Genomic DNA, 144179 nt, shown 5'->3' on the forward strand with positions numbered 1-144179 from the left:
ATTACCATCAATGGCCTTGATTCAATCAAGATTAAAGAATTGATATTTGTTTGAATATCTCATTTTGTCCTAATCTAATATCCAAAAATATAACACCAAACTCATTTTATATGATTAGAATTGATTCAAGTCTTAAATGAATGGTTCAGAATTATTCAAAATTCTTAAAAAATAAACGATTTAGATATCATAAAATTGACAATATAGAGTTAAATAAACGGTAAAGAATCAAAATCATCTCCAATATACCTCATTTCATGATGATCCGAAGAACTTTGGTATCAATTCAAAATAAAATGAGCCCCCCCATATTTTGTAAAAAGTTGGGTTGATTCCCTTTCCCAGTGCACTGTGGGGTAGGGGTCATCTATGGAGATTTTCTCACTATTGCAGAGAATATGGAAGTCAGGAGAATACAGATCAACCTAAATGCTTCCTAAATCAGTTGGTATACTTCAGGACAAGGTTGTGCACACATTTAAAGTGAAAAGATGGGGATATAACAGATATAATTTAATTTATACACGTACCTACCTAGGTACATGTTTTTTTTTTTCGGTGAATAAGAGTAATGATATAAATGAAAAATGATTTACAGATGCAAATGGGGCATACCCCAAGCCCTACATGAAAGGCCCAAAGCCATGAGGCTACAAAAAAGACCCAAAGCCATAAGTTCGAAGTTTCATTTTTAGAGTTGGTTATTTGTTTCACTAAGTGGCTGTAATTCATACGAAATAAAGACAAAAATGACGAGAACAATATTGTGTATCACTAATTTTACTCCCACCAAAGATAACTTTGGGACTCATAAATAATGAATAAATCAGATATATAAACTCCTACCCGCATATTATAAAAAGAAAAAAACACTAGTAAATGCGGTTTACATGCAGAACCAGCAAGAAGCTTATATATATATTATATGCGAAGAGAGCTTGTAATGGATGCTCATTACCATTATAATCCCTTCTGTTTACTAATTTTGATAGAGGAGCTTTAGCAGGTGGTGTAGCATTGGGTTTGCTATATAAATTTATACTGATGTGAGACCAGAAGAATGTGGGCCCCAATTACAGATCATTGAACTGGTGAATGTGCCAACAATGTGAATTCAGCATCTTTAATCGGTCCATTGAAACAGGAGAGAGATTGAAAGAGAGAGACACACATGCATTTAATTGAGATAACACCAATTGGATGACACCAAACTTTTTTTGAATAGTGACCCCCAATTATTATTGTTCCTGGTCTCTCAATCAAAACATCAAGAAAGGTATTCATATTTTTTAATTATTCCATAGTTTCGTTCTATCGACTTCAATGTTAGTTAGATTAGTCAGCATTTATAACTAGTAATTTTGTTGGTCGATTAATTCGTCATAATCATGTATATTTTTAATGTAAAGCGAGAATTGTCGCATCCTCACAATTTAAATGACTATATATAGTTTACATGTTAAATTGCTAATCACACAACAATGCATCGGTTGATTAATTGGCCATTATCATTGATATTGCTCTTACATGCTTTCAATATAACGCGAGAACGGCCACATCCTCACAATTTAAGTGATTATTGTTGGGATTTATATGCCCTGGTATAGCAAATTCCTGTTTGGATTAATTGGCATATGTTCCTGACGTTTCTGAAATATTTATGTTTTATACAATTGGTGAATTTAATGTATTATATTTCGATTCACTATGAAATTGATAGTGTCCATGTAATTACAAGAAATATTTATATATATGTATGTGATGGCAATCAATGCATGATATATAAATAGTAATTATAAATTGTTCATAGTCGGTAATTATGGATGGACTCATAATTAATGAAGACTTGAATTGGATCCGCGTTAGGTTGAGATATATTGCGAGAGCCGTCGTATGCAATTACTCCCTATCACCGTCATGGCATTTGACTCTTAAGCATGAGAAAAGTATAGACTCTTTTATTAATTAATAATTACTTTGATTTGTTCGGCGGATTCTTCGGGATCCTTAGACCGACACTTCGGGTAGTTATGTAATTAATAGTTAGAGGGTTATATTTTCAATATTTGTATCATTGCTACTTGTATTTATTTTGTATTGATTATGGTTGATCACAAAGTAAATTCGAAGGCCTTCGTATGATTTTAGACAAAATGATTTATTATATATTTATTTATTAAATTATTATTTTTGTCGAACAAATGTTTTATTGTGATCGAGCCAGAAATAATCAAAGGTACCAAAATAAATATATTAATTAGGTAGTCGGATTGATGGCATTATTTATCCGATAACTAATTATGCATAGAGGGGTCAAAGTGCAATATTGACTTAGAGGTTATTTATTATTTAATTGGAGTTCAATTAATTTCTTTTAGTGGAGTAGAAATTAATTTATGAATTAATTGAATTGGGTCCATGGACCGGGCCAATTATTAATTCATTGTAGCCAATAAAATAATAGGCCCAATGGATTCTCACTCATAGCCCAACTTGATATTGGAATCATATTAGATTTGAGACATGTGAATTAGAGATTGAGAAGGATTAGTTGTTTCCTTTTCTTTACCTTTATGTTGCCTATAAATATACATGGTCTATGTATATTTTGGGGGTGATTTTGATGAGAAGAAAAAAAGGAATAACTTTTCTATCTCTAGAAAATTAGGGTTTATGTTCTCATCTAATGGAGGCTCCCACAAGCCTAGTTTTCTAAGGTCATTCATGGGGGGCATATGAGTGATTCCTAAAGGCAAAATAATTACCAAGAAGATGGAGATCCAAGGAGAAGGCATCTTGCTAAGGGATCTACAATAAGTGAGAACATTCACTTTAGAGGAAAGTTTTAAAGGTTTACTCAGACCTTTGATGTAAGTATTCAATCTGTTAATTGAATGATACATTATATTTTATTTTTGCGTAAAACTTGTCTCTATGTAATGAATCAAGATCTATGAATTTAAATCCCTCGAAAAGTTTTTAAAACTTGCACGTTTCTCAACAGTGGTATCAGAGCATGGTTTGATTCATTACTAGAGATCATGATTTTATGAAAATCATCATTCATGGATCCAAAATTATATTCATATATATTTTTATTGATGTATGTTGATGTATGATTTAATATGTTGATATATATTGATACATGATGATGTATGAATAATTGTGAATGAATGATGATGTATGGTTGGGCCATGGATGAAGCTTATAAGAATATTGAATGTAATTTTATCTTTGGATGAATATAATTAAGGCTTTGATTTAGCCGTTTGAAAGTTCAATGATGTAATTTATTTTTCCCATTGTATTTCAAGTTGTAAATATTTTTAAAGCCATGTAATATTCATCAAAGGATGCTATGAAGCTTCAAGAAGGTCCAAAAGGGTTAAATTATGCTTCAGTAATTTTCTGGAATTTTTCTGAATTTTTTGGAATTTTTCTGGAATTTTTTGAGGCTTAATTTATATTTTCTGGAATTTTTTAAATATTTTTTGGAATTTTCGGCGTTTTTCCGGCGACCGAAAAATTGCCGGCGGCGAGGTATTGGCCGAAGATAGGAGGACTGATGATCACATGCTTCGCTGTACACCAGAATTTGGTGCAACCACTATCAGGACCCTTGGATCAAAGTTAGCCCTGGAGTTGATAAGGTGCAGCGCACCTACATGGAGGATGGTATGCAGCCTCACAAGAAGCGCGCGTGAAGATCACGCGCCGTCATAGCTTTAAAAAAAAAAAACAAGGCGCGTGGATCTCACGTGCTGACCAAGTCAGCACCTCAGGCGCGTGGAGCTCACGCGCTGACTATGTCAGCCAAAGCCACACTCCTCCACGCGCGTGCAGGCGCGTGGAGGCGCGTCCCACGCGCCCCTGGCCCGTGCCAGCGCGTGGGGGCGCGTGCCAGCGCGTGGAAGCGCGTGTGTTGTCCTTCTGCTTGCTCCAGGCGCGTGTGAGCGCGTGTGGGGTCCTCGGGGTTCGTTTCAAGCAGTATTTTACTTCTCCTAACGCGTACAAGCTTCCTATGGATGTTTACAGACTAGTGAAGGAAGCCCGCACAGCAAGAATAGGTTTTAGATGTTAAAAGCTGAATCCATTGGCCATTTAAATTGCTTCTGTCTGTTATTTATTTATTAACTGATGCATGGAATAATTAATTGTTTATTATTATTATTCATGCATTGGATTCATGATATTTAATTAAATGACTTGATTTATATTAATTAAATTATGAAAATTAATTGGATTTGATTACTAATTAATTTGAGAGCACTTATTGGGAAACGAAAAATTATTTTTGTAAATTATTTTTAAAGTGTGCTTCAAATTAAATATTAGTGAATCGTTTAAAGTCCAAATATTTTCTAAATTTAATTGGATTAAAATCAAGACGTTTTGCATGCATTATATCATGTGAATAAATAAATTCAAAACCCTAATTATGAATGATTAAAAATTGAGTGGGAGCGGGGATTTTTATACATTGCCCCATGGCCTTCGTTATTAATACCATTGTAATTAGATCTTCAAAAATAAGGCCCCACGCATGATTTGAAGAGTTTTAATATTACAAGAATGGTTATCTCATAAAAATAATAATATTAAATGTTCATTGTAATTAGATCTTTAAAAATAAGGCCCTACGCATGATTTAAAGAGTCTAGATTATAGTGACAAGATATTTAATATTTTATTTTTCATTAGAGCATTAATAATGTTATACACTCAATCTAAAATCAATAGTGTTAGCTCCCCAACGGAGTGGTCTACACTAGGTGATTTTAGAAACGCTAAACATAATCGGAAATCATTTCATATAGATAGACAAGGCATTGTCTTCAGAGATATGGAGATGATGGGATTTGTCCGCCAATAGCAATAATGAACTTCGCCTACCGAATAAGTTATTGGTGTATTGGTTATCCGATTTTTCATGCAGTGGTTAAGGGACCCACATACTATTTTAATGGAAGTGCTCACCTAATAGTAGATGAATCTCAACAATAGTAATAATGAACTCCTCCAACAGGATAAGTTATTGACATATTGATTGGTTGATTTATTTTGCCACAGAGTTGAGGGACCCGCATTAATTAAAAGGGATTGTTCACCAATAATGATAATGATCTCTTGTTCAATTGAGATTTATTATATTATGTGGTTAACAAACTCATTTTAATTTTAAATATGCATGACAGTATTAATAATTCACCTTGCATATTGTATGAATGCATTTATATTCAGATGAATTATGTTTAATCCATTTTATCTGCTTACTTACATATTCTTTGATATTGGACCTTATTTATAATGACTGGAAAATGAACTTAGATATTTTTTTCACAACGTAAGGATACAAAATGTGTTTATTACTCCTATACCTATCTCTTTTACTTTGAAATACCAAATTTGACATTAATGCTTTTAATAAATTAGATAAGGCAAATGATATGACTTGGTGCAATATTCTAGAGTTTAGCTCGAATATACTCCAAAGCTAACATTTGTATTATTTTATTTTCTTCAAGCATCATATTAAATGTCAATGAGATATTTTGGTGAGATTAGATAGAGCATATGCCTAAGTACTGTGTCAAATTTAAATACCATCAAGATAGCCTCATGAACTCCAGTTTGAAATCAAATTTTGGAAAATGATTGTTTATTATTTAAAATTAGCTGGAGATCAATAGGGCTGACTTGGGTGGTAAGTTTCAAGTTGACATGATTATTGTCTTGTTACCAAACTCGTTCGATTCTGTTATAGTGAACTAAATAAGGAATCAGTTTGAGTTCACACTCGCTGATATTCTTATAGAATTAGTAACAGACGAAGGGATAATCAAGAGTATGGGCGTTTCTATCAATCTAACCTAGTCTATACCATCTTCTTCTAGGCCCAAGTGGACGGGCAAAGCAAAGACTGGAAAATATTCTTTGATATTGGACCTTATTTATAATGACTGGAAAATGAACTTAGATATTTTTTTCACAACGTAAGGGTACAAAATGTGTTTATTACTCCTATACCTATCTCTTTTACTTTGAAATACCAAATTTGACATTAATGCTTTTAATAAATTAGATAAGGCAAATGATATGACTTGGTGCAATATTCTAGAGTTTAGCTCGAATATACTCCAAAGTTAACATTTGTATTATTTTATTTTCTTCAAGCATCATATTAAATGTCAATGAGATATTTTGGTGAGATTAGATAGAGCATATGCCTAAGTACTGTGTCAAATTTAAATACCATCAAGATAGCCTCACGAACTCCAGTTTGAAATCAAATTTTGGAAAATGATTGTTTATTATTTAAAATTAGCTGGAGATCAATAGGGCTGACTTGGGTGGTAAGTTTCAAGTTGACATGATTATTGTCTTGTTACCAAACTCGTTCGATTCTGTTATAGTGAACTAAATAAGGAATCAGTTTGAGTTCACACTCGCTGATATTCTTATAGAATTGGTAACAGATGAAGGGATAATCAAGAGTATGGGCGTTTCTATCAATCTAACCTAGTCTATACCATCTTCTTCTAGGCCCAAGTGGACGGGCAAAGCAAAGAAGAAGGATGATAATAGGACTAGGCTAGCACAAAACATAGGTATCCAAAAGGTTAAAGGGAATAAGGCAGTGTATGTTGAGGGCAAAGAAAACTGTTTCTTTTGTCGCTAACTAAGACACTAAAGGACAAACTGTCTAAGCAATGACGTGGCATAGGAAAATATATATTTAATCATTGAGCCAGGTTCTGTGGTTGTATCTATTAATTTCTGATGAATAGATTCTGGAGCCACTAAACATGTTTGCAATTCATTGCACGGATTTCAGGAATCCAGAAGTCTCGATGATATGGAATATATTTGTACTTGACCTGATGTCAATGTTGTAACTAAGTCAGTGGGAGTATTACATCTGAAATTAGAGAGTATGAGGATATTAGTATTAGAGAATTATCTTTATGCACAGAGGTTAGACGCTATCTAATTTTTGTTTCACTTGTGGTTTATAAAAACTGTGTTGTTATTTTCTAAAACTGGTTTTATAAAATTGAATAGATATGCGATTGCTTCTGGTGCATTGAAAGATGGTTAATATACTATAATCACAAGCTCTTAAGATTTGCAGGATGTAGAAACTAATGTTGCATCTTCTAGATTGAATGTTAAGAGAACATTTGTTATTCCTGACTCATTGTATTTTTGGTGTCTATTTTTGGGTTGTAATCAATCAAAATGAGATTTAAAGATTGGTTAAAGAAGGTTTATTACCTAGTGAGGCAGAGGAGCCTAAACCAAACTTGTGAATCTTGTTTTGAAGGATAAATAACTCTAAGGGCTTAATCAGCCAAATGAAATAGACATAAAGAACAATTGGAGTCGGTACACACGTACACGTGTAGTCTTATGAACATCCAATCAAGATTACTCACGTTTTGGATAAATTTACCTGTTGCGACACAAGTCTTATACTTTTGGTATATTCCGAGAGGGTCAAGACTGATGTGGAGCACAGATTAGGTAAACTTATCAAGACACTTCGATCTGATCGAGTATTTGAGTATTTCTTGGGATAGTGCAAAGACTATATGGTCAATGAGGGTGTTGTGTACCAGTTTTCCGCAATTGACGCTAAATTAATTTAGGTGTCAAATAGGAATAACAGAATTTCACTTAACATGGTTAGATCTATGATCAGTTATGCCACATTATCTCTTTCATTTAAGAGTTTAGCGTTAATGACATCGATGCGCATTATGAACTGCATTCCATCTTAGTCTGTCTCAAGGATACCGTTGAGCTGTGTTTTTGACTAAATCTTAGTTTGAATCACATGCACATATGGGGTATTCTTGCACATGTGCGCTTGATATGGACAAGTAAGTTGGAAACAGATCATACGCATGATAGATTTGATAGCTACTCTAAAAGTCACTAGAATGGATTATTTTATGATCTCAATGATAAAAGTCGATTGTTTACACTCACTGTTTATCTATAGGAGGATCATATTATGAATTATATACCTAGTAGCATAATGTTAGAGAATATGGTATGAGTACCAGATGTACCAAATGTGAACACACTTATTATAGAGATTGAGAATAATATATGAATTCCCTATTAATGCGTTAGCATCATCGATTTCTACATCGGTACATTGATGTAGTGGGAGGATTATCATCCAATTCGACAGAATCATGTTTTTAGGTGAGACCATTATGAACATCCCTGTTAAACATGAGTTGGACCCAGTAAGCTACACGGAAGCGTGAACCGATATGGATATAGATCGTTTTGGTGAGTTACTATGAAATCAGAGTTGGAATCTATGTGTTCTAATAAATTCTGGGATCTTGTAGAACTTTCTAGTAGGGTGATTCCTATGGAAGGCAAGTTAATCTACAAAAAGATACCAGAAGATTTCTTAGTGAATAAATCATGAGTGTACAAGGGAATGTCATTATTTTTCCTAATTCTATATATATTGATGACATCCTACTCATTTAGAATGATGTGGAAGTTTTGTCATTAATAAAGAGGTAGTTGTTCAATTACTTTTAAATGAAGGATTTTCAGGATGTAAGCTAGATTCCTAGGATCAAGCTTTTGCAAGATCAAGTTAAAAGGAAAATAGGCTTATCTTAATAATCCTACATTGATAAAGTTTTGACCAGGTTTGGTATGCATAACTCAAAGAATGAGTTCTTGCTTTATTGATATGGATGGCTCTCTCTAGTAAGTAGTTTTTCAAGACTATCAAAGGAGATTGAGCAAATGAGACTGGAACAATATGTTTCGGCATATGAGAGTCTCATATATGCCATGGTCTATACCAAACAGGACATCCGCTACATAGTAGGGATAGTCAGTAGAGATCAGTCCAATACTGGACTTGACAACTGGTCTGTTGTGAAAAATATCATTAAGTACCTAAGGAGAATCAATGATATCATACTCATTTATGGATGTGATGATATGGTCCTAGTCAGGTATGCTAGTTCTGATTTTCAATCAGAAGTAGATACTATGAGGTTCATGACTTAGTGTATGTTCACTTAATGGAAGGGAAATCAGTTGGTAGATTGTCAAGCAGATTTCAACTGTTGACTCAAACCTGCAGGTGGAATATATTGCAGCCTTAAATGTGGCAATATAAGCCTATTGGTTTGATCTCACTGATTTAGAGGTTGTGGAGCATACTAGCCTGCCTATCGAGCTATATTGCGACAATAGTGCAGAAGTAGTCCAAACCAATGACCCAAGGTTCCATAGATGAACAAAATACACTGATAGGAAGTATCATGTTCTACATGATATTGTCCGGCAAGAAAATGTACTTGTAGCTAGAACATTGCATTGGAACACAACTTTGTTGATCCATTATCAAAGGTGTCATTGATCAATAATTTTGATCATCATCTGGATAACATTGGAGTTAGGTGCAATTTGAATTGGCTATGAGGGCAAGTGGGAGCTGTTGGGATTTATATGCCCTGGCATAGCAAATTCCTGTTTGGATTAATTGACATATGTTCCTGACGTTTCTGAAATATTTATGTTTTATACAATTGGTGAATTTAATGTATTATATTTCGATTCACTATGAAATTGATAGTGTCCATGTAATTACAAGAAATATTTATATATATGTATGTGATGGCAATCAATGCATGATATATAAATAGTAATTATAAATTGTTCATAGTCGGTAATTATGGATGGACTAATAATTAATGAAGACTTGAACTGGATCCGCGTTAGGTTGAGATATATTGCGAGAGCCGTCGTATGCAATTACTCCCTATCACCGTCATGGCATTTGACTCTTAAGCATGAGAAAAGTATAGACTCTTTTATTAATTAATAATTACTTTGATTTGTTCGGCGGATTCTTCAGGATCCTTAGACCGACACTTCGGGTAGTTATGTAATTAATAGTTAGAGGGTTATATTTTCAATATTTGTATCATTGCTACTTGTATTTATTTTGTATTGATTATGGTTGATCACAAAGTAAATTCGAAGGCCTTCGTATGATTTTAGACAAAATGATTTATTATATATTTATTTATTAAATTATTATTTTTGTCGAACAAATGTTTTATTGTGATCGAGCCAGAAATAATCAAAGGTACCAAAATAAATATATTAATTAGGTAGTCGGATTGATGGCATTATTTATCCGACAACTAATTATGCATAGAGGGGTCAAAGTGCAATATTGACTTAGAGGTTATTTATTATTTAATTGGAGTTCAATTAATTTCTTTTAGTGGAGTAGAAATTAATTTATGAATTAATTGAATTGGGTCCATGGACCGGGCCAATTATTAATTCATTGTAGCCAATAAAATAATAGGCCCAATGGATTCTCACTCATAGCCCAACTTGATATTGGATTCATATTAGATTTGAGACATGTGAATTAGAGATTGAGAAGGATTAGTTGTTTTCTTTTCTTTACCTTTATGTTGCCTATAAATATACATGGTCTATGTATATTTTGGGGGTGATTTTGATGAGAAGAAAAAAAGGAATAACTTTTCTCTCTCTAGAAAATTAGGGTTTATGTTCTCATCTAATGGAGGCTCCCACAAGCCTAATTTTCCAAGGTCATTCATGGGGGCATATGAGTGATTACTAAAGGCAAAATAATTACCAAGAAGATGGAGATCTAAGGAGAAGGCATCTTGCTAAGGGATCTACAATAAGTGAGAACATTCACTTTAGAGGAAAGTTTTAAAGGTTTACTCAGACCTTTGATGTAAGTATTCAATCTGTTAATTGAATGATACATCATATTTTATTTTTGCGTAAAACTTGTCTCTATGTAATGAATTAAGATTTATGAATTTAAATCCCTTGAAAAGTTTTTAAAATTTGCACGTTTCTCAACAATTATAATTTACATGTTAAATTGTTAATCACACAAAAAGTCATTGGTGGCATGGCATGAACCTACTGTCCTTCCATATTGAGGTCTCAAGCTTCTGCAACCTTTTAGATTAACATGGGACCATTATCCCTCCCCTGACCACTGTCATCTAGCTGGAATACAAATACAAGCATTAAATACTTCTTTAATAATTTGGCTGTATATCAAGGGTTTGTACATCTAATATTATGACTTGTGCATTTTTTTTTTTTTGGTTGCTATTGTGAATATGATTGAAAGAAATTTTGTTGTAATTGACTCATTGAGAGTTTGAGAGCATAGAAGCACAATTGTATGTGTTTATGTCTTTCAGTAGGTGTCTTGGTGTTTTCTTATTTAATAAGGAGAAACTAGGTGTGACTATTGTTCACAAAAATTCAGTTGAATAAGACACTCTCATTCATTTATAAAAGAAAGGAAAGCATCCGACTTTTGAATGTATAAGATTAATTTTTTGGGATTAAAAATAAGATTATCATGACGTCGACTATATAATGTCGTAATCTCTTGCTCACATAAATATAATCTATTTTTATTTATTTTTTGTCCTCAACTTTTGTTAATTTCTCGTGTCTTTCATCAATTCAATCAATGTGCTAAAAATGCATTATGCACCTAGTTGGAATATACATAGCTATGTCCTTTCCTATGAAGTTTCATATTGGCTAATTATGAGAAGACAAATCAACTAGTCTTCACATGTTTACCATTCTTCTTGTCCCATTGCACATCATGTGTGTACCACTTAGATTTTTGTGGGTTGATGAGATCGATGGTAATTAAATCAAGTACTCCTGCTTTATTAGAGAGGGTTTGGATTGAGATTTTAATTTGATTCTTGGAGATTTTGGCCTTTCTGTTTATTCTATATTTTTGGATAGTAGGAAACTTCCATATAATAGATTTTGAAGCATATCATAAAAGCCAAGTAATTAACTTCTTTTTTTGCAAATTTTTCCAAGGATAATGTTGAGAGTTTAAAAAGGTGTTTGCTTATTTAATATGGGAGTTTAATTTTTGGATTGAAAAGGTGTTTTCTTTTTAAATAAGAGAGTTTAAATATTTTTTTTGACATTTCTGTTTATAATTAAGTTTTTATAAAGGTAGTTTCCCAATTTTATCAACTATACCGGTGCTTTAGACTACTAAATTTGATGTTTAATAAGATGTACCCTAGCCTTTTGGCTTCAAACATGTAAATTTTAATTGAATTTAGTTAAAATGATGTAGTTTTTGCATGAGACTATTTTGTCCTTTTGTTAGAAACTCCATATGAAGCATTCATAAGTAGTGGTGGCAATTTCTCTTGACAAGACGTTTTCGCCACGGACGGATTGGTAGGTTCCTAAATTGAGTAGGGATAATTATGGTAATTAAAATGAAAACCCGCCTCATGTTTGAGGCGTGGGATTTAGTGTTTAACCCACCTAGAACCTGGATTATATATATATTGTCATGCAACAAAAAAAAAAATAAAAATAATGATAATATCATTATTGATTTTCATGATAAATCATGAATGATTTTTATGATAAGTTATCATTGATGTAATTTAAAAGTAATTTTTTAGGAGAGAAAATAGGAAAAAGAGAGAAATTACAGAATATGGCGGCGATTGATAAATATACAGGCTTTTGATTGATTAATAATTTTTAAGAATAGTAAATTCTGGTTGTTTGAGTGTCTCTTTCTCACTATATATAATGGTGTATATCTGTTTATTTTTCCAAACAAATGGAAGGGCAATATTGTGATTTTCATGCAGCTGGGACCCACATTTAAATTAAATTGTAAACATGGGATTTTGGAAGTGGATAGAGAAATGTTTGGAAATCTGCATACAAGACATGGACATGGAAAATTCAAAGTGTTGTTGTATAGATATATATACAGTACACTTGTGATAAAACAAAACACACTCGTGCGGTCTTGAAACATGAGAGAGAGAGAGAGCATGAGGAGCTGTGGTCGACAGAAGGCTCTTTTTGCTAGATGCTTCAATTTTGTTCTTATTTTTAAATTAATTCAAAAGATCACTACATGCCATTAGTATATGTTTAGATATTGCTTTTTGTCAACGAAATTTCTTCATGTTTCCAAGTTTTATAGCAAAGCCTAGCAACCTAGGGACTTTGAGCTTTGTAAAGTTCACACACACACACATATATGTGTGTGTGTGTATATATATATATATAGAGAGAGAGAGAGAGAGAGATTAACGGCAGATTTAGATATGCTATACAGTAGTAGTATTATCTTTGAACTCTTTCAGGGTATGCAGCAATTAATTGCACTTTGAAAGACTGCACAAAGAGATCTGAAAATTCTTGAACTTTGCAAAGTCGTCCCAATTTCAAACAAAATCATATATACCTTTTTAAATTCCAACATTAGCTGACTGAGAATAGAAGACTAATATGGCAAATTTAGGATTTGAAAGAAAAGAGTGTAAAATAAATATGTCAATTTCATTAGTAATGAGGATAAATTTGAGATAACTCCAAGGAATTTGATTCAAGTGGTTAAGTACAATTTTTTTTTTTTTTTTTTTTTTTTTTTTAAAAAGGGTAAAATTGAGTTTTTCACTTTTGGTATAAATAAAAAATAGATGATGGGTTGGGTTTCACCATTCAGTATTAAATCTTAACAAATAGGTCAAAATTTAAAAGCATACCAGGGTGTAAATATCGTACACTGAATCTCTAGTTACAAAAATCATTCATTTGAGTTGCTTCATTAACCATTTGGGGTTGGTACAACATTGTAAGATGAAGGTGGGGATTGGACAGGGACAATATCTCAGTCAGCACTCGACCAAGCTCACATACCCAAGCAAATGCTGGGATACATACCACACTAATTTGCTTCTTGTCCCCAAAATTTTTAATTTAATTTCAGAGAGAGAAAACACATATTCTGTGGTACTCTCTTGCTTGGGATGGGAGCTACACAACCTGCCATGGAATTATATAAACTTGCCTTCAGTTTTTAATAACTAAACCATAAAACTATTGCTTCTAATTTTTGACAAGAATGGTATCTACCTAGACATCAACTACAAAATTCAACAATCACATATGGACCCTTTTTCCATCAACAATTACATTGTTTATGCAACATCATTTACTTCTTTTTATATATCTATCTATCTATTGCATTGAGTAATTCAGGAAGTAGTTGTGAGAGGAGAGCAAAAGTGAATTTAGTGTAATTTTTTTTTTTTTTTTTTTGTAATTTTGGAAGGGGTAAAGTGAAAATTTTATAAGTATATAACTGAAAATATAAAAACTTAGTAGTGTATAACACTTAAAAAAAAAAATCAATGGGGGCATTGGGCATCCGTCCCTGGTTGCAGTAGAATGTAATGTGTTGCATTAACAAATTAAAAGCATCACAAGACGAGGCACATGATAATGAGGGAATCCGGGATTCACTAGGCTGACTTGAGAGAGAGAGAGAGAGAGAGAGAGAGAGTTATAAACTAGGCTAATGTGACTCATGTCGATCCCACTTAAATGCACAGGAGAAATTCTTAATTCTCTTTTTTTGGGCTTAGGGTAAGTCCAGTACAACTCTAATAGACTTAAAAAAAACATCTTTATCTTTGGTTTTTTTGGTAAAATCGCTAGTCTATCCTTAGGCCAACTAGGAAAGAGAGATCCAAGAGGAGTCTCTCAAGCTTCAGGGTGCTCCTTGGAAAGGGACTCTAGCTCCTTGTCTCGTACAAGTTTGTTTTTTTTCTATCTTCTTGTCTTTGACATTATTACGTTGTTGGTTGTAGTAAAATTTGATGCTCACTAATAGCAACGCCAAAAAATATATTACTAACCTATATAAAGTTTCTTTCAATTCATATCTCTAGCTGTAGCCTGTAGGAGAAAAATAGTCGGCACAATTTGCTTCCTTTACTTGAAGAATTTGATCACTTTTGAAAAAAATAACACAATTTAAGTATCATATTATCAACTGAATAATGTACCTCAATGTGAGATGCCCAAAATGGTGACAATAAAAAAAAAAAAAAAATCCCAAGAAAAAACAGCTCCTTAAATCAATTTAAAACAGAACAAAAAATGTACAAACACAAGTAATAAGTTGATAGTTTTAATGGAAATTTTTGCTGCAATTGTCGGAGGGCAATGGTAACAACCGATGGTAGCAGTTTGCGGCTGTGTTTTCATACAAAGAGCTGTTCTGTTTTGACTAACAAATCAAGAAAATAAATCTATTTTTCTAGCAAAATTTTAACTTTGCTATTTCCAACCAGGTTGTCAGACTTTTGTTTGTAAATTTTGCTATTTAAGGAAAATCATTGTTTTATTTAAATTTTGATTTAGTGCATTCTCTATTAAAAAGCAAAGAAACTGAAAAGCAAGAAAAATGATTTTTTTTTTTTTTTTTGGTCCATAATAAAAAAAAAAAAGGCAAATCCGTTTGAAATGTGGTAGAAGAACATCTAAGTTATTACGTAGTATTATCTTTTAGAATGATAGTAAAATTATGATTTTGAAATGTGTAAAATTTATATTAAAGATTCACTTACCCAATATATATATATATATATATATATATATATATATTAAAGATCAAGCAAAAATTGAAGCAAAACAAAAATAACGAATATATGTAAGTTTTAAATTAGTGATTCATGATTTATAGAAAATAAACAAATATATGTATATATATATATTAATATAACTATATTATATTATTATATTTCAGTGTATCCATATTTATATTTAATTTTTAAAAAAAAATTGTGGTATGCCCTATCAATATTTTGTGTTTATGTGCATACTTCCTAGTCCATGAACCAACTATATAATTAATAACCGTATTTTCCTCTATTTTAACCGTATTTTCCTCTATTTTAATTATATTTTCATAAGTAAACATTTTATTTTGTCGGCAATCAAATTAGATTCTTGTTCAGTAGTGCTATTATCCACAGGGGGATGACTACTTTAACTTTGCTTGCGCTTGCCTTTTCTTGCTTTAATTTGTTGAGCCAAATCAGTCTCCACACAAGTCTTCAGTTCCACCCTTCAGTCATCTTGTACTCTCTCTCTCTCTCTCTAAAAGGGTCTCTTTCTCTCTCTATAAAAAGCAAACCCCTACACAGCCAACCATTCTCCCCTCCCACCTTTTTCACAATGACTGACCCTTATTCATCAAGCTTCTACACACAATGGTTCAGATTCAACCATTTTTCTTCTTCAAACCCAAACCCCCCTCCTCCTCCTCCTCATCATCATCCCTTTACCTCTCACAACCTCTACTTCAATCACAACAACAACAACAACAACAACAACAACAGTACCACCTTTCACTACCAAACTCCACCTCCTTCACCTCCTCTCAGAGAAGCCCTACCCCTCCTCAGTTTAAGCCCAACAAGGCATGATCATCATCAAGATCAAGATCAACCCTCCTCTTACAGTGCCATGGATGTGGACATGATGATGATGATGAAGAACAAAGCCAAAGAAGATGAAAACCATCGAAGCCTCATCTTCTCCAACAGTACTAGTACTAACAATATGGGTGATGCTGATGATGATGATGATGAAACTGTTACTGTAGCTCTACATATAGGGTTACCAAACCCTAGTGCTGCTGATCTGGCCTCTATCCTCTCTTCTTCTAATTCTAGTCATGAGATCACTGCTACTGAGTCTGATAAAGATGGAGATGCTGCTTCTGATATTAATATTTCTGGGTACCCTTTAAACAGACTCAACAAGGGTCAGTATTGGATTCCTACCCCTTCTCAGATTCTCATTGGTCCTACTCAGTTTTCATGTCCTGTTTGCTTCAAGACCTTCAACAGATATAACAACATGCAGGTAATTTAATTATGTTTCATCACATATGTGAAACCCAATAAAATCCCCCCAAAAGCTTTTCTTTGCCATTTTTAACTCCTTTTCTACTTTCCTTTTTCTTTTGAAAAAAAAAACTTCTTAGTTTCTTCTTCTCCAACCTTTCAAGCTCTATCATATATCTAGCCTTTCATTGTTCTCTTAATCAACCTTAATTTTTTATTTTTTTTAAAGAGGAAAGTGAAATGATCAATCATATGGGTATATATATATATTTCACAATTTTTGTTTTATATTTATATATCTTGCATGGTTTGTGAGTTTAGGGATTTTGGATATGTCAATCTGATTGAACTGAAACTGAGATAGATCAGTATAGATCAGTACGTACTGTCATTTATGTGATTTAACAACACAAGCAATGTTCCTTGTGCTTTTAGTACACTTTGAAGTCTGTGCTCTATACATTTGCAGGAATATATATATATATATATATAGCTAAACATTTTGAACTCAAATGATAAATATTCATCTGCAACAGACAAGTTTTACAGACATGAAAACCCCATCCATAAGATCATTTCACCCTACCCTTCTTCTCTCCAGAAATAAGACTTCTCTATAAGTCTTCGTTTAAGAATTTATTTAAGTACTTTTAATTCTTTTAATTCTTTCTTCTCATATATATACAAGCTTACCTTTAACTTAAAAAAAAAAAAAAAAAAAAATACAAAACGTCAAGTAGAATTGGAGCAAAGAAATTAAAACCATTTGTTCAAATTCATACCATATCTGAAACAGATCTCCATTTCCTTTGGAACTTATCCAAATAAACTGTTATCATAATATATATATATATAGAGAGAGAGAGAGAGAAACTGCCTAGATCCAATTTAACCATGCACCTAGGTCCTAGGATTTGGCCCCTTTTAATTTTATTTTATTATTGTGTTCCTATACAAGATCCCTTAATTGCATGCAGGATATTGTAGACTAATGTTTGTACTAGCTCCACCCTTCTCTCATAGTATTAATATCAAATCTTCTCAAATAAAATTGAACTTAATTTCCTTAAGAGGCCTTCCAACTATTCATTTTGGTTAATTTCTATGATTCTCTCTAGTCTGCTTATCACTTCACTATAATTACAATGTAAAATTATTGATAGCTTTAATTTACTGAATAATTCATTTGTTTTTTCATATGATTGAAAAAAATTATATATATAGATGCATATGTGGGGGCATGGATCTCAGTATAGAAAAGGGCCAGAATCACTAAGGGGGACTCAACCCACAGGCATGCTGAGGCTTCCCTGCTATTGTTGTGCACCAGGGTGCAGGAACAACATCGATCACCCGAGATCGAAACCGCTCAAAGATTTCAGAACCCTTCAGACCCATTACAAAAGAAAGCATGGAATTAAGCCCTTCATGTGCAGAAAGTGCGGTAAGGCCTTTGCTGTGAGAGGAGATTGGAGAACCCATGAGAAGAACTGTGGGAAGCTGTGGTACTGCATTTGTGGTTCTGATTTCAAGCACAAGAGGTCTCTCAAGGACCATATCAAGGCATTTGGGCATGGCCATGCTGCTTATGGCATCGATGGATTCGAAGAAGAAGATGAACCTGCATCAGAGATTGAGGTAGATGATGAGTCAATGCAGTGAGATCTAGCTAGCTACAAGAATTAGTAGTTAATTGGTTCAAATTTAGTGAACTATCTTACTAGCTACCTACTTCATGGTGCTAATATTGAACTTGCATGGTTATGGCTTTCTGAGAAGGAACAGTTTTTAAGTTGTAAACTACTTGGAGAGCCACTTTTTCTTTCTTTATTTTATCAGTCTTGCCATAGAATGTAGTAGGATCCAAATTACTCGTCTTAAATTTTAGTTTTTGTAAATCCATTTTGTTTTCAGCTCACTTAAAAACAACTTCCCGCACTTCATTTTATACATTTTGTTTCTTGGTTTTTTTTTTTTTAGTGTGTTAATAAGTGCTTTAAGCTTTATGTGCGCGCGCGCGCAGTGATGAAAAAATTAAAATGGTATCTCCTTGAGAGTTTATATGTAGGTGAAGGTAGACCTTGGAAAAATGGTAAAGTTGCTTCATCGTGAGCTCTTTTATGTGAAAGTAAAGTTATGTACTTACATGTTACCTTCCCCAAACTCTAGAAGTATTTTTGGAGTTAATATGTGTGTTATTTTGGTGTGTGCATCTTTACCCTCTAGGAATTGGGAACACAACAATATAAGAAATGGAAAACATGCCACATGAAAGTAGGGAAAGTGGTTTGGTATCTGCATGGAACATAAAAAGAGAGGGAATAATATATATGAGAAAATTATTTTTATTTCTATAAACTATTTTTAGATAAGTGAACCAATTGGGATCTAAAATTTCTAAATTAAAAGATCTTACAACAAGCACAATCTCTTCCACCTTAGGAGATGATACTAATGGTCAATACAAGAAGAGAAAATCTTCTCTGGTGATCAATCCGTAATGCATTTGGAATGATTGATATCAATTTAGCAATGGAATCTACCTGTTGAGTTAATTCCGAAAAAAAAGAAGGTTTAATCCAAGTGAATTTTATTTTTTAAAACCTTTTCCTAATTCATTATATCTTCCAAAATTTATTCACCAATCCAAAATTTAAGAATGAGAAGTAAACAGGTAGTGAAAAGATGTAATCTTAAGCTGATTGAAAAATTAAACCAGATAGGTACAATATAGGTACATAGTAAGAAACTAATATTTAGGGGAAAAAAAAAAGGTAACTAATATTTGGTTGCAGATGTAGTTGAGATAGGCTTTACATCCTGCAAATACATCAGCTTTTTGTGGGGTGCATTTGATGCCCTTTCGCTTTGGTTAGTGGAGAGAGATGTGTCTGTTTGATGGACGGAACATATACCGTTTGAGATTCACTATTGGAAAATTCAAAGCAAATGATTAGCTTTAAGACACAGAGATATGTAGATGGCGAGGTACACATATATACACACATATGTATATATACTATAGTATAATATGGGAGTACTAATGGGATTAAAAAGATAATTGGTACCACCAATATTTTATAGTACTAGTGTACTACTGATGATATAGGAGAAAATGTTTGTGAGGTTAGAAAGGAGAGGATGGCAATGAATGGATCTTGTTGGCAGCTTTGTGTGCATGTGTGTGTGTATCTATATATATATAGAGAGAGAGAGAGAGAGAGAGAGAGAGCATGATGGGTTAAGGTGAGAGAGACTGAAAGTGGTGCAGTGGTGCAGGAGAGTGGAGCCCAATATCTGTTGGTAGGGGTAATTTGCAACACATACTGATGGCTCGAACAGTAGATAAACACATCATCTTCTGATGGATAAACTGTAGATTGACATGATGTGTCAATAACTTTTGACTGCTCATTCTTACTTTCTCTCTCTATATATACATATACATACATGTTTGAATACGTACAACCAGCTGCTGCGACTGAGAAATGAGAATACGATGAATGTAAAGATACAAAGTTGTATGATTTTATGCGTAGGGATTTGGCTTGTCAACACAGATCATGTGCAGGTTTATTAACCTCAACTCATGGGTTTGTCCAGTTTTATTTCACTGTGGATTCACTCTCTTTGCCTTGTTTACTGTTGCAATAAAACACTTTGATCAACTACTAGTTTCTCCAGTTAAAGAGGGAACAAATATTAAAGCATTTATTGTCAGTCAACATCTTTCATTCTGTTGGGTGCACCATTCTCTACCAAAATTCAAAACATACACACACACAACTCTCTCTCTCTCTCTCTCTCTCTTCTCTCACACACACACACACTAGTATAATCTACAAAAATACGTTTAGTTTTTATATTCCCTGTCAAAAGAGCACCAATAGACGTTATTGCAAGTGACTGTTGCATTACTCACCGAGATAAATTTTTCTTTTTTAAAAAATTGAACGATTTTCATTTTAGAAATCGACCCATTTAAGCTCAAGTTTTTTTACTTTTAACAAGAGAATTGATTATTCAGAAAATTGTAAGAGAAGGAACGGCCTTGAACAATAATGATATATAATAGAGTATTATTATATTTTAAAAAATTTTACAAAAAAAAAAATAGAGATATTTTTTTAAAATTTACAAAATGTATAAGTAATTTTACAAAAAAAAAAAAAAAAAAAACCCTAGTGGGACCGTCTGCCCCAAGGACCACTAGCCCTTAAATGAACAAGACTTAAATCAGCTAGCCAAAAAACTTTCTGAAAAATTGACCTATATAACTAACTATTTTGACCTTTTATAATGGTTGGTGCACAGATCGTGAAGGCATACATTAATGCATCATAAATAACATGTAGTACCCCCTCTTTTTCATAACAGATGTTTGGGGTATGTAATTATTACATTGTCCTCTTTAAAAATTACAAAATTGATTTATCAAGTTTAAATATATATATAATTAAGTTTAAAATTTTAAAAATATTTTATAAAAAGATATGAAATATGTTGTTTAAATTTGATAAGTGAACAAATATTTTGGAACAACTCAAAAAAAAAAAAAAAATGAATAATTATTAAGGGACGGAGGGAGTAATATTTAAGTTCAACTTATACTTTCAGCGAGACTCCGGCTTGTACAACTCTGTTACTCTCTCGTACTACCATTTAGTAGCAGTGTAGTCCTAAAACATAAGGCCATGGGTTATGGATGAATATAAACTGAAGTGCATATACCTGCATATATATATATAATATGCATGAATTGGACTGCATGGGCAGAGTTAATTACAAGAGTATTGCTCATGTGCTGATTAATATATATAGTATTCATTGTTGTTTCCTCTTCTCTGTCCAAGAGTTGATTGAGCAAGCACACCCTTCTTTTGCTTAAAATCCCAAGATCAATCTTTCTCTCTTCTCTTTCCCCATGCTCTCTATTTAAAAATACTATATATATATATATATATATATATATATATTAGTTTTATAGTTGTTGTTATGCTAACTATTGTCACGGATTTGTGAAGGAGACCAAACAAATATCCTCGCACACATATAAGAATATATATTAATTATCTCCATTGTATTCATATTCCGATACATTGGGGGCAGCTTTGTCTCCTTGGCTCGAATCACCAACTTTCCTTTACATCCATCTTTTATATATATATATATATATATATATATAAAGCCATTCACTTGTTCATCCCAACATTTTATATAGAAAAGACATTCTAATATCTATTGCATGGCATGGCATGGCATACACACACATTATGTTACCTCTGATGTTCAGGACCATCGTCCTGGATCGTAATGTCTGGATTGGACTCAACCATCAAGCACGTAACCATCTACAGTAATAAATTCTCGCGCCATTTGGTAAAATGTTATGAAAAAATATATATATATAAGTTATATATATATATATGAATATATTCAATGGATGAGTTTCATTCTGCAAAGAATATGTATTTTCATTTATGAGAAACAAATATACCCTGGAATGAAATGAAAACACTATTGGATTGGACAAATCATCTATATTCCCATATATAATGGATGGGATATATTAAATATACTTACTAGGTGAAAGACATTTGATTTTTTAAAATAAAGTGGACAATTCATCCAGATTCCCAATTACAAGTGATGGGCATCATTTTAATGAGCATGGGCCATTTCAATTGATCTAAGTGCATAGTTATTGCCTAGTCCCTCCTCCTCGTTGCTTTTTGAGATTCTCTCATGTTTTGAGAAAAAAACCAAAACGAAAATAATTTTATCAATCATTAATGGGTATTAGGAAAAGAAAATAGCCAAAACTAACATGAATTTAATTAAGAAAATGAGAAATATAATTTAATTTATAATTTCTGATCTTAAATAAAACATATATAATGGCAAAAAAAGGGAATTGATTGATCCAAAATAGCTGAAGTAGAACTTTATTGAGTTGGTGAAGTTACGAGGCAACTTTGTTGTATAAGAGGTCCCAATGGAAAGGAAAGGAGAGAGAGGACTAGTGTTGACTCATAATTATATATACCTTTGAAAAGAAATGCTAAAAAAACAGAAGAGGAAACAGAAATTCTTCTTTTGGACCATACTATACCTAGGGCTAGGGATCTCTTTTACCCATGATGATCATTATCAGTGCCATGATGCTTTCTTTTATGATCCATCTTCTCTATTCTTCCTTTGATGTTTCAAGATTCTCCAACTTGTAGATATTGGGTATCATTATGTTAAAGGAATACTCCTATAAAGAATAAAACTTCATATGGAAGAAACACATCATACCATACTCTTATGTGTGTGTGTGTGTGTGAGAGAGAGAGAGAGAGAGAGAGAGATCATATCTAGTCTTTTCTCTCTGCAATGGGTCAGGAGAAAAAGTTGCGTTTTGACCTTCATGCCTATATCAAATCAAAAGGGTCTATTATATATCTATTCTTAAACAACCTTACACTGTGTATCCCAAACAAGCTCTACTTACTCAAATTGCACCACCATTTCCTTATCTAGTATGCACATAACCTATTGAGAACATATATCACAATTTACTTTTATTTTTTCATTTTTTGATCTTCACATCCCTACCTGAACATATATATATATATATATATATATAGATATGTCATGAAAAAACATCATTGAACTTTTTAACAGTCACTAACTTCATCATTTAATTAAGCTATTAGATTGAATATGAAATTGTTCATACCGGATAAAAATATAGTAATATACAAATCACCAAAATGCAGAGGCTTTATTATTACCACGTATTATTATGTTCCAAAATAAGGAAGTGACAGGACGAATGACCTAGAGCACTAGTTCAAGGAACAATGGTCGGTCGTTGTGCTCACATTCGGTTCTCTAAAATTAGGACATTGCTTTGATTGAGTGATGTGGGTTACTTTCATTGGTGGTAATATAGAGTTTTACTGCCCAATCAAATGCTTTGGTGGGCCATCACGAAATGTCCCTTAATTTTAAAGACCGGTAGGTCTCAAGATCATTGCATCTTTGTAAAAAGACAAAATGGGAAAATATTTTAGGCAACTTTTTCTTTCACAACCACCACTTTCATCACCTTCCTAGAAGGATCATTTCCCTTGTATTATTATATTATTAGATTAATAGGTAGAATCAAAGTCTCATCAAGAAAAGTGAAATACAAAATTATAATATCTCATAATCGACAAGCAAAATAGACCCATTATTTGGTTTAATGATAAAAAAAAGTTCATGCTTTTTTAACCAAAATAAATAAATGTTCACACTGACAAACATGAATACAGATAATTCAATTTGAAACAAAATAAAATAAAAAAGGAAATGGACCATAAAGCTAAGATGAACAAAACGAAATATTTCTAAACTAAATATTTCATATAAATTTTCTAATATTACGAAACTTAAACATAACTTACAATTTCTAATTTCTAGGAAATCAATTTCTTGACAGACTTAACTTAAGAAATCTCTCTTAATTCTTTCCCCCATGCGCTCCCTATTCCCTCAGAAATTGGGTTAAGTCCACCTGCTGGCCTCCAGACATATAGAGACCATAGCCTCAAACCGACATAGACTAACCCTACATCAGCTGACCATGTCCAAATGATACTATACACATATGCCTATAGCTCCATACACGTACACACACACACACACGCACACAAGCGCAAAATTAGGATCAAATATAAAGTGGAAGCTGGGGGTAGGCAGATTCACCAGAGACAAGGGGAAGTGGTTTGCTGAGAACCCAGTCATCCACTACTTTGAACAACCAAAATGATCTCAATGGATAAAGTTACAGAGTTGGACCCTCTTAAATGGGATCTTTTGGCAGACAACTCCCTATACTTTTACTCAAAACATCAATTATGTGTTGTGTATGCCTACAAGGTCCTACGCGTAGTATTCATGCATTTGTAACAATTTCATTTTTCAGGGCATTGGCAATTAATACACACAAATTTATCAAACTCCTCGATCTTTTAATAAACTGACTGTGTGTGTGTGTGTGTGTGTGTGTGTGTGTGTGTGTGTGTGATACCATTCCTTTTAGAAGTGGGTATAACCAAATGCCATAACTTTCTTCTTTTGACCATTGCCCATACCTATCAATCAAGTGGTGTTCTCAATTCATGTTTTTCCTCACTCCCTCCATTTTCTGTTGGGGTAGTTTCAGATGGCTTTTTAATGCCAAAATTCACTCGCCCAATCCTTGATTTGGTTGGATGAACTAATAAGTAGTTCCTCTTCTCAAATAAGCCTGAAAATAAAGAGTTGGTTTGTTTCTAGTCACTGGTGAGGGCACCCTCATAATTGATAAAACACAACACTCCCCGATAACTGGAAAGACGATATAGTCCTTAATAGACATACCAAAATACATGGTTCAACAAGGGAAGCATTTTGTCTTTTTATAAAGGGAGTCATATTTTGTTTAAGAAAATAAAATTTGCAGGGCACCTGCTTTTTCAATTCTTCCTCCTTCAGTGGATGAAACACTTTTGCTCTCTTTTGCTCCAAGTGGAGGTGTCTTTATCTCTCTCTTCCATTTAACTTTGAGACATGAAATAGAAAACTTACCTTTTTCTTAATGAAGAAGAGATGACTAAACAGACAACTTTAATTCCAATGAATCTCTTTCACATATACACATATGTTTCCTACATGACATGTTGGAAATTTAATTTCCGACCATTCAACTGACATTCTCAAAGGAAATTACAGTAGAAATAAATGAGACCAGGAGGACCACCTTTCAATAACAACCTAACAGGGTCCCTCAGTGAGATATGCACATTAATGACATTTTCTATCCAAAGAAGCAGAAAATGGTTAATTTCTTGCCTCGTATGGGCAGCCATTGGCGCAATCGAGTATGTTTTCCGTGTAGTTTCTTTCCAATATTGTCTTCTTCTTGAAATCAGTTATGCTGACATGCTTCTGCATAGCACATGAAATGCAGGGAACACATTAAACTGAGAGAGAAAGAGTCCAATGAAAGAATGATATACTGTAAAACACACTTTTCAACACACTTTTCAACATTGTCAACACATTTTCCATGATGGATTCTTTTAAATTAAAAAAGAAGAAGAAGAAGAACAAACTTCAAAACAAATGTGTTTTCCCAATATTAAAAGGAAATTTCTGAATTTCAGCTCAATGCCCTTAATTCCATTTCAGCATTTCTGGTAATATAATTCAACAGTCTTTAGCCTTTTAAGACATCTTGATACTCTTTAGGTTTTTCCACTGGTTTTCAAAGCTTTCAATAATTTCTTTATCAGAAAGCCTCAAGCAATCTTGCTTATCTATATATCTAAAGATACGAAGAATTCATTTCTTCATGTATATGTATGTATACAAGAGACACCAGCCCGTCAAAACTTTTTGTATAAATAATTCAAAGATCTGGTTACCAAATCTTTGCCCACCTATGCTCGTATACACCTTTTTGATCCAAAAAGTAGCTCACTAAGAGAAATCCAGTAATTCATTTATGCCAGTGTAATGGATTGGCTGAGTTGACCAAATAAGACCTTTAACAATTATAACATCCACGAGAGTCTGAGGATCTTTCATGTCTATATATGGTGACTGCAATTATAAATTGACTACTGCTACCAAGGTGTTTGGATAATTTTTCTTCTGCAGGTGATAGTCTTCTTGCCTTTTGGTTGGTAACAACTAGTTTAAAATTTATGTTTTTTCTCCAAACACTTGGCCACTATATCATACATTAGATCCCAAATCTTAATTCCACAACGGCCTATTTTTTTCTGTCCCTGAATAAGATAAGTTTGTTGATGAAAAAACTATATGGTCTTTCTTATCATTCTTTTTATAGAAAGCAATCCTGAAAAGGAAAAAATCATTTTTATCAAGGGAAAGAGTAAAAAAAAAAAAGAAAAGGCAACAGCACAAGTTTATAATAAAAAATGTGTTTATACTGTAATGGTTGAAACTGTGTGTTGAAAATTTCTTGACTTTTTAAAGGAAAAAACATTTTCACTAGTTCTTTCCTAGAATGAATAATTGCAGTCCAGCTATGTAACGCTGATAATGCCTAGCCTAGCTGCAATCAACCACTATTAAATTCTTATGTAAATGTTAGGATTCTTTCTCTCCCTCACATTTTTATTACTTTGATGGAGACAAAAGGTTGTGTATGCTTGGGTACATCTTGATGACAATTAACATGTTAGTGAGCCCAGCTCATGATTCTATTGCCCATGGGCAGCCCAATATTGGTTGTGAAACAAAATAGGGGGCAATGGAACAGTTCTTTCCTTCTTCTCTCTTGCTTCTATAAAATCAAAATATGCACATATTTTTGTATCACCTCATTGAGTTTAATAGATTAGCAAACACCAACAGTAGGTGTTGCATCCTAACAAAATCAAGAGTGCCATATGCTGTGTTTATAATAAAAAAATAAAATAAAATAATTTTAAAAATGGAAATAACTTCTTGCTTCTCGGTAAGGGGAAAACAAACCAAAACAGAGAAAGCAACTACAGACCACACAGAACTCACAACTTTCCAATCCCTATCAAGATGAGTATACTATTTTTGGCATTTCTTAATCAATTATGTTGAAGTATGTAAAGAATTTAACGCAAATAACATACAGAAATGACAAATATATATATATATATATATATATATATATATTCTCTTCTGCATTGTTTTCAAGCCAATAAAAGTGGACTCTCCCTTAGTGCTCAAGCTAGATCAGAGTGTATTCACAAATGCCAGGCATGCCGATCAAGTATCAACATCTCGGAGAAGCATTGCACATATCATATTTGAATTAGGTAAGATTACTCAATTCAGTCATCTAAAGTCAATCTTTAGTTTAGGCAAAAATACTAAAAGTTATCCTGATATAGGTAATTTTTACATCGTTTTACCATCGTTACGAATATGTTCTAGACTTCAAAAGAATCTGTATGGTTTAGCCATAGAAGGCTCCTGTTTCTTTTAATTCAATACAAATGGTGTTTTAGTGATTTTTTTAGTGGTTTTATTGAATTTTCTAAGAATATTTACTACAAGTAGGACCTATATATGAATATTAAGTCATTGCCATTATAAAAAAAGGCTTAGTAATTATGTTTTTTTACTAAATTAATGAAATAATATATTAAAACTTTAAATAAAAAAATTCCTACCATATATAACATGTGAAAATTTAAAACATAATAAAAATATATATATATATGATTTTGTCTGCATATAAAATAAATCTGTTTATATTGATTTTATAATGCCTAACTAGAAGGTTTTGTATTCAACTATTCACTAAATAAAAAACTAGCAGTTAATATCACAAGGGAAAATGTGGAAGTCTGGCAATGTGCTTGCTCTTTCCTTGAATAATTATGGGTTCGATCCTCACCCCTGGCCATTTTCAATAATAAAAAGAATCAGCAAACAACTTACAAGTGTTGTAATTAGCTGGTTCGGCAAACTATGATCCATACCATGGACAATGTTGATAATTGATATACATTTTGAATCCGTAATATGAAACAATGTTGATATACGTTTTGAATCATTTTCAGTCTTCAATCAGCACATACACATGAAGCATATCAATAAGGTAACTTTATTTAGAATTCTCTTAGTTTCAATTTCTTTCTTTTTTCTTTTTCTTTTTTTTTATTTTTTATTTTTTTATTTTTTTAGTATCACTCTAGATCCTTGTGTTTCATGCTATGTTATTCTTTAAAGCTCTTTCTCTTATTTTGTATTACTACTTGTATATTCATCACTCCACCGCCAAGTTTCTTTCTTAATAAATTTCTTTCCTCTGGTTTCACCTATAGTTTTCCTAACAACATTTCTAATGCAATCTGCTACTTCTAGCCATAAACTTCTAAGATTTTATCTCATCATTACCTTTCAATTCTTTTCATTTTATATATGCTTATCTTATTCTTTATAACGGAAATCCTTTAATTAGAATATCCAATATAAGTGGTTAATGTTGGTTTGTGTATCATATATTTATGTATGTGTATGTATACAAATAAGATTTTAGCAGTGCCTGTTCTCTTCTTTCATGCTGCCGTGTGTGGGATGTAAATTAACAAACATATACACACCATCAACTTACATGTTAATATATATATGCATGTACTCAAACCTAACAACTACCTGTATGTAATTGTGTATCCATGTGTGTGTGTATAACAGAGTTAGTCTCATCATACCAATTCAAGTTTTATGATTCCATTTTATTCCTGGTTTATACTATTTTTTTCTAAGTAATTTAAAATTTATCATTTATTATCTTTAGTTGTTAACAAAGGACAATTAAAATTTGAAGGTCATTATACACACACACACACACACACACATATATGAGTCCTGATCTCTTGCTCCCCATGGACACACACACACACATATATGAGTCCAGATCTCTTGCTCCCCATAGAGCAAGAAAATTAATCCACACTTTTTACCATTACCACCTACTATGGCCTTTACTTTTAACACATAACCGCTGTCACCCTATTTTTAGTTTCTATATTTAATTTTACCATTACCACCTACTGTGACAACAAAAGGTAATTATCATAAAAATATTGGGTTCACCATTAATATGCAAATGGCATTATAGCAACCAATATCCCAATCTTAGCACATTAAAAAGGGAAAATTATGATGTGGAGTACAATATTTGTAGGAGGTGAATGTATAATTTTGGGGGAAACGAACATGAAACAAACCTAAAATTTTTTTCACAACAATGATTACCCATAAAAAAAATATAGAAGCTACTCCTGATTACATAGCATAGATTTCGCATCAATTAATGTATGGATATAGTAATTTGGAATCGGTAGTTAACCCTAACTACAGAATCTAAATTTCATTCAACCAAATCGTTTGATTCAAGACAAATGGGGAAAAGGGTCACCACTTTAATTCATGTTCAACCTTTACAAATAAAATGGAAAATGAACAAGAGTGTTGAAAACAAAATGGCACTGCTCAAACTGTTCCGAAGTGAAATATAGAATTTAGGGTTGCGAGAAGGTGCCGTTGAAGTGATAAAAATTCAAATAAATAGATTGAAAGCAATAGAGATAATTAGATAAGTTAAAACCTGTGAACAAGTAGAGTCCACTGTTGGGTCCTTCTTTCTTCATCTCCTATTTTCCTCACTTCCAAGTTTACGCTGTGTTTGGAACGGACAATTTCACCGGAACTGTTTTTGAGAAGGGAATTGAGATGTTTGGAACGGATGGAATTTGAGGGTGTGATAACTTTAATAAGGAAATAAATGTTTTTTTTTGCGCTTTATCTAAAAATTTATTATTGTTGTTTTGAATTCCAACATGTTTTTTTTTTCTTTTATGTAAAGTATTATATATATATATATATTGCAAATTGTTTTAAATGTATACTATATATATATATATATACATATATAATGAAAAAATATTTTTAAATTAATTTTTTATTATATATTTAATAAAAAATGATAACTATATGAAATATTAATTAGGAATTTTTTTAAAATTATAAAAAAAAAAAAAAAAAATGAGTTTTTCATTTTCCCGTCAAATAAAATTTATTTTAGACAAACAGTGCCTCAATAATATATTTTTTATTTAATATATTTTATTTTATTTTTTATTTTAAAAATAGAGCTCAAAATAACTTTTTTTTAAACTTTTTTTTTTTTTTTTATAAAAAAATCTGCCAAAGACACTGTTTGGCGCAATGTTCCAGCACCGGCAAAAAACAAGACAAAAGAGTGGCAGCCAAACGGCGCCGTTTTGTAACAAAAAAAAAAAACAAAAAAAAAAAAATTTACCGCGATCGCGGGCCGGCTCGCTGAATACCGCAAGCCGGCCCACGCGTCTAAATGGGCCCTACCAATTTTGAAGAGGCGATGCACGACCCAAAGCCCCCCCCCCCCCCCCCCCCCCTCTCTCGCGAAAATTGGGTTCGCTAGTGGGCTGCGGATGCTCTAAGGTTTTTTGGAAAAGAAAATTTTGAAAATTGCCAAACCATAAGGAACTTTTCAGATTCTCGACTGAGATACTCCGAGACGCAAGAGATTTTACAACCACAAAGCAAAAGATTCCAATGGCCCCGCCAGAATCACAGAAATAACGGTCACCACTCACAACTCTCTCTATTTTTCTACAACATCAAATTTTCTTAAGAAAATTCAGTCCATTCCTTCTCCCTAAAATGGAAGCTTTGTGCCCTAATCTTGATCTTAAACCAACCCCCATCTCACCAATTTCAAGAAAACCCTCAAAACCCACTTCAGTTCTGTTCCATTCATGTCGATTATGGGGCTCAAATAGTAAAAAATTTAGAGCATCAATACCTCAAGCTTCATATAAAACAAGATCTGAACCACAATTTAATGGTGAAGATATAAGAACAGATAACCAAAAATTGCTTAGATCAATTGGAAGAGGAGTTTTTGGTTTTGCTGCAGCAGCAATGGCTGCAGTTTCAATTTGCTCCGACTCCCCGGCTCTTGCAGAGTCTTTAACAGTTGCATTTCCTGTTTCTCGTGCTCGCGAGGTGATTGATTGTGTTTGTTTAATTATTATGACTCATTTTTGTTATGATGTTGTTTGTTTGTGAAATTGATTGATAAATTCAATTGTTTATTCATTTGGGTCACTATTGGAATGGCAATTGCTCATTTGAGAGAGTTCCATTGTTAGGTGAATACAGTTCAGAGAACTCTTGTGGAGGCTTGGGGTTTGATAAGAGAAACATTCATTGATCCCACTTTTAATCATCAAGGTAACAACCCCACAGAAGTTATAACTAAAATTTTCAATTCCTTGTGTTTGGTTACCAAGAAAACTTTTGGTTAGCAAGAAAACTAGTAAAAAGAACAGAAGAAGAAGAAAACAATATTAAAATATTTTTTTTTTGCTATTGTTTAGTTTTTAAGAAATAAAAAATGAATAAGACTTAATTCAGTTAATTCTATCAGTTTTTTCTATTTTCCTTGCCAACAGTTCCTCAACAAATGGAGGGAGTGATAAATTAGACTGATAAGAAACTTGTTTTGCAGACTGGGATATGAAGCTGCAACAAACAATGGTGGAAATCTTTCCCCTGAGATCGGCAGATGCAGCATATAACAAGATCGGTGGAATGCTTTCTACTCTTGGAGATCCATTTACTCGGATTATCAGTCCAAAGGTCCTATATTTAGCTTCCGATTTTCGTTAACCTTTTAATTTTCATTTTCTCATGTTATATCAAGGATATTTTATTTTCTACTTTTGCATGTTGGTTATACTTATATAAGCAAAAATAAAGCCAAAATTAGGTATATATCCACTCTTCCCCTTCTAGCATACCACTTAGGCAAGACCATCCTTGGCTAATGGCCTTTCTTTAATGTTATATTGATAAAAATTGGCAATTGCTTGCTTTTGGATATTTGGATCTTTTCTCTATACTTGGTCTTCTTGGAAATGCCAAGTAAGAAAGCATTGAATTGATTGTGTTTTCGACCTCGAATAATCCTATATGAACGCCTAGAAGTTGTCTAGGGCACAAACACTCAAAAATGGGTGAAACATAATATAGTCATAAATGTCCCCCTGTATTGTATTTCCTATTGTCATCTTTGAAGTCTTTGTTGTGTTGATTCTTTATATATAAATTGCCTCTTGATGTTTTACCAAATGATTCAGTCTCGGGAGTTTTCTTTCCCCTCCAGTTTGCCCATCTACATTAGAAGTGATTCATGATGATCCTGAAATGGTTTACATGCAGGAATACCAAAGCTTTAGGATTGGAAGTGATGGAAATCTGCAAGGAGTTGGTCTCTTTATAAATGTTGAACCAAAAACTGGGCATTTGGTGAGTGATATATCAGAATTCAGCAATGATTTCCATTAGGAAGACAATGAACATGGATAGTAGATTCTTGCTCTATGACTTTGGGATGAAGAGTTCCCTTTTTCCCTAAAGAAGTTTTCATTTTTGACTATAAGTGAGGATCGTTTGAGTTTCAGCTCTATCCATGCTATTAGCATCTAAAGGATATCTGCAGCTGATTTTTTTTTTTTTTTTGCACGAGCTCTTTATACTTGTAGTACAATTAGGAATCATCATATTTTCTTTCTTCTTATGACTAACAAGGCAATCCATGACATGCTATTACATGTATTTCTAGATGGTTTATTAGCAGATTCAATCACCATACATTCATGATGTAGAGTAAATTATTATGTTCTTATTGCAGGTTGTTTTGTCTTGTGTGGAGGGCAGCCCAGCTGCTCGTTCTGGTATACATGAAGGAGATGAGTTGGTTGAGATTAATGGTATGTTAGAAAGAACATTTTGTCCTTACTAATTCTTGAGGTTGAAATGAAACTCATTTACCTCTTAACATGTGGTCCATCACTTCTATGACCTTGCATACCAGAATCTTTTTGTGCATTTACTTAAAAGTTGTGTGAGAATTTTGTAAGCTTCAATAATAAAAAGTTTTTATTGGCTTAGAGTACCAACATTAAGCATAAAACATATTGACACATGAAGCAATAGGGAATCATAATCTCTTTTAATTGATTACCAAAGACTGGCCACTCCATTTTTTTATTCAATCCAAATTACAGAGTTTCTTAAAATTAAGAACTTAATAAAAGCTAATATTGATGTTCATAACGGCAAGTAGGAACGCTGAAATACCACCTAGTAGATGTGGACTTAGTTTGGCCTAGGCATTTTCCATGTTAGTTTGACAAAAGAACATATATGACTGTTGTTCAGATTTTTCATGGAATTTGACATTTTAATCTGATTTCCTTATCATGCATGAGAGCCTCACTCAATTTTACAATTTCAACTGAGCAGTTGACTATTTCTTATTATTTATGTTCAGTCTTTATTCCCTCCTATTTTGTTGTAAGTTCATGACAAGTATACTTCTTAGGCTCTTTATTGGGGTTGGTAGCTGTTTCCTTGGTGGACTGTAACTCTTTTACTTGTTCAATCTGTCTGCAATGCTAAAATTCATACTTGACCTGTTATATCAAAATGTAAAACATAAGATAAATATTCATGTTTGTGCACATTAACCATGCTTTAATCCTTCAAATTCCCAATAAGGATGGTATCTCATTAATAGTGTGGTTTAAACTTTAAACTAAATTATCTTAATTGTTGTTTTGGGGCATCAGGGGAGAAGCTTGATGGCATTGACAGCGAATCAGCAGCGCAGAAGCTAAGAGGGCGTGCTGGAACAACTGTCACTGTAAAACTCCATAGTGTAATCATCGGACTATTTTGTCAATCATAATTAATTCACCTCCATCATGAATGATCTTGTTGCATTTTGAAGCAAAGCTAACAAGCTATTAACATTTAATGTTTTATATAGTTATTTGGGTTTTACTAAGCAAAATCTGATGTTCTCTTCAAATGCTAGTTTCTTATACGTTTGTCTTTGTTTTATTCTCCAGGGTAATGATGAGAGAAGTGATTCTAGTTTAAGAGAGGTATTGATTCAATATGGTGCACTGCTAGGAAATTGCTTTCATATCATTAGAATAGAATATCTTAAAAATAACCGATTAGGCCTCTATGGTGTCTTGCTAGTATATACATTTAACTACAGTTCGCTGTAGATTTCTTCGGTAGATTAGTTTAATGAACTCATGGAATTATGCCCCATCTGCTTGAAGTTCAAATTACCTCGCGAGTTTATTAAGCTGTCCCCTATATCCAGTGCCATCATCCCGCATAGAAGTTCAGATGGCCGTCTCTCAAAGACTGGATATGTAAAGCTGTCCGCCTTCTCTCAGGTAGTTATGATTTTTACTCCTCTTTTTCCTTGAACAGATGTGCTTTTTTTTTTCTTTTTTCTTTTTTTTACTGTAATTAATGAAAGCAAATAGATAGTTTACAGGTTATTTAACTTATCAGTGATTTTAAATTATCATGAACAAAATCGTGCATGTTTTTAATATGACAGACGGTCGCTGCTGATATGGAGAATGCAATTCAGGAAATGGAAAATCAGGGTGTTCATTCGTACATACTGGACCTGAGGAATAACCCAGTAAATTCCTAATTCTTTATATCGGAATATGAATATTTTTTATGCTCATTGACCTCCCTTATATATATATATATATATATATATATATATATATATATTTTTTCCCCTTTTTCAATTATTCTGAGTGTTTTTTCTTTCTGATTGAAAATATATTGTGTAGGGAGGATTGGTTAAAGCAGGACTTGATGTTGCCCAAATATGGCTTGATGGAGATGAGACTCTTGTGAATACAATTGATAGGGATGGGAATATGCTACCCATCAACATGGTCGATGGCCATGCCTTAACACACGATCCACTGGTTGTGCTTGTAAGTTTCAGACACTTCTTTTTTCTTTTTGTTGATTGTTTTGGATCGAGAAAGCCACTTTGGTAACCAAAAAATGTGATTTCTGACCCTTACTTTTCCAATAAATGTTGCATTTTTTTTCCTTGCATGCACCAAATGGAAATGGATTATACCAACTTCTGATTCTTTAAAATTTGATTTAGTTGAGTGCAAAGCATATACAAAAAGATCCTTAGAAAGCATCTGATAAATTTCCCAGTTGTGTGCTTTTGCAATTAGATGTAGTAGTTCTATCCTACTCGAGAATTACAGTTTTAAGTTCGATTCATATAATGAATAGACTCAATGTTGCCTATGTATAGATGATTTAGCTAGAATCGATTTGGCTAGTATAGATGATTAGACTCAATTACTTGTATTATAATACTTTTTTTTTATTATTACCAACAAGGTTGACAAATTATTTGACTGCCAAATTATCCCCTTTTGAAACAGGTGAATGAGGGAAGTGCAAGCGCAAGTGAGATTTTGGCAGGGGCACTACATGACAATGGCCGAGCAATCCTTGTGGGGAACAAAACCTTTGGTAAAGGAAAAATTCAGGTACTTAAAGAGTACTCATTCTACACCTTCATGGTTCCAATGTTTTTTTGTTTTGTTTTTGTTTAATAGCCTATAGTCTGCCTAAATTAAGTGCCATCTCTATCAGTTTTTAGGACTTCCTGGTGATAATTTTTGATCATCCACTACAAGATTTTTCTCAAGTAAACATTTTTCCGGTCCCCTTTTGTTGCAGAGTGTTACGGAGCTGCATGATGGATCGGCTTTGTTTATCACAGTTGCAAAGTATTTATCACCGGCACTTCACGACATAGATCAGATTGGCATAACCCCTGATGTTCAGTGCACAACAGACATGCTCAATTCACCTAAAGAATCCTCCTTATATAAGGATAAGAGCGCGGTCTCGTCTTTGGAAGCAGATTCTTGTATCATGGTAGCAGAGCATGAGTTGGACATTCAGGAATCTAAAGGTACTGCCTCTTGAAAGGAATTAAGGGCGCCCTTGCATGCATTGCAGTTAGCACCATAGCCATTTATTTGTATATAAAATGAAGGAAACAATTTGTCTGTTACAAATTTACCTGTACGTGTGTCTTTCTACAGGTGAGGGTAGAATGATATATAGTGTAGAAAATAAATCCTGTATGAATATTTCATCCAGATTTAACATTTCCTGCACTTTTTCCTTGTCCTTTGTCACTGAAATATTATTATTATTATTATTATTATTATTGTTTTATATTGGTTAATAAGCATTCTGTACGAAATTTAAATTACTCATAAATATATATAGTGTAGGAAATAAATCCCTTGTGAATAATTTCATCAAGCTGCATAAAAGAAATTAAAGCAATATATACTCACTTAGAAGTATACAAATTATTAAAATATAATAAAAATAATCATATCAATTTATTTATGGGCAATCAATCCCATCAATACAATATTATGAATCTTGCTACTAACAAACATTATGACAAAAGAATACACAATAACTATAGTTGATGATCATCGTCATCTACATTACTCACACAACAAACAAGCACTCTTGCATGAAAATATGTATGGACCTAATTCCAATTATCTAAATTGAGTGCGACAGAAGAGCGATGAGAGAGAATATTATGGAGGAATAAATGAACGTCCCGGAAACCGGCAAGGCAAAACCGTCTCCGGTGGAGATTGTGGGGGAAAGTGCGGAAGGTGCCATAGCGCCACCTTGGGCCGTGGCGGCCGGTATGTATAACAATGCCACGGCCATGACAATGAGAACGTGAGCTGCAAAAGTTCCAAAATGTGCCATTTCTTGGTAGCGGAGGAATGTATAACAATGGAGATAGAAAGATTGTATTGCAGTGGATTGAATGTTGTTGGTTATGTCATGTGTTTGTTTGGAAGAGTCTCAATTTATAGTGGTCTGTTTGGTGCGTGTGGAAATTATAGTACTAGTTTTGGTATGACTTTTCCGTCATGTCTACTGAAATGGAACCCACAAAAGTCAAGAATTGAGTTGGCCACGTGTCCTTATCATGGGACTATGATATTGTACCAACAAGAAGAAAAACATAAGTACTCGTCGGTCAACCCACAAAGTTGATTTTTATGGAAGTTTTAAACCGCTAATCGAACGTGTCGACTGGCGATTGGAGAATATTTCCTCTTCCTGGTCGGCGAGATTACTTTTCAGCCAGCTAATGTAGGATGTAGATCTGCTTTAAAACTCCTCTCTTAAAGTGGTACTGTATACTTTCCAAAATCATACCTGTATTTTAAAGCAATAAATTTTAACACATTTAATATGATTGAAAAAAATACATATAATGTGTTGAAAATTCATATAACAGGATACAAAACCGAAAATATCCGAACATGCCCATTGGATCAAAATCTTGCGGGAGCAGAGGAAGGTTGTGGTCCACCTCAAATCAATTCAACACAAATTAAGATTTGGAACTTCATTGGTTTGACTTTTTAAAAACTCTGATAATCTGTAAAATAATTCTAACAAATTGTTCAAGTCAATTCTCTACTCAAATCTATAAGCGAATGAATTTTTGAAGTAAATTCATTTTTTTATTTCTTTGAGAACAGATAAGAAAATAATGAACCAAGCAAATCTTGAATTACCTACATTTTAATAAGCTTACTTAGTAAAAACTCAAGAAAGGGTAGGATGGTCTTTTCAATACATGGGTCCTTCGATTATCAAAATTTTTGGTGCCCACCTTGGGGATGATTAATTTGAGAGGAAAAAGGAAAAGTACGGTAGTATTTTTATTTCTTAAGTAGCTTCTAAGAGGTTCTTTAGATGGGAAGAATCATAAATCACTCTATGGGATGAAATAGTTTTTGAGATGCATGAAATGTCAAGTTAAAAAACAAGAGAGTTCTATACATGTTAGAAATATTATTTTGGACTTCAAAAAAAAAAAAAAAAAAAAATCTATGCTGGAAAGCCATAGCTTTCAACCGTTTATCACCATCACCATTTACTTTATAATTTAATGCTTTGACGTTTCATTGGTCGGCCAAAGAAGTTCCCTTTAAGTCTGTACTTTTTCCGCTTTAAGGACAATACACATAGAATTGAAAATATTGTCTCTGTATCCTGTGGATTGAAAGAGTTGAAGAGAAAAGGAAAGGGGAAAGGAAAGACGAGAGAAATAACAAAACCACTTAGAGTTAAAAAACCAAAGGAAATGAACAATTTCACTGCAGAATAAAAACCAATCACACGGTTCCAGCATTGGCAGTTACACATATAGATAAAATATAAGCATTGCACAGAATGTTTAGAGAAAAGTATAATATTTTACAGGAAAATATATCAGAGAACACAATTCTTCTAATATATAGTTACTTCCGCCTGGATCTTCCAGATGTCTTTCGACTAATAAGTTTTCTTTGTGCAGCTTCAAATTCTTCGTCAGTGGGTTCCGAAGCTGGTTGACCTCCACCATATTTGGTCACCAGAGATGAGAACATGGAATCAAATTGATCTTTCCGTTCATTTCGACGTTGAGAAATGATTGCATATACATCTTCTGACTGTTTCCTTGATCTGTAAAGGGGTTTAACAGTATGGTAAGGTTGTGAAATATTTTTAATTCGGAGAGAATAAGGAAAAAGAAAAGGAAAACAAAAGACAAATTATTAAACTAGCATATCAATGGGAAATGTTGAAAAGATGCCTCACTTCTCTCTCCGTCTCAAAGGACTTGTAGGTGGTTTTGTTTCAGACACTTGTTTAGCCCATTTCTGATATGCTTTGGATGACTTCAACTCTCCTGCATGAGAGAGTAATTAGTATCACAAAAAACACTTATTGTACAGATTTTACCAGTATGCAGCACATAGTATATCTGAGGCTCTGAATCAAGGTGACAATTGTAAAGGACTGTAATTCTTAGAAAGGAAGGATTAACTAACCGCTTAATGGTTAAACCTCGGGGATTATTAAAGAAGAAAGAAAAAAATCTATTTCACCACCAAGTATTAGCTTTAGTGGTATCTCTAACTCCCAAAGATGAGGCTGAGAATTCAAATTCTAATTGGGGAAAAGTGGGTGTGCTAGTGTCTAACCTATCCGAATAAATAAATAAAGAAGTTTAATTTGAAAAGATAATATAATAAATAAATAAAAAGGTTTTTATTCAGAATAAAAAATTATGCAATCATTCAAATCTTTACAATGTGAATTGTGTATGATGGATGAACAAAAAAATTTTGAGGTTCAATATTCTACTTTCAAAAGTTTTACGTTAGGTCAGAACCTCAGATTCATATTTTCTCCAATTCATTACTAGAACAGTTTTGCTAGCAAAAGTCAGCTGACAAAAGCTAATAAAAGCCTTCACCTGCAGCTATTGCCTCGTCAATGACATCCTTGAATCGATGGGAATCCAGCTTAGAATCTGAGCATAGCATTGAACAGAAGAGCCTGTGAAAGAAAGGACTTTAGAAAACAGGCTTGCAAGTTTAACATATAGTAGGGAAACACTTAAGCAGTTATACAACTTATACCTGTTCATATTTCCCTTATACTTCTTGTACAGGTCAATCAAATCATTCTTCTCTGAGTCAGATCCTCTATAGTTGGCTTCAAACTCTTCAATATCAGCCTCAGTAACCTGAAAGAAAAATATGGTGCTTATTCAAAGTAAAGACTTTGAGAAGATTATAACATGAAATCTAGAAAGTTGCATAGCCAGATAAATGTGATTTAACCTTTTTGTACATGGTTTGGAAAAACTGCTTCAAATTCTGAACAACATCTCCAGCAAGGTCCTGCAAATCAGAAAAGGAAAACATAACATGCTTGTTTCTTTACAAAAGAAGCAGCATTTTAATATTCTAACGGACAAAAAACCTTTCCATTGTGTTTCTGAGAACAACTGAAATGAGTCAACTTCACTTCATAGCTTTGAAATGAGACTCTTAAAAAATTGAATTTAGAATTTGCAGAACAACATCAATGTTACTTTTTATTAAGAGTTTCTGACATGACCATTTCTGCAAGGACTGTAATTTTGTCCACGAACGAGTGAATCTTCAATAATGGATTGGCACCACCAAATGGTATCATAAAAAATAAAAAATTATGGAGTGTCTGAAATTCCAGACGCACAATAGTTTAAGTTCTTTAAAAAACAAGTTTTGGTAATAACTCACTTCATCATCAACAGAACCAGTCTGATCATAGAGTGATCGTTTCTCCTCATCACCAAGAACTGATATAATCTTCTGCAGTTGCTGAAATTTTTCTTTGGCATCCTGTGATGGAAAAAATGAAGGGTTACAAATACACAATCAGGTCAATGAACACATGAAGAATGAATCGTTAAAAATCAATTTTCACCTCATCGCCAGGATTTTTATCAGGGTGTAGTCGCAATGCCAACTTATAGTACGCTTTCTTTATTTCCTGTTGAGATGCGGACTTTTCCACGCCAAGAACCTAAAAGGCACTGAGTTATTATTTAAAGTATTTTGTGCCTTGCTTCATGTTGGATCAACAAATCATACAGCTATAGAGGGTTAATAGAACAAAACAATAACAAGGAGTAAAAGTAAAGGCACAAACACCATATGGTAAACAATGCATGTTTTGATCAATCAGAAGCCAAACATGGTAATTATAGCAAGTCAATATACCAACTCATAAAATTCAGTCTATTAAACAGTCAATATAATCCACATTTCAGCAGTTTGCATTGATAACATTCTTGCATTAAAATGAAATTCTAGCAGAAGCTTCAGACAAACACAAGTAAAATTATGATCATCGCCTATCCCAGGAAGAAAATTTAATTATCATTAAGAAATAGGGCATTTATCACCCACCGATATATATATATATATATATATATATATATATATATTGAAATGGAATTCGTAGAACTATATACAACATTTATTATGAACACGTACACTAAATCCTTGCTTCCCTACAAATTCGGATAACACAAAGCAAGGATACATAGCTTGCAGCAACGAATCACACAAAGTAAAAGAAAATAATAAAACTATCCTCAAACCTCTTGTAGGAATTTGGTGGTTCAGAGATCTTACTGTATCAAAAAAAGAGCACACATTTTTATCGCATTTTGTAAAGTGACTTTAAACCCTTGAAAATGCCTCAATTAGGGACTTGCCAAGTCATACTATGTTTATGTCGGTGAGGAGAAGGAGACAGGCTACGACGGACACACAATGACATTGGTATGGTATCATATGTTTGGCAAATGTTGTTAGACAGGCAGCCAACTAACAAATTTGATGCTTCAACTTAATACATAGATGGAGGTAAAACAATCTTATTGAGTTCCTTTTTACATTATTGTTTCAAAGTGAGTTAATTGACTATGTTAACACATAATTTCAGTAAGTATTTTCAACAAAATCCTAACTGCTCCAACACTTGAAAATTATGAATTAAACATCGTATTTTAAGATAACAATAACTAAAAGGGTTGTTCTAGAGGAAAAGAATCGATGGTTAGGATTAATTGAGCAAAGTGGCTGCTCTCAGAGTCAATACTGCATTCTCATGATTGACAATCCAAAAATCAAGATTCTCATGGTGGTTCAGGAAGCATTGCTATACATGACTTTTAAGGAGGAAAAATAAATCCATCTTGAAGAAATTAAAAAAAAAAAAAAAAAACATTTAGAAAAATCTAAGTATAAACAAATATTTAACAATCATTATAACAAATTTTCTGAACATTTCTTTCTTTGTAAAATTTACAATTGTTGTGAAAAGGAAAAAGCAGGAACCAATAATAGAAAACTATATATTTATTTTAAAGGGTTTGGAGCAGGACAGGTTTTTTTATTCCCAATAGGGGCAGAGAGGGACAGTTTAATTGACATCCCACTTTGCTTTGAATTTTTTTAAATAATTGTTCATGTCTTCTGATGACTGTCTTTTGCATTTCATTGCTTTAGATAATCAACTTCTTATCTTTTAAAAACCAAATAAATCTCTAAGGAGTAGTTGGAATCATACAACATCTCCGAGGTGGTTACTGGTTAATGTCAATATAACCCTTTTCATAGAAGGGGAGAGGAAAAATAAAATAAAAACGGCAGTCCATGTTGTACAGAAACAAGAGAGAAAAATCGTTTCTTAATTTAAAGTTTTTAGGGCATTTATCCTATACTCGTAATTCATTGTCATATCTTGAACTATATTTGATTTTCAAATCCTAGATTCCATCTACGGTAAGATTCTTACGATCTAATACATCTAGTCCGTAAAATTGCTTAAGGGTTCAGGAAGCATCACTATATGTTAAGGATCCTTATAACTGAAGCAATCACAATTTACAAGTAGACCTAATTAACAAATTAGGGCAAACACTAACTACAAATTCATATAATCGCTTCACCAAATCGAAAAATAAATCATCTAAGAAACAACCAAATTTTTTTTTTTTTTATCAGATACCTCGTACAAGCTCTTCTCCGTTGAAGATTCACCGAGATTTTCATGATGCTTTTGCTCTTCCTCTCGTTCTTCGCTGTCTTCCGAAACCCTAGCTTTCTTTCGCCTCCCCATTTCAAGCAAATATGTGAATTTACCGTACACAAAATGAAGAATTAGAGCGCTGTGTGTGTGTTTGTAGAGACTATAGAGAAAAACAAGGCAACTAAGAATGAGCGCTCTCTCTATAGATATAATCAATCCGGTGATAAATTCCCGCCATATCACCCCTAAAGTTTACATATTCCCGCCATATGATGATCTCAAGCGATCGGCCTCCCACGTGGGACCATGATGATTGTAGGGTGATGATCTTGCCACGTACACATTGATAGTTGATGGGGGCTCTACGCTTCGACGGGACTATAATAAATATGCTACATTCATAAGAGAAAATTGAGAACTATATTGGGCCTTAGTCGATAACGTGACTAGTTGGGCTAAACTAAATTATAGTAACAATTTAAAACATAACGTGAGTAGTTGGGCTAAACTAAATCTTAACTTGCACGTATCACTTTCTTTACGAGTTTAACAAGCCAAACTCATTTTTGTTCAAGTTCTGATAAATGAGTATTAAAAAATTCTAAGTTCAATTTATTTACCTGATAAACAAATACACGTCAAACTAATGACGAATCAAATCTAAACTCTTCGTTTAAAGCCCTATAAAATTTGAGGAGCCAAATCTAATCTCAATTAGGGAAGGCAAAGAGGCAAAGTTTAGAATATCCATCATACCAAAAGTTTTGTTTGGGCAAAACACCCCTCTTACTTGCCTTTTGAGGAATGAAAAAAATAAAAATAAATAAGTTTTAAAAAAACTCCCTTATATATAAAAAATGTGCAAGAAAGGCCCTTATAAGAAAAGGAAAAAAATGCATATAACTCCTTGTATCATTCATGTATTGAGCAATTTGCCCCATATTAAATGGATTAATTGAAAAATAAAAAATAAAAAGTAGTTGGTGATGTCATTTTTAAAATAATAAAAAAAAAAAAGTCAAAACTGTCATTTTTGTGTGACAAGAATACCCCTACTAATTTTGTATGTATTTGAATACTGAATGGGTTTGTTTGGATGCGTTTTAAGACCTGTCCAAAGAAAACGCTCTATATATCGTCATAATCAATCTCTCTAAAAATATATATATTCTAGCTCTAAAATATCTCGCCACCTCTGATATTCTATCTCTAATTATTTTTTCTCTAAAATATCTTTTTGTGGCCGAGATATTATCTCTCTTTCTATTTTTTTTTTTTTTTCTATCTAAATTTTTTGTGTCGCTGCCAATATTATGTCCTCTCTAAATGATAGTTGCACTATATTTTCTTGTAAATGAAAGATCCTCCCTTAATTATATATATTATATATAATAATAATAATAATTAAATAAACAAATTTGTTTTGACACAAATTGTTATCAAGATGAACTTAGGATTTCTATCAAAATTAAAATTTTGATCTAGTTACTCTTACTGGACACAAAACTCAAGCAACTCATTTTTCTTTTTTTAATTATTTATTTTATTACTGTCGATATTTTTATCATATCTTGTTAAAAAAAAAAAAAAAACCCAAAGACTTTAACATCACGCCAAGCCAAACTTTTTGAGCTTACCATTAACTTGTTTTTTTTTTTTCCTAGTTAATTTACCATTAACTTTTCAAGCACAATTTCTCAGATATCATTAATAAGTGAGATAAAATATAATTAAAAAAACTATTATTATTGATAAGTGAGATTGACGTGTACTTAGTGACATAGATCTATAAATTTTTTATTTTTAGCGACCATAGATTTATATATTTTTGAATGAATTGGAAGAACAATAGTTAAATTTGGTAACCGATAACAAGACACAAACATTCTAATTTTGCTTTAAATATTGGGACACTCATTTATAATTAAATGCTGTTATGTTAAGTCTTTAAGGGTAATTTTGATATTTTGTCTTTTAACCTTCTTCTTTTTATTTTTTATTTTTTTGGGTAATGATAAAGTAAGGTTAATTTAGTAATATTTTCATTAAAATTTTGATTTGTTCTTATTTGTACAAATTAAAAATTATGTGGATTTTGATTTGTTAATTTTGTCCTTTTGTCCTTGTACATTTTGCATATTATGAGGATTTATTTATTTACAGTTAACCCTTAAAAAAATAAATAAATGAATGAATTAGAGGGATAAAATAAAGTTGGCTTGACTCGGTGCAAAGGGCTGGTTGGCAGACAAAAGGTATTTCATATAGGATGAAGAAGAGAGATCATAATGCTACCCAAACCTCTCTCTCTCTTTGCCATTCGATTTCTCCGATTAACGATAGGAACATATGATTCGATTTAGGTAATATATGTCTCTCTGCCGATAGTAATCTGTGATTTTGTGTGTGTGGTGATTTAGGGTTTTTGGTGACACATTGAATTTGGGTGAGGATCCATCTGGTTCGATTTTGTGACTCGTGATCGGCCAAAAGCTGTCGTCTTTACAACAGGTGAGGGGCTCCTTTGACATTTTTGTGTCTTCTTGATATTTTAGTCTAATTAGTTGTGTACTTAACTACATATATGTACTTGTCCTTTCTTTGTTCTCTCTCTCTATATATATTTGTGATGATGTGTGCTTTCAATTGTTTTCATGGGTGGACTTTAATTCTTTGAATATGTAAAGCTGATTCCTTTGTATGATTATATCACCCAAGTGTTACGGAAGGTGCAAAGTTAGGATTTTTAAGCGAGTGTTTGAGACCCATCTAAAGTTTTGTCAGTTTAGTTCATGATAACGGATTAGAAGGAAACCCTTCATTTTTTACTTGCTGGGTTTTTAATAAACTATCCAATTGTAGTGGAATGTATTGACTCGTTTGATGTGCTGTTTAATAAACTATCCAATTGTAGTGGAATGTATTGACTCGTTTGATGTGCTGTTTTGGATTCATTACCAGTGATTGTTAGTTTTGCTTGTTCTGTTAGTAGTTATTTAGGAGTTTTTTTTTATTTTTATATGTTTTTGCCAAATCTTATGTTTGGATTCATGTGTTTGAATTATTGTGTTATATCAGCTGTATAGAGTCTTTATGCATGCAATTGTGTATACAGTCTAGGTCTTTATTAGACTCCCCTGAATAATTTAGACTCTTTATAAGAGGTCATCTTTTGTTCTCTTTCATATTTGAAGGTTTCTGTAAACTTGTGGGAAACAATTTAGGTAAAAGAGCAGTGGTCAGGTTTTACAAGGGGCAACTTCTTTTGGTTTCTCAAGCAGTGCAATTTTTGCTGTCATAAAAGATGAAAATCACTAGTTTTTCTTCACTCTTATCTTAATTAAATGCAACTCAGTGTTTAGGTATTTCTAGATTTCTGATGTAGCTGTAGGGCTGCAAATGAACTGGAGTGATTTATTAAAGAAAACGAGCTCAATCTTAATATTCAAGCTCGTTTTTCATACAAGCCGAGCTTGAGCAAGACTGAGCTTGGTTTGCTTAGGCTTGTTTAACCAAATGTGTCAGTGTTCCAAAGTTTTGTTCAACCAAACAGGCTCTTATAGTTTTGTTAACAAACGCTGTCTTAAATTTTATCCAATGAAACATGCCCTTTACACTCATTTTAGCCTAACATGATGTTTCTATCCCTGTTTTTCAAAGGTGCTTAAAAAATGAGATAAGATTTCCTCTCTCTCACATCAGTTTGCTATTAGCTTAATCACATCCAATCTCTCTCTCATCTGCAAGTGCAAGATGCCAAGAAGTGTGATGGATTCTACGAAGATTGTAAAGTGATTGTTGGCAGTGGTGAGATTCTGATTTGAGGTTGGGAGATGATGATGCCATGACAAGTTGATGCAAAGATTGAGAATGTCTGAAATCAATTTTTGAGGACAACTTCAAGATTGATAGGCTCGCAGGGTGAAGCTTAGTGAGCTTAGGGGAGGTAGGTTCACAGGCAATGATGTCCCGTGGGTTGATCAAGGAAGGTAATGATGTATCAGCAGATAAAGCCAACAAGCTGCAGAGGAGCTGGCAACGTTGGTTTACTAGGGTGTTAAAAAGGAGGTGGTGGTGACAGCTCAATTCTGATGCTGGTTCAAGATGATGCTTATAGTTTTCGTGGGTGCTTAGGAGATGTAGTGGTGATGGCAAAATGCTCTGGCGAGTAAGAGAGTAACACGCTGATGTTGTGGTGGCAGCAACTCTGATGGCGATTCAAGAGGACGCTGCTATAGTTGGATTTTGTCAGTGCTTAGGTGATGAAGTTGTTATGGTGAGATGCTTTGGTGGACTGGAGGGATTTGTGATGATGTTGTGGTTGCCATATTTGGGATTTTGATAAAGCCGAGCTCTTAACTTCTCTCTGCTTGCTTTTTACTCTTAAGTACTCCTAACCCAGCCTCTTCTTTCCTGTACATATGAAAAAGATCTGCTATGTAATCTCTTTAGGCCACCTGAACCCATCACACCTTTGGCAGGAGGAGTTATAAAGGTGGGAAAAAAAAAACCAATACAACACCTGCATATATTACTTCTAGGGGGTTGATGCATTTGTGAATTTTGGGTTTTGCTAATGTGAGGGGTAAGGACTAATGAAGGGTGTTAAGGTTGACGGCTACCATACAAGATGGCTGGTTGGCTTGGTCTACAGCAATATGGAAGATGGCAGTGATGGCTGGATTGGTTTTTTGCTCTGATACCAATTGGTCAGGGTAAGCTCCACCTTTAAAGTGGTAAGGCAGTCACACAAAGCCCCTTATACCGTTAACTGGAGGTGTAGCGTGGTTGATATTGGTTGAGAGTATCTTCCATCTCTGCTCCGGCTTAATTATTCACATCAACGCACTTGCATGTGCTGTTTACTTGCTTTACTTGAATGCGTTTCTATATTTGTGTATGTTGTTGGTTGGGAAGTAGATTGTTGGTATTGTTTGTGTTTTGTACTCCTAGTCATTGAGATGATTTTGCAGCTGGGTAGCTGAATAGATGGAGTCTTCCAAAGAGACAGGATGCCAAGCTCCAGAAGGCCCCATTCTTTGCATCAACAACTGTGGCTTCTTTGGCAGTGCTGCCACAATGAACATGTGTTCCAAGTGCCACAAGGACATGATATTGAAACAGGAACAGGCCAAACTTGCAGCTTCTTCCATTGAGAACATCGTAAATGGTGGATTGGGCGGCAACGGTAAGGAGCTTGTTGTTGGTGGTGATGTGGATGTGCAAGCCGGACCGGTGGAGGTGAAGGTTGTTTCTACACAAGCATCATGTGATTCATCCTCTAGCCAGAGTTCAGAGTTGAAGGTGAAAGAGGGTCCTAATAGGTGCGGCACTTGTCGCAAACGTGTCGGTTTAACGGGGTTCAATTGCAGGTGTGGAAATCTCTTCTGTGCAGTTCATCGGTACTCTGACAAACATGACTGTCCATTTGATTATCGGACAGTTGCTCAGGATGCTATCGCCAAAGCCAATCCTGTTGTGAAGGCTAAAAAGCTCGACAAAATCTAGGAGCCATGGACTGAAGGTTTTATTTTCATGTGCTGAAGTATGATGCTTTCACTTTATATCCATGTCTATTCGTATAAGTTGGGAGCTCATCTTGCTAGGTATCCTTGAGTGATATAAATGGTTTAGAGCATGAGAGTGAGGGTTTTTTCAGTCCATTGAACACTATTGTCCTTGTTGGTCGATGAGGATTACTTTCATCTCTGGTGTGTTTCTTTATTTGGGCTGGCTTCTTAGACGTATTCATGATTAATTTGTAATCTGTCCTTTTGGTTCTCTTTTGCATTTAACTGTAGCAGATTTCATAATGGTTGTGCAGTATGGCAATAGTACAAAATATGTGTGTTATAATCTATTTCATCAGTATATATATACTAGTTCTATAAACTCCACCTAAAAGATGCCGTGTTTAACATACCCAAGGTTCAGTTATTAATGTGTGGTTTGGATGTGCGTGGGAGGTAGAAATCAAAAGTGGTGGTTTAAGGTGCTTTGTTCATTGACTGTTACAGATCAATCATCAATCATACTAATATTCAATAATGATACTCTTCCCAGGTAGGTCCTTGAGTGATTGGTAATCCCACTTTTTGGTAGTCGGGCGATCATCCAGACCCCTTCAAGTGTTACATTTTGATTGTAGAACACGCCCTTGACTTTGAGTCGACCTGGACTGTCAACTGTGGCACGCGGTCAATCATTAAACAAGAGCCCAGAGGCATGAAACAGAGTGGGTGTTTGTAAAATGACACTGTTTTACTATCATAGCACACAAACATACCAAACTTGTTCCTTACTTTTTCTTTTCTTCTCTCTCTTTCATTTTTTCTTTCCCAGCTCCATCTTAATGGAAATAAAGAAAGGTAGTTCCTTTTTTGTTCTTTGGTCATTTTCTTAATGTTTGATACTGCGTTATAGGTTACATTGATGGAAATGGATTGAGTCTAGCCACTGGTGTACAAACCAGAGGATGTGCCCGTGGAAGCGTCAACCCAGGTCCCTCTTCCATGTCCACTGTACCATTCCCTCCATCACCAACCTTCCATTCAAAGCATTGAATCATAGTTGCAAGGCTTGTTTGGACTACCTGTAACGCCAGTGAAGTCCCAGGGCATCCTCTTCTGCCACTCCCAAACGGCAACAAATGAAAATGCTGCCCCCTGACATCCAACTGGTTCTTCCCACTTCCCTCTTGATCATCAACAAACCTTTCTGGGTGAAACTCAAGTGGGTTTTCCCAGTGATTCGGGTCTCTGCCTAGTGCCCAAACATTGACAAACAGTCTAGTCTTCGCTGGTATTTTATAGTCCCCAATAGTGCAATCTTCACTTGACTCTCTAACAATCAATGGGCCTGTGGGGTGAAGCCTTAGTGTTTCTTTAACTATGGCTTGGAGGTAAGGAAGGTTTGGTATATCTGATTCTTCGACTAGTCTGCTCTTTCCAACCACACAATCAATCTCCTGTATTGCTTTCTCCATAACATTGGGATGGTTGATCAGCTCTGCTAGTCCCCATTCCGTTGTAATGGCCGATGTGTCGGTTCCAGCAGCAAATATGTCCTGCAAATATTATAGCATGGGATTTTGTATATTTTTGCTAAACTAGACTGATAAAAGTTGCTAGAAAGACCAATTTTATCATAATCATAATATAATAGAAGTGTTAGTAGAATACTCTTGTATTTTAAGAACATGACATAAGTGTCTCTCAAGGACTCTTCATTAGGTTACCGCATTTTTTGGATCAGAGATTAAACAAATGGAGCAAGCTTAAACCCTTAAATTAAAATAGTAAAAGTCAACAACTATTGATATTATTTATCACCTTATTAAGTTAAGTGATTTTAGTCTCACACATGAATAATTCCTTTGGTTGATTAAGACATTGAAGCAATTGTACCTAACACTCCATTGCTGCTATGGCCGGTCGGCAAAACTAACCTCTCAAAAGGCTTAATTGTACTTAAACCCTAGTAATTATCGTTTGTGACACCACCTCTTGAACTATGTTTTTGACAGATAACTCCCCTGATTTATGAAATTTTTTTACACTCTACTCCCTTTTGCCTTGTGATCATTATTTACCAATGCCACATACCTGCTATCTGATAAATGCTCGAACGAACAATTTTACAGGAGATGAGATTTGATTTTTAGTATATGGGTTCTATTTGAGAGAGTTAATGTAGCTATTAATACTTGAACAAGAAATGCTGAAAATGAGTGATGCATTACCAGAATGAAGGCCTTAATGTTCTCTCTCGTCAGTTTCATCTCTGAGTTCTCATCTTCTAATATATCCAGTAAAAGATCAAGTACATCCTTCACAGCATCACCAGCTCCTTCAACACTCTCTTTCCTACTCCTCCTTGCCTCTTCATGCTCCCCTATGATCCTCTCCATCATCCCATCGAACCGGTCACGAATATCCTTCACTCTCTTCCCAAATCCCTGCAAATCCAAGTTCTTGCAGAACCAAATAAAATCAGAAAGATTGAACTTCCCTGTGAGCTCGGCTATCTCATGAATCAACTTCCTCACCTCCCCGGCTTCATGTTCCTTCTCTGAACACCTCTCTCTCATAACCATTCTTGATATCACATTGTTTGTCACCCTTATGAGCTCTCCCCCAACATCAACTGCCTCACCGGCTTTCGCCTTCTTTAACATTAGCTTCATGAAATGTGTCAACTCATCTCGTCTAACCGGAGAGAGAAGGTCTAGCGTTCGACCACCTAAGAGTTGAGACATGCATAGTTTTTTCATGAACTTCCAATAGGGTCCATAGGGTGCAAATGAGAAATCTTGTGATCCATAAGTTAGGTAATCCACAGCGGCGATTTGAGGACGGTTGGAGAAGGAAGCTTCATGAGTTTTGAGGAACTCTTTGGCCATTTCCGGGGAGGAGGCGACCACAGAAGGGACAGAGCCGAGGAAGATGTGTATCAATGGGCCGTAGCGGGCTGAGAGCTTGTGTAGAGCCTGGTGAGGTATCGGAGCTAGTAGGTGGAGGTGGCCGATGATCGGCAGGGCTAGTGGGCTTGGCGGGAGGTGGGACTTGGCTCGGAGTTTGAAGAGATATCGGAGAAAGATGGTGGAGGTGAGCCATACGAGGAAGAGAATGATGAAGCCTTGGAAATCAGCCATGGATGAAGTTGCAGGAGAAACAAAGAAGTACTATATGATGTTGGTTCGCAGAGGGGTGTATTTATGAAATGTTTGTAAGAACAAGTGGCCTGCCGGCCTGTGGGCCATGGGACTAAGAAAACCTCAACGACGACCTTGTCCGTATAATGACAGATTCGTCACATATATATAATACTATATTAAATTTCATTCTTTGTCTTAATTTGTTTGTAATACATATAGTTTAACTCCAACATTATGTTTGTAGTTTTTATTGTATTACAATTGTCTCTTGTCTACTACTATCGCATAAAAGATGACCAAGTCCATGCCTGTTAAATAACTCTTCCATGTTCTGCTCTTCTCTGCCCTAACTCGATCTTAGTGGCTGGCAATTTGACAATGATTTTCTGAAGAAGAGAGTGCAAAAAACTTGAGCCAAAAAAAATAAAAAAAATAAAGCAAAAAGTTTTCTTTCGCAGTGTAGCCATTGGAGTTAAACTTGCATAGCTCAAGCAATAACAGACATACCACAAAAGCAGAAGAAATAGAAAAGCTAGCTTTATATACTAATAAAATGGTACAAAGAGTCATCTTCCTATTTATCAGGACATGTATATATGATATCCCTATTCAAGTTGAGAGGGAGAAAAAATATATTTAGTTCGAGAACTCGTGTCACAGCTTTCAAAATATGATAGCTGAAACTCGTATCAACTACACTCTTTACAATGCAGATATATACAAATATGCGAAGGCTCAATGTGTGAGGTTAGGTAGGGATGAGTGCCAATATTTGGTTCCTGATGATTCCCATGCACTTCTGAATCTCACCATAAACTGGAAGGTTCTGTGAACAGCAAGGTTGCAAACTTGTAACAGCAGAATCCAATATCTGGGCCACATCGGCTGGTGGAAATTGTCGTTCTGTACACTTCTGCAAGTTATTTTAAAAAATATTACTCAGCATTACATGCTACACACACAAATTCATATATGGGTTCAAACCATTCAATCTTCGTTAAAGTCCATTGATACCACAAGGTTGACTAATTTAAAAAGACCATTTTGCAAAACACTTCCCCTTTAAAGGACTAAGACCCTCTTGGCTCTGTAAATTTCTGAGTTCACAACCGTGCAAACTCTTAAAAAGTACCCACATCAAGTGACTACAAATTTCTTGATTAACTACATCAACTAACCAAACTATTATCCTACAAACATAGCTGCAATCTCTTCCGTAATTAACCGACTGCTGTTCACTCCCTCCAAATTCCTACCTTCTAAGGCTTAAAAGTTTCAGGAAGTTTACAACCCAATCCTATCACAAGGTCATCATAAAAAAATTGAAGCCTAATTATAGGGATTGAAACCTCAAGGATGGATTTCTCTGAGCATCCAATAGCTGTACCTTAATATGAAATGACAAAAAGTTGTTCAACTATTACGGATAAAAATGTTATTGTAGTGCATACTTCTGATTGAAATTAATGTTCAATAACAAGTCATGACAATTACAATTTGTATATTGGGTTTTGTATCTCACAGAGCTTTTGGAGATTTTGGAGGGAGGGAGGCAGGTGGAGGGGCATTTCTTCTTTTGGCGTAAGGTCTTACCATATTGTAAATATATCTTTTATCGGAATAAAGACTCAGCCGAAGAGGTGTAGTGAAATTTGATAACATTATGAATTTTGACAAAAGAAATGAAATTTTAAAGAAAATGAAAAAGAGATATGTCATTGGTTTGTACAGTCCTGTTGGCCTAGAAGATTTACAATTTTATGGTTTTAAAATCTAAAGACTAAAGAATGGCGGCCAAATAAAATTGAAGTTAAATTCGGACTGAATTCTATAAAAAGAAAGATGTTCATTTGTACTAAAACGTGGCGGCCAAATGAAATTGAAGCTGGCTTTCATCATGTCTAGTCAATCATAAATGGAGAACTGATATGTATAATACCTAGTTTTAAAACAATAATGTCCCAAGTCATAATAGAAGGTTACAAGTTAGTGTGTCAACACAACTCAACTCATCTCAACAAAGCCTTTTCTCAACTATTTGGAGTCGGTTATATGAATATTTTTCGCCATTATGATCCATCTAAAGCCATAGCCTCAGTTAAATCACATGTTATCAAAACTTCCAAAACCATCTCAACCATGTTAGTTTTGGTCTTCCCCTTCCCGTAACATTAACCGCAATGAGGACCATACCACTTTTCCAACTATTAGCCGTCGCTGCACATGGCCAAACCATCTAAATAAGTTCTCTCTCGTTTTATCTCAATGGATGCTTACTTCAACCTTCTCACGAATGTATTCATTTCTAATTTTATCTTTTCTTGCTGGCACACATCTATATCAACATTTGCAATTCAACACACTTATTTATGTGTATATATTTGTGTATAGCGGTTTTATAAAATTTACATTTTTGATCACACAAGATATCAGAAGCAATTTTTTCTTATTTGTGCATAATCAAGCCTAGGTAACGACAAAGCACGATTAAAATAATTCAAAACATAAGACAAACTGGTTTTAATATTTTAAGAATTAGGAACTTTCAGCAGAAGAAAGGAAGGTTAAATCCTGTAGGAGCAATATATAAACAAATATATATATATATGGAACAAATCCTCAAATTTACCTGAATCATGAGCAAAGTAGCGACACAATGACTGATAAGTTCTGAAGGGATTTGTGCATCAGTTTCGTCTGATGCAGTCTTCAATTTTGGATCAGGTGAATGCAGTGAATTCAATGTGCAGGAAGTCAACTTATCTTGAGAAGCCAAATTGCCATGATCAGCAGGAGTAGAAGTTCGCATGGCCAGCATGCAGGAATCATCTAACGGAAGCCGAATGCTCACATAATCTATAGCCTCCTCAATCCTCTCAATAGTATTTCCCCCTCCCTTCAGTGACGACATTGCCTAATTTATTTAATAGGGGGAAATCATCATCAGAATTAAAAACCATGTCAGAGTTAATATTCAAGAAATTAACAAAATGGATAAACTATAATTCTAAATCGAACAATCTGCACTAAGCTTCTCATGGAGCCTAAGAGCAGAACAATCTAAGGCACAAACTTAATTGAAGTAAGGTGCATGTATAATAGATGCACATTATATGCAAGTATAGGTTTTAAAAAAAAAAACTCATTATATGTAAGTATACATAAAAAAAACTCTCCTCCCCGAGAGGGTGCAGGGGTTTTAAAAATGGAATTTTCAACATCTAACTAGGAGGATACAGTAAACCGATGCGCATAAATCTTTTCAAAATGCATATGCATTAACTAAATCAAATGCAACTATTGCGAATTGCAACAATAAAAATCTATAATCATGTAGACTTACTATCCCAAGTAATTAAAACCAAGCACTAGACAGTTAATTAAGTGGTCAACTATAACTGATAAAATCCGTCAAATATTTGACAAGATTGAATACGATTATGATATGGTATAGAAATTTTAGATAACAGTCACTAACATAAAGAAAAAGATACGAATGAATGATTAAAAAATAAAAGGCACATTTTTATGAGCTTGGAGCCAACTAAAAAAAGTGAGCCAAAGGACTTTCTGTGGCCCCTTGGCCTGTAGTAGGTTCAGGTACTCCAGCTGATCTTGACGAGCCTGGGGATTCTTGGGGTCTAGGCACACTTTAACAACTACGGGATAAACTGCTTTACAAGATACAAGGCCACTACACTTGAATAATCCACTATCTAAACCATCTACCTTCCAATGACAACATACTATATGTAGATAATATCTAGCCCGTAAAATGCAACTGCAAGTCCCACTATGCACCTGTCCCAAATAGTTGAGACTTTCTGTTGAGATGAGATACAGATCCTGTAACTTCAATGAGAACATTCACCAGAGTTTCAGAAGCTTGTTCCAATAAAATATTTCAGGTTTTCACAAAGCAATGAAATCTCATCAGTATGAGCATTTATGTGCATTGGAGGCAACATCCTCATTTGGTATAATGAAGTAATTTCTTTACATTTACAAAGTAGAACAAGAGATGAACACAGTATAAAAAAGAGGTTCTAAGAACTTAGGAATCTAAGCAAGGTGGCCTAACATGTAAATCAAAATGTTTAAAAAAAGTTCTAGGTCCAAGATAAATTGAAATATAAATATATATATAATAAACCTTCCACCTGTATCACGGTACAAATAACCATAGAAAGAAGACCATGGAAAATAATTAGTCAAAAAAATTAATACCTGCATAGCTGCATCTACCATCGTTCGGGCTTTTATTCTGGAGCTTTCAACAATTTCATTAACATGAGATCCTGACTCTTCACTGTGACTTGCAGAACGATCGAACAAGCTCAATTGGCTGATCGAATCACCAAAATTGTCCAAGGGCCTTGGCCATATTAGTGAGGAGTTCCTTTGATACGTGTTGCGTTGCCTCAAGCAATAGAGAGCAGAAGATACCTACCAGGGAAAGTGATTGACTATGAAACTTGTGACATGAAACAGTACAGATAATTTAAGATAAAAAGGAGTAAAACCGAAATATTTCATGGAAACCACACACCTGCTCATTAATTTCATTTAATTGTACAATTACAGCAGCATATTGTTTCTTAAAAAGCTCTGAACCATTGAGGGCATTATCGCCATCTTTCTGGTTTTCCAACACGTCATCATTCATGCGCCTCAACTCAGACACCACTGCTTCCTGTAAGATTCAAAATGGCCTATTATCTCGGATCTAAACTATCAACTTTCTAGTTGTAATTTCTATTTCAGGTATGTTCTAGTGTAGCATGTTTCACAATTACTTTTGTGAAACATATTTCACAAAAGCCAAAGTCAGTGGAAAAATGAAGACAAAAGCCCCACTAAAAAAAAATGCAACACCAAAAAAGTCACCAGAGAAATGCAAAGTGGCGACAAGTTAGAAAAGGGAGACTCTGAACATCAAAAAGTGACCCAATAATAAAATACAATTAGAAAACAGCCAAAAGAAGAGGAAAGAAGTCAAGAAACTCAAATGGAAACTAATACCAGCCAAAAGTAGCACAGAGATCCGTAGTCATCAAACATTGGCATCGTATACATATCATTTTAAAATCAACTACAAAGAGGAACTTCTGCTTTATGTATTTGCAAAAACAGCCAAAAACTGCCTATTTTAGCTTATCATTCCATCTAAAAATCTATAGAAGAAGAAAGGGTTCCAAGAAAGAGATTTAAGACAAGCTTTTTTCTGCCATATTTCTCCTCGAGAAGTTGAGGAACTCATAACCAAATCAAATAAAATATCCCAATCACATTTAGAGAAGATTTCAAATGTAAACAAAATTGAGAAAGTTTTAGCCTGTATATTAATTCAATGTAGAAGATTTATACACACGCACACATGTAATATGGCATCTCCTTTTCCAACTCCTCGATCATCATTTCTGACAAGAAATTAATTTCACAGACCATTATGTTATACAGTTGGCTAGTTTATCAAAGGCTATAATTTTGGAAGCATTGCACTTGAAACAGATTTTTAATGGAACATTCACCCCCAATAAGATCATATGGAAAAGAAGCATCAACTTGAAAATTTGAAGTTATCATTTTCACTTGGATACAAAAACAACCAAGCCTTTTTTCTGACTACTTGGGGTCGGCATCATTTTCACTTAGATACTGACTTGACTATTCAGATACATAAACTATGTAATTTCAGATCATTTTAACCTGAGACGTGAATGATCACAATCCACTTTAAAGTGCAAGAACAGGAACACGCTCATACTGAACACATGATCACAGAGTCGAGTGTTAATTTTAAATGCTGCCACCTGGAGAGGGGACGGGGGGTCATGGAGTTTATCCATAAATTGTGGAAAGCATGACTAATAAAGCACTATTATCAAATACAAACGTGCTAAAAATATTTAAAAACCAGTTGAAAAGAAATCAACCAATGAAAGAACTAGTAGTTGCTTTCTATTTACATTGGGGCTATTATTACCTCAAAAGAAAGGGTAAAGGGGAGAAGAGATGAAGCGAAGAGAGAGAGATTTTCGGGAACATAAATTTAAGTTAAGCTTAAGAACATCAGAAAACAGAAAGAATAGAATAAAAAAAACCATATAAAATGTTGTACACAAGTTCAAATTGTGAAGCTAGTAGAAAAAGGAGGGATGGCAGATCTCCTCCATGAGAAAACTTATTTGTGATTCTGCTGGAATGCATAGCTGATAAGTTACAAGATAGTACGAATAGAACTAGTAAAGAAATTGATACTGCTAATTTAGGGTAAAAAATTGACACAAAATATGGAAAAAAATTGTTAGGCCATTATGCAAGAATTCAGCAATTATAAGTTTTTTCGTACTTCTAAATTCTAATATACATTTTCTTTGACCTATCAAAAGAAAAAAAAAAAAAGAAGCATAAATAAGTACTAAAAAATTAAACAACTATAAGTAGAAAAAGTAAATACAATAGAGGAAAAAGATTAAGCACACAACCTTTTTATCAAGAGCACGGGTCAGCTCAGCAAGAGCCTGAACATCAGCTTCCTTTGCCTGGATCTGTGCTAGTATTGAAGGCTGAGAATTTGCTGCTTGTTGATTGTTAGAAGTTTCCTTAGGTACACGTTTAGCTGGCGAATTGGCATTTGTTGGAGTCCCCTGGTCAACAAAATTTTCTCTTAGATAATCTTACTATTGATGCTACTAGATGTCTTAGCATAAAGTTTCTTCCAACAAAATCAATCATAAAGATCAGGACGAAGATAATAAAACATGATAATTAATGCCAACCCCATCCATATGGGACAAATGCAAGGATAATGAATGTCTACTAGAAATTGCCTTAAAATTAGTAGAAAGCAAAACGCTGTTCATATAGCTGATTTTAAATAGTTACACAGCTTTCTAATCAGTGATGCATAGCATTCCAAAAAATATAATTAGAAAGTAAATTTCATATTCTGAAATCATATCTTCTTATAACACCCAGATAAAATGCTTCTTCTCGGAAAAAAATGATAATTTTTGCATCAAGTCCAGGAGATTTAGGATCCATAAAAGAGGATTTTGTAATTAAATGCTACCTCTTTCATGAATAAAGTTAAAACTATGGTGTCAATCAAAAGTAAAGTTGCCTGACACGGTCATCTCTAGTAATTAAAATGAGTTATATGATTTTTTTTTTTTTGGATATTAGACATGGATTTGATGTTGGAAAAGGCAACAACAACCACCGCCAAGCCTTTTTCCCAACTAATTGAAAAAAAAGAAGATAAAATAATAAGTTCTTCTCATCATAAATATTAATGTCCAATAAAATCAAACTTAAAATCTTTTCTATAAACATTCCACATTAGGCCAATGTAACCCACCCTTACTTTCAATTTACTGAGTTTAGAAAGAGAATAACAGCACACAATTCATTCTCAAGGGTATAATATTTTAAGCGAAATGATATTAGCCCTCCAAAAACAAGAATCTAGCATTCCACTGTCTCTGATATTTAAATTCAATAAGTGCAGTGCTAGAGGCTTTTTCTGGAGCCCCAGTATCACATCCCATATTTGATACTATTTTATTTGATATTTATAGATAGAAATATTAAGAACCAAGGATTTCTGATCTTTACCTGCTTCAGTAAGTTACTCATGGGATAAGTTGAAGGTGACACTTGAGAGGGACCATCGAAATTCTCCATGTTTTCACCCGGAGAAAATTTCATGAACCCATCTAGATTCTGATCTTTTGACTGCGCATTTATTTTGAACTCATTCAAGTTCTCAAGGAATTTATCAACAGCAGTTGTATGCTTTGCCAGCGACGCAGGTATATTTTCCAATGGATTTAATGGCATGCAATCAATATCCTGCAACAAGTAAAAACTAAACCGTGCCACTCAAGGGTAACAAGCAAATAAACTGAGGAGAAGAATGCTCTACTTACTAAAAGCTGCAACTAAAATTAAAGAACTGTAATTATTACTTTCTCAATTTGTTAAGAATTAAGATGTTAAATATGCATTCGATGCAAATCAAAAACTAAATCCCCAAATGCAATTGTATTATGAATTTTGAATATACAAGACCCAACTTGTAACATCAAGTCTAAGCATCGAGCATCTAGAGCAAATTAAACCAATAATGCATCTCCAGCATCTGAGTTAACAACAAATTCTCTAAAGGATATAGGCAAAGACGATGTAAATCTTATTCTGTTTTGTGCCATATTCATTTCATTTATTTACTGCTTACATGATTAGATCAGGATTTGGTCTACAAAATGTTCAAAACAAATTGATGATGGAATTTGAATCCAACACACTCGAGTGAAACTCAGAAAGCAGGCGTCCCACATGCTTCTAATTTTTTTCCAATCATACAACAATGCTCATGCATGTATATTATAATTGTTGACTACAACTTCCTCTCGATTTCAATTTAACGTTAGGCATTTTAGTTACAAATATAAAGGGATTTGCTTAGGAGAAAACTATAAGCAAAGTTTTTTAGATGTATAGCTTCAAGAGTTTGGCACGAGAGGGTAGCAGCGAAACCAGTAAAGAGATCAACAGACTATCAAGAATATTACATAATGCTTACTAACAAAGAAACAGAAGAAACTATTTTTATGGAAATGCAAACGTCATTCGACATTAAAAGCAGATAATAATCATACCAGATATCAACGATGTCAGATTGCATATCTGACATCAAGTAATATAGTAATAGCTGTTAATTTAGTGACTTGCAAGAAGATTTTGATTTTTTGAGAAATGCCCGAGTGATTTTGTCTCTGTGAGAATTTTGTTATAGCTTTATAGTATCCTCAAACATTATCCAAGACCTCTGCCAGTAGAAGCAGCCCATTCACATTTAGAATCTCAGTGAATATGCGACATCTGTTATTGATGGCTACTTGCACTTCATTGGTAAATATGCAAAGAGTTACAACTATTAAATGTCTTTAGGCATTGGATTACAAGGGATAAGGTTCCATTTAATAGGGGTAAGAAGTAAAAATATATGGAAAAGGATAAAATAGAATCTGAAGTATAGGTCCTTATTATGTTTAGCTTTCTCACGCCAACGAATAAATCCAATAATAGTGCCAATTTTTGGGTTGAAAATTTACAAATTTACCAGATTAATTTGTCTGCATCTCAAAACATCTCTCAAGTATATGCAATGAATATAAGATGCACAAAAAGACGTTAGGTTAGAAGATGCATTACCATGACAAATTCAACCCCTAGATCAGGTCGGTCAAACTGAACCCGGCACCTACTCTGATCAACTGTTAGTACACCTCCATCGTGAATCTCTCTTGTTTTTGGATGAATGGCCATAACACGTTGTCCAACTGATAAAGGCCTTGCCAGATCTGTAGGAAGTCCTTCCCTGGTACCTGCACGAAGTTCAGTATAATGTTTTCTAACAGAATCACGGTACTGATTCAGCTTCTCCTTTTCTTCCTTCAAAAATTGCTCAGAGAATCTCCGTGGTTTGCCTAGGGAACTGCATCAACAAAGGGAGTGCAAAATATAAGTGCTCTTAAGACACTCTACCGGTATTCAGGTTCAGTGTAGGCCTAGTAAAAATTAAAAACTGCAAAGAACATGAGCAGTTGGAAGGTATGTACCTTCTTATGACACCCCATTCAACACGAGTTAATCTTGGAACATGGCCCAATCCGACATGATACAAGTACTCCACAAACTCCCTTTTGGCAAACCATGGGTAGTCAACCGAACTGTAGAACCACTCAAAAGCACACCATCTCCGTAACCGGGGATTTGACAGGCAATTGGAAAGCTTTTCCTGCATTTAAAATTATTCACAAAAAATACTCGAAGCTTAAAGAAACTAAAAATTCATGAAAATGCAGAGAACAGAAAGTACTTTAAGATTGAGTATTCCGTCATGGACTGAAGAAATCGGTACATTAGGCTGGTCATTTAAAATTTTATCAGGAAACTTCAGATCTTTCAGGACCTGTGTTTTCTGTAGGTCCATCTTACGTCTGCTCCTAAATTTGGTTGGTAAATTAGCCTGGTTTACCACTGGAATCTGTCCCGTTGATACAGCTGAATCGTCTCCTTCCCTTCTTGGATCAGTGCTTGAAGAAGAATGTTCGGGATGTTTGACCAATTTCCCATGTTTTTGCTGTGAAGCATTATAAGAGGAACGTTTATTCTTACTCACTGATTTCTTCCCTACATCACTACCCTACAAGCAGGTAAAGCAGCATATAATATCATCAATGGCAAGAACAGGGAAGGATTCACACTAAAAAAATTACACATAAAGCACTAATTCTTTACATAATAAATAAATAAGCAGAAGAGAAAAAGAATCAATGACACAAGCATAACAAAAGGTAAAAGAGCAAGCACTAATATAGGTTTTTGTTGCCACATTAATGACCAGTGAGTAAACACAGATTGCCACCCCTAAGACCAGTCATACTCTATGGGACAGAATGTTGGGCAGCTAGAAAGCAACAAAAGTGGGTGGCGGAAATGCGAATGTTAAGATAGATGCGCAGACAGACAAGACAATAGAATTAGAAATGTGCACATTTGTGAGATGGTTGAAGTAGCACCAATTGGAAATAAAACGAGAAAGAAAAGATTGGTTAGGATGTCACATTAAGGGTAACGCTAGGGGGAGGGGAAGACCAAAGTTAGCGTGGTAGAGTTAGACAGAAAGGAATCGATAACACGTGGTTTTACTGAGGTAATGGCCTTAGATAGAGCGGAATGGAAGAACAGAATTCATTTAGCAAAACGGTTTTGTTTGTTTATGTTGTTGTTGTCTTATCCTAACATAGCTGGTTTTGATACCTTGGGGGGCAAAATGGAAAAAGGAAAAGAAAGGAGGGTTTTGCTAGACAACTACGGCTAACAAAAAAACTTTTGTCAACCAATAAGAGAACAATTCCTGCTGACAATCGAAAAACCCCGAGTGACACGCTGTATCAACTTCCTTGTACTGCGGAAAACAATTAAGGGACACTATGTCAGTCTCCAGTCATGGTAAAAAGTTGGCAAGCTTCTCCCAGTATTGTAGATGAGATCATGAGAATGAGCAAAATAACTTAGTCAAAAATAGTATGCTTGGATTAATGAGCTGAGTTGAGTATCGTTGAAAGGTACAAGAAAGAGCTAATAGGCACGATGATCAGGAAGAAGTTTAATGTAGTATTTCTACAAGTATTTGGGTAAAAAAGGGATGATGGGAAAATTAAAAATACAAGATACAAACACTATTATATCAGAAGAACAGAAAAGGAATAAATGAGAGCATTAAAACAAAATATTGAAAATTACATAGATGAATTAATTCTAAGCATGCTTGTGAGACTTTAAATGATCATGTAAGAAAGAGCATGAAAGGTATGAAATGGTGTGTAAAGAACAAATAATTGGATAGATGAATTATGCTGAAATTAATCTAGACTTTGCAAAAGGCATATGATGATGTGAAAGAGAATACCTGCTTAAAAAGGAATGAGAAACATTTAATAATTGTTCAAAGTAGACAATAGAAGTTACATAGTTTATTTTCCCTAAATAAAAGAGTTGATTAACCAATGTGCAAAGATTATAAGGTCATTCTATAAAATAGCATGACCTTGCAATGTAAGTTTAGAATTTAGGCGGTGTTTGATAAAACTGAAAATTTCATGTACTGAATTTTAAGCGCCGAATGTATTAATTTGAAACCTATTTGGTATTGTCTTAATTTTAAGTGCTGAAGATTGTTTGCCAAATACAAAACCTGGAATCTGAATGTTGTACAGATTACAATTTTGCCCTCAATATCTTCTACTCGTAACCTTTTTATAAACGATACTACATATATAATATAAAAGCATAGATAAAACAATAAATTTCACCCAAAGATTGATGTGATTTACTAACGTAGCTAATTGCAGAGAACTCTAAAGCACGGACGCGTTTGTAAGGGGCAACGTGCCGGTGTCCAACACCCTATAAATGTGTCCTATTTTTTATATTTTAAATAGAAAAGGACACGACGTGGATACGAGAAAGGACACAGCTCAATTTGTTAGATTTTTTTTGTTTACAGAGAGAAGAAGATGATACAAGTATCTATATAGATGTGCATATATTCATTCTCTATATATATAACACACAAAGGGAAAAATTCATGGAAAAGACTCAGGATACAAATCAGGGTATAAAGTGATGCAACTTAATTTACAGATATGTTCTCCTTGGCGTGTTTTCTATGTCGCTGATCTGAAATTTTCGGGCTTGAAATTTCCAGTGAGAGGGAGATCAGATAGACAAGAGGAGAGTGAGAAGAATGGTCAAGAGCATAGTTGTAAAAGGCGTGCCCCAGGTGCGCCTGGGGTGAGGGCCGCATCAAGGCGCATGCTTTGCGCCTGGGATAGGCCCAGGCGAGTTTGTTGCAAAGCGCTAAGCGCAACAGAGTCACACTTGATTGAAGGCATTTATATTTTTGTTTCCTTCGTACTGCTGATTTGTTGTTTGTGTTATATTTAATTACTAGTTACCATACAGTAAAAATTGGCTGTTTGCGTGTTATATTTTACTAGTTACTCCCTCTGTCCCACAAAAAAATGTCCCATTTTGGGAATCTAACTTTTTAAGTGTAGGTTTTATTTATTTATTTATTTATTTATTATTATTATTATTATTGTAGCGGTAGGGAATGAATCTCTTTTGAGAGGTAATTTAGAGATGTGGGAGGAATATGCCACAATAATACCATATTGAATATTCATTTTAAGAGGTGGGACAATAGAAATATGTAAACATGAAAATTTAGAAAGGAGTACAACTCTACAACTTAAAAAGTTCATGTTAAAGGGGAAAGAAATGGACAAACCTCAGCCTCCTGCGATTCACTTGGATGAGTATCAGTATGAGGTTCAGTTTTTGGAATCTGCATATAAGGTTATCATGCCAAAAATCAGACGAAGGATCACAATATTAGTGACACAGACAAAAGCCAACTGGTTTAGTTACAGTAATGATTGTCTTACTTTAGATGGTAAGGTCCTCTGTTTTTTCCTTGACAATTTAGCTATTGACCGATGAGGCTCCTGCTGTACTTCAGGAATATCATTAACTGAAACCTTTCCAAGTTTAGATGTTTTAAGGGTAGAGTCTACAAATCCGTGCATTAATTGATTCCCTTTCCCTTTAACCCTTGAGGATTTGAGTCTGTCCTTTTGATGATATGCAGGCATAGCTTTCAGTAACCCAGACTTGTCAACAAGATCAATATCTTCTTCTTTTACCTGCACTGATGATTCTGATGCACAAAAAAGAAGAAGAGAGGGTGCAAATCTTAAAAACAAACGAAAATATTAATGGAGAAATGAGACAATTGCATAGAACAAAAAAAAAAAACTTCATTTAAAAATAAATAAAATAGAAGTTAGAAAATGCCCAGTGCCCACTTTGATCAACAGTCCAGTATTCACTAATTACCGTGGACAGCCCATGACAAAAATTAACACAAAGATGAAGTAAAACATATAGAGATTGTTGTAAGAAATATTCTAAAAGCACAGACTGGAGCAAAAGAAAAAATAATAATTGTATCACATCATATACAAAGAAGTTTGGCCTGTTTATCACTCATGTTCAACTATTCAATGAGAGAATGATATAATTATTTTAGGAAAGTATTGTCTATAAGAAAATCAAAATTTATATATAATGGTGTTCAAGATGATGGATGTCAACATGCCAAGCATATCACATCATGAATTAGGCAAAATGATACAAACAGATACAGACCATTACTATTATTGTTACCATCAATGAAGCGTGCTAAGAGGGGTGTCCTCAGCCCAAGCTTTTGCCACAAAATCTTTGTGGTTATGCACTCGCATTTAATGATTAGACTCTCTTAAGGCAAAAAAATCATGCTACACCACAACTTGTGGACATGAGAAAATTAACCAGTTGGAAGACAAAACACCAAGAAAGTACAGAGAGAGAGAGAGAGGTTTTGAGTATGAGATGACCACTCGTCTCTACACCCTCATATTCCATCATCATCCTAGCCTTAATCACATATGAATAGGGTCAGCCACGTGAATTCTCTCTCTCCAAGCTATTCTATTACATGCCATTTTACCTACCATATTTATTTTTTTAAAATCATTTTTAATAACTTCATCCCATGTTACCCTCTCCGTCTCTTACCTGCTATTACAACTAGTCTTCCTCGTTTGACCGGCGCGTCTCTAGGTCTCTGACGTTCGTGTCCAAACCATCTAAGTCTACTCTCTCAGATTTTCTCACCAATGGGTGCTACCGCTATTACACCCTCATATTTATATTACTAAATAATAATGGTGATTATAGAATTTTCCTGTACTAATGCTCGGATCAAGTTGGTGCATAGACATATCTCATGCCCAAATTGCATACAGTAGAATGAAATTCTCGAATACTCAACTGCTAAGACCCCTGGTAAACACATCAGCTAAACGTTCTTCTGACTTCACAAAGGGCATACAAACAATCCTACATTTAACTTTTCTAAATGTGGTGTCTATCAGTCTAAATGTGTTTAGTTTTGCTGTGTTGAACTGGAGTATGAGCAGTACGAAAAGGTACTTATTCTCACAATACAACCTTATAGGTTCATCGTCATTCATTCCCAAATTGCTCATAAGGGTCTGAACCCACATAAGATAAAAAAAAAAAAAAAAAACTCAACGTGCCCATATACTCCTCTTTAGCACTAAATTGGCAAATAACAATGACCATGACCAAAATGTTTAATTTATTTTCCAGAGAAGAATAATATGCAAGTGATAAGATTTTAAGAAAGCCTGAGAACATAATTCACCGTATATCAGGAGAGGAACAGTATTTGAGTTTTAATCAAGACTAAAAATTATGGAGACAATAGGGAGCATAAAATAGTGAACAACAATCTAGGGCACTGCATGAAATATACTACAGCCCATATAAGAAGGCAAAGCCATATGATGGGAACTGCAATAGGGAATGTAATCATAAAATAAAATACAATAATAATTTGAAAAGTTAAAATGATAGATTAATGACAAGTACAAACCTCATCTCACTTATTATCATCCTTTATCATCTCAAAGAGAAAAAAAGAAAAGAAAAGAAAAAAAAACAGAGGGGAAGACAAAACATGTGTATCTCACCATTTTCAGTTGTCGTTGTTGGCATCATCAAGGACAAATCAGCCAAAGTTTGCAGGGCATCAAAGGCAGAGCTTTCATCTACACAAAAAAGAAATTCAAAGTCAAGAGATTGAATACTTACAGTTCACATGCCGACTCAATCTCTAAAAATATGGCAAGTGCCATGTATGGGTTTATAAATACAAGTTCACTTATTAAAGTGGTTGTACTATAGACGACACCATCTTCTTGATGGGTAGGTGAAGAAACCATGTTATGGGGCCAGTTTGGATGGAAAATTCTCACTAAAATCTGAGATAAGTATCCCTCAAAGCAATTACTTCCGGTTCACATAATGATAAGATAATACAAAAGTACTCAAAATGGTATGGGACAAAATATCCCCAGACATGATTAATTTTGTTTCTACTCACTAACTATGATTATTTATAAAAACCAGAAATTATAAATTTTAGACAAGTCAATTTCAGTGAAATGATAACCAATAATAGAATCCTTCTCTGGGAGCTAAAATACCTAGCCACTGATAAATGCCTTTGACCAAGATTTCCAGAAGTTGTGTAGTATTATTCATTTTTTTATAAAATCATATAGGATAATTCAACATCCCATAAACAGTTGTGATATAAAGAATGAAAGAAGAATAAGCATCACTTTACAAGTGTTCAACTGTTGGGTCAAATAAATGATTATAATTAGCCAACAACTTCCATGTAGAAGATTAGATATGCAAATATAAACAAGGTTCCTCTCTCCAAACAACTTGGATTTGTGTTCATAATTTTAAGGGTTCACATTTACAGACAACTACCAAAATGACCCTTCATTCTCTGGCCTCACAGCAGTTATGTGACTGTGCAGGGCCCTGTCATGGCAAAGAAAATCATTATCAAAAAATTGTGATCTAATAAATTAAGTTTAATATACCCTTTACAACGATCAAGCTCCCCGCCAAAACAAACAATGCTGCAGCAAGTCAACAACATATTCACACCAATGAGACAACAACTGACATAGCATCAACCTTTAACAATGGGAAAACACTCCTTCGTCACGTCATACACCACTTATAAAAACCTAATTACACATACCAAAAAAACCAAGTGAACCTTATTTCATCAATACCCAAAAGATCTCCTCTGCAACACCCACTAAAACATAAGAGTGGTTGCTAAATCCCTGATACATCCTCTTCAAACAATGATTGCTTCCAATGGCCACAATAATATAACCAAAACCAAAATAGAACTTTGAGCTTGTCTGAATCAATTCAGTGACATCAAAAACTACATCTAATGATACTTGTAGTCTCAAATATATTGGATTTTGTAGGGAAAAAAATTTCCACAGCAACTCCAGCTCTGATCAAGCAGGTGAGATCTCTCATTAACTCAATCTTACAGGGATAAAACTTCCATGCCAAGTAAACAAAGACAAACACACTAAATATTATTTTATTTTTGAAAGGTTATTTTATTTTTTATCATAACAGAACAATGAAAAAGTAAAACTTGAAAAAAAAATCTCAAGCAAAATGGAAAAGAATAAGAAAGAAAGAAACATGTTTTCTAAAATAAAGATGCTTCTCCCAAGGAAGGTCAAACCAACTTCCATTGAATAAATAAGACACATGAATATTACTTTCACTGTCCATTAAAGAACTGATAAAGCAGCCAAAATAAACAATTATAATCCTGTCTGAAGAAAAAAGTTGAGCTTGCAGAGGTATTACCACAAAAAATAAAACAAATGAAAAGCCTATTCACATAAAAACTAAAAATAAAAAACATAAAAATATCAACAACAATCATCTTTAGAATTTGGAACAAAATGATTAACATACCTCTTCGGAAAAGAACCTTCTTGCTTCTCTTCCTTGGTACCTGAGAGGAGTAGCGTTCAGCTTTTCCATCTGCAGCCTTCATTTCAAGCTTTCCTCTGAAAGCATCAAATTTTTGTCCTTCTTCTGTCCCACTGCAGGCTTCCTTAATGTCATCCAAATTATTGTTTCCAATGTCATCAACTTCTAACTTCTTTCCATGAGGTCTTCTCAACTTGTAACCTCTCAACTTACGGACACCTGTTTCCATCAAACTTCTATCCCTTGAAAAATCTTCATTATCAGCTTCCATGCTTCCTAAGCTTCCTTCGAAACCATCTTCATCCATTTCACTACCAAGCTTGGCACTGGTCAATTCTAATTCAGCATGCTATATCCAGAAACAGTATATAATTAATTAAAACATATCTTAAAGGATATAGTAGAGAAACCCACAAAATCCATCAGTTAAAGTGCGAATGAGTACCATCCTTTCACCGTTCCGTATGGGTGACGACATAACGCTCTCTGTTCTTCTGTTTGGTGTCTGAGAAACTTGGGGAGAACCACCCCTTTGTGAAGCCTCTGCCAATGCTAATGCTACCTCGTGAGCGACATCGTCATCATTAGCATCCACCTTTAATTTCAGACCCAGCCTAGTTGGAGAAAAAAACTTTTCCCCATTACCTTTCTCATAAGTATACGAAACAGGAAATCGTGGTGTCCTTTTCCCAACAGCACGAGGCCGGCTTCCTAAAGTAAATTACAAAGCAACATCATCATAATTAAGCCTCCATACCACTAAACAGTAACAAATAAAAGAAATGACTTGCTCTTCCATATAAAACTAAAAAGAAGTCGGATGGAAAAAGGGTTCATAATTAAAAATCCACCTGCTTCGCATGGTTCCACTTTCAGCGAAGTATTAAATCATTTATTGCTAATCTGTATTCTAATGTATAAAATGTAGGCAGAACAACAAAAATCTAGCCCCCACTTTAAAATCAAAATAAAAGCAATCAACCCAAGACTCCTCCCAACTGCCCCATAGGCCAATAAAGGTGTAACAACAAACATAGCGAACCCAAGAAACACAACAGAAAATAAACACGCCACACACAAAGAACACAAAGATTTAGCGTGGTTCGGCAAAGCCTACGCCCATAGTGAACATCTAGCGAAATTATTCACAATGTGAAAATCTGGAGATTACAAGTTTCAGCCCCCAAACCTTAGCCCTCGCTCTCACTCTCTTTTCTGCGATTTTCAGTGTCTCTCAATAATCCCACTCCAAACCCAAGTGCCCTTATATATCGGCCTACAAGAGAGTACTAAATAAGGACCACAACCCACAAGCAAAAAAAACGGGTCAAAAAATTTCCCCCTGCACCAAATTCGGGCCACAACATCACAAATGGTTCACGCACAAGAGAGAGAGAGAGAGAGCATAATATCATACCACCAGAGCGCTTCTTCTTCAACAACGATAAGCAACCAGAAGTTGATGCAACTGTATGTGAATGAGGAAAAAACTGCTCATCGGAACCTTTAGATGTATTAGGCCGAAATTTACCCCGACTACGCTTTTGAGGTTTACGAGACGTCCCTGTTCCATCAGTGCTTTCTTGTTCACTGTTGCTTCCTTCCTGCCAGGCCAAAATCCAATACTTTATTTCAGCATTAACATATAGCACTGTTCAGACTTTAGATTCATTACATTAATAGAAAAATAATAATAATATCAGTGATCATGATCATATTAAACTGATTTATTCATTGAAGGAAACATATTTTCACAAACAAGCAAGCAATAAAATGTTGATAAAACAGACATCCAAGACATCCATATCATTTAGGGAAATTTGCAAAAAGATATAAAAGGTCATAAAATATCATAGATGATATAGACAAAAGAGATGAATAAAATTACATTTACCTCACCTTTAGCTTGTCAAAATTACAGCAACCTACCCCGTGTTTCTAAAAATTACACTGGCCTCCCTTGAGTATGAGATTTGGTAACAAATTCCCCCTTCCGTTAAAGATGGGCATTAGTCAACGGCAGTGTTCACTTATCATTTACCAAGAAGAATTTATTACCTTCATTCAGTGATGTCAAATGACTTTTCTACCTTCATCTTGTTCTATTATTTTTTACTGAATGACTATCATGTCCGCTCATTAACTTCTAATTTTCCCTTTCATGCTACTCTTTCTCCCCAAAACTCTTGACCTCTCCCTAAAACTCTCTCTCACTCAAGCTTGAACCCTCAAAAACTCTCTCTAGTAAGGAAATCCCGACCTGACACACGCCTCTCTCTCTCTACTTTCACCAACTTCAACGCTATCCTAATAATCCTAATTCGAAAATTCGACACCCATTGTTGGCATCATCCATGGCTCCAGCGTCTTTCTCTCTCCTCAATTTCTGAAATATTTTTTAAATGTGCCCTCTTCAATCTGACAATCTCCCTTCAATGGAAAGGTTCCTAATTTCAATTCCTTCCTCACTATATATGTGTAGTTCACACAGAGCAAAATGTGTGAAAATGAGTTGATCAACAAACTTTTAGGTCTTGTATAAAATAAAAGAAACACAATCATGATCAACCTTAAAACAGTTCTCTGTTACAAAATAAAACACCCGCCCATGTTAAAACTGTGTTAAAATTTTATTTATGCTGTTCAACCATCTATATGACTCATGTATGTAAATTATTTGGTGAAAGGCTGGAAGGAGAACCATTTTTTGACAACTCAAAATCAGGAAAAAAAAATGCAAAAGCAGTACAACCTTCTCCCTCCAAGCAGGAAAAAAGTGTGAACAAAAACACAAATAAGAAAGCATATGGACAACACACTCTTTAGTAGAGCCATCCCTCTAAGTAAGATGTGCTTTATGGGCAACTAAGGTTCAAAAAACGACGCCTGTCCAGATGGAAGTAACAATGATCTTAAGCCACAACCAAGAATATTGTGTTTCAACATGTCAAACATAGAAACCTCCAAAATCCAAACACAGACACACTGTCTAGTGGTGTATTCGTGAGTTTGTTCGTCTGGACATATATTTATTTATGTTTACAAATATATATGCATCCAAAGGAACATAGAAGATAAAACAAAGATGAAGACAATATCCCCAGTATAAATTCCTGAAAAAATGCATAAAACCCATAAATGGCTATCAATTTAGGAGAGGCTCATTTAGAATTTGCTTGAACTAGTGTTAGACAAAGATGAACGCAGGTGTTAGTTTCAACAAGTATCCGGAGTACCACATGTATGCACATCCGTAGGAGACTTGGAGTGTGCCATTTACACTATTGACAGGAAGTAGGGAGAGAGAGAAGAAAGCTTAAAAGTTGATTAGGTAATTTTTTGACCTTTTGTTTCTCACATTTTCATCACAAAAGGTGTTGTTTCAATTACTTATGCAGTATTTATAACAACAACAACAACAAAAGGCTGTCTGTATGGTTTAAAGGGAAAATATTTTCAATAATGCCACACAAGAATACTACAAAACTACCTATATACATGTTCATTCCATTATTTTAAATAAACTTCCAATCTCACCAGATTACAGTAATGATCAGTCATCATTGCAATTAGCCCAACCACTGAAGCAGTTCCTTCTGGAAGAGATAAGTAAGCCTGAAAATTTAGTAATGGTATTAGTTACCAAACGTCAAAAACCAGAACCATGTAAACTAATATTTTTATTATCATGCCATGACACCACGTAATGCAACATCATTCATGGTTCCAACAAAATCAATCCTGTCATGGTATCAGTATGGCCCTACTACAGTTTGAAACAAACGGGGTACAATTTAGTAAGCCAATGCACTGGGGGTACATTATCAGTAACGAGAACAACAAGCAGCAACAATGATGATTTAAAACAAAAAGAAAACGGTGATGAAAGAAAAACTCAAAAACAATAAGTGCAAATTAGAAAATTTAAGAAGCAAAATCCATTACATATTATTAATCCCAAGTTCATTAGATGGAATACTATGCCATAGTTCAAATAATATCCAGATTCTAAATATTTATTCCAATCCTGGAAGTGTTCAAGAACATTAAACACCGTGTACTACTTCATTGTTAGATATTTCTCCATCAATGACTTGATCAGCAAGCTCATGTGAAAATTTAAGTTTAAAGAAAATAATTCTCCAAATAACCTTATATTAGGACCACTAAATCTAAAAAATAAAAATAAAAAACGAAAACCTCATAAATTTACGCGTGGATCAAATAAAAGGCAATATACAATTATCTTTTTTTTTTTTTTTTGAAAGTTAAAGCAATTATGCACACAGCCTACCTCCACCGAGGTTCGAACCCCCGACCTCCCCTTTGGAAAGGAAGGGGTGATACTGCTAGGCCAATTGGTCCTTTGGTATATACAATTATCTTACTCCAAATAAAAACATGGTGGAAAAACGAAAGAATTGTAAAGTAACACTAGGAGAAAGCATAACCACACAACAATGATTACTTTCTTATATTATAAAATCGGACTACTGTTAGAAGATAAAAGAGAAAGCTATCAACAACCGGAAACTAGGTGGTCGAACTTGAAAGAAAGGAGACTAATTTTAATTGAAAATGACCTGATAAAAATGAATTTTAAAATAAGAGACGTGTGATATGTGGAATGAGATAGTTGATTGTGTTAAAATAGTAGCAAAGGATATCCTTGCATAACCTAACGGCAATGTGATCCATTTGAATAAAGTGTTGAAGCGAGGAGCTTTAAATGGGGATTAGCACAAAAAAAGCAAGTCATGAAGCTTGTCATGAAGCTCTTCGTAATTGTGGGAACAAGCAAAACCCTTCAGATGGTACAAATTAGCCAAAAAGAAAGTCAACAAGACACACCATCAGGCAACTAGCCCAATTGGCATGATCTCTTCTCCACGAAGGACAGGTTGAGAGTTGGAAACCTGCTAGGGGCATGTATTGGGCGTGCGCATTTGGTTTAACTTCGGGGGTGGGGAAGTCATTAAGACACTAACATAAAACTAAAAACTTATGACAAAATAATTTATATCATAAGCTTATTACAAGTAATGCAGAAAAAATTAAGAAAAAGCTAGCACAGACAAAGAAGGAAAGCTAAAAAACCCGGATCATATAATGTGCATTCATCATTGAGATTCAGAAAACAGTCAATTTTTTACATAGATTATTTTAGGATTAATTTGTTTCTTAAGAATTTAATTTCTTAATTCCGCATTGTGCCTTTAGAAAATGATGGAATTTAGTCATGCGCGAGGCACATGCTCATTATTTTGTCATTGTGGCCACTATATCATATCATTGACCCATTTATAGTGTTCCGCACCCAATCATGAGATAGAAAATACACTGATAACAATACCCTTCAAAGTAGGTAGAACCTTCCCACCTCTCACCACCCTAAGAGCACCAAAGGCATTAACAGCTTATCACAAAAACAAGTTCACAGAGCTGTCAGACCTAGATATTTGCATGTTGAAACTAGGGTATGAAACAAAAATTATGTATTCAAAGTCTTGTGTTAATCTTAGTTATTTCAAACCAAATCAAAATCCCAAGCTATGGTAGCTATGTGAAAACACAATAACTTGATTTTGACAGAAGAGACTGACCATTCAATTGTAATGCATAATACATTGTACAAATATAGATCTACAAAATTATCATAATATTGGAAATATTCACCACAAAATTCCAAGAAAAAAGTCACAGATAACCTAAAAGCATCCATAATATAATTAAAAAAAATATAAACCATTGGGTGGAATTAGGTTGTGAATTAAGCCAGGTACCAAAAAAAGTACTTACCCTATTCATTGTGTAAAGTGCCTCCACCATGTCCACAGACCGGTTACGTACTATGGCAGCCACCTAAGTATCCATATGAAGCAGAAACCAGAAGATGTTGAAACCATAAAAAAAAAAATAATAATTAACAACAGTAGAACTAATGCATTTCTATTATTGAAATTATGAAATTCAACACAAATTAGGTTAAAGGTACAGTCTCACAATATTATAAGAATATGCATATGGAACTGGTGAGGAAATGGCTCATATTGTTCTTGAAAAGAAAGTAAAAAGTACAAAAAAAATTAAAAATCACTTCTTTACTTAAAACATTAACTGCTGAGAATACTGGGCGATGATGATTGATTAAAACTAACCTTTTTCCAATCTTTCCCATACTTACGATATGCGTCATAGAACCGCTGCAGCTCTTCCTTGGTCCATTGAGACCCTAACATATCAGACAACTTCCTCTTCTGCAAGAATAGGACAATATCATCCATTTAAGGGCACTTGCAAAGCAAAAGTTTTACAATTTGGCTACAGTTAAAACTTCAATGCAGTTAATGTGACAAAATACCTAGAAACCCACCCTGTAGTTCCTAAAATTGCAGAAACATAGAAGAACAGAAGCACAACTGAAATACATGGATAGATGCCAAAAAAATTGACAAGGACATTATAACTCCTAATATTGGATAACACATGCATGGACTGCTCATATAAACTCAACTTTTAACATCAAGATCAGGGAGGAAGTGTCACACCAATGTGAGAGGGACTAATCAAACAAACTTCAAAATTCAGGTATTATTATGAAATCCAATGAGAATTCTTTGGAAGTTCATGTGGAATATCCTTCAAATGATGATTTTTATTTGTCTATTCTTTATGTTGGACTCCAACACTTGTGCCACTACTACCAGTGTCATTGTAATTGTTACATGAGTTGCTCCTACAGCAAACCGCGATTAAGGATAATTTGGAATCCTGAATATCAAAATGTAAAGAGCAGAAAACTAGTCCTGTTTCTTTCTGAATTCAAGTTGAACCCCATTGATCCATGTATTTTAGCCATAATAGAAGCCCTTTTGAGAACAGCAGGACAGCAGTCAGTTTTCCCTCATCATACACATTGCCTTCTCAGTTAGTGAGTAAAAAGAATTAGACGATGACCACAAGACCAGCCTGAACAGTTAAGATGAAAAAGAAAGGCGCAAGAAGTCAATGCATTCTGTAGAAAATGAATAAAAGACGAAATACGATATGAAACCCATGGCAATTCCCCTATTGACATTGTGGTTTTCTGATGCACATCCAAAGACAATATAATATGTGTAGCACAAGCTAGAGATAAGAGTGTCTAATTCATAGTATAGCCAAAATTAAAAGTGTTATGGTGGAAAATCAAATCATCACCCAGGATAGACAGTATGAGATACCACTTATGTAAATCAGAACAAGTTGTTGGAAAGAAGTGTCCATTTATTATGACAATTATAGAGCACAATTATTTTGAAAAAAATGCAAAACCTACCCGCTGCAAGCTTTTCTTAGCATTCTCTCCATCTTTGTTAGGTGAGACCTCATTAACATAAGAAAATCTCTTATTGATGCTTCTAGATTTTCTTGTTGGAGCCATAAATAATTCTTTAGTCACCTAAGATAAAAAAGAAGAAGCAAGAGATAGTTAGAAAATATATTCACAAGGTGAGGAGTAAATCTAATGAAGATACAACGTTCAGAATCAATTAATCAAACAAAAAGATTGTAAGCAAACAAGGTTCACCCATTAATTGTATTCTTACCCTGAATGATGATTAGTTGAGAAAACATAAAAAGTGGAGTGAGCATAAATAATTTGGCTTATAGCACAGTCCTATCCATATACATCAACATTCACTTAACAAGGTCTCCATAAAAAGTAGCTCATTCAATTCAACCTTTGAGAGAATCAGTGCCCACAAATATTGAATTTTCTTTTATTTAAAGTTCTGAGTCCACAATTCAATGTAAAACCTCAAATTTAAATAACTAACCAAAATTTCTCAGCTACAGCTATGAACCCATAACAGGCAAAAACTTAAAAACTAACCCTGAAGCTCCTAACCCAAATATTCAACTCTGCAAAACTATTTTTCAAATCATAAAATTTAAAATAATTGAAAAACAATATCACAAAAAAACAACAGCTGATTTTTATTTTTTTTCCAGTTTTAGGTTTTTTCAATATTAAATTTCCTGATGTCATCTGAACCCAGCAAATACCTTGAAAAACTCTATGAACCCTAAATCGATATATCATAACAAGATCAGCGTATGAATGTAGACAAATAATTGATTAGTCGTTTGCAGCTATATATGTATGAAGTAAAAGCAGCATATTATAATTATTCAAAATCTCTAACTAAACTACTGAAGCTGAATAAAGACCAGTGAAATGGATCAAACGGACTATGATAAGATTTATAGAACAAAAAGAGAAACATCAAACTGAAAAAGATGAATACATATCTAAGCATAAAGAAAGACAATTGAAATAGACGTTGTGGTTGGACAAGTAACGAAACATTTAGAAACCAATTCCTTAATGGAAACCCTAATTCACAACCACCAAAAATATAAGAAAAAGGAAAGATCAACAAAAATAATGTGTTCTTACCGATCACCAAAAGTTTAAATTCATACGAGTGGATTTTGATAGTGACGAAGCAATCGAACATGAAATAGAAGCGAATCGACAATCAATTGACAGAGAAGTATGGAAGATTGGTAGAAAGAGAGCGAGAGAGAGATTCAGGGAGTTGAATTTTGGGGCATAACCGCGAAACTTGAATACAGAACAGGGAACCAAGGTTGTTTCTGATCTTCTTCTTTAGCTTATTTAAATTTTTGAAAAGAAAAAGAAAATATATTGTTCAGAAAAAGAAAAAGAAAAATTCAAAAACCTGAAATAAAAACATTTCTGTCATGCCAAATAAAACGACCACGGCCCAGCCCAATCTTGGACGGAGTATGTGGGCCAAGGCCTGGCCTGACTTTGCAATTTGGAATGGCCAGTAGGCCCGGCCTGGACAGGCTCGAAAATTTAAAAACAGAAAATTTATACTTACTTTTTTAGTTTTGAACTAAAATACATTTTGATTTTTTGGTAATGAACTCTAATTACTGATTGTGCCTGCTAAAAATACTAAATAGTTGATTAGTTAATGACATTCATGTGTTCTAACAGTATTTTCTGAGCTAAAGTAAAAAAAGTTGTGGTTAAGTTTTCACGTGAAAAGTGCATGTGTGAATTATTTGTCATGCGAAAAATAAAAAATATTAGGAGGCTTTGTTCAACTTAAGTGTTACAAAAAATTTCAAAATATACATGTTATCCCATCATTTTTTATTTCTTTTGAGATACTTCTAAATAAAGTCAAAAATATATTCAATTTAGAGATCACAAAAATTTATTGTCCGATCCAGTCGGTTTATGCCTTGTCAAAAAAAAAAAAAACCTTTTAGACAGCCCATGATTTTGATAAATTGTAATAATACTTCATATCTTAGAGTTCCACAAATTTTCAAAGATTCGTGAAGGGATTTGTAAATCTAAATTTTTACATTCGTCCTTTTATGCACAACTTCTCCTCTTCTTTAATAATACATAGATGGATTTATGAAGAAAATATATTCGAGAAAATGTTATAACGTGTATGTTATGTTCTGATGACATAATTTTAGTGGATACTTCTAAGGAAGTTTTTGTAATAAAATCCAGAGAAAGATATTAGAGGCAAGAAACTTAAAATTTAGTAAAAATAAAAATATATATATACAATACAATTTTGATAATCTAGTAAACAATGACAATATAAACACTACAAATCAAGTCAAAATAAATAAATAAATAAATATATCTCAAATTAAATATTTTCTTTACTTGGATCAATATTACAAAAAATTATATATATATACATATACGATAATGCCTAATGGAGGCAGGATTGAGGTAGGGTGCACAAAATAGAGACAACTAATTGTATACATTGTTTTGTGACAAATGGTATCAAATAAATGAAAACAAAAATTTTATAAAATCGTTATTAGAACAATAATATTATTATATGGAATCAAGTGTTGAACGTTGTATAAGATATGTACAACATATTCATGAATCAGAAATGAAAATGCTAAAATATAAATATAGGAGTGACTAGAAGATACAAGGTTGATAATGAATGTGTGAGATGCGGAAGAACAATATACATTTGCAGAGGATTTTAGCCTAAGTTGCAAAAGAATCCCCATTGTTTGAGTCCTAGTGGGAGTATGTATCAAAGTCTGAGGCCCCAAAAGTCGGCCTGGAGATGAAGTTCCGATTATGGATTTTAAGCATTTCTTTGGTAGTGGTGGCATCGGAGACAATGACGGTGGTTGATGAGACGATGGAGAGACGAATAAGTGGTCCTTCGCGCGAAGCTAGGGTTTGGAAGGACTTGGGTAAGACAGAACTTAGTAAATGAAGGTGGCCGATAACGAGTAATGCTTCAGGGCTAGGAGGAAGGAGGAGGGTGTTGCAAAACCTCTTTCAGCTGTGATGTATAATCAGAGCTTCTTCTTAGTGTTTTTTTTTTCTTAGAGACTCAGAAGATCAGTGCGTCGTTGAACAATACTTTATGTTTTAAATGACAATAGTTAATTATATGTCTCCCTGTAGATTATGGTCTCCTTTCCCCGTGGAGGTCCCTACTCCTTTCATTGTAGCGGTCACTCTGTTCATCAGAGTATGAGTTTTTCCAAGAGGTTGTGTTACGCTAGGATGATTTACCCAAAATCTCAAGTTAGTCATCTCCGGGGGTGGTTGGCTAGGATGGGTTCATGTTTTCGGCGGGGTGTTGGTTCGAGTGTTTTGACCGGTGGCCAACAGACTGGCCAATATACGCCGATCTTCCATTTTAATCCAGTTATTATGATGGTCTTCCTTGTTTCCGTTTTCATTCTAACTTTATATATGTGTTGTTTTGTTTTCTCTCTAGTCGCGGTGTTATCTTGGGTTTCAATGGATCAATCAGTGGTAAGAGTGGTGGTTCCACTAGTATCCCCTATGGAGCCTGGTTGGGTGTTGCTACTTTTATTTATCCGGTGGGTTCGTGCTTGTTGCCGGACGTTCGTTTTCTCATTGTGTTTCGTGTATCTGATTTGGGTCTCGGTGTGGCCCTCACATACTATCGCGTCGTCATGTTGTTTGATGGTGTATCTATCATTAAATTTGGGAATAAATTTAGGGCTTTAGCAAGTCACACGGGACTCTGTTGCATGTCTTTCAGGTGCGAACCAAACTTTTGCTCTGGTCAGCGATACGTATAATCTGACCGCCATCAATTATGGGTCATGGCTTGGTATTGTCGAAACGCTTTGTTACGCTAGTCACAGATGGGTTTCTGGTGTAGCTATAAGTCTCACTGGTGGTAGATCATCGATGGTATCTTAATTCACACATTTTACTGACTTGTGTCGGCAACAGATTGAGGCTGGCGTGCATTCGTTGCAAGGTTTTTTTGTGGTTAGCCAGTATCACAAATGGTTTGATGTTGATGAAAATGATATCAATGATGATGGTTTACCGCAAAATTGGCCAAACTATTTGATTCCAACTCCGGAGACCATTCGACGTCCTCGAGATTTACGTTGTACTGTTTTGTGTCAACAGAGGGCATCAAAGTCAAATATTGGGTTAGGAGTTTGTGGCGTTGCCATCACGAAACGAAGTTATCACAAGCTTCTGGAACATGCTATTTTCTTTGAATGATTAATGATGTAGTATGGGAATGATTATATTAGGCCCCATGGTTTATTAATGCCTCCCATTCAAAATGACAGGGGTCTTATCTTTACAGCTGGGGTTCTCCCAAGGATAGCCCATTTTCTTCTTGCTAGCCCTATAAATGCTACTTATTTTACTAATAGGTCTAAACCAAGAAAGGTCCATGCCTTGTGTCAAATGGTGGGCCATGTGCACATGTGGCTTCAAGATCTGTTTCTGGCCTCAATCATCATTAGTCTTTTTGGTGTTGGAACCCACATGGAGATTGTAACGCACTTTTTGTATTATGTGGTCAAGGTTGTGAGGTGTCTTCCATACGCTTCCTTTTGTATCAGTTGGTGGTGGTTGCGTTGCTCTTTTCTGTAAGTGTCGTTTGGCTTTGCTAGGGAAAAAAAAATAGACACCATGAATAATTGCTTTGGGAAGTGGGGATGGAAATTTGGAAAAAGTAACAGAAATCTTTTCATATTTATCTACTCAATTATTACGAAGGTCATGATACTCAGGCAGAAACATCTGACCGATTTGCTAGACAGGAACGATGTGGCAATCCAGCCGTCAAATATTAATCATATTTGGCTCGGTGCATTGACATTATCACACACGCCTATCACAACTCGTAAACATCACACCAGCACCGGCCACAACGCGCAAATATTAGGCCAGTGCTGATCACAACCCGAAATATCAGACCAAAAACCAAAACAAAAGGTGAAACTTTCCGCAACTGTGGCACACCGGCGGGTCACAATAAGGCACGATGACGGCAAACAAAACACCCGACACCAATTTCAAACAATTTGGATACAAACCCCCCTCTTTTGAGAATACAGTAAATCTAACACTGAATAAAGGGTCGAATCCTACAAGTTGTGCGAAGTTTGCAACTTCTAGCTAAAAGGACAAAGAATCGATGACGCCTCGCATATGCAAACAACGATGGAAAAATCAGATCAGTTTCTTACTGTGACGACACAACTCGCGACAGCCACCGGCGACAACGCACAACAATAACAATATGAAATTTCACTATCGAATAAAAAAAAATCGATGCTGAAGAAGCCAACACACTGTAACTCCACCCGTCAGCGTCGATCTCACGTGCTCCGACCATTGCAAAATTAATAGATCATCCAAGAGTATTGTAAGTAATAAAGTGACCTCTGTTTCAATTCATTATATATATATATATATATATATATATATATATATATATATATATAATACCTTGCAGATGTCACAAAAAAGGAATTGTTTAGGGGAAGGGCGGAAGAGGGGAAGCTTTGGTGTTTGCCGGCGAGCTTTTTGGCATGGTGGACACGGTGGTCGCAGGTGTCACAAAGGGTGGCTTCGTTGGCGGAGCAGAAAAAAGAGGCTTCATCTTTGTTACACACGTCACACTAGATCTTCATTTGGCCGGTACAGTTGTTTGATATAGATTAATTGTATGTTATGTAAACAGCAAAATGGGTTTAGGAGGTGAGAGAAAGGGGAGTTAGAGAGAAAGAGGAGAGACAGGAAGATGAATGGATTGCACGCATTTTTTTTTTTTTTTGGCCAATTAGACGTCACCTAGGATTCTGCCAAACAAATAGGTCAAATCCATCGACGTAAATATCATTTCTCTTATTATTATTGTCTTCTTATTCATGCAAATTTATTTACTTTTAACATCCAACATTTACTATTTGGTTATGATCTATTTTGTCTCGTTAAATAAAAATTTTACTTTTAACATGACTACTTTTAAATTAAAATATTTAACATTTAATGGAGAAATCACTACAGACTAAAGGTCGTGTGTGACTTAGTGATACTTACTTCTCAAAAAAAATATAGAAAGAGAAATTATATAGAGATTGAATGAGCCGTAAAGAGAGAGAATAAATAAGAAAAAATATTGAAGGAGAAATTATAAAGAGAGAGAGAGTAGTGAGAGAGGATAAAGTATTGAATACCCTGGGACACTGGCAGCCCTAGCTTGGATCATAGATGTGGTGGTAGGGCCCACCACATCCAAGGGATGGGATGACCTCGGGGTACCATATCCTTGGTGTATGCAATACTTTCTCGTGAGAGAAAGAGAGTGAAAATAAGCTAAATATAAAAGGGAAATAATAGAAATAGGGTATTATATATAGGAATGAGGGAGAAATGAGAGGGGCAGTTTGGGAACACAAAAGGGTAAAGTTGATACTAAAGTGAATTTTTAAGTCACATGACCCGCAAATACCAATTTTTTCATGTCGGAAGCCATTCTTTATACACTTTACAAGGGAAGAATTTAAATATGAGGAGTGTTATTTGTAATAAAGTAAAATTATACTCTGATTTTTTTTACATTTCACCCCATTTAAATACCCATTAGTAAAACCTCAATCCAATGCCCAAGCCATAGTTAATTATTATTTTCTTTGTCTGGATTCATCCATTAACCAAAAAGCAAAGTTGCTATCAGTCGAGTTATTTGATTTCCTATGTTAAATTTTGATATATATATATATATATATATATATATTTGAAGCAAATTTATATACAAAATGGAAACTATACAAGAAAAGGGCCTTTGGCCCAAAACATGCTCAACAATGAAATAAGGGCAAACCAAACCAACAAAACCATCAAAGATGCACTCACTAAAGGCCCATCCCAAAAGCAAAGCAAATATTCAAAATGGGCTGTTGTTATCAATGAACCGAAATGTGACTCATATTATAATATTTACAATTATTTTCTTTCGAATTGAATTTATTTACGTTTGTGACATGAGAATTTGTCTTTGATGAATTCAGTTCTTGCGTGATATCGAATATAATTATTATCTTATTATTTGCCAATGTAGACATTGCATTTTGAAGGAAATATAAGTGTATCCTCATTTATCATCATCAATCGCAACTCAACAGCAATAAGGTCTCAAGCTCAGTGAGCTATCAGACCTAGTGATAAGTTTGCCCATTGAACATACTATCGTGTCAAAATTGTGTCAAATGCGAATTTAATATGATCATTAATAAATATTAATATGATCATTAGTTAGTTTCAGATTTAATTACTCTAAAGTACAATAAGTTAAATTTATAGTAATTTTTTAATTAATTAGTAATAAATTCTTAGAAAATTCATACTCCAAAATTGTTGTGGCATACAATAAATTAAGATTTAAGTAAAGTAAGTTAAAAGAAATAGGTTATCATAATTTCAATATCATATATAATGTATTTAAAGAATATATATATATAAATAATATTAAAATTTAAATTTTGGTTGGACTTGGATTACTAGCACCTAGAGGTGGCAATTCGTGCTCATGGGTCGTGTTCGTGTCGTGTCGATATAAGGGTATTATATTAAATAGGTAAACTCAAACCCAACTTCTTTAATAATTGTGTCAAGAATTTTCAACACTAACCCAACCCGTTTATTAAATAACTAAATGTGTTAACCCGTTTAATGACCTGTTTATCAAAACAAGACATTTAATATTTAATCAAATAGTAAATAATAGAAAAAATTGTCATAATTAACCCAAATATTCATAATAAAAATAAAAATTATAAGGCATAGACAAGGTTTATGTTGAAATGACTTAACTATCCATAGAAATTAGGTTTAAACAGATAACATATTACATATGTCATAGTCACGATTATAACATGTTGAGTTAAATAGGTCATAAACGAGTTACACGGGTTGAACCCCTTAACCCTAACCCGACACGGTTAAGTAAACGGGTTAATCGTGTCGACTCTTTTATGACCCAAACCCGTTTATGCCAAATCCAAACTCTTTTAACTCGTGTCGTGTTCGTGTTGTAATTTGCCACCCCTACTAGCACCCCAACTCAAGCGTTATTCTAATTAAGATCGGATTACCTAAGCCCGTGAAAAAATTAGGCTGGGCTGCCTAAGTGTATATTATAACCAAAAAGAAAAAAGATTCAATAAAGCTAAGAACACAGGCTCAACTAAAAGTGAAGAGAAGAAGAAAAGCCTTAACAACTCAAGTTAACTGATAGACACTACTCTTTTCGTCGAGAAATTATTAAATGATTTTGGACCATTAATACTTGGTGGATTAATTTAATCTATATTTTTGAATTGAAAAAATGACTCAACAAGAGTATGTTAATATATTTTCAGTGGTCTTATGACCTTAGTGGTATCACCTCTATCTCCCAAAATAGATGATAAATGTTCTAGTCTCCATAATGACGAAACGAGTGTACGTCTCTTTTGCAATGAAAGAGAGTGTATTGATGAATTACAAAAGAAAACTCAGTACGGAGTATTAGTTTTCATTAAATTAAATTCTCAAATGTCAAATGTTTAAGAACCATGTAATAATTTATCTTTTTTATCTCAAAATTTGTGTCCATTCTAAAATTTCAACTTTTAAATGGGATATGTATTTTATTTAATTTTCTTTTTAAAATTTCAAAACTACCCATTCATTGCCTTTTTCAAATATGACATGAATTTTAACCCAATAAAAAATGAAAAGAGGGACAAATTTTAAAATAGACGGAAAGAAAATAAAGAAAAAGAAAATAAAAGGGAGTGTAGTTTTCATAACAAAATCCTACACTAGTATTAATTCAATGCAGACCACAGCGCGTCTCATAATGAAGAGATGGAGATATAAATGAATAAATTTACACTTTTTATATGGTAATTAAATATTATCAAAGCTTTTATTCTCAAGTTCTTATCACTTTCATTCTCAAAATTAAAATTAATTAACATAAGTGGGAGTTCACCAACTAATGATAAAAAATTCCACCACATGTTACGTTAGAGAATATATTATTATTATTATAGATAAACATTTGTTAATTAAACAATTGCATTAACTAAGCCCATAGCCGCAAATAATGAAGAGATTGGAGATATAAATGAATAAATTTACACTCTTCAAATGGTAAGTAATATAATATGAAAGCTTAAAGTCTCAAGTTTATATCGCCATCATTCTCATAATTAAAATTAATTAATAGATTGTGTTAACCAACGAATGATAAAAAAAATTCAGCACATGTTGTTTAGAGAATATATATATATTCTAAACGTAATTAAACAATTGCATTGACTAAGCCCATTCCCGCAAATAATGAAGAGATGGAGATATAAATGAATAAATTTACACTATTTAATTGGTAACTAAGATTATCAAACCTAAAAGTCTTAAGTTAATTAAAATTAATGAATGGAAGCCGTTGTTAATGATAAAAAAAAATTCCACCACATGTTATATCTGGGAAAATTTACATATGTATACTTATAGATAAACATATGTCAATTAAACAATTGCATTAACCAAGTCAATATCTGCAAATAATGAAGAGATGGAGATATAAATGAAAAAATTTACACTCTTATTCCGTTTGTTTGAGTGTAAAATATATTATTTTTGTATTTTAAATAATTTATAATTATTTATCAATTTTCGACAAACTATTTTACACCCATTCATGTTTTATTAATGATAAAAAAAATTCCACTATATGTTAATATGTTATGTTAGAAAATATTATATACAAATATAGCTAGAAATTTTGTTCAGGCCAGATAGAGGGTTGGGAATCCAACCTGCATCGTGTGCAACCAAATGAGACAGCCCACATCAATTTAAATTAATAAATAAAAAAGGAATAAAACAATTGGATAACTTATGTATATTTTCTATCCCTCACGAGCCACGCCTTTCCAAATTCATCAATCAATAGGGGACGAGCACATAGATAGGGACCTAGGGTTAATTCTCTTCCTTTACCTTGATTGAATTATATAATTTATGTTATATATAACATCTGTTTTAATATATAAAATATATTTTTTCAGTAAATAAATAAATCAACCAGAATAAATATATATATATATATATATATATATATATATATTCAGAAATTAATCAACCAGAATATATTTACTGGTCGTAGTAGAAACATATTGAGAAGCACTGTTCATTTGCCGCTAGCAAAGACATTACATCACTTGCACTCTCGAATCTTGATTTACCAACATACATATTCAATGGTCCATGGTCTATGTATAAACAGTTCGTACAAGAAAACGGATATCAACCTAAATCATCATAAAAGTGATCAAATAGGATCAGAATTTCAACTTGGTAGTACTTCCATCAATTGGTTTTTGTGGCTTTGAAAGACGTGAGACCATGAAGAACGAAGTGATATAACCGCTAAAGGGAAATTGTCGAGATCCGATATTTGAAATCGTGAGAAGAAGCAGAAAAGTAAGCCCACAACCCTTCCTTGCCTATTGAGTCATAAGGATGTGATTTTGCAAAAGTTATGGTGGTCTATTGATCGATGATGATACTCCATGGAAGAAGAACAATAGAGAAAAGATGGTGTTAAATTTGGGACAGGTGAAAAAGAAAAAAATTATATAGGTTTAATCTTCTATTACTCGGTTAAAACGGGCCGATCCAACTTTATTCTTCTCTATCTTTTTATTCATTTTCTAATTTACTAACGTGTTCGTTTATTATTGAAAATCATAGAATAGATTAAAAAAAAAAAATTTGAGAGTGCTGTCCAAATGAGATAAAAGACTATAATAATATATGAAAAAAATAAATAGCACGACAAAAACAAAGAGAACTTATTATTGATCAAGCTAAACAGCTGTAACATCCTCACACATCAGTACTCAAATAAAAAAAATAAAAAAAAAAATCTAAATTAATTAAGCTGAGAAATTATTTAGTGATACATAAAAACCCCAACATTAAACAAGGAAGAACACTAATTTGTTAACCAGATACCGTTGTGAGTTTCAATGGATTAACATGTGTAATAGGGTAACACAGTAGTGGGTGAGCCATGCCAGAAGAAAGTCCCGGCCCTTCAATCAAATCAAGCTTTTCCCCACCTTTGACTTTAAAGTCAAAGCACTGGACCAACGCTCCGATGGCAGCGTGCATCACCACCGATGCAAGTGACGCACCAGGGCATCCTCTCCTTCCACTACCAAATGGAAGAAAACTGTATTCACGGCCACCCATGAAACCCACCATCTGTTGCTGATCACCATCGTCCATTGAGCTGGCCAAAAATCTATCCGGTACAAACGCATGAGCATCATTACCCCATGCTTCTGGGTCCCGCATGATCGCATACACATTGAATATGATCCTTTCATTTGACGTTATATCATAACCGTTGATCTTGCAATCCTCCTTGCATTTCCGGAAAATCAACGGCGCTGGAGCGTGAAGCCTTAGACTTTCTTTGACTACTGCTTGCAAATAAGGAAGATTTGGGACGTCTGATTCTTGGACTAATCTGTTTGACCCCACAACCTCATTGATCTCCTCTCTAACCTTCTTGAACACATCTGGATGGTTGACGATCTCTGCTAGCGTCCACTGCATGGCCACACTAATTGTCTCTGTACCCGCCATGAACATTTCCTGCTCACATTATAAATTAGAAGCAATTAATAAACTAACTCTAAATGACTTTATTGTATTTTCATACTATAATATTTTTCAGTGTGTCACACCTATTCAGGGTTTGACGGGTCAACGGAGTTTAATGTCAGCTATATTTCTAGACTCGGAAGTATTGTATTACGTATTAGTGAGAATAGCTTGCCTACCGTTCTGATAAATAAAAAATAATAATAAAAAAGAATAGCTGGCTTGATAGGTTTTGACTTGGTCGACTTTGGTAGGGTTTTTCACTTCTTTTTCATCACCTCTCCTTTGAAGGAGGAGAAATCAAAACTAACAAATGTTGAGTTGAATTTGTGATTCATTATGTTAAAAAACAGATATAACATTGAAAAGAATCACAATTAAATTGTTTTGGACTCGGGTTGGGCTAATATACCAAGCAGAACATGCATGTATATGTTCAACTACCATAAAACACTCATGAACACATACAAATACCAAGAGAGAAAAGAGAATAATTTTTTTTTTCTATTGTAAGATTTGAATTCATCACCTCTCCTTTGAAGGAGGAGAAATCAAAACTAACAAATGTTGACTGTGTTAGCAAGGGTTAATAAATTTATTTATTTATTATTATTATTTTTTTTCTATTGTAAGATTTGAATTCATCACCTCTCCTTTGAAGGAGGAGAAATCAAAACTAACAATTATTGAGTTCATCATGTGATTCACTATGCTAAAAAACAGATGTACCTCATTGAAAAGAATCACAATTAACCGGTTTAAAAATCGATTTGGACTCAGGCCGGTTGGACTAGCATACCGGCAGAACATGCATGTACACATCCAAATATGACAAAACATTCATGAACACATGGAAATACAAAGAGAGAAAAGAGAACTCACCATGAGAAATGACTTGATATCATCTCTACTTAGCTTCACCTCAGAATTTTCATCCACATGGATCTCTAAGAGAATGTCCATCATATCCTTGCTCTCTTTTTCACCACCAATTTCTCTCTCCTTCTCATGTTCCATCATGATCCCTTCCACCATCCTATCAAATTTCATCATCAATGATGTAAGCTCCCTCCCATACCCGAACAAATCATACTTTACCAAAGGACCCAACATTTCTCCCAAGCTGAACTTGGGTGCAACGTCTAAAATCCCTTTAACCAAACCCCATATCTCCTTTCCTTCGTCTGCGTTCCGTGAGCACCTCGTGCTCATCGCCATCCGGCATATCACGTTGTTGGTCATAGTCATTATCTCCCTACCTACGTCACAATCCCTTCCATCTTCCGAACACCTAGAAAGTATATTCAATAATTTCACCATCTCTTCCTTTCGAATATCAGTAAAGCGAATGAGTGTTGTACCTGCAAGAAGCTCAGTCATGCATACTTTCTTCATGAAGCGCCAATAAGCGCCATACTCGGCATTCACAAACTTTGAGTCTTTGTATATATCAAAGTCTGAGGCCCCGAAAGCCGGCCTGGACACGAAGTTCATCTCATGGGTTTTAAGGAATTCTTTGGCAGTGGTGGAATTGGAGACAACAATGGCAGTTGATTTGCCAAGGGAGAGGCGCATGAGTGGGCCGTGGCGCAAAGCTAGGGTTTGGAAGGACTTGGGTAAGACAGAACTCAGTAAATGAAGGTGGCCAATGATGGGTAATGCTCTGGGGCTCGGAGGGTACTGAAAAACTCTTTTAGATTTCAAGCTTTTTTTGGCTAGGGATCGAACAAGGAGGGTAGAAGCAAGCCATGTGAAGAAGAGGAAGCAATAAAACTGAACATCTAAGGTGATGGCCATGGCTAGCTTCTAAGCAGTACGTACGTACTACTCTATATAGGATGAGGAGCAATGGCAGATATGACACACATATATGAGCTTAGAAGTGGTACTATATATAGGAGGAGCAATGGAATATATGATACACATAATGTTGTATATTAAACTCAATGCTGGTGTATGGTTTCGTCAGCAATTAATTATATTGTTATTTGATCGTTAAGGTCATATGTCTAAAATCAGAGTCTTGACTTGGAGAATTATACGTATTAAGAATGGGTTAGTTTTTTCTTTTGTTTATTGATAAACTTGAAGCATGCAATGAGATAATTACACTAAGCCATCTAGGCATATAGCATCCAAAAATACAGTAAAATATCTGTGACGCAAAGATCAATATTGGTCCAAATAGGTGAGCTACATAATCAAAGGACTTGTCAATATTTACAGTGACCCTTCATTGGTCACTTTAACAACGTGCTAATAAGTGATGTATAAATTTGGAGTACTGCAATCACTAATAGCAATTGTTTGCGTAATAGGATAAAATTAGGGGAGAAGTGCTTAAAACACTTCTAAAATGTACTAGGTGCAGCAGTTTTATTCCTATTTGAAAAAATATGAAAAGAATATCTTTAATTTTTTCACAATGTGTAAAAATATTTCATTTGATATAAATTAGTGTTGTAATAACTGTTTTGCCCTTTTACTCTTCCGAAAATATCCAAGAGGGTATATATGCTACTAATCTCATAATATAGTAGTATTATGTGTACATTACCATATATATATATATATATATTTGAAACTTTTTTCTCTATATATATCTCTAAACATTTTTTTTTTTTTTTTAACTTTGAGAATTTGTAGAATAAGGATTTAAATTTTTTGAGATTCCAGTTTACTCTTTTCTACTAACATTTTATTTTCTTTATTTTATTTTTTCGTACCAACACTGTTAAAAAAAAAAAAATTCTCGATATCAGTGTGCACTGATTTTCATAGTTTAGAAAAAATTTGTGCAATTTATTTTTGTTTTTATTTTCTATTTTTATCTTTACTTTTCTTTTATACTTTTATTTTTATTTTTATTTTATATTTATATTTTTCTTTTATACTTTTATTTTATATTTTTATCTTTACTTGTCCATTGTCAGCGTCCTCCAATAGTGTCATTTTATAAAATTATTTATTTTTATATATGTTATAAAATGGTTCAGTAAGGGTAATTTAGTCAACTTAGGGTTTAAATTTGTCAGAGGGACTTATTTGCACCAGATTGAAACTTTAGGGGTGTTTTTTTGCATGAGAGGGACATACTCCAATAATGTCATTTTCGGTCATTTTATAAAATTATTTATTTTTATATATTTTATAAAATGGTTCAGTAAGGGTAATTTAGTCAATTTAAGGTTTAAATATGTCAGAGGAACTGGACTTATTTGCACCAAATTAAAACTTTAAGTGTGTTTTTTGCATGTGAGGGGGGTGATATGCATGTAAACATATTTTAATAGTGTTTTCTGCACTTGACCCTAAATTTAGTTATCAAATATATCATTTTCCATAAATTTGTAAAGAACATGTTTTTGCCTCATTTTTTTTTTCTCCCGAAATTACAATGTTTTTTACTTAAACTACAAAAACAGTCCCTTTTTCCCGGTAAATACGAAAACATCCCTTCATACTGCAAATAGTACATATTACCGGCCACTCTAGTTCGGAAGAAAAAGAATGTAGTGCATATTACCACGGTATTTCAAAGAAGAAGAAAAAAGAAAAACCTAATATGAAAACAGTTGGAACTTGAAAAAATACCCTCTAAAGAACAATGTTACGTGGATGAGGAGAGGTTACTTGATTGTCAAATTTAGAAGTTTATAAAATTCTTGTAATTAATTAAAAACCTAAAAATAATAAGGAAAAGTCAGAACATTACATTTACAATTTTGGCGTTACGTACAAGTAACTTTAATAAACACATTTACTAGTTTTAATTAAATGGAGCCTCTCAGACCAAGCATGCCAGGAAATTCTGTACAATATATGATTTTAGAATATGTGTATTTTTACAAATTTTACGAAGAAGAAAAAAAGAGGAAGTATTGAGGATAGTGAAGGTGTGATGTACTGATTTGTGATGTATCGTACACTGGTAAATGGTATGCAATCTTATTAATTATGCAGGTAAGGTATTGCTGTTGAGTGGTGATACTCGAGTCGTGGTCTGACTCGACTAACCTCTCCATCCACGTGTCTATTGACTCAAGACAATTCCACTCTCCCATGTGTCTAAAATATATCATTAAATGGTAGTAGTTGGTATCTGAGTCGCGGGTTCCACATTTCCACTCCACCATGTCTCGTTTGACCCATGCGAATTTCAGTCCATAAAATACTAATTTCCCATTATATATTTATATACACATATATATATATATATATATGTATGTATATGCTGTGAAATGGAATGGGTGGAATTAAAAAAAAATTTGATTCAATTTTTTGAGTAGTTTTTTTTTTTTTTTTTTTTTCAATTCCAAAACTCCAATTTTACAACTGCAAAACATAAATTTGGATTCCCTCTTTGTGAAGTGAATTTTGTCCCTGGAGTTTGTATGATCATTATTTTAATTCCTGACCTCTTTTTGGGAGATAAGAGCCTTATACGACTAGACCACATGCTTGTTGGTAAAACGTTATTATTGTTATGTAACTGATGTATAACTCGTTTGGGGTTGCTATTATAATGGTAAAAACGTCTTTATCAGTGAAGCTGTCATTAAAGTGCTGTGAGTAAAAAACGTGTTAGGCGTTTGGTGATATATTATATAAAACACTTTTTATACTTGAAGCACTTTTAAATTTGTTTGGTAACGTACATTATTGCTTAAAACACTTTTATTACTAATTTCATACAGTAATAAATGTGTGCATTACCTCCAACATAATTTCAAGATAGGGTAGAGAAATTCCAACAAATCAATAATTCGATAAACAATTCGAGAAACACTTTTTATTAAACAGTTAAAGGTGCATTTTTATATAGAGTTTCTAACAAAAATCTTGAAATACTAATGTCAATGAAAAATCTAAGTTAGAATTTTTTAGATAAATGTAATGCATAAAATATTTAGAATCTAGAATATTAAGAGTTATGTGTAGAAAATGTAAAATTTGAAAATAAATATTCAAGGAGATTAGACATCAAACTTGGTAATAGTCCTCACAATATTACAATACTAGTTTCTACTCTTAAGATTTAACAACCAATGTTGAAATAATATATATAAATAATTAGAGTCTAGGTACTATTGTTTACAAAAAAAAATGATGGCGATAAAGTCTCTACTAAATACTTTTATTTACTTAAATTTGTAATTATAAAAATAAAGGAGGAATTATATTATCAAAATAATGCTAGATACCAACCTTTACTCAAAACTCAATAAAAAAAGCTCTCATTTTCAACTTCAGTAGAACGCACTTTTTTTTGTTGCATTTTTTTTGCCATTTTTATTTTATTCAACCGTTACTCCTTAAAAATACTTTTTTTTTTGGATAATTTCACTGACACCCCTTCAAATTTGTCAAATATCACCCTCAAATATCTTTCGAAAATAATTATCACTTATGTCCATTTTCGCTTTTTCTTATGGGAAAAGACATCTTTGTCCCTAATTTGGTCAAACACAGTTTTTGCTGATATCAACAAAAAATTAAATTATATTGCCCAAATTGCCCTCAGTGGTCATGTTTGGCTACCAATATTATATACCACCAGTTTGATTACAAAGACTATATACCACAGTTAGGACACACGTGTCATCAGCCTATGCTGCTGACTTTTTTTTTTTGTTTTGTTTATCTTCTCACTGGATCCACCCACTACGCTCTGTAACCTTGCTCAAACCCAATTTTGGGGCAACTAAAGAGACCCATTTCATTGTCTGAGAGAACATTCATTCAATCCCTGGGTTTAGATTATTTGATCACTCCATTCTTAGATATTTGTAGAGAAGTTTGGATTAATTGATGACAAACCTATTCCATCATGGACCTTTTCAAGACAAATCTAAAAGAAAATAAATAAGAAAAAAAAAAAAAACTTGTTAGAGAGAAAAAGTAGAGAGAGAACATAACGGAGCTCCTCAACAGTAGCAACAGCAAAGGCCGAGTGGTGGCTCTCATCGCTGATAAGCTCCTTACCAACCGCGACCTCATCCGCAGTAAGACATTCATGATCGCCACTCAATACTGCCGACTCGCACTCCTCTTGAACACTAACAGGAACAAGCTCGTCTTCGCCGACGAAGCCTTCTAGCTTGTCTTTGATGCCTGGTTGTTGAACCGACTCTAGGCGGTGAGAAGTGCGTCGACAACGGTGAGGATCCGGTCCGCATATTCGGGGCCTCGCTATATTGGGTGTCCAAATTCAGTGAAGAATTGGGGAAGACTCGCCGGTGACCATTACAGTTCGGTCCACTATAGCGAGACCAACATTTTTACCCAATTAAGATCTTTGTAATATTCCGTTTCCCCGAATTCGGCTGTCATTTCGGTTCCCTTATAAATCAGTTTTTGCAACAGAAAAAGAATAAATAATTATTGGTCTCAAAAACAATGTTTCAAATGGACTCCCAAAATCGCCAAAACATAAATAAAATCTAAGAGAAAAAAAAAAAAAAAAAAAAAAAAAATCCCATGGTGAGCATCTCACTACCGTGTATTTTTTAATGAACAATAAAAATAGGAAATGAATAAAAGAGAAAAGGAAAAACATGAGGGTAAACATGTTACTTGAATACTTAAAGAAATAATATAGTTAGTCAAACTAAAGTCAAATGAAGGTAAATATGTCATTTGAATCATTAAAGAAACAATTTAGTGGGTCAAACCAAAGTCAAAGGATAAAAATATCTTTTTACATGTAAAAAGTGGTCTGACACACCTGTCAATTAACTTTTAGAGTATGATTGAAAAAATGAGCAAACTTTTGTAATATGAGTGATAGTTATTTTCGAAAGATATTTGAGGGTGATATTTGGCCAAACTTGAGGAGATGTCAGTGAAATTATCTTTCTTTTTTTTTTTTTTTGTTCACCAAACACAATATTTTAAATAATGCTCTTTTAGATGTTACAAACGCAATCCTAAAGAGGGAATAATGTAGTTGATGCATAGGTAATGTGTAGTTATTATACAAATAATGTGATTTGTTGCATAAGCAATTTAAATGAGACATAACACGGCACAAAATAAAATGACACCAAATTCAATAATATGATACATATCATCATGAATCCATCGGTCTTTGTAATAAAAAATCCTCATTAAAGTTTTGTCTTTCATATTTTCAAATGAATAAGTATACGTACTTTCTTTTTAGTTTATCCTTGCAAGGATATGTAGAAGCTTATATGGAGCGAGTGTTGGGAATTGAAAATAGACAATGTTGGAAGATATGATACAGTAACTAGAAAAGATAAGATAAATAAGGATTAAGTGTAAAAAAAATCTCATCTACTATTGATACATTGCTAACTAGTTCGTGTAAAACATCTCTATACTGTTGATTTGGTATAAATAACTACCTATAGACTTAAAATGACGATAATACTCTCATTTCAGCATAATAACTCAGTTAATTGAATTAATTATAATAATGAAAATTCTTTTTTACCCTTCATCTTTTATCTTATTTCTTCTCTCTTCAATCACCCAACCATAACCCTCGTTGGAGAACCACCAACTTGGCTGAACCCGTTCGCATCGTAGTCCAGTTTCACTGATGCCGCCTATTCCCACCAAGGATAACGCCGATTAACAGCTTTGGATAGCCAATCAAGTCAAAGCCCAGTTTAATCAATTGCCTAAAAGACACCCAACAAGCCTAACCGGAGCAAACTATCTGATCCAACACCTCAATCTCTTTTACACTTCCCTCTGTCAAAGCACAGTCGACCAACGCGAATAGTACCAAAATCAAACAGTACCTTACACGAAATTCATGGTGAACTCAACCATCGATGCCTCCATGGTCGCCGATTGCCAGAAACTCCGCCGTAGGTGACGTTGACCTGATTATCTGGGTTGATTCGATGCCTCCAGCGCGTCTCACCATCAACGTTGCATTATTGCCGGTATATGTCAGATTGCCGGTGAGTTAAGCTTTGGGTGATAAGGTGGTTCTCTTGTAGGTTGGATAAGGAAGTGGTTATCTTGTGTCTGTCTTGAATTCGAGGAGTGAGGCGGCGACTGTCATGTAGGTTTGGGTCATCGTCAATAGTTGAGTGCGACGACTATGGTGGTCACCATCAATTATTGTGGTAGTGATGCGGCTGCTAGCAGTCTATTAGAAAAGGGCATAATAGTAAAAAAGAATGGCAAATTAGGGTTTTTATATTTACTTTATGTCAATTTTGACAAAAAAAAAAAATGATCAGAGGACTTATTTATATCTTTTATTTAATTTATGGATTGAAATACACATTTTCAAAAAAAATAAATTATTTATGCACAAAACCTATAATACTAGGGATTTTATGCACTTAACACTATAAATAATGTAGTGTGTGTGAAATATTAAGTGAAATGCCTATGGATAATAAAATTGGAAAAGTAAGCTTAGGTGATTTGGACATATTAGGCTGATAAAAAATTAGATGCTATGGGAGTAATTTAAAATAATTTTACAAAAATAAATCTAAGATAAAACATTTTAAATAGTAGAAAAGAATGAATAATTTACGTGTCACTCTATTCATAGGAGATGAAGCTAGACAGATGTCATCACTTACAAGCATATGACAGAACAAGACAGTAGCCACCATGCATGAAAACTAAAAAGTACCTACGGTAGACTGTGATGCTAGATTTTAATCACACACACATATACATATTAGCAAAAGGTATGTATGATGCACGTGGTAAATATTTTGTAACTTATAGAATTTTTGTTTTATTTAATTTTTTTTTTTAATTGTTGATTTGAAGCGGGGAGCTAAAAATTGAACACCTTACTTTGTAACAATAAAGCGTAGAATTTATAGTATGATAGAATTTTATAGAAATTATTTTATTTTCTTTAAATATATCATTTTCTAATTTGATTTCTTTTTAATAATAAACTCATAATAAATAGATAAATATAGGTTATATGTGATAGAGTTTTAAAAAAAATAAAATAGTTAATTTGCGGTAGAGTTTAGGTAATGTGTTAGAGTTTTATAGAAACTCTTTAAATATATGCTTGTCAAAAGTGATAGAGTTTCATTGAAAATAACATAGGTAATTTGAGTTAGAATTTTATATAAATTATTTATTTTCTTTAAATATGTATATCCTTGTCTAATTATATTTTCTTTTATTAAAAAAACTCATAATAAAAGATAATTTGTGATAGAGTTTTAGAAAAATTATTTTATTTTTTATATCAATTATTAAATATTTTTTATATTAACAATTCTTGTCTAGTTATATTTTCTTTTATTGAAAAAATATAATAAATAGATAAATAGGTAATTTGTGTTACAGTTTTATAGAAACTCTTCAAATATATCTTTATCTAATATGATAGAGTTTTTTTTTTTTTAAAACAAAATAAGTAATTATTGATAGAGTTTTTTAAAAATTATTTTATTTTTTTTAAATTTATCCTTGTCTAATTAGATTTAATTTTATTAAGAAACTCATAATAAAAGCTAATTTGTGGTAGAGTATTAGAAAAATTATTTTATTTTATACATCAATTAATAAATATTTTGTATATTAAAAATATTGTCAAATTAGATTTTTTATTGAAAAATTAATAATAATAAATAGAACAATAAATTTGAATTTTATTAGCAAGATTTTAGAGTTTTATAGATTTTTTTTTTTTATTTATAAAAACTCTTTTCATATCAATTAATAAATATTTTTTTATATAAATAAATAAAAACTGAAATTCTTTGCACATTTAATAATAGTATAGATAAAAAGTCTTTTTATGAGCGTCTGTATTTAATAGATTAAAACTTTTTTTATATCAATTAATAAATTTTTTTCATATAAATAAATAAATACTTCTGTATTTTAGTCTAAAATTCTGGATTTCTACAATTCTCAATTTCTGTACCCCTTCTTCCTCCTTCTTCCGTATCACTATTTATAGGATTCTTGGATTAATAGGATGTTGACATTTGTCCTCTCCTGATAATGAAATAATCATAATTGGGCCGGCCCGGTTATATTGTAATAATTATCCATAAAAAATAACTATTCTTTTTATAACAATTAATAAATATTTTATTGTAATTGATTTTATTAGGTAATTTTTAAAACTTTATTGAAACTATTTTTATAAAAATCTTTTTATATCAATTAATAAATATTTTATAACAAATAAATAAATAATTTGTGTTAGAGTTTAATAAAAACTCTTTTTATATCAATTGATAAATCTTTTTTATATTAATAATTCATTTCTAATTAGATTTCATTTTATTAAAAACCTCATAATACATCGATAAATAAGTAATTTGTGTTAGAGTTTTATAAAAACTCTTTGAAAACCTCTTTTTTATATCAACTAATAAAAAAAAAAATTTATATTAATGATCCTTGTCGAATTAGATTTCCATTTATTAAAAACTCATAATAAAATTAATTTGTGGTGGAGTTTTAGAAAAAATAGGTAATTTGTGATAGAGTTTTATCGAAATTATTTTATTTTCTTTAAATATATCTTTGTCTAATTAGATTTCATTTTACTAAGAAACTCATAATAAAAGCTAATTTTTGGTAGAATTTTAGAAAAATCGCTTTATTTTATATATCAATTAATAAATATTTTTTATTTTAATAATTTTTGACTAATTGGATTTTTTTTTATTAAAAAATTCATAATAATAAATAGATAAATATGTTAATTTGAATTTTATTAGGTAGATTTTAGAGTTAGATAATTTGTAGTAGATTTTATAGAAAATTTTTATTTTCTTTAAATATATTCTTGCTTAAATATATTTTCTTTTATTAAAAAACTCATAATAAATAGATAAATACGTAATACGTGTTTAAGAGTTTTATAAAAAAAATCTTTTGAAACCTATTTTTATATGATTTAATAAAAATTTATATATATTAATAATTCTTGCCTAATTAGATTACATTTTATTAAAAAAAACTCATAATAAAAGGTAATTTGTGGTAGAGTATTAGAAAAATTATTTTATTTTTTAAATTAATTAAAAAATATTTTTTATATTAATAATTCTTGTCTAATTAGATTTTCTTTTATTAAAAAAACTTTTAATAAATAAATAAATAGGTAATTTGCGTTAGAGTTTAATAGAAACTCTTTTAAGAAATCTTTTTTATGTCAATTAATAAATATTTTTTATGTTAATAATTTTGGCTAATTAGATTTTCATTTATTAAAAAACTCATAATAAATAAAATCATATGTAATTTGTCTTAGAGTTTTTATAAAAACTTTTTTAAAACCTCTTTTTATATCAATTAATAAATAATTTTTTATATTAATAATAATAGTTGGCTAATTAGATTTTCTTTTGTTAAAAAACTCATAATAAATAGATAAATATGTAATTTGTGTTAGAGTTTTATAGAAAATCTTTAAATATATCTTTATCTGGTGTGATTGAATTTTTTTGAAAATAAAATAGGTAATTTGTAAAAGAGTTTTAAAGAAATTATTTTATTTTTTATAATTATATCCTTGTTTAATTAGATTTAATTTTATTAAGAAACTATAATAAAAGCTAATTTGTTGTAGAGTTTTAGAGAAATTATTTTATTTTATTTGTTAATTAATAAATATTTTTTATATTAATAATTCTTGTCTACCTATATTTTTTTATTAAAAAATTCATAATAATAAATAGATAGATAGGTTAATTAAAATTTTGTTAGTTAGATTTCAGAGTTTTATAGAGTTTTTTTTTAATTTATTTTATTATATATATATAAAAACTTTTTTTCATATCAATTAATAAATATTTTTTTATATAAATAAATAAATACTAAAACACTTTGTTTATTTAACAATTGTATATATAAAAACTCTTTTTATATCCATTAATAAATATTTTTTTAATAAATAAATAAATACTAAAACTCTTCGGCTGAGCTTTTGTATTTTACTCTGAAATTCTGGATTTCTAGAATTTTCAATTTCTGTACCTCTTCCTCCTTTCTCCATACATTTATTTATAGGCTTCTTGGATTAATAGGATGATGACATGTGTCCTCTCCTGATAATGACATAATCAAAATTGGGGCGGGCCGGTTATATTGTGATAATTATCCATAAAAAAATAACTATTCTTTTTATATCAATTAATAAATATTTTATTGTGATTGATTTATTAGGTAATTTTTAGAGTTTTGTAGAAATTATTTTTTAAAAAACTTTTAATATGACAAAATTTATTTCATCATCTTGCTAATTCCTTTTAATTGATAAAATGATAAATGATATTGAGGATGCAGCAAGTGGCATGGGCCGGATATAGTTCGCGGGCAGGGGATCGGGTCGAACGATTAAAGTAGGATCCATGCCAAAGCGCCCCGGAATGGGCCGAACCTGGGGGATCCACCGAGGAAGGTCAAGCCCATTGGAAGATCAAGCTCAGAAGAAAGAAGACTTTTGAATATAGGCCCAATGTAATCGGTTAACAGCAATAAGGGTGATGGCCTATAAATAGACCAAGACAGGTGGAAAAAAGAGGGAGAAAAAATTCTAGAGAGAGAGAGAGAGGAAAAGAGAAAAGAAGTGAAATCTTGTATCTTCAATTGGCGCCGTCTGTGGGAATTGAGGATGAAGATCAATTCGAGCCCGATCAGTACCATATTAGTTCAATCGAGTTTGTGAGTACGCAGTGTGATTTCTAGAAATTGAATCCAGATCAGTGAGATTGTAGTTTGTTCAGAGAGAATTCTTGCTTATTGTGGATTCTGAGGCATTTGCTTCGGAATGACGCAATTGTGATTTGCTCAGTTGCAGTCAGATCCGATGAGTTTGAAGCTAGAAAAGTTCAGATCTAGCAAACAGTGATCACGATTCGGTGAAGTTAAGCCCAAATCTAACGGAGTTTGCATCGGTAACGCTTAGATCTGTTTCGGAGTTCGTAATTCATGCCTTTGCTTCGATCCGGAATCATGATAGGGGGTGACAACTCTAATGCGGTTAAGAACGTCCAGCAAGTGAAACTTGATGAGTTGATGCATGATCGAAGCTCTCCGGAGAGAAAATACGGATCTAAGGACTGAAATGCAGCGTCAAGAAGCTCCAGTAATTCCACGACCACTCCCGGTAGGAGAAGAAGGTGCACGTACCGATGCAGCACATCACGGTGAGGAGGTTGGAAACAATCTAGTAGATCCTCACCGCGAGGAAATCCGGCGAGACGGTTTGCCGCCAAATCTTCGTCGTATTGATGATCGTGAAGGATCAACTCACATAGATCCACGGCGCGAGCAGATTAGGCGAAACGAAACAATGACTTTTGATCCACATCAAGAAACGCTCAGCCGAGGTGAGGCAACAGAGTTGATTCGTCAGAAAGCTATGCCTCCATGGCGCAAAGACTTTGTTGAGGACAGATCACTCGATCCGACCTATCGGCCTTCCATGGCAACGTTCGACTATCAAAGCTCAGAGAGGAGATCAGTAGACCAGAGAACAGCCACAGGGTTCCAGATGGAAAATGAAGCGCTCCGTTCAGCAGCTCGAACGGTTGATTCACCGTTCACCGATGAGATTCTGAATGCTCTGAGTCCGAGGAAATTTTTCATGCCCGTTTTCATTCTGTTCGACGGAACGACTGATCCGATCGATCACGTGTATCACATCCAGCTGAAAATGGCTCTAAACACTGAGAATGTCTCTTTGATGTGCAAGTGCTTTCCTACGAGTCTGGCCGGACCAGCTCTGAATTGGTTCAAGAATCTGCCGAGGGGTTCAGTGGATAGTTTCTGAAGCTTGTGTGATCGGTTCATAAGCCAATACTATGGAAACAAGCGTCCAGCGAAAGATATTTTGAGCCTATTCACAATGAAGCAACACGCTGAAGAGCGTCTCCAGGCTTTCCTAACTAGGTTTAATCTTACCAAGAGCATGGTTATTGAATGTCACCCTTTAACGGCAGTTCAAGCATTCATACTGGCCATGAACCGTGGCACCCCATTCCACACAAGCTTGGTGGTGAACACGCCGAGGACTATGGATGAACTTAACGAAAGAGCCGATGGATTTGTGCGCTTGGAAGAAGAAGAGACGGTAAACGCTCGGAAGACATCCGTTATATCCACGGAAGAAAAGACCAAAGCAAAGATCAGGCAAAAACAGGTTCAGCCGCAACGCTCCTCGTGGAAGTCTGAGAAGAGGCCCAGAGATGAAGAGTTGGTTACTCCATTGAAAGTTACCCTAGCGAGACTGTACCAAGAAAATAAAGATAAGTTCCGACCTCCTTTACCAATCAGATAACCTCTCGAACAGAGGGATCAGTCTAAGCACTGTGCATTTCATTCTGATTTTGGCCACCAGACTAACGAATGCAGGAACCTAAGGAGACAGGTAGAGATGCTGATAGCCAGAGGGGAGTTTGCAAGTTATATTCAAGGACCAGCAGTGGAGCAGAACCGACCAATGGAGCACGTGAAGAAGAATCAGAAGTCGAATTCTCACAATACGCAACCAGTTCGCGTAATTAATGTAATTCATGGTCGGCCAGAACCTGCCGAGGAATCAGATGAACTGCTTCGAACATGCCTTCGCCAGGCACGGATGAAGAGAAGGATAGGCAATGTAAACACTCTGCACCAACAGAGTGCATCAACGCAGATAAAGTTTAACGTAACAGACTTGTTGCGTGTTCAAATCCCTCATGAGGACCCGTTGCTCGTAAGTTTGACAGTGGCTAAATGCTTGGTGTGTAGAGTTCCAATTGACCCTGGAAGTAGTGCGAACATCATGCCAAGAGATACATTTGATCGGCTCGAGATCAAACAGGATCGGCTGAAATCCACCGGGAATCCACTATTAGGGTTTGATGGAAAGCGAGTGGAGCCCGTCGGCACGGTGGAGGTAGCGGTACATGCTGCCGAGAGGGTTTTGACGGAAACCTTTGTGGTTGTTGAAATTCATCCCTCTTACAATCTTCTGATGGGCAGAGGGTGGATCCACAGAGTTCAAGGTATTCCTTCCACTTTGCATCAGGTAATAAGATGCCTCAGGCTAGACGGAACCAAAGTGATTGACATTCATGGAGACCAAGTTGCAGCTAAAGAATGTCATTCTGTAACGCTGAAACATGCCGGAAAGGGGAAAGCTCCCATTCGTTCAATAAGTCTGAGATAGCAATTACAGAAGCCTCCCTCCAAGCAGAATGGGGAGGAGGAACCAGTAGGCTTGACTGAAGAACCCCTGTTTGATGTGCAGATCGATTAGTTCCGACCGGAACGGACAACCAGAGTAGGGGAACGACTCGTTGAGGAGGAAAATCAGGAATTAGTTGATTTTTTGTCTCAAAACGCAGATGTATTTGCATGGAGTCACCTAGACATGCCAGGGATCGATCCTTCGGTATCTTGTCACTCCTTGAACGTTAACCCCAATGCAAAACCTGTAAAGTAGAAGCAGCGACGGTTTGCCCCCGAGCGCAACCGGATTATTGCCGAGGAGGTTGACAAGCTGCTTGATGTGGGGTTTGTAAGAGAAGTGTACTACCCCGACTGGCTATCGAATGTGGTCGTTGTGCAGAAGAAAAATGGGAAATGGCGCGTCTGCATTGATTTTACCAATTTAAACAAAGCCTGCCCGAAGGATAGCTTCCCGCTGCCAAAGATTGATCAAATGGTGGATGCAACTACTGGATATAAACGCTTGACCTTTTTAGATGCTTATTCAGGTTATAATCAAATCCCCATGGACCCCGCTGATGAAGGAAAAAACTTCTTTCGTTACCGAACACGGGACGTATTGCTACAAAGTTATGCCATTCGGACTGAAGAACGCCGGAGCAACTTACCAAAGACTTATTAGCAAGATTTTTAAGGAACAAATAGGGAAGACAGTTGAGGCTTACATTGATGATATTGTGGTCAAAAGTAAGAAGAAAGCTGATCATGTGCAGCATCTTCGAGACGTGTTTGATGTGTTGAGGCGATATGGAATGAAGCTCAATCCGACCAAGTGCTCATTCAGTGTAAGTTCAGGCCAATTCCTAGGGCACGTGGTTAATCTCAGAGGCATCAAGGCAAGCCCTGCCTAAGCAGATGCTCTGACTAAGAATGCCGAGCCGACGACAATCAAAGAAGTGCAAACACTTACGGGGACGGATTGCTGTACTGAGCCGTTTCATTTCCAAATTGTCAGATCGATGCAAACCATTTTTTGACACAATACGGAACCACGGCAAGTAGGTTTAGGGGGATGAACAGCGCCTAGCGTTAACTACTCTGAAAAAATATATGCAGAACCTTCCGGTACTGTCAACTCCAGAATCGGGCGAAAAACTGTTTTTATATCTCGGAGTATCCAGCATCGCGACAAGTGGCGTTCTGATCCGCTACGCAAAAGGGAGGCAATATCCAGTGTTCTATGTTAGCAAGACAATGACTGAGGCCAAAAGACGTTATTCAAAGGCAGAGCGGCTGATACTCTCGCTAGTGCATGCGAAAAGAAAGCTCAGGCATTATTTTGAATCCCATCCTATCATCGTTCTAATCGTTTTCCCTATCAGAATAATCCTGCACAAACCAGATCTCTCAGGAAGAATGACGAAGTAGGCCATAGAGTTAAGCTCATTTGATATCACATACGAACCTAGAACAGCAGTCAAAGGGCAAGCGGTGGCAGATTTTTTACTGAAATGTGATTCAGAAGACCTGGAGGAGGATCTTTGTAGTTGCTTATGGAAACTTTTCGTCGATGGATCCTCAAATCAGATGGGTGCAGGTATTGGGATCAAACTGCAGACGCTAGAAGGTACAGCCTTAAGCCAAGCGCTTCGGCTTAAATTCGCAGCCACGAACAATAAGGCCAAGTATGAAGCGTTGCTGGCAGGAATAAAGCTTGCCAAGGAACTTAAGGTCAGGAATTTAAATGTTTTTAGTGACTCACAGTTAATCATTCGGCAGGTGAGGGGTGAGTATGAAACCAAGGATGAAACGATGGAAGCATATCGTTCTGCTGTTATGCGGGAGGCGAAGAACTTTGAAAAAATTGAATTCATTCAAATTCCGAGGGAGTATAACGAAGATGCTGACAGGCTAGCATGTAATGCTTCGGGTTCTGGAGAAACATTGGTAAGGGTGATTCCAGTGGGAATATTAAACTAGCCATCCATTTTCGAAGAACCTTCAGGCTCGAATCCTTGGCAAGTGAATGTTATTCCATATGAGCCAAGTTGGATTGATCCGATCATAACTTACATCCGAGATGGTACTTTGCCTGAACAAAGAGATGAGGCTAGGAAAATCAACGCGAATACTGCGAAGTACGCCGTAGTGCATAGCCAGTTATACAGAAGATCTTTTTCCGGACCGTATTTAAAGTGTGTTACCCCTACAGAGGCTCGACAAATATTACGAGCTATTCATGAAGGCGTATGTGGAAACCACTCAGGGGGGAGATCATTAGCACACAAAGCAATGGCTCAAGGGTACTTCTGGCCGAACATGTCGAGAGATTCAGAAGAATTGTCTAGAAGGTGCGATAAGTGCCAAAAGTTCGGACCACTGATTCACCAACCACCTGAAGACTTGCATGTAATGGCCACACCATGGTCTTTCGCACAATGGGGGATGGATGTAGTTGGTCCTCTACCAACTGCCAGAGCTCAGAACAAGTATGTGCTACTGGCTACAGACTACTTTACTAAGTGGGTGGAAGCAGAGCCATATCCGAGCGTTACTCAAACTCATGTGAGACGATTCATTTGGAGTAATATTATTTGCCGGTTTGGTGTTCCGAAATCAATCGTCATGGATAATGGTACCAACCTTGACAGTAAGCAAGTAAGAGAGCTGTTGGAGGAATATGGAATTAATCAAAAGCTGGCAGCAGTAAGTCACCCATAGGCCAATGGACAGGCGAAAATTACAAATAGAGCAATCTTTACTTGTATCAAGAAGAAACTAGAGGAAAGGAAAGGAAGGTGGTTAGATGAATTGCCGAACGTCCTATGGGCCTACAGAACGACCCCTAGACGACCTACCGGAGAAAGCCCATTCACCATGGCGTATGGAACCGAGGCAGTTATACCAGTCGAGTACTTAGTTCCGACTGTTCGAAGCTTGGCATGGAACCGTGAGCATAATGACAGTATGTTAAGGTTTAACCTTGATTTGCTGGAAGAAAAAAGAGACGCAGCAGCGGTAAGGCTCGCATCTTACCAGCAGACGCTTGCGAACAGCCATAACAGGAAAGTTAAACATAAAGACTTTAGGCCAGGTGATCTGGTTCTGAAAAAGAAGGTGAGGATAGTCAAAAAGATGATGCCACAATGGGAAGGCCCATACAGAATTGCAGAGGCCACGGGAAAAGGGGCATATACCTTAGAAACCATGGCCGGAAGGCTGGTTAACAAGCCTTGGAATGTTACTTCTCTGAAGAGGTATTATTAATAAAAAGTTTAGATTCAATAATGAATTTTGTTCATTTTAAATTGAAAATAGTCGAATGTATAAGTTTCTGAGATTTATAAAGATTACACTCATCTTTAAAAGGCTAAGCAAAGTAAGTGGCAGCTGGCACTATGAGCCGAACGCCAAACACTTGCTAAGAAAAATAAAAGGCCAAGTGGCAAGTGGCATTCCAGCCGAGCGCCAGGCACCTAAGCAAAGTAAGTGGCAGCTGGCACTATGAGCCGAACGCCAAACACTTGCTAAGAAAGATAAAAGGCCAAGTGGCAAGTGGCATTCCAGCCGAGCGCCAGGCACCTAAGCAAAGTAAGTGGCAGCTGACACTATGAGCCGAACGCCAAACACTTGCTAAGAAAAATAGAGGGTCAAGTGGCAAGTGGCATTCTAGCCGAACGCCAGGCGCTTGAGCAAAGTAAGTGGCAGCTGGCACTATGAGCCGAACGCCAAACACTTGCTAAAAAAAAAAAAAAAAGAGAAAGAAGAGTTTACATAAAAAGTTTGATCAAAAGTCGGCTATCTCATTAATAAAGTTTAGAGAGTTACAAAAAAAAATGAATGAGGTGTAAAGATGGCGAATATACCAAAGTCAGTACATTTAAAAAAAAAAAAAAAAAAAAAGTTCTAACTAAGAGGCATTTGCCTCGTTAGCCTCTTGATGATGTTGGGCTGTTTCCTCACTATTGGTGGTGTCGCCATCCTCACGAGGTGGAGAGTCGAGGTGAATGACAGAATCGTTCTGTTGAGTCCTACCCACAACAGCGTTGGAAGAATCATTCTGCTGAGGGTTATCTTCAGCAGTAACAGCAGATGGAGTCAAAGTGGACAGAGGAAGAATGTCCAAAGTTAGAGCAGCAGCAGGAGTAGGAGTGATCCGAGAAGACGCAATCTCCTGACATTCATCAAATATACCCTCGACAATGGTGGAGTCTGGATCGGTATAAACACCAAGAGGGTCAATATCCAGTTCTTTATCAATATTATCAGGGGTAGAACCAGTCTGACCCTCATCCGGAACGCGATCGGCGTAACCCTCTCGGAACCCCTGAGCATATCTGAGAGTTCCAACTCTAGAAAACCGAGCATGTAGAGCTAGCATACCACCATTTACCCTACTAATGGTATCAAGTAAAGCGTTGCGCTCTTCCAAGGCCCTTTTCTCAAAGGCCATCCGAGCGGATTGCTCATCACTCAGAAGGCGTAGCAGTTCTTCCTTCTCAGCCTTAAAGGATTTCCGCTCGGTGTGCCAGACGCTCTTTTCAAGATGCAGAGCATTCCTCTCATCCTGAAGAGAGTCAGTCTCATTCCTCAGCGAATCCCTATCTTTTTCAATCTTACCAAGCTGAACCATCAACCCGGTCTTCTGAGCAGCCAAATCATCGTTCTCCTTGTTCGCTGCATTAAGGCTGTCAAAAAGCGCGCGGACCTTGGCATTCTCCTTGTTCGCTGCATTAAGGCTGTCAGAAAGCGCGCGGACCTAGCCATCATCCCGTACAAGGTCTGTAGAGATATACAGGGCAACTGGTTAAGCCGAGCAGATGGTTAGAAGAAAATAAGTGTAAAGAATGTGTAAAGATTTATTGACTAAGGGGCAGAAGTTACCTCCATGGCGGATAAGGGAAATTGGCTGAACACCTCCCTCTGAGACAGACCTTTGGCTACCTCGATGTCCTTGGGAGTCCACATACTCCTGTAGTAAGCCATTGCGGTCTGACCATCTTTGAACATGGTCTCGGTCGATTTTACAGACGATCCGTCTGTTCGAATGAAGCGAGGGCTCCATGGCGCCGTTCCTGAAGTGGAGGCATGCCCAGAAGGGGTAGGTGGCCTAGTTTGAGGAGGTCTCACCAGGGATATCACATTCGGCCCAGAGGGCCTAACCCTCTGAGACAAGGGAACGTCATCTATGCTGAGGGCACTGTCAGGTTGATGCCTTTTTCCTCTAGCCTTTTCTCGTGCGGAAGCAGTAGCAGAACCAGGAGGATTGTTGACAGAAGGGGTAACGTTCGGACTGGTAGTCGCCGTGTTAGCGACCGGGTCAGCAGCCGTCACGGATGGATCAGTGGAAGGAGTGGTATCAGAAAGGGTAGCGGAGGAAGATGCTGAAGCCGGTGAGGAATTTGATGCAGGGGTGATAGCAGGCCTGGGGGCAGTTTTCTTCGTGCCGAAAGGATCTGGAGTTGGCTCATTGTCTTGCCAAGGACTGAGATATCGAGGAGATTGTCTGAGGTGAGGAGGTCCGAACAGGAGGGAACGTTGGTCAGAACGTACCGCTTCAGGTAGTTATCTCTATCCCTGCACACACTGTAGCTCAAATCATCACAAGGAATGCCTAAGGAATGGCACAAAAAAGTACAAAAACGATGAATGCAAATCTCGCAAGGACAGTCACTCTTATAGTTTTCATATTTCTTGTAAAAAGAGATATAGCACTCTCCAAAAACGCTCGGGATAGGGAAATCCTCTGCAGCTGGAGAGAACCAGGCTCCCCTAACCCCAATAATGTTTTTCCTCCAACCCTTCTCGGATTTGATTTTATCCGTGCAGATGGACCTCTTCTCAATGGGGAAAAAGTGGTAAAATGGTTCATCAGTTCTGATCTTGCTGACCTTGTAACAGAGGAGAAGATCTACAAGGTCCAGATCCAGACCTCTGTCACGAATCAGGAGTAGCATAATAGATAAAATCTTAAGGAAATTGGGGTTTACTTGCAAAGGGGAAAGATTTAGCTAGTTGAAAACATAGCAAAAGAAAGGATGTAAAGGAAACCTAAGGAGATTAAGATGGAGGAGTGAAAACAGGACCTCGCCGGGGAGAAGGCCAGCAGCGGTTCTAATATTCACTTCTCGGGGGCAGTTTCTAATTTCTACATCGTCAGGGAGGTGAAGTTTCATGTGAAGAACGTCTAGATCTATTGTCATGGTGAGAGTGAATGAAGATTCCGGGGAGGAGAAAGAAGTCTTCCAAAAGAAAAATTCAAATGAAACTAACCTTAGAGAGTGAAAACGGCAGAAAGTATTGCAAAGCCACTGGAAGGAGGATCTTTCGCAAGAGATCGCCGGAGAGGATTCAAACAGCAAAAGGTGAGATGGAGATGGTAAAGAGGATCGATGGAGAATCAATGAAGCTTATAAAGACAAGGTGAGCCCAAGGGCCGAGGAGTCAGGAAAGCGATGGGTTGTCTTTTTGAATCTCGAAACGCCGACCCCTAGATCTAACCGTCCATTCTCCCACACGATCTTCTCGAGCCGTCAGGTTATCATTAGCAGCCTCTAATAATTACCCCCTAATCAATAAGGGGTAATTATGGGGGCAGTTGAGGATGTAGCAAGTGGCATGGGCCGGATATAGTTCGCGGGAACGGGATCGGGTCGAACGATTGAAGTAGGAAGCATGCCAAAGCGCCCCGGAATGGGCCGAAACTGGGGGATCCACCGAGGAAGGTCAAGCCCATTGGAAGATCAAGCCCAGAAGAAAGAAGACTTTTGAATATAGGCCCAATGTAATCGGTTAACAACAATAAGGGTGATGGCCTATAAATAGACCAAGACAGGTGGAAAAAAGAGGGAGAAAAAATTGTAGAGAGAGAGAGAGGAAAAGAGAAAAAAAGTGAAATCTTGTATCTTCAGATAAACATTCATATTTAGTACCCAATTTTTAGCAAAAATAACATATCATATCCTAATGTATCTATATTTGTAATTTTTCTTTTTCATTTTTTTTTTTTGAATTTTTCAACAATTTATTAAATAAAACGTCAAATTTTATCTATATCAATTAATAAATATTTTTTATTAAAAAAACTCATAATAAATATATAAATAGGTAATTTGTGTTAGAGTTTTATAAAAACTCTTTTAAAACCTCTTTTTATATCAATTAATAAATAATTTTTTATATTAATAATAGTTGTCTAGTTAGATTTCCTTCTATTAAAAAACTCATCATAAATAAATAAATAGGTAATTTGTGTTAGAATTTTGTAGAAACTCTTTAAATATATATTTGTCTAGTGTGACAGTTTTATTTAAAATAAAATAGGTAATTTGTGATAGAGTTTTATAGAATTATTTTATTTTTTTTAAATATATTCTTGTCTAATTAGATTTAATTTTATTAAGAAACTCATAATAAAAGCTAATTTATGGTAGAGTTTTAGAAAAATTATTTTATTTTATATATCAATTAATAAATATTTTTTATATTAAGAATTCTTGTCTAATTAGATTTTCTTTTATTAAAAAATTCATAAAATATATAGATAAATAGGTGAATTTAAATTTTATTAGTTTGATTTTAGATTTTTTTTTTTTAAAAAAAAAAAAACTCTTTTCGTATCAATTAAAATATTAAAACTCTTTGCAGATTTAATAATTATATAGATAAAAACTCTTTTTATATCAATTAATAAATATTTTTTTATATAAAGAAATAAATACAGAAACTCTTTGGCAGAGCTTCTGTATTTAGCTCTGAAAAGTTTGCAGAATTTCTCAATTTCTGTACTTCTTCCTCCTTCCTCCATACCTCTATTTATTGGTTTATTGGATTAATAGAATGATGACATGTATCCTCTCCTGATAATGACATAATCACGGGTTGGTTATATTATGATAATTATCCATAAAAAATAACTATTCTTTTTTTATCAATTAATAAATATTTTATTGTGATTGATTTTATTACGTAATTTTTAGAATTTTATAAAAACTATTTTTATAAAAACTATTAATATGAAAAAATTTATTTCATCATCTTCCTAATCTCTTTTCATTGATAAAATGAGAAATGATACATATACAATCATATTTAGTGCCGAATTTTTAACAAAAATAACATATCATATCCTAATGTATCTATATTTGTAATTTTTCTTTTTCTTTTTTTTTTTTCGAATTTTTCCACAATTTATTAAATAAAACATCCAATTATATCCGTATCAATTAGTAAATATTTTTTATTAAAAAATTCACAATAAATAGATAAATAGATTTTCTTTTATTAAAAAACTCATAATAAATAAATAAATAGGTAATTTGTGTTAGAGTTTTATAGAAACGCTTTAAATATATATTTGTTTAGTGTGATAAATTTTTATTAAAAATAAAATAGGTAAATTGTGATAGAGTTTTATAGAAATTATTTTATTTTTTATAAATATATCTTTGTCTATTTAGATTTAATTTTATTAAGAAACTCATAATAAAAGTTTATTAAAAAACTCATAATATATAGATAAATAGATTTTCTTTTATAAAAAAAATCATAATAAATAGATAAATAGGTAATTTGTGTTAGAGTTTTATATAAAGTCGGAAAGATTAGGAAGAAAAACCATAACTGTTGTAGTGATCATTTGTTATATATATATATATATATATATATATATATATGGATTAATTAATTTATTTTTCCACCCAAAAAAAAAGAAAAAAAAGGGAGAGAGAGAGAGAGAAAGAAGAGAGAGAATCTATTACGCATAACTATTCAAAAATCACAAAAATTAATCACGTCAGAGTGATCGAGCTGCCAATATGACCAACTCAACTACTTCTGGAAGTGGAAGTGAGTAGTAGTTTTTTTTTTTTTTTTTTTTTTTTTTTTTTTTCGAAAATGCGAAGTAGTTGTTTTATGTTGCTGAAATTAAGGTCAAGCAATGAGGTGAACTAAAATTTTTTAACTCTTAATTAAACTAAAGAAAAATGACTAGTAGATATAAGATACTATACCACGTGAATGAATCCATCTCTCTTATAATAATTATTATTATTATTTTGAAAAAAAAAAAATTCCGTATTAAGAATTTAGTTGTTTAATCTTTTGGTTGGAGGTAGTAAATAGTAATACAAACATATATATATATATATATATATATATATTCCCACATATAATAATATCAGTTACCGAAAAAAAATATACTACATAAAGTATGCAAAGCATAAATCCCTGCCGTTATTATCAGTCCTATTAAGCATTTGAAAAGTTAAAACACACTCATATATATATATATTTCCGGTAATTTTGTGTTCCATCATTAGTGCAGGCCTTTCGATCTCATTACATTATATGAATGTGGATTGCGTAGCGAATCAAACCAAGGTTTGAATTCAAATTGATATAGTGATAGCAATTTTTTATATTCTTTATCGGAAAGATTCATATCTGAAAGAGACTTGACAATAAAAAATTTTCAAAGTTGAGACTTTCATATGCAGTTTGTGTCATTGTTTGATCCTAAGAGCACAAGAAGACATTAATCATAAAACAACAGTCATCTTCAGCCAACCATTTAACTTATACGACGCCGTACGAGTCAAAAAACCAACAACCAGATCCCAAAATGTTTTAGTCAATATATACAGATGTACGTTAATTAATATTCTCCTCTACGAATCTTCATTGTTGCCAACACTCTCACACATGTTTTAGCACTTGCTGTGAGATAGAAGCCGTCGGTTTTCGACCTTTTTAGAGTGCTGCTTATAAGTAACTTTTCATTCACAAAGAGACTAATTCAGAAACTTTTACAATTACAAAAAGTATATCATAGAGTGCGGAGAGAATTAGATCTACATAATATTACTTGCGAGCAATAATATAAAAAGAGACTAATCTAGTACACGAAACTTTCATTACTACAAAATGTGTATCGTAGAGAAATAAGTGAATAGATTATCATATTCATTCATATATAGATATAGATATAGATATAGATATAGATACAGATACGTATGCACAGTCTTTTTTCTTTTTTTTAGCAGTATTCATGGTCAAAATGTATTTGTGATCAGAATGTATTTAATTATTCAGTGATCAAAGTCGTAGGCGTGAAAAGTCTGGTCATGGTCAAGGTTCCAGGTTCTGATTAGTCGAAGCTTTTACATTTCGTTGAAAACAAATGTTAAATAATGGAGTTGAATTTAGATTTTTTTTTGCTAGTTTGACATTTTTTTGGAAGCAAAGGTTGAAGTATTAATTAGCACCTGAAATGGAGGGGAGTTGGAACATGTCTCAGTCAAAATTCAAGTTTATATATGATAGGGAAAAATAAACCCAATTTATCTTGACCTATCGATAGAGGCAACTAAGTATTGACCAGATATCAAATCTCTTTTACTTTCGAATAATATTTCGTTATCAAGAATAACGATTTTCATTGGATAAATTCCATTGGATGATGACAAATCTTATTAAGGATAAGATTTTCATGGGATAAGTTTCATAGGATAAGGATTATGATATTCCCTTATCAATAATAAGGGGAGTGACGATAAATAGGAAGACGACTTAGGAATAAGGGACGACGAAAAAAACTATTATTAAATTCCTGCCTTCTTTTTAGATCTCTAATGACTAACTTGATCGTCGGAAAGCTCTTGGCAGGCACCACACCGGTGCTGTTAAGGTTCACCGATCTTTTCCTTTCTTCCTTGTAAGAAAACGGTGTCGTATTAGACCGTGTGAATTTCATCCTCAACAGTTGGCGTCGTCTGTGGGAATAACGATTCTCTTGAATCAATTAATTACTCAGTTGGGTATATACGTTTGCGGTTCGGTATGGTTACCTAATGAACACCGTCACAGGGATCTGGTTAAAGGGGTAAAGTCTGGTGAAAACCTAGACATCCCAAACGACCAGACACGGCTTGCAGCATTGGAACTGCAGGTCCAAACTCTGAGTCAGGGTATGGACCAGTTGATCCAGCAAAATGCAGCGCTCCTGCAACATCTTGTTCCACCGATTCAACAAAACTTGCTACGACAAGATCTCTCAAATCCAAACGGAGGTAATGAGAATTTTGAAGTGCAGGATAATTATCCTCCCCAAAATGAGACCGAAGTGGAACAAAGCCAGGTGGGAAACCGACATAGAGAGGTGGTCCACCCATCTCTCCCACGTAGTTCCGGCCTCATGAAGGCACAACTTTCTGTCTTAAGGAAAAGACAAAGAAAGTTACCTATTTCGACCTACAGATTGAGGATCTCAAGGGGAAAATGGAAGGTGTAATGCAGGCTATGCAAGGGAAAGGTCCTGCCGCCATAAATGACCTGGTACAAAGGACTAACTTGCCGTTCAGCCCTGCCGTTATGAAATGTCCATTGCCTAGCAAGTTCAGGATGCCCTCGTTCGAAAGCTTCGATGGGACCAAAGATCCCCTCGATCACCTGGAAACCTTTCAAGCTCTTATGCATTTGCACGTCGTGCCAGATGCAATCATGTGCCGAGCTTTTCCCACTACACTTAAGGGATCGACAAGAGTTTGGTTCAACAAGCTAAAGCCAGGAACCATCAACACCTTTGAAGAACTGAACAAGCAATTTGTGAGCCACTTCATTGCAGGTCAGAGGCATAGGAGGCCGGACACCTACTTGCTTACCGTAAAGCAACAAAAGGGCGAGTTGATCCGGAAATACATCACCCGATTCAATACAGAGATGTTGCAGGCAGAAAAGGTGGACGACAAGGTGGCTTTTACCACTTTCATAGGAGGACTCCAAACCTCCAGATTCTTGTTTGCCTTATCCAAAGAACCTCCCACCAGCATGGCAGAGTTGTTGATCACAACGCAGAAACACATAAACGCTGAAGACGTCATGAATGCACGGAAGGGAAAGAAAGGAGAGGACAAGAAGAGGTCAGCCCCTCTCACCAGGGATGAATAAGATACCAGTTATAAGAGATCATTCTTCAGCCAAAGTGATATGACATATAGTGAGGAGGACTCAGAAAAGTATACTGAATAACACTTATCTCACAGCCGGAATTAACTTTATCAAGTCATTCAAAATAAAGACTGGGGGCATCTCAGTTCATCATTTCACATGTTATTTCATTTTCTAATAAAGTCACCATCACCAGCGAGATGGATGACCCTCAATTTCTATGCAATAAAATATTATGTTTTCAGTTACCTACCTATGTGGTAATATCAAGCTCAAAATAATCTATTTATTTTATTAAAGGGATAAGAAGCCGACTACTCCTTCTACACAAAAGGGTGAGATAATTAAAGCTTCCTTCATTTACTAGAGACGAGACGACTACCTCCCGTATTACAAGGGATGATAATGAGTGTCCTGTATTAAAAGGACTCGGGCTAAATGAATCCCGTAGTCAAAATTCCCGTACTATAAGGGATAGTAAATAAGTGTCCTGTGTTACAAGGACCCGGGCTGAATGAATCCCGTAATTAATATCCCCGCACTATAAGGGATAGTAAATGAGTGTCTTGTATTACAAGAATCGGGCTGAGTGAATCCCGTAATCAATATCCCCTTACTATAAGGGATAAATATCCTGTACTAAAAGGGCTCGGGCTGAGTGAATCCCGTAATCAATATCCCCATACTATAAGGGACAGTAAATGAGTGTCTTGTATTACAAGGACCCGGGTTGAGTGAATCCCGTAATCAATATCCCCTTACTATAAGGGATAAATATCCTGTACTAAAAGGGCTCAGGTTGAATGAATCCTGTAATCACTATCCCCTTATTATAAGGGATAGTAAATAAAAATCCCTTATTAAAGGGACGAGCTGAGTAAAACTCGTAAAATTTAATTCCATTATTAAAGGAGTAGTGACTTAAGTGAAACTCATACAATTTATTCCCTTACCTAGGGAAGATTATCCAAGGGAACTAAAAATAGTACCTAAGGGAAAAGTGTCTAAGGGTATCAAAAATAGTGCACAAGGAAAGAGTACCCAAGGATACTAAAAATAGTACCTAAGGGAAGATTACCTAAGGGTACCAAAAATAATACCCAAGGGAAGGTTACCTAAGGGTACCAAAAATAATATCCAAGGGAAGAGTATTCAAGGATACTAAAAATATTACCCAGGGAAAGATTATCTAAGGGTACCAAAAATAGCATCCAAGGGAAGGTTACCCAAGGGTACAAAAAATAATATCCAAGGGAAGAGTATTCAAGGGTACTAAAATTAGTACCCAATGGAAGATTACCCGAAGGGAGATTATCCAAGGGAAGAGTGCCCAAGGGAACATTACCGAAGGGAATATTATCCGATGGCAGAGTACCCAAGGGAAGAGTATCCAAGGGAGGAGTACCCTTCCCCAAGGGTTGAAAAAAAAAAAAACAGAAAAAAAAAGAAGCTACTGTTCATGTGAACAATACCCGTGGAAATAGTACCCGCGGGTACTGTTCCCAGGGCAAGGGGGGAAAAAAAAAAAAAGAAGTTACTGTTCATGTAATAAGATTTCTATGGGATAAGTTCCATGGGATAAGGATTATAATATTCCTTTATCAAGAATAAGGGGAGTAACGATAAATATAGGAAGACGACTTAGGAATAAGGGACAGAAAAAACTATTATTAAATCCCTGCCTTTTTTTTAGGCCTTCAGTGACTAACTTGATCGTCGGAAAGCTCTTGGAAGGCACCACACCGGTGCTGTTAAGGTTCACCGATCTTCTCTTCTCTTCCTTGCAGGAAAACGGTGTCATATCGGACTGCGTGAATTTCACCCTCAACAATATACATATATGATTCATATCATCACCTTAATTAGTCAGTATACAAATCGAAATCCAAATCAGATCGATTCATATATTTATGAATCTAATTAATCTATATATATATATATATATATATAAAAGTAATTTTTAAATATTTATATAATTTTTTTTCATCATACAAGTTCAAGCAAACTCACGGGGATTATTTTTACCTACAACGAACTTAACTTGATAAAAAAAAATAAAAAAATAAAAAAAAAAACTACTAGAAGAGAAAAAAATCCTATCTTAGTTAAATCTATTGTTTCATGTCTTTTGACATATGAGCATATTAGAAGAAAATTCACATCCAACCAATATTTTAATTAGTTTTAAAGTTACTGCACAACCTCATGATAAACCATATTTCCTGCTGGATCAGATCGTTTTTTTAGTTTTAGTTTTGAATCAGATCTTTGATCAAACTAATTTTCATACAATTCGAATATAAAACTTTGATTGGTTTTTATTAATGACTAATGCATATATATGTGACAATCATTGAGTTTAACACAGAAACTCTATTCCTATCAAATACTCCTATCCACCAGAGTTATTGGGGTGGTACAAATACCAATTGGTGTTTGTAGCAATACTCAGTTAGTGTAGATAATTTTTTTTTTAGAAATATTAAAAGTTTAGACTCTTAAAATTCCTATATGGTAAATTTTATCATTCACATTAAAAATAAATCTAACTGACTATTGAATGCTAAATTTTGATTTTCACGGTTACATTCTGTCTTAATTTTGCAAAAAAAATATATATAAAGTTTCAATTTGGTGTAAATAGGTCTGACAAATTTAAATCCTAAATTACATTTATTGAACTATTTTATAAAATATGTAAAAATAAATAATTTTGTAAAATGACCGAAAATAATACTATTGGAGAACTTCAGCAATGGATAAGTAAAGATAAATATAGAAAATTAAAAATATAAAAAAATAAAAAACGAAAATAAAGTGCAAACTAAATAAAACAAATCTTTTCCAAACTCAGAAAACCAATGTACACTGAAATTGGAATTTGTTTTTTTTATTCCTTTTATATTTTTTTGTTTGACGGTGTTTGTACGAAAAAATAAAATAAAGAAAAAAAAATAGTAGAAGATAATAAATTCAAATCTCAAAAAATTCAAATCTTTATTTTACAAATTCTCAATTTTTTTTTATTTTTAAAAAAGAAGCTAATATGCACATAACACACTTATATTATGAGATTAATAACACATATTGGAATAGTAAAACGGCCAAATGAGTATTACAACACTAATTTATATAATTAATTAAATATAATTTTTGTACACTTTTTAAAATTGTGAGTAAAAATATTAGGCAAAGTATTGCATTATGCACTAATCCCTATTATCAATCAACTGTGATGGGATTTTCAAAGCCACCATGGATTTAAAAAGCCACCATTTTTATTTGTCTTCATATCAAACAAAATATTGAATTAATCCATTTCAGATATGACACGGCGATTTACTCATTAAATTTTGAAACTTTGTAAGTCTAAGGTCTGGGATTCGAGTCCCGCTGAGTATTATTTGTGACTAACTTTTGCTACTCCTGTAGTAATTTACCCGGCCCGGGTGAAGGGGGTGTCCTTCCGAATTCTCAAAAATTAGTCAAGTTATTGAGGAGTCTTGAGAGTTCGTACCATCTCGGATTAACTTAAAAAAAAAAAAATAATAATAATAATAAATAATAAATAAGGAATTAGCAAACAAACCGCTTTGATTAGTACCCAGGCCATCAATGTTGGCAGGACCCACAAGCGACATTGTGTCTGTTACGAATAAGATAGATTTGACAACCCAGAATGGTAATGAGAAAATTCTTCTTCAACAAATAGCCGCTCCTAATGAAGGGATGGGGATCTAGATACATGAATAATAAATCTCATTCATTCTGGGAAACCAGGCTCACACCACACGGTACAGATGTTTGATAAAATGCCGAATACATCATCCATGTAATTCTATAACCTGCCTTCACCATATCACAAACTTTCCCAGAAGATATTCATAAGCGCCCACTCACACAGTTGATTTGGTTGATGACCGACCTCCTTAAATGGGAAGAAGGAAACAAGTTAATTCATGCGATAGGCCAGCTTGAATTAATCAGAATAGCTTTGATGACGGAGTTGAAACAGATTAAAATTTGACCCAAAGAAATAAAACTGAAATGACAAATTCCATCTGCTTAGACGTCCTTGGCCAAAAAAAAAATACTCAACTCAGAACAATATTTGAATTATTCCAATTTAAATATATAAAATAAAAACATTGTTAGAACAAGAAAAATATCTAGTTTCTCACAGAATAAATATACAAATGAAGGTTATCACTAGCTATGAACAATTCAACAACAGACTAGCATTTTGCCACATTTTTTTTTTTTTTTTTTTGAAAAGTTGTTATAATTAAACGTTGAGTAAAACCTATATAATACATCCAAAAAGGGTAAACTAGCTATAAAAGAACACACTGATATAAGTGAAAAGATAATAATAAAACTGTTATATTTTACCTTTTCACTTATATCTAAAATCTAACTGTTTTCCTACTCACAGATGAAACTAAAACACCAATCAGTTAAACATTCATATTTAGTACCGAATTTTTAGCAAAAATAACATATCATATCCTAATGTATCTATACTTGTAATTTTTCTTTTCCATTTTTTTTTTGAATTTTTCAACAATTTATTAAATAAAACGTCAAATTTTATCTATATCAATTAATAAATATTTTTTATTAAAAAAACTCATAATAAATATATAAATAGGTAATTTGTGTTAGAGTTTTAAAACCTCTTTTTATATCAATTAATAAATAATTTTTTATATTAATAATAGTTGTCTAATTAGATTTCCTTCTATTAAAAAACTCATCATAAATAAATAAATAGGTAATTTGTGTTAGAATTTTGTAGAAACTCTTTAAATATATATTTGTCTAGTGTGACAGTTTTATTTAAAATAAAATAGATAATTTGTGATAGAGTTTTATAGAATTATTTTATTTTTTTTAAATATATTCTTTTCTAATTAGATTTAATTTTATTAAGAAACTCATAATAAAAGCTAATTTATGGTAGAGTTTTAGAAAAATTATTTTATTTTATATATCAATTAATAAATATTTTTTATATTAAGAATTCTTGTCTAATTGGATTTTCTTTTATTAAAAAATTCATAAAATATATAGATAAATAGGTGAATTTAAATTTTATTAGTTTGATTTTAGATTTTTTTTTTTTTAAAAAAAAAAAAAACTCTTTTCGTATCAATTAAAATATTAAAACTCTTTGCAGATTTAATAATTGTATAGATAAAAACTCTTTTTATATCAATTAATAAATATTTTTTTATATAAAGAAATAAATACAGAAACTCTTTGGCAGAGCTTCTGTATTTAGCTCTGAAAAGTTTGCAGAATTTCTCAATTTCTGTACTTCTTCCTCCTTCCTCCATACCTCTATTTATTGGTTTCTTGGATTAATAGAATGATGACATGTATCCTCTCCTGATAATGACATAATCACGGGTTGGTTATATTATGATAATTATCCATAAAAAATAACTATTCTTTTTTTATCAATTAATAAATATTTTATTGTGATTGATTTTATTACGTAATTTTTAGAATTTTATAAAAACTATTTTTATAAAAACTATTAATATGAAAAAATTTATTTCATCATCTTCTTAATCTCTTTTCATTGATAAAATGAGAAATGATACATATACAATCATATTTAGTGCCGAATTTTTAACAAAAATAACATATCATATCCTAATGTATCTATATTTGTAATTTTTCTTTTTCTTTTTTTTTTTTCGAATTTTTCCACAATTTATTAAATAAAACATCCAATTATATCCGTATCAATTAGTAAATATTTTTTATTAAAAAATTCACAATAAATAGATAAATAGATTTTCTTTTATTAAAAAACTCATAATAAATAAATAAATAGGTAATTTGTGTTAGAGTTTTATAGAAACGCTTTAAATATATATTTGTTTAGTGTGATAAAGTTTTATTAAAAATAAAATAGGTAAATTGTGATAGAGTTTTATAGAAATTATTTTATTTTTTATAAATATATCTTTGTCTATTTAGATTTAATTTTATTAAGAAACTCATAATAAAAGTTTATTAAAAAACTCATAATATATAGATAAATAGATTTTCTTTTATTAAAAAAATCATAATAAATAGATAAATAGGTAATTTGTGTTAGAATTTTATATAAAGTCGGAAAGATTAGGAAGAAAAACCATAACTGTTGTAGTGATCATTTGTTATATATATATATATATATATATATATATATATATGGATTAATTAATTTATTTTTCCACCCAAAAAAAAAGAAAAAAAAGGGAGAGAGAGAGAAAGAAGAGAGAGAATCTATTACGCATAACTATTCAAAAATCACAAAAATTAATCACGTCAGAGTGATCGAGCTGCCAATATGACCAACTCAACTACTTCTGGAAGTGGAAGTGAGTAGTAGTTTTTTTTTTTTTTTTTTTTTTTTTTTTTTCGAAAATGCGAAGTAGTTGTTTTATGTTGCTGAAATTAAGGTCAAGCAATGAGGTGAACTAAAATTTTTTAACTCTTAATTAAACTAAAGAAAAATGACTAGTAGATATAAGATACTATACCACGTGAATGAATCCATCTCTCTTATAATAATTATTATTATTATTTTGAAAAAAAAAAAATTCCGTATTAAGAATTTAGTTGTTTAATCTTTTGGTTGGAGGTAGTAAATAGTAATACAAACATATATATATATATATATATATATATATATATTCCCACATATAATAATATCAGTTACCGAAAAAAAATATACTACATAAAGTATGCAAAGCATAAATCCCTGCCGTTATTATCAGTCCTATTAAGCATTTGAAAAGTTAAAACACACTCATATATATATATATATTTCCGGTAATTTTGTGTTCCATCATTAGTGCAGGCCTTTCGATCTCATTACATTATATGAATGTGGATTGCGTAGCGAATCAAACCAAGGTTTGAATTCAAATTGATATAGTGATAGCAATTTTTTATATTCTTTATCGGAAAGATTCATATCTGAAAGAGACTTGACAATAAAAAATTTTCAAAGTTGAGACTTTCATATGCAGTTTGTGTCATTGTTTGATCCTAAGAGCACAAGAAGACATTAATCATAAAACAACAGTCATCTTCAGCCAACCATTTAACTTATACGACGCCGTACGAGTCAAAAAACCAACAACCAGATCCCAAAATGTTTTAGTCAATATATACAGATGTACGTTAATTAATATTCTCCTCTACGAATCTTCATTGTTGCCAACACTCTCACACATGTTTTAGCACTTGCTGTGAGATAGAAGCCGTCGGTTTTCGACCTTTTTAGAGTGCTGCTTATAAGTAACTTTTCATTCACAAAGAGACTAATTCAGAAACTTTTACAATTACAAAAAGTATATCATAGAGTGCGGAGAGAATTAGATCTACATAATATTACTTGCGAGCAATAATATAAAAAGAGACTAATCTAGTACACGAAACTTTCATTACTACAAAATGTGTATCGTAGAGAAATAAGTGAATAGATTATTATATTCATTCATATATAGATATAGATATAGATATAGATACGTATGCACAGTCTTTTTTCTTTTTTTTAGCAGTATTCATGGTCAAAATGTATTTGTGATCAGAATGTATTTAATTATTCAGTGATCAAAGTCGTAGGCGTGAAAAGTCTGGTCATGGTCAAGGTTCCAGGTTCTGATTAGTCGAAGCTTTTACATTTCGTTGAAAACAAATGTTAAATAATGGAGTTGAATTTAGATTTTTTTTTGCTAGTTTGACATTTTTTTGGAAGCAAAGGTTGAAGTATTAATTAGCACCTGAAATGGAGGGGAGTTGGAACATGTCTCAGTCAAAATTCAAGTTTATATATGATAAGGAAAAATAAACCCAATTTATCTTGACCTATCGATAGAGGCAACTAAGTATTGACCAGATATCAAATCTCTTTTACTTTCGAATAATATTTCGTTATCAAGAATAACGATTTTCATTGGATAAATTCCATTGGATGATGACAAATCTTATTAAGGATAAGATTTTCATGGGATAAGTTTCATAGGATAAGGATTATGATATTCCCTTATCAATAATAAGGGGAGTGACGATAAATAGGAAGACGACTTAGGAATAAGGGACGACGAAAAAAACTATTATTAAATTCCTGCCTTCTTTTTAGATCTCTAATGACTAACTTGATCGTCGGAAAGCTCTTGGCAGGCACCACACCGGTGCTGTTAAGGTTCACCGATCTTTTCCTTTCTTCCTTGTAAGAAAACGGTGTCGTATTAGACCGTGTGAATTTCATCCTCAACAGTTGGCGTCGTCTGTGGGAATAACGATTCTCTTGAATCAATTAATTACTCAGTTGGGTATATACGTTTGCGGTTCGGTATGGTTACCTAATGAACACCGTCACAGGGATCTGGTTAAAGGGGTAAAGTCTGGTGAAAACCTAGACATCCCAAACGACCAGACACGGCTTGCAGCATTGGAACTGCAGGTCCAAACTCTGAGTCAGGGTATGGACCAGTTGATCCAGCAAAATGCAGCGCTCCTGCAACATCTTGTTCCACCGATTCAACAAAACTTGCCACGACAAGATCTCTTAAATCCAAACGGAGGTAATGAGAATTTTGAGGTGCAGGATAATTATCCTCCCCAAAATGAGACCGAAGTGGAATAAAGCCAGGTGGGAAACCGACATAGAGAGGACAAAGAAAGTTACCTATTTCGACCTCCAGATTGAGGATCTCAAGGGGAAAATGGAAGGTGTAATGCAGGCTATGCAAGGGAAAGGTCCTGCCGCCATAAATGACCTGGTACAAATGACTAATTTGTCGTTCAGCCCTGCCGTTATGAAATGTCCATTGCCTAGCAAGTTCAGGATGCCCTCGTTCGAAAGCTTCGATGGGACCAAAGATCCCCTCGATCACCTGGAAACCTTTCAAGCTCTTATGCATTTGCACGTCGTGCCAGAAGCAATCATGTGCCGAGCTTTTCCCACTACACTTAAGGGATCGACAAGAGTTTGGTTCAACAAGCTAAAGCCAGGAACCATCAACACCTTTGAAGAACTGAACAAGCAATTTGTGAGCCACTTCATTGCAGGTCAGAGGCATAGGAGGCCGGACACCTACCTGCTTACCGTAAAGCAACAAAAGGGCGAGTTGATCCGGAAATACATCACCCGATTCAATACAGAGATGTTGCAGGCAGAAAAGGTGGACGACAAGGTGGCTTTTACCACTTTCATAGGAGGACTCCAAACCTCCAGATTCTTGTTTGCCTTATCCAAAGAACCTCCCACCAGCATGGCAGAGTTGTTGATCACAACGCAGAAACACATAAACGCTGAAGACGTCATGAATGCACGGAAGGGAAAGAAAGGAGAGGACAAGAAGAGGTCAGCCCCTCTCACCAGGGATGAATAAGATGCCAGTTATAAGAGATCATTCTTCAGCCAAAGTGATATGACATATAGTGAGGAGGACTCAGAAAAGTATACTGAATAACACTTGTCTCACAGCCGGAATTAACTTTATCAAGTCATTCAAAATAAAGACTGGGGGCATCTCAGTTCATCATTTCACATGTTATTTCATTTTCTAATAAAGTCACCATCACCAGTGAGATGGATGACCCTCAATTTCTATGCAATAAAATATTATGTTTTCAGTTACCTACCTATGTGGTAATATCAAGCTCAAAATAATCTATTTATTTTATTAAAGGGATAAGAAGCCGACTACTCCTTCTACACAAAAGGGTGAGATAATTAAAGCTTCCTTCATTTACTAGAGACGAGACGACTACCTCCCGTATTACAAGGGATGATAATGAGTGTCCTGTATTAAAAGGACTCGGGCTAAATGAATCCAGTAGTCAAAATCCCCGTACTATAAGGGATAGTAAATAAGTGTCCTGTGTTACAAGGACCCGGGCTGAATGAATCCCGTAATTAATATCCCCGCACTATAAGGGATAGTAAATGAGTGTCTTGTATTACAAGAATCGGGCTGAGTGAATCTCGTAATCAATATCCCCTTACTATAAGGGATAAATATCCTGTACTAAAAAGGCTCGGGCTGAGTGAATCCCGTAATCAATATCCCCATACTATAAGGGACAGTAAATGAGTGTCTTGTATTACAAGGACCCGGGTTGAGTGAATCCCGTAATCAATATCCCCTTACTATAAGGGATAAATATCCTGTACTAAAAGGGCTCAGGTTGAATGAATCCTGTAATCACTATCCCCTTATTATAAGGGATAGTAAATAAAAATCCCTTATTAAAGGGACGAGCTGAGTAAAACTCGTAAAATTTAATTCCATTATTAAAGGAGTAGTGACTTAAGTGAAACTCATACAATTTATTCCCTTACCTAGGGAAGATTATCCAAGGGAACTAAAAATAGTACCTAAGGGAAAAGTATCCAAGGGTATCAAAAATAGTGCACAAGGAAAGAGTACCCAAGGATACTAAAAATAGTACATAAGGGAAGATTACCTAAGGGTACCAAAAATAATACCCAAGGGAAGGTTACCTAAGGGTACCAAAAATAATATCCAAGGGAAGAGTATTCAAGGATACTAAAAATATTACCCAGGGAAAGATTATCTAAGGGTACCAAAAATAGCATCCAAGGGAAGGTTACCCAAGGGTACAAAAAATAATATCCAAGGGAAGAGTATTCAAGGGTACTAAAATTAGTACCCAATGGAAGATTACCCGAAGGGAGATTATCCAAGGGAAGAGTGCCCAAGGGAACATTACCGAAGGGAATATTATCCGATGGCAGAGTACCCAAGGGAAGAGTATCCAAGGGAGGAGTACCCTTCCCCAAGGGTTGAAAAAAAAAAAAAGAAAAAAAAAAAAAAGAAGCTACTGTTCATGTGAACAATACCCGTGGAAATAGTACCCGCGGGTACTGTTCCCAGGGCAAGGGGGGGAAAAAAAAAAAGAAGTTACTGTTCATGCGATAAGATTTCTATGGGATAAGTTCCATGAGATAAGGATTATAATATTCCCTTATCAAAAATAAGGGGAGTAACGATAAATATTGGAAGACGACTTGGGAATAAGGGACAGAAAAAACTATTATTAAATCCCTGCCTTTTTTTTAGGCCTTCAGTGACTAACTTGATCGTCGGAAAGCTCTTGGAAGACACCACACCGGTGCTGTTAAGGTTCACCGATCTTCTCCTCTCTTCCTTGCAGGAAAACGGTGTCATATCGGACCGCGTGAATTTCACCCTCAACAATATAAATATATATGATTCATATCATCACCTTAATTAGTCAGTATACAAATCGAAATCCAAATCAGATCGATTCATATATTTATGAATCTAATTAATCTATATATATATATATATATATATATATAAAAGTAATTTTTAAATATTTATATAATTTTTTTTCATCATACAAGTTCAAGCAAACTCACGGGGATTATTTTTACCTACAACGAACTTAACTTGATAAAAAAATAAAAATAAAAAAAAAACTACTAGAAGAGAAAAAATCCTATCTTAGTTAAATCTATTGTTTCATGTCTTTTGACATATGAGCATATTAGAAGAAAATTCACATCCAACCAATATTTTATTTAGTTTTAAAGTTACTGCACAACCTCATGATAAACCATATTTCCTGCTGGATCAGATCGTTTTTTTAGTTTTAGTTTTGAATCAGATCTTTGATCAAACTAATTTTCATACAATTCGAATATAAAACTTTGATTGGTTTTTATTAATGACTAATGCATATATATGTGACAATCATTGAGTTTAACACAGAAACTCTATTCCTATCAAATACTCCTATCCACCAGAGTTATTGGGGTGGTACAAATACCAATTGGTGTTTGTAGCAATACTCAGTTAGTGTAGATAATTTTTTTTTTAGAAATATTAAAAGTTTAGACTCTTAAAATTCCTATATGGTAAATTTTATCATTCACATTAAAAATAAATCTAACTGACTATTGAATCCTAAATTTTGATTTTCACGGTTACATTCTGTCTTAATTTTGCAAAAAAAATATCTATAAAGTTTCAATTTGGTGTAAATAGGTCTGACAAATTTAAATCCTAAATTACATTTATTGAACTATTTTATAAAATATGTAAAAATAAATAATTTTGTAAAATGACCGAAAATAATACTATTGGAGAACTTCGGCAATGGATAAGTAAAGATAAATATAGAAAATTAAAAATATAAAAAAATAAAAAATAAAAAATAAAAAACAAAAATAAAGTGCAAACTAAATAAAACAAATCTTTTCCAAACTCAGAAAACCAATGTACACTGAGATTGGAATTTGTTTTTTTTATTCCTTTTATATTTTTTTGTTTGACGGTGTTTGTACGAAAAAATAAAATAAAGAAAAAAAAATAGTAGAAGATAATAAATTCAAATCTCAAAAAATTCAAATCTTTATTTTACAAATTCTCAATTTTTTTTTTTTTTTTTTTAAAAAAAGAAACTAGTATGCACATAACAAACTTATATTATGAGATTAATAACACATATTGGAATAGTAAAACGGCCAAATGAATATTACAAATATAATTAATTAAATATAATTTTTGTACACTTTTTAAAATTGTTAGTAAAAATATTAGGCAAAGTATTGCATCATGCACTAATCCCTATTATCAATCAACTGTGATGGGATTTTCAAAGCCACCATGGATTTAAAAAGCCACCATTTTTATTTGTCTTCATATTAAACAAAATATTGAATTAATCCATTTCAGATATGGCACGGCGATTTACTCATTAAATTTTGAAACTTTGTAAGTCTAAGGTCTGGGATTCGAGTCCCGCTGAGTATTATTTGTGACTAACTTTTGCTACTCCTGTAGTAATTTACCCGGCCCGGGTGAAGGGGGTGTCCTTCCGAATTCTCGAAAATTAGTCAAGTTATTGAGGAGTCTTGAGAGTTCGTACCATCTCGGATTAACTTAAAAAAAAATAATAATAATAATAAATAATAAATAAGGAATTAGCAAACAAACCGCTTTGATTAGTACCCAGGCCATCAATGTTGGCAGGACCCACAAGCGACATTGTGTCTGTTACGAATAAGATAGATTTGACAACCCAGAATGGTAATGAGAAAATTCTTCTTCAACAAATAGCCGCTCCTAATGAAGGGATGGGGATCTAGATACATGAATAATAAATCTCATTCATTCTGGGAAACCAGGCTCACACCACACGGTACAGATGTTTGATAAAATGCCGAATACATCATCCATGTAATTCTATAACCTGCCTTCACCATATCACAAACTTTCCCAGAAGATATTCATAAGCGCCCACTCACACAGTTGATTTGGTTGATGACCGACCTCCTTAAATGGGAAGAAGGAAACAAGTTAATTCATGCGATAGGCCAGCTTGAATTAATCAGAATAGCTTTGATGACGGAGTTGAAACAGATTAAAATTTGACCCAAAGAAATAAAACTGAAATGACAAATTCCATCTGCTTAGACGTCCTTGGCCAAAAAAAAAATACTCAACTCAGAACAATATTTGAATTATTCCAATTTAAATATATAAAATAAAAACATTGTTAGAACAAGAAAAATATCTAGTTTCTCACAGAATAAATATACAAATGAAGGTTATCACTAGCTATGAACAATTCAACAACAGACTAGCATTTTGCCACATTTTTTTTTTTTTTTTTTTTGAAAAGTTGTTATAATTAAACGTTGAGTAAAACCTATATAATACATCCAAAAAGGGTAAACTAGCTATAAAAGAACACACTGATATAAGTGAAAAGATAATAATAAAACTGTTATATTTTATCTTTTCACTTATATCTAAAATCTAACTGTTTTCCTACTCACAGATGAAACTAAAACACCAATCAGTTAAACATTCATATTTAGTACCGAATTTTTAGCAAAAATAACATATCATATCCTAATATTAGAACAAAGGAAAATTCCCAAATCAAACGATCCACATAAATTGAACAACATATATGTGTGAAATGATAATTGCATTGAGAATCGAAGACCCAGATAGGGAAATAGTGTGAATTTAAAGAAAACCTGTTCTCTGGTGGCGAGACCGGCGTTTCGACTTTTGCGGGAGTAGCTGAGAAATGTGAGATAGAGGGAGTCACCGAGAGATGTGAGATAGAGGTGAGGGAGTCACTGAGTGATGTGAGATAGAGGGAGTCACCGGTAGGTTGCGAGCTTCGCTGCTCGTTTCGACTTTCGCGGGAGACCGGTAGGAAGGCGATATAGAGGGAGAAGAGAAGGATGAGGAAAGAGAAAGTTAGGGTTTGTCCAAACCTGAAGTCGATCGATATAGAGAGAGAAGTGAAGGTTTTATGTTTAATTTGGGCTTTCGAGTTGGGTTCGGGTTGAACCCAGGCCAACTTGAATAAGGTTGGGTTTTGATAAAACCCAACCCGACTTAAACCTGAATTGTGAATTTATATGTCCAGATTTTAAAATTTATGGGCTGGACTAGCCCGCCCAAGTTACCCTATGCTTCTGGGTCCCGCATGATCGCGTACACATTAAATATGATGCTTTCATTTGACGTTATATCATAGCCGTTGATCTTGCAATCCTCCTTGCATTTTCGGAAAATCGACGGTGTTGGAGCATGAAACCTTAGACTTTCTTTGACAATTGCTTGCAAATAAGGAAGATTTGGGACGTCTGATTCTTCTACTAATCTGTTTGATTCCACAACCTTTTTGATCTCCTCTCAGAGCTTTTTGAACATCTGGATGGTTGATGAGCTCCGCTAGTGTCCATTGTATGGCCACACTAATTGTCTCTGTACCTACCATGAACAATTCCTGTTCACAAATACAGATTACAATAATTTATAATCAATTCACATATATTCATTAGGGTTGATTGGTTAACTAGAGTCCTAGTTGATCTAATTTTTTTCCTAAAAAATGATAGAATTCCCGATAGATTTTGATTTTTGGACACTATTTACGAGACATTTCGATATTGCTCAAAATAAAATATTACAAAAAGTATTTATTTTATTGTTCAAAACGCTTACCCTAATTTTTTAAATTGGAATTGTGACTTGGTTAATAATATTTGGATTTTTAAAAAGAAAAAGACATAACAGTTACAGAACTAACCATGTGAAATGATTTGATATCGTTTCTGGTTAGCTTCACCTCAACTGTTTCATCCCCATAGATGTCTAAGAGATGGTCCATCGTATCCTTTCTCTCTCTTTCACCACCAATAATGTTTTTTCCTTCTTCTCATGTTCCATCATGATCCTTTCCACCAACCTATCAAACTTCAAAAACAATGATGTAATCTCCCTTCCATACCCAAACAAATCAAACTTTCCCAAAGGACCCAACATTTCTCCCAAGATGAGCTTGGGTGCAATGTCCAAAATCCCTTTAACCAACCCCCATATCTCCTTCCCTTCAACAGCGTTCCTAGAGCACCTAGTGGTCATCGCCATCCGGCATATCACGTTGTTGGTCATAGTCATTAGCTCCATACCTACATCATAATCCCTTCCACCTTTCGAGCACCTAAAAAGTATATCCAATAATTTCGCCATCTCTTGCTTTTGAATATCAATAAAGCGATTGAGTTGTGCACATGCAAGAAGCTCAGTCATGCATATTTTCTTTATGAAGCGCCAATAAGCGCCATACTCGGCATTCACAAACTTTGAGTCTTTGTATATATCAAAGTCTGAGGCCCCGAATGCCGGACTGGACACGAAGTTCATCTCATGGGTATTAAGGAATTCTTTAACAGTGGTGGCATTGGAAACAACAACGGCGGTTGATGAGCCCAGGGAGAGGCACATGAGCGAGCCGTGGTGGGAAGCTAAGGTTTGGAAGGACTTGGATAACACGGAACTCAATAAATGAAGGTGGCTGATGATGGGTAATGCTCTGGGGCTTGGAGGGTGTTGCAAAACTACTCTTTTTGGTTTTGAGAATTTTTTTCACGAGGAATCGAATTAGGAGGGTGGAAGTGTGATACCCCTCGGATCCGAGACACGGGTTGATCAGGCCCAGGCCCAAACCCGAGGGAATATCAAACAATTAAAGTATTTTAAAGCGAACACAGATGACAAAATGAAATAATAAAGATGGAATAAAACTGAAAGAAACATTAATTATAAAATCCTCCATGTATAACTGAAAATTGAAACTCCAATCCTCCAAAACTTCAAGGTTACAACTTGGGAATCCACTGATGGACCCCTAACCAAAAGTTCAACTGAAACTGAAAACTGAAAATAGATAATGCTAGAAATATCGAGAGAAGTCCTACGTAATCAGATGAAGGTGAGACTGTCCTCGACAAACACGATCAAGCTCTAAGGCTGGAACCGTCCTGTACTTGAAAAGAATAATGAAGGAATGGGTCAGACCCACGAGCAAGTTCTAATCTAACTGCAATCCATACAGTGACCCGATACGCAGATACACCGTAGACACCTCACAATATCTATCTAGTCCATACGTATAAATATATCCACACTGAGGGACATTCACTAGTCTATAATAGGGGTCTCAACCTGAATAGAAGGCAACATGCGAATACGCACCCAAAGGTGGGCATGAGTACCTAGGACCTAACAGGGTACACCTCAACCTATTACAACCAGCTACGCATCCACTGCATATACGCACCCTAACCAACGAGTCTGAGACTCAAGCTCAACTCATGGTACCATAAACATATATATAAAGTCCGTCCAAATCCAGGGTATGCAATTCAACTATTTATTAAACTAACATACAATAACCAACTAGTTAGTCACTCAACTTATTCAGTTGATATGACTTAACTACCATCCGTTAATCCAGGAAGTCATCCAACTTTGTTACAGCTGATCTGACTTAGTCACAATTAGGATTCAATATCTTTCAATCCATTCCATTAATCCATTAGGTTAGGTTTATGCGTTTTGAGCTAAACCGTCCCTAGTATGTCACCGTCCCATATCGGTATATACAATCCTCCATATCCATGTAAATTACAACATATATAACAGTTCAATAATTTACAGACCAAAAACCACCATCCAATAATTGCAGAAGGAATCTTAACAATCCAGCAAATAAAATCCAGTAGTAATCCATATAATTGCATCGAATAATAAACTATTCTAACAATTAACATTCAACACATGCATAGACAAATTTAATAAAACAGTGACCCTATCATGTATTTAAAATTAGTTCTATAATAATATTATAGTCCAATAAATCGCTAAATTAAACTAAGCGATCTAGTTCCCTCCATCTGGTAACAGAGTACTAAGTCATATACTTATATTTTGTTGTATCCTTTAGCACAGAGCCTCCACTATGCCACAAGTCCAATATATTACTTTAAAAGACTTCATCATGCATCTAAAATAATTTTAAAATCATTTTATAGCACCCTAAACCGTCAGATTAAAATTAATCAACAAATCCCCTTTCAGCCGTTAATTGTACGCAAAGTTGTCAAATAGCGTACTGTTAATTCTATTTAAAACTAAGGGGGAAATTTATGCAATTCAAGACCTTAGTTACATGTTAAAATTATTATTTAAACACCCAATTAAAATTTTAAAACTAATTAATGACCCAGAATGCCCAAACAGTGACAAAAGTATTAAAAAGTGCCGTAACAACAAATTCCAAAATTCACAAAAGGTTAGAGCCTGCTCTAAAAAGAAAGAGCAGGCTCTTTCTTACATGGAGCCGGCTCTTATTGGAGGAGAGCCGGCTCTTGCTTTCCAGAGCTGGCTCTCTCCCTCTTGAGAGCCTCCCGTTCTGTCTCTGCTCCGTTTCAGCTCATCTTCTCCATCTCCGATCCAGTCCTAACCCACTATTGGTCTCTAAAACTAATTTTAGAAGTTTAATTAACACCCAATAGCTTCCTATTAATTTAATTACAGTAACTAGAATCAATTACCAGGATTACAATTGAATCAAAATGGTTACTGAACTGCAAATACTTTAAAACCAAACTGAAACGGATTTACAACAACAGTTCCCTTCCAACTCATTTGTTCTTCTTCTAAATTTGAATTTAAAGGACTTAAATTACATCTAATATCCAATCAGATCTTGGTTCATCGCAGTAAGGTTCAAAACCAAAAGTAAAACCGTGGAACGTTTCATGCCAAAACAGAGACAAGGAAAACATACATGCTATAATTGTTTGGTAAATAAAATCTCACAGATAAAACGATCAAGTAAAATATATATAAAACATGCATGGTTCAGTTTAAGGCCAATTAATCTCCTAGAGACTGTCCAGGTGCACAGAACACAAGTCAAAGGGAAGGAGGAAGATAAGAACTTGCCTTTGAGTTTCAGACTTGAAACTCTAAATTCCCAATTCTGTATTGCCCGTTCAATTTCCCACTGCTGTTCCACAAACCCACGTTCCTTCTACCTTGCTTCCACTTATCCTTCCTCTCCTATCTCTCTCTATTCTCCCTCTGTATCCCACGATCTCTGTTGTTTTTACAGAAATTACATTTAATTATTCTAAAACCCTAAACCACCGTGACACACATACTTATAGGCTTAGTAATTAAACCCTAATCCATGTAACCTTAAAGCCAGAGCCCATCTCGGCCTATAAACCGACCTAAGATAAATTCCTACGTCGGCCACCCATGTAAATTGCAACCCTAAATTCATGTAAAGAACAGAAAATTAAATTCCTTTAAATTTAAATTTCCATTAAATAAAATTGATTAAACAATTAAATAAACACAATTAAATAAATAAATAAAATTATATAAACAGTTACCAAAAACATATTAAGTAACATGATTGATTAAACAAAAAAACCATTAAGCAATTAATTAAACTAAATAATGCACATACAACCAATTTAAACAAATGAAAAACAATAAAACAACTAAAAATGCGATTAAGATAATAAAATAAAGAAAAATGCAATACAATAAATATTAAAAATGCCGAGACTATCCTTTTAAAATTAGGGGTATTACAGGAAGCAAGCCATATGAAGAAGAGGAAGCAATAAAACTAAACATTTAAGGTTCTGGCCATGGCTTGCATGAGAAAGCCAGACCTTCTAAGTAGTACTATATATAAGAGGAGCAATGGAAGATATGATACACTTATTATGATTGTATTATATTTGAAGTTGCTAATTGGAGGACTTGAAGTCACGAGCGACAGACTCAACCTTATGCCAAAGCAATGAAGGGTTATGGTAGGATTCTTTAAGGTCGAAAGGATGCAGAGGGGATTTTGGAATGGAGGATGAAAACTTAGTAATGTCTTGTTCACTAAGGCAAGGCCCAATTTGAGGATAAGAGCAAAAGACAGCTGGAATAGTATAATTGCCTTTACAGCTTGCCATTTTTGGGTCACTCAATAGGAAAGATACGCTTGGCAACAACTCCAGAAATATAGGGATTAGGGCAATATGACCCAAAAGAGGCATGACCCTGATCCGTTTTTTAGCTAGAGGCCCAACAATATATCACCTGAGTGACCTAGGGCTATAAAAGGAGGCAGTGACAAAAGGCAAAGGCCAAGAGAACTGACAGCAGCTTCTTCCCTACAGTTGTTCCAATCTTCTCACTGGATTGGTTTTCTCTCCCTTCTTCCACCTTTTTGCATTCCTCATATTGTTTAGTGATATATTCCCAGACCCTTTGTAACACATCCCAACCCAATTTACAGTATTTAATAAATTGAACAATTGGAATGTATCTAACTATCTGCATTAACTTCATACATACGTGACGTCGTCATATATCAGAATGTCTCTTTAAAAGTTTACAATTAAAAATAAACTATAAATCCACCTTGCAAGTTTTAAGAAAACTAAACAATTAACTATAAGTCACCATATTAAATTCTACTACAACATTTACATATTATACAAAAGATTTTCCATTGTTCTTTTCCCCATTCACACCCAAGACTCTAGACCTGGCAGTAGCAATCCACCCTTGTACCTGAAAAATTATAGATATGGAAGGAGTGAGCTTAAAGCCAGTGAATGCAACACTACTACATCAGAGTAATATAAGCAAAAATTATCCGATAACTTCAATTAAACTTCATTAACATATAACTTTCAACTTTACAAGGCATTAAAATATAGTACTCTCCTCTAGGCCAGATTATGAACCTTATATAATATAGTACCCTCCTTTTTGGCCAGAGTATGGACCTTATATAATATATTACTCTCCTTTCAGGCCAGAGTATGGACCTTACATAATATATTATTCTCCTTCCAGGCCAGAGTATGGACTTTATATAATATTACTCTCCTTCCAGGCCAGAGTATGGACCTTATATAATATAGTACTCTCCTTCTTTGCCAGCGCATGCACCTTATCAAGTTATATATATATATATATATATTCATCTTCATGTCACATAAGCAGCTTCAATACTTCAATTAAACACATCCAAATATAAACTTGAAGTGTGTACACCCACCTTAACTACTTTTCAAATTATTTATTTTTCCTTCGGTACTATCGATGTGGTCCGTTCTGTCTCGTTACCTAAACAATATTATAACCATGTTATATTCATTTCTAAAGATAAATAAATAATAATTATCACCTTCCTATAAATCTCAACTTTTCTATACAATTGTAATGGAAATTTCAATTTTAAACATTTAGATTAAATTCCCACACAATACTTACTACCCGACATGATTTATATAACTTAAAAGAAATTTACAATTCAATTGAAAGAGAACAATTGAACAATTAGAATTTCTTCAAGAACAGCTTATAATATCAACTATAGAAAATTTCGATAATAAACCTTTAATCACCAACTTCATAATTACAATAAAATAATCATGATATCAAGCAGCCTTTGATTCAAGTTAGAAATAGTAAAATATATGGTAATAATTTGCATAAAATAACCTTGAATTTAGTCAAAAATAATATTAATAGAAAAAATTAAAATACAAACTTCCTTACCTCTAATAATACTGTACAAAGAGAAAATCCACTCAAAAATTCTTCTTTCTCTCTTTCTCTTTCTTTCTTCCTCACTCTCTTTCCCTGTTCTCTTCTCTAGTCCGGCTCTAGTGCCACAGTTTTCTTTCCTTATTTTTCTTTTCTTTTTCTACAAATTTTGGTTTTAAAACATGCTAGTCCAGAGAACTCCAAAACATAGAAGTAACATAAAGTATATATGAAACTTTTAATAGGTTGTATGACATGTGTCCAAGCATACTCATACGCTCCTATTTAATTCCTTCAATCAATTATCCAAAAGTTTACCAGGAAGCTTCTATATAAAATACATATCTATCTAAAATCCAATGATACATATATGAGGTGTAGTGTTAATTGCAGCCGCGTGAGCGACAGTCCATTCACAGTCACAATTAGGATTGGTTAGACAAAAATACTGTTTTAAATTATCTAATCTTTCTTCTTTTCTTCTTCTCTCCTCCTTTAATCAAGGATGTGTGATTAGTTATGTGAATATATTCTAAAAAAGGAAAAAATAATTTAGATAGGATAATTCATTCACAAGAGATGGATGGATTCAGAAAAAAATAAAAGAAAGAAGAAAAAAAAAAAGAGCGAGAAAAAAATCCAAAAAAGAATAAAAAGAAAGGTAAAAAAAATCGATTATAAATTTCTTCCTTTTTTGTTTTCTCATATATATATATGTGTGTGTGTGTTTCTTTTTGTTTTTATTTTTTATTTTTACAACTATCCTTCTATAAATGGATTTAAAAAAATAAAAAAAATTAAATAAAAGAAAAGGAAATAATTCATTCACCAAAAAAGAAATATATATGTATATAAAACTAATTTTGTATATATCTTTTTTAAATCTCATAATCTAGTTATTTTTTCTTCCTTTTTTCGGATTTTTTTAATTTTTATTTTTTCTTAGAATCCATTTTTTGTGAATGGATTATCCTATCTTCCTTTTCTTTCTTTTTTTCATTTTTTTCTTTTTTTCCAGCATCCATTCACATTACATTAGTTATTATTATTATTATATATACATACATACATACATACATACGCACACATCTCCATATGAATCGATTAAAAGAAGAAGAAATGAATAATTTAAAAAGGTATTTTTGTCTAAAAAGTAATATTAGTAAAGTCCCATAAAAATAGAAAGTCAAAGTAATTAATGCATTTAAAATTGACCAACCCTAACTTCGGTTGCGCAACTATAATTAGCACCCCTCTAAATATATTTATATATAGACTTGGTGTTAGCAGCTATAATAATGTATATCATTAATTGTTTTGCAACTTGCATGAAATATAATACTATTATTTATAAAACCTATCCACCAAACTCCATACTCCCCCACTTGATATCAGCACACATCTTAACTATAAGTGACATGTGTCACGCTAGTCTTTCTTTTTCTTCATTTCAATCAACTGCTACAAGTTCACATAATAAACCTTGCTAACTAAACAGACATAGGAAAGAAATAAATATGAATAACTCTAAGTAACGTGTACATTGCAGGTGTGAATTTAAACTCAAGTAAATATTAATAAGCTCGTAATAGTAATTAAAAAGCTAGTAAAAATTCAGGATATGACACTTTGACACGAGAAACAGATACCTACAGACTTCAAATGTTAAGTCCGTATACATCTTTAATTTACCACCTCCCAGCCAAATATGAAGGCCATGATTATTTTTTATTATACATGTATGTATATGTTTCATAGATAAACATTAATCAACAATGCCGTTGTAGCTAGAGTTTTTTTTTTTGGTAATCTAGATATCTGGGGCTTTGTCCGGACTAATGCCGAGACAAACAACACACAGAACTGGTCTCCCAGCCGACCCTCATTCATCTCCTTAATAAATGGACTAATTAGTGTTGTATGATTTTGTAAAGAACAATGTTTTTGTCTCTCTTTTTTAGGAAACTACAAAAATTGTATTTCACGAACTTTGATATTTCTCTTCTAATAATCATGGTAAATGAAATATTATCCGATCAAAGTTCTTCAAACTTATAAGTTTTTAAAATTCTTATGATGATGTTATGGACCGGAAATTCTGTATTGATTCTAGAATGTGCACTTTTATAAAGTCAAGAATACTGACATTATGCAATTATAACATGTAATTGTATTTTTATCAACACATTTACTATTAGTAGTTCTAGCTATAGTCCAACTGATCTGCAAAATATATCAAAGCATGACGGAAAATATGTAAAATGATTCTAGAATGTGTATTTTTTACAAATCTTATTTTAAAAAGTAAGTACTATTAATATTGTTGAATGTGTGACTAAACAAATACATGTGATACACGTTAATAATATATTAGCAGTACACGTTAACAATTATTGTTATTAAATTTTTATGCAATATCGATGCTATTTGAGTGGTGGACTCTATATCCCCACCCGTGCGGAGGGAATCAAGCATTGCAAAGGTCTCCTACACACGAAAGAGATTCGAGATCTTAATTTCAATTTATAAATATTAATTTAATTTTCTTCATTCATATTAGAGGTGCAATTTGAGTCATGGGTACCACTCATGGACCTCATGGTGTTTACGGATTCAAGCCAATTTGGGTCCATAACTACTAATTTTTCATTGTGTATAACAAATTATAAGGTAAAGTGCAAAAAAAATTCTGAATTATGTCAGAATTTGTAAATAATCTTCTTGAAATATATTTTGTGTATAAAACTCTCAAAACTAATATATTTAGTTTCAAAATACCCTAATACCTTAAGGGCTAGTTTGATGTGGTTGAATGAAATAAAGTGGGAATGGAATGAATAAGATTCCATTTCCATGTTTAGTTGTACAGAAAAACATCAAACATATATAAATATGTATATATATATATATAGCTGACATTTCATTAAATATTTTTTTATTCATTTATTTATTATTATTTTTTTTAAAGTAAGAATGGAATGGTCATTCCTTTAGTTGGAAAGTGGAATGAATTAGTAAGAACCATCATTCTCGGAGAATGGACAAAAATCATCATTCTAATTTTAAAGTAAGTTACCAAATTAAAGAATGGAAATAAAAGCATTCCATTCCTACTTCATTTGATTCCATTCACTCACATCAAACATGGCCTGATTATATTTTATTAGATGATCATAATGCATTTTCTTATTGAATTTAACTTAATCTATTTTTCTTACTGAAATAAATTACGAAAAAAAATTAAACTAATTTGATGACATATTCTCTATTAAATTTACATAAATTTATTTTGAAAATTATTTTTTTAAATAAAAATATTAAGTAGTAAATTTTAAAATAATTTAAGTAATTTCTTAAATTTTCATGAATATATTGCATAAAAAAGAAGGTATTTTTTATTTAGGTAATTTTTTAAATTTTCATGACTATATTGTATGAAAAAGAATCTATTTTTTATAGTAAAAAAGTTTGTAGTGAGTATAATAAGTTTTCTTATAAAAAGTAAATTTTTAATAATAAGTTAATAATTTTAAAAAATAGTAGTTCCAAATTTATTTATTTATTTTATCATTTTTTTTAATAAATTAATACTAATAATATAATTAAGATAAATGGTATGATGAATATTTAGATAAGAGAAAAGATATTAAAATTAGTTTAATAAGAAATGACAAATGTAAGTAGAAAGGGTAAAATAGTCTTTTGTGATGAATTTGTCCTTAATTACAACAAATTAATAGTTCAGGAGAGTTATTTATAAAGAGACAATAATTTAGGAATTTTTTTTACACTTTATCTTAAATTATATAATATTTTGAGGGCAAAATAATATGAAACATATATAATATCATGAATCCACCTGTCTTTATACCAAAAAGTCTAGATTAAAGTTTCTTTCAGATCTTCAAGCGAAGAAGTACACATAATATCGTGAAGAACTAGACAGTAGCTAGACACAATGTATGAAAAACTAAAACTTAAAAATATCATGGGGGTAGACTATGATGCAAGGTTTCATCCCACGGATCATCTAACAAATATTATACGATATATTACTACTACAACTATCATTGTTCAAAATGACGTCACGAAGTAATGTCTGTTTTTTTTAACTGAATGTCCAATAATTTTCCCTCAAAAGAGGCTATTCGGCACCGGCCTTTTCACCGACTAAATCGAGGCTCTCATATGGATCGAATATCTCCGGCCTTCCCATTGGCTAAAACGAGGCTTTTCGGTGGATAAAATGGCACCGGCTTTTTCACCGGATAAGGGATCTTGAGTTTACATACGGTTCTTTAAAATATTAATTGTTAGAATGAAAATACTCTACTCAAAAGATTAACCATTTAGATAGAGTAACGTTTCCATCATATAAATTTTTTATTCTTTTCAAAGTTGTTGTACTGCCCAACAATTACTGGTACTATTATATAACCCGTAATTATTATTATTATTTTTTTCCACATATAATCCGTATAAAAACATATAATTCAGGTCAGAGTGATCAAAGCTGCCTATTTGACGAACTCAACTACGTATGCAAGCTAGTGGAAGTGATCAGTTTCTTTCATGTTGTTCAAATAAAGCAATGAGTTTGACCTAAAAAAATTTGAACTCTTAAATAAAGTGGTCCTAACTTAATGTGATTCTCTCTCTCTCTCTATATATATATTATGTTAAGTTCTTCTCTTTGTTTGTCGTATAGATTTATATACGAAAGAGACTGACAATAATAGTTTCAAATTTGACTTTTTTTTTTTTTTTGTATAGTTAAATGTCTGTGTCATTATTAATTTTGGTCTTAAGATGGAGCACAATAAGGCATAACCGTAAAAATAACGGTCATCTTCAGGCAACCATTTGATATATACTAAAAGTCAAAAAACCTCACCAAGTCGCATCCGAACTTAATGGTATTCAGTCCTTAGACTCAGATTTTAATCAATAATATTAATTCAGCCCTCTATGTATTTTAATTCAATGTTCGTCACACGACATGCTATAGTACTGGAAAAATGGATGACCAATCATTTTCCTTTAAATATATATATATAGTCAAGATATATTGATAATTATATGTATAATTTGGTCACGGTCAAGGTTCTAGCTTCTGATTAGTCCAAGACTACAATCATATACTATTTATATATAGTTGTTGCAACATATTTCGCGGGAAATTAAACACGAGTCAGACTATAAGATGTGCTAATAATAATGCAGTTTAATTGGCTATTTTTGTGTGTATATTATCTTGATAATGATAGTCAAAGCATACAAATCAAATTCCAAGTCAGATTTTGGTGTGTGTGTGTGTGTGTTTTTTCCTCACAAAAACAGAGACACGATTATTTTTTTTCTTTTCTTTTTTGGGTAAATATATGTTACCAGTAACCACACCATTTTGCTTGGTGTGGAACTGGAATCTGTGGATAGTTTCTTGTTAATATACAAATATACTTATAGATAGACATTAAATAAGTAAGGGCTAAGTAAGTTGTTATTCCAAAATTGTAGGCAGGTCTCCACTTTCATTTATTCAAATTATTCAGAAATCAAATGATAAAAATAATTGACAATTATCTTAATAGGTCTCTTCTTTTTTTTATCCCTTTTTATGACTCTCCGAAAAAAAAAAATCTATTGGTTTACCATCAAATTACTCTCGTTTTCATCTCTTTTCTTTCTCTTTTGCATGTTTCATGTTTTTACTCCAATTGAATCACGAACGCCTGTCATTTACAAATAAATATTAGTTATTTTGTGTACAACAGTGAATGAGTTATATATAATTGTGGCAACTTAGCATTTTTCGGTCAAAATTTGGGATTAGATGGAAAAAAATAAATAAATAAATTAAGAACATTGAGTATCTACTTCTATCAAGAGAGGAAGCTATCAAAGTTGGGAAAAGTTATACTTACCACGTATTAAAAAAAAAAAAGTTCTAAAGTTGAAAATGAAAGAAAGAAAATGACTTTAAGAGAGAGCATAAACACTTCACAATTTTATGATTATAGATTTTGAGATTTTTATTAGACCATATTTGTTTTATTATCTTTATCTAAAATAATTTGTTTTCATCTCCATTTTTTCTCTATTATGGGTTCTTTTTCAACTTCTCTATGTATTACTGTGATTAATCTCTCTTTTTTTATCTCAAGTTGATGCGTCCACAATAATTTGTGTTTGTATGTAAGAAAAACTATCTCATAATAAAAAGTCTCCCTATATAATACACACCTCTCTATTCCCCACTATCCTTTCCTTTTGTATCTTCACTTCTCCTACCCTATTCTTCTTTCTTGATGACCCCACGTTTGGGATCGTGACCCATTTTAGAACTGGGCTTTTGTCTTTTTCTCTGGGCTAACCCGTGTGAGACCCAAATAGCTTTTCTTGACGTGTAGCCATTTGGGTGGTACAGTTGGTGACCAACCATTGAGAGTTATTTTGGCTCCTCAGTGTTTTAATATATTGAGGGCAATTTAGATGTTAATAGAAGAGGAGGAAAGGAGTGAAAGCGAGAAACAACAACGACACAGTAGATAAAGAGTGAATTGAAGCAAGGAGGAGAGAGAAAAAAGTTATGTATTGAAATAATTTTTGGATTATTTTTGTCATTTATTATGTAAAGATATAAAAGCAAAGCCACTTATAATTTTGGAGTGTAAATATCGACTCCCATAACAATTACATTACTCAATCAAGTCTATAACTACAAATAATAAAGAGATGGAGATATAAATGAATAAATATACACTCATATATCACTATTATTTTGATAATTAAAATTAATTAACAACATTTGTGTTAATCAATGTAAATAGTTAGTGCCACATGGGACACTACGTGTCCTACTAAATAATAATATCAAATAACTGGTCAGCATTGAGTGGGTCATATTGGGCCCCACCTGACACTACTCAGGAAGCCCTAAGAACCTCGAGCTATTAGGGTCGAATGCTCATAAGAGGAGGGGGTCGCTACCCCTCACTCTCTTGCCACAGCGGTGCCACATTCCAGTCGGATGGGTCCCGCCATAACTCAAAGGCCCCTCTTTTCTCGCAACACTTGGGATAGGGGCCTGAGGGTTCTGCTAACTGCCATCCTCGAACCACCCATTTTGGGAAGCTCGAGGAGCTCGAAAGATAGGGAAACGCGAGGCCAAAGAAGGCAGAGCCTCGGAACCTTCCCCTCTTCCCCCTAAGGCATGGGAATCTGAGTCATAATTGAAGGGAGGCTGAAATTCAAGGTACCGCCCTGCGAAGGGCCCCCCCCCCCCCCCCGTTTGAGTCAGTCGGCGCATTAAATGCACTGAGATGACTTGTGGCACAGAATCATCATTACATCACCTGAACCAAGGCTCGCGTTGCCTCAAGCCACCTTCTTGACGTTCCATCAGTCAGGAGGGGGCCCCTCTTGCCTAATGGTCAAGGGGAGGCGACCAATGGTCAAGGGGAGGTCTCCCCCCCGCAACCAGGGGACATTACCCAGACGTAGTAATCAGAAGTTAAAGACAAGAAAACAAGAATCATAAAGACCTACTATCGGACCTCGAGCTAGACAAGTACTGAGCAACTGCCTTCCTTCTCTTAATCTTCACTTATGAAGAATCCCTGGTATAGCTTGAGTTCCCACTCAGATACTAATCTCAGTATTCCTGATTTACGTGGAATGATCTCCTCGCCCCATCACCCATCACTATCAACAATCAACTAATAATAAAACGATTTAAAAAGAAGATTTTAGTAACCAATTCTAAACAAAATTACGATGACCAAAAAATAAGAAAAAAAAAAATGAATAGTCGCCAAATTAAAATTTTATTATAGTGAAAAGAACGTTAGAATTTATTTCCTAAATTACCCTTCACAAATTAGACACTTTCAACTAATTTCCCTTCTTTCAAGTTTCAACTCCATTTACTAGTAATTGGAGGTTTGTCTTCTGTGAAATTTCAGATATATGTGTGTGTGTGCGTGTTTTTGTTTTCACAAGAGAAAAAAATAATTGTTTACTTAGGTCCAAACTTATGGAAATTTACTTAATCTTCGTTTGGATTGAGTGATTTGGTAAGAGAAAAAAAACAAAAAGGATAGTGAAAATCGCATTTGGATAGTTTTTAGTGGAGAGAAAAGAAAGGATTGGGAAATAACTATCCCTCCAAATCCCTCATGTGCCATCTCCCAAAAATGAAAAGATTTGGAGGGGAAGAAAAGTGAGTAAATAGTATTTTCATAATCTCGAAACTACCTTTTTATAAAATTTGGATAGTTTTCATACAGTTCAATTATGAATTCGGGAAGCCCGAGTTTGCACTTAACATGTTCAAGAAAATGGTTGCTTTATTAAATTCTCAAAGAAGAGTATTTGAGGAAATAAATCTCAATCTGCAATTATGTTATAATTTTGGAGACTATTCATTTTTTTTTCTTATTTTCTGGTCACTTTAGAACAGTTTTTTAAGATTGGCCATTGAAATCTAATTTTTCCAAAAAATTTACATGTTATGTTAGAAAATATATATGCTTATATATATATATATAGTTATAGATAACAAGAGCAAGAAATTTAACTACACCAAACATAATTATTCTTGGATATGATGCTATGTTTTTTTAGCATGAATAAATTCTTTCACACCAGGTGAGGAAGAAATCATTACTCAACATATGTTAATTAAACACTAGCATTAATCAGGTCCACAGACGCAAATAATG

General features: G+C 33.8%; 8 protein-coding genes, 1 long non-coding RNA gene and 1 pseudogene across 13 annotated transcripts; 4 read left to right on the forward strand and 6 right to left on the reverse strand.

The window, feature by feature from the left end:
• The first annotated feature begins 15962 nt into the window (after positions 1–15962).
• LOC132313620 (zinc finger protein WIP2-like) lies at positions 15963–18687 on the forward strand. Its single transcript, XM_059812472.1, has 2 exons — positions 15963–16788; positions 17994–18687. The coding sequence occupies exons 1-2, from the start codon at positions 16096–16098 to the stop codon at positions 18429–18431; spliced, it is 1131 nt and encodes a 376-aa protein (XP_059668455.1). The 5' UTR covers positions 15963–16095; the 3' UTR covers positions 18432–18687.
• Positions 18688–25392: 6705 nt separating this feature from the next.
• On the reverse strand, positions 25393–30117 carry LOC132313621 (uncharacterized). The gene is made up of 2 exons (XR_009483448.1): positions 29908–30117; positions 25393–25730 (listed from the first exon to the last, which is right to left on the reverse strand). It is a non-coding gene; the product is annotated as an uncharacterized LOC132313621 (long non-coding RNA).
• An 814-nt stretch (positions 30118–30931) lies between these two features.
• Positions 30932–36465, forward strand: LOC132313622 (carboxyl-terminal-processing peptidase 3, chloroplastic). 2 transcript variants are annotated; one of them, XM_059812474.1, is made up of 12 exons: positions 30932–31349; positions 31496–31577; positions 31855–31985; positions 32568–32654; positions 33040–33118; positions 33980–34068; positions 34262–34297; positions 34484–34603; positions 34774–34860; positions 35021–35170; positions 35645–35752; positions 35946–36465. In XM_059812474.1, exons 1-12 carry the CDS (start codon positions 31005–31007, stop codon positions 36195–36197), a joined length of 1566 nt encoding a protein of 521 aa, XP_059668457.1. In that variant the 5' UTR covers positions 30932–31004; the 3' UTR covers positions 36198–36465. The 2 variants fall into 2 exon arrangements, with proteins under 2 accessions (XP_059668457.1, XP_059668458.1); XM_059812475.1 differs by having other exon boundaries at positions 30934–31349; positions 35866–36161.
• A 1924-nt stretch (positions 36466–38389) lies between these two features.
• Positions 38390–43027, reverse strand: LOC132313623 (chaperone protein dnaJ 6-like). The gene is made up of 8 exons (XM_059812476.1): positions 42666–43027; positions 40572–40670; positions 40385–40486; positions 39941–40000; positions 39737–39843; positions 39571–39653; positions 38910–39000; positions 38390–38774 (listed from the first exon to the last, which is right to left on the reverse strand). Exons 1-8 carry the CDS (start codon positions 42774–42776, stop codon positions 38570–38572), a joined length of 858 nt encoding a protein of 285 aa, XP_059668459.1. The 5' UTR covers positions 42777–43027; the 3' UTR covers positions 38390–38569.
• A 1849-nt stretch (positions 43028–44876) lies between these two features.
• On the forward strand, positions 44877–48467 carry LOC132313624 (zinc finger A20 and AN1 domain-containing stress-associated protein 8-like). Of its 2 annotated transcripts, XM_059812478.1 has the most exons (3): positions 44877–44941; positions 45107–45197; positions 47660–48467. In XM_059812478.1, exon 3 carries the CDS (start codon positions 47676–47678, stop codon positions 48192–48194), a length of 519 nt encoding a protein of 172 aa, XP_059668461.1. In that variant the 5' UTR covers positions 44877–44941; positions 45107–45197; positions 47660–47675; the 3' UTR covers positions 48195–48467. The 2 variants fall into 2 exon arrangements, with proteins under 2 accessions (XP_059668461.1, XP_059668460.1); XM_059812477.1 differs by lacking the exon at positions 44877–44941 and having other exon boundaries at positions 44948–45197.
• Positions 48468–48832: 365 nt separating this feature from the next.
• Positions 48833–51372, reverse strand: LOC132313625 (cytochrome P450 93A3-like). Its single transcript, XM_059812479.1, has 2 exons — positions 50428–51372; positions 48833–49752 (listed from the first exon to the last, which is right to left on the reverse strand). Exons 1-2 carry the CDS (start codon positions 51337–51339, stop codon positions 49111–49113), a joined length of 1554 nt encoding a protein of 517 aa, XP_059668462.1. The 5' UTR covers positions 51340–51372; the 3' UTR covers positions 48833–49110.
• Positions 51373–51866: 494 nt separating this feature from the next.
• Positions 51867–77134, reverse strand: LOC132313626 (protein ALWAYS EARLY 3). Of its 3 annotated transcripts, none has more exons than XM_059812481.1 (20): positions 76826–77134; positions 75701–75823; positions 74541–74639; positions 74182–74244; positions 71920–71997; positions 69800–69986; positions 68828–69093; positions 68365–68731; positions 66522–66599; positions 64368–64639; positions 64211–64267; positions 61232–61495; positions 60972–61150; positions 60565–60847; positions 58963–59199; positions 57831–57992; positions 55892–56035; positions 55570–55788; positions 53972–54256; positions 51867–52255 (listed from the first exon to the last, which is right to left on the reverse strand). In XM_059812481.1, exons 2-20 carry the CDS (start codon positions 75803–75805, stop codon positions 52091–52093), a joined length of 3510 nt encoding a protein of 1169 aa, XP_059668464.1. In that variant the 5' UTR covers positions 75806–75823; positions 76826–77134; the 3' UTR covers positions 51867–52090. The 3 variants fall into 3 exon arrangements, with proteins under 3 accessions (XP_059668464.1, XP_059668465.1, XP_059668463.1); XM_059812482.1 differs by having other exon boundaries at positions 61325–61558; XM_059812480.1 differs by having other exon boundaries at positions 61232–61558; positions 76826–77133.
• Positions 77135–86577: 9443 nt separating this feature from the next.
• On the reverse strand, positions 86578–89259 carry LOC132315098 (3,9-dihydroxypterocarpan 6A-monooxygenase). The gene is made up of 2 exons (XM_059813855.1): positions 88304–89259; positions 86578–87412 (listed from the first exon to the last, which is right to left on the reverse strand). The coding sequence occupies exons 1-2, from the start codon at positions 89216–89218 to the stop codon at positions 86753–86755; spliced, it is 1575 nt and encodes a 524-aa protein (XP_059669838.1). The 5' UTR covers positions 89219–89259; the 3' UTR covers positions 86578–86752.
• A 12527-nt stretch (positions 89260–101786) lies between these two features.
• LOC132314754 (uncharacterized) lies at positions 101787–102563 on the forward strand. Its single transcript, XM_059813576.1, has one exon. It carries the CDS (start codon positions 101787–101789, stop codon positions 102561–102563), a length of 777 nt encoding a protein of 258 aa, XP_059669559.1.
• A 26440-nt stretch (positions 102564–129003) lies between these two features.
• LOC132314755 (3,9-dihydroxypterocarpan 6A-monooxygenase-like) lies at positions 129004–134238 on the reverse strand (annotated as a pseudogene).
• Between the last annotated feature and the right edge of the window lie 9941 nt (positions 134239–144179).

The sequence above is a fragment of the Cornus florida genome, unplaced genomic scaffold, assembly GCF_030987335.1.
Source record: "Cornus florida cultivar Cherokee Brave unplaced genomic scaffold, ASM3098733v1 CherokeeBrave_3.0.0_Hap2_Chr06, whole genome shotgun sequence".
NCBI classification, from domain to species: Eukaryota; Viridiplantae; Streptophyta; class Magnoliopsida; order Cornales; family Cornaceae; genus Cornus; species Cornus florida.

Coding starts and splice junctions, on each gene's coding strand:
- LOC132313620 (XM_059812472.1), top strand. CDS start 16,096: ATGACTGACCCTTATTCATCAAGCTTCTACACACAATGGTTCAGATTC. Junction 16,789..17,993: donor ACAGATATAACAACATGCAG/GTAATTTAATTA, acceptor TTATATATATAG/ATGCATATGTGGGGGCATGG.
- LOC132313626 (XM_059812480.1), bottom strand. CDS start 75,805: ATGGCTCCAACAAGAAAATCTAGAAGCATCAATAAGAGATTTTCTTAT. Junction 74,245..74,540: donor ATGGGAAAGATTGGAAAAAG/GTTAGTTTTAAT, acceptor ATGGATACTTAG/GTGGCTGCCATAGTACGTAA. Junction 52,256..53,971: donor CTACTTTGCTCATGATTCAG/GTAAATTTGAGG, acceptor AATAACTTGCAG/AAGTGTACAGAACGACAATT.
- LOC132313622 (XM_059812474.1), top strand. CDS start 31,005: ATGGAAGCTTTGTGCCCTAATCTTGATCTTAAACCAACCCCCATCTCA. Junction 31,578..31,854: donor TCCCACTTTTAATCATCAAG/GTAACAACCCCA, acceptor CTTGTTTTGCAG/ACTGGGATATGAAGCTGCAA. Junction 35,753..35,945: donor TTGGTAAAGGAAAAATTCAG/GTACTTAAAGAG, acceptor CTTTTGTTGCAG/AGTGTTACGGAGCTGCATGA.
- LOC132315098 (XM_059813855.1), bottom strand. CDS start 89,218: ATGGCCATCACCTTAGATGTTCAGTTTTATTGCTTCCTCTTCTTCACA. Junction 87,413..88,303: donor ATATCAAGTCATTTCTCATG/GTGAGTTCTCTT, acceptor TAATGTGAGCAG/GAAATGTTCATGGCGGGTAC.
- LOC132313623 (XM_059812476.1), bottom strand. CDS start 42,776: ATGGGGAGGCGAAAGAAAGCTAGGGTTTCGGAAGACAGCGAAGAACGA. Junction 40,671..42,665: donor CGGAGAAGAGCTTGTACGAG/GTATCTGATAAA, acceptor AGTGCCTTTTAG/GTTCTTGGCGTGGAAAAGTC. Junction 40,001..40,384: donor CTGGTTCTGTTGATGATGAA/GTGAGTTATTAC, acceptor TCTGATTTGCAG/GACCTTGCTGGAGATGTTGT.
- LOC132313624 (XM_059812478.1), top strand. CDS start 47,676: ATGGAGTCTTCCAAAGAGACAGGATGCCAAGCTCCAGAAGGCCCCATT.
- LOC132314754 (XM_059813576.1), top strand. CDS start 101,787: ATGCTGATAGCCAGAGGGGAGTTTGCAAGTTATATTCAAGGACCAGCA.
- LOC132313625 (XM_059812479.1), bottom strand. CDS start 51,339: ATGGCTGATTTCCAAGGCTTCATCATTCTCTTCCTCGTATGGCTCACC. Junction 49,753..50,427: donor ACATTAAGGCCTTCATTCTG/GTAATGCATCAC, acceptor TAATATTTGCAG/GACATATTTGCTGCTGGAAC.